This window comes from Aquarana catesbeiana, linkage group LG02, assembly GCF_042186555.1.
Source record: "Aquarana catesbeiana isolate 2022-GZ linkage group LG02, ASM4218655v1, whole genome shotgun sequence".
In the NCBI taxonomy this organism is placed as follows: Eukaryota; Metazoa; Chordata; class Amphibia; order Anura; family Ranidae; genus Aquarana; species Aquarana catesbeiana.
Window position 1 is genome coordinate 378,460,086 of NC_133325.1, and position 131,038 is coordinate 378,591,123.

The 131,038-nt window shown below is 43.0% G+C and overlaps 1 protein-coding gene across 1 annotated transcript; it reads left to right on the forward strand.

Annotated features, from left to right (window-relative positions):
- Window positions 1-19,868: 19,868 nt before the first annotated feature.
- Window positions 19,869-117,837, forward strand: TLCD3A (TLC domain containing 3A). The gene is made up of 5 exons (XM_073615130.1): window positions 19,869-20,100; window positions 71,410-71,493; window positions 89,209-89,425; window positions 100,978-101,073; window positions 115,764-117,837. The coding sequence occupies exons 1-5, from the start codon at window positions 19,979-19,981 to the stop codon at window positions 116,031-116,033; spliced, it is 789 nt and encodes a 262-aa protein (XP_073471231.1). The 5' UTR covers window positions 19,869-19,978; the 3' UTR covers window positions 116,034-117,837.
- Window positions 117,838-131,038: the final 13,201 nt, after the last annotated feature.

Below are 131,038 nucleotides of genomic sequence, written 5' to 3' on the forward strand. Positions count from 1 at the left end.
TCCGGGCCAGCAACTTGATATCGGATGTGAGCAGTGAGATGGGTCTGTAAGATCCTGGGGAATTCACATCTTTACCCGGTTTTAATATAACAATAATGATTGCCTCATTCATTGAGCTTGGCAATGAACCCTCCTTAAATGCCTCATTGTATACCTTCAGCAGTGTGGGGAGCATGGAGTCTGCATAGCGTTTGTATATCTCTGCAGGGAGGCCATCTATACCTGGTGCTTTATTGTTTTTAGTTTGAGATAGGGCAATATCCAGTTCTTCTGCAGTCAAAGGGGCATTGAGCATGACCCTATCCTCTAGTGAGAGACTGGGGAGTTCACAGCTATCTAAGAAGTGTGTTATTGCACTATCAGTGGGCGTAACTTTAGACGTATATAGATCAGCATAGAAATCACCAAAGACCTTCAGAATATCAGGAGTAGAGCATTTCAGAGCACCCTGTGCGTCACATATGGCGGAGATGAGAGAGGTCGACTGTTGAGACCGCGCCAGTACTGCAAGCATATGACCAGTCGTCTCCCCCTCCTCAAAATGTGACTGTTGGAGAAAAAAACGTTTGTTCTCCGCCAGCTGCAACGCCAGTTGTCCAGACATTGTCTGTGCACTCAACCATGCTCTCTTATTGTCTCCTGTGGGATTGTTAATATAATCGTTTTCAGTCTCGGTGACTCTATTTCTTATCAATAGTTCCCAAGCCTTGGTGTCAGTTTTAATCTGTGATATTGTTTTGATAAGTTGTCCTCTCAAAAAGGCTTTCGCTGTATCCCGAACCAGCCCCAGCCCAGCCGTGCCAATGTTGTCTCTCAGAAACAATGTAAGTGCTCTGGCTATAGGATCCGGCTCGGCAAACAACGAGAGCCAAAAGGGATTAAGTTTCCACATTGGCCGTTTGTACCTACTTGGTAATGAAATGGTTACACAAAGTGCCGAGTGATCAGATATGTGCCTGTCTGCATAGTCAGATTCCACTATTAAATGTAGCATCTTGTCATTCCCAAGGCCCAAATCTATTCTGGATAATCTGTCATGTGAAGCTGAGTGGCAGGAGTATTTTTTATCATTTGGGTGTTTGGATCTCCAGACATCTATCAGCCCTGTTTCTTCAAGTAATCTGGCGAAGGGGGTACTACTTTTCATCTGAGATGTGCCAGCAGTAGGTACAGGAAATTTATCTTTGAGAGGATTTAAGAGATTATTGTAGTCCCCCATTGCCAGTAAGGGTACTTCTGGGTATTGGGCCATAAAACCTGTTAGGTGTCGGATAACCTCTGAGTTATACGGTGGGGGTATATAGATACTGAAAAGAATACATTTGAGGCCTGTAATTGAGCATAAAAGAAAGACATATCTGCCAGCCGGGTCAATGCGTTTTCTAATGCAGTTGAACTGAATATCTTTTCTGAACAGTATACTTGCTCCCCTTGAGTAAGTGGAGTGGGTTGCATGAAACTGGTTAGTATACAGTCGTGGACAGAGGCTTGGAGGAGGGTCTGCAGAGAAATGGGTCTCCTGCAGGCAGACTACCCCCGCATTCAGCGACTTGAGATGTCTAAGGACCGCCCCCCCTTTTAACTGGATTTCCCAGTCCTCTGACATTCCAAGTCACAATGGACAATTTAGTCATCCCCATTTTGTTTCAGGATCATTGACCAGGCCGGCATAATTCTCAACAAGACTCCCGGGTTATACCGTGACATGTTATCTGGAAGGGGGGATAGGCCCCTTTTCTCCAAATTATGCTTGTTTTCTCCTTTCAGAGAACATGTAGGCATTTGTAGACATGAAATCATGTTGCAAGGCAGGGAGAAATACATTATTAGGTTAGTACATAGGTACAGAAGACAGTAAATCATTGGGTTAATGCATGTTACTCTGCATGGCAAGAATCTAAAGGTCAACAGTTTACACAGCCACTTGGCTGCAGCGTTAACTTTTCCCACACAACAGGTGTGGGGGGGGGTAAAAGCCTTGAAAACTCCTAGACAACCAGTAGGTTAGTTTCCATAGGGGTTTCACAGCTACGGTAGGCATGTATTGCTTCATTATTTGCAGGCAAAAATGCGGACAGAAAAGGGAGCAAAAGGATAAAAAATAGAAGAAAAAAAAAAAAAAAAGGGGGAAAAGAAAATCCTGTGGGGAGGAGGGTGATACAAACAGTTCTCCTCGGCCGCCTGAACATCGGATGTGAGAGTAAAAACTGTCCTCCATAGACAACAATTATTTTGAATCTTAAGGCCTCTTCATGGCCCAGGGATTTATCCCAACAAAAATAGACCTGGTCTTGCCAGGTCATTGCATATCCAGGACTTATCTCTTAAGCAGGGACATCTCTTTGTGGTCTGGCAGCTTTAAGGGCCCTATCCTCACGATCTAGCCATTGGGCCGCCATGTCCGGGCGTTCAAAGAAGCGGGTTTCTCCGAGTGCGACTACCCTAAGGCGGGCAGGATATAGCATCGCATATGGCAAGTTAAGGTCCCTTAATCTTCGTTTGACATCCATAAACTTTGCTCGCTGCTTCTGGAGTTCAGCTGAAAAGTCCGGAAACAGGGAGATTTTGGAGTTTTCAATGGATAACTTACTGCCCATGGTTCTGGCTTTAGCAAGAATGACATCTCTGTCCTTGTAGTTTAAAAGCTTAAACAGAAAAGCACGCGGGTGATTGCCAGGGGGTAGTGGGCGAGATGGCACTCTATGCGCTCTCTCCACCGCAAATAGCGGAGAGAATGCTTCTTTACCAAATGTAGTGAGGAGCCATTGTTCGATGAAAGCGACAGGGTCTTTACCCTCTATCCTTTCTGGGAATCCTAAGGCGCGGACATTGTTGCGGCGCATGCGATTTTCCAAATCATCTAAACGCGCAGCATGCTGATCAGCAAGATGGCAGTTATACTTTAAATCTCTCTGCATGGGTACTAAGTCATCTTCAATAACACTGACCCTACTCTCCACTGCAGCTGTGCGCTCTCTCAGCTTTTGCATGTCCTGTCTCACATAGGATATTTCAGCTTTAACACCCTTCACTTCATCAGTCAGGGTTGAGATAGATCTGTTGCATATAGTCACTGCGGAGAGGATATCTCTGAGAGTGGGTTCAGGGCCATCCAGGGGGATACTTGGTGTCTGAGTGCCTTGATAGGGATGTGATACTGTACTCACTGTGGCCCAGTCAGATGGGGATCCAGCGCCATCCTCCAGTGGCATAGTATTATCCATCTCCAGCTGGTTTGCTTCTTCCTCACTGAGGTCAGATGTGGGTGATGGTATTTCTTTTGATGATTTATTACCAAACAGGAGTTTCTGGGCTGCTTCCTTATATTTTTCCTTTTGAGATCGCTGTGGCAGAGCGCCATCTTGGGCCTGTGCTGCGGGCAGGCCGCCACCATTCTTGTCCCGTTTTGGCATGTTTTTCTGCTGCTGATCGGTCGGGTGGTTGGGTCTGCTGTGGCCCGGATAGCGTGCGGTTCCGATCGGAGGTGTCAGCGGGTTGGATGAGTGATCTGGAGGATGATTACCAGGATTTTCGGCGGAGCTGAGGAGAAGTGTGTCCTGCTACATGCGCTGCCTGGCCACGCCCCCAGCAAAGTGTAATTTCTTCAATGTTGTCACATGAAAAGATAGAATAAAATATTTACAAAAATGAGGGGGGTGCACTCACTTTTGTGAGATACTGTACCTGTCTGTGGTGATAGTGTGTATACAGACATTTATTTCGATTCATAATTGTCAGTGCTGATATTGTGAAAGGTTGTTAGTCCCAAAGCTATCTGGTGGCAGTTTCGGGTGTAAAAAGGTTAATTGCTTTGTTAACTACACCCAGTGACAATCGCTCTCAGTCTGTTGGCACTTAGGTGCTGCAAGCCAGGGGCGTGCGGTGAGGCCAGTGGCTGGTGAGGCACTGGCTAGTATCAGAGCCAGATACACAGGTTACATATGCCGTGAATGTTAGAGCGAGAACAATAATTCTAGCACTAGACCTCCTCTGTAACTCTAAAACATGTAACCTGTAAAAAAAAAAAAAATGTAAAGCAACGCCTATGGAGATTTTTAAGTACTGAAGTTTGGCGCCATTCCACAAGTGTGCACAATTTTAAAGCATGACATGTTAGGTATCTATTTACTCGCGGTATAACATCTTTCACATAAAAAAAAAAAAAAAAATCGGGCTAACTTTAGTGTTTTTTTATTCATGAAACAGATTTTCTTTGCCGAAAAAAAAAGCATTTGAAAAATTGCTGCGTAAATACCATGCAACATAAAAAGTTGCAATGACCACCATTTTATTCCCTAGGGTGTCTGCTAAAACAATATTATATATATAGTGTTTGGGGGTTCTGAGTAATTTTCCAGTACAAAAATGATGATTTTTACATGTAGGAGAGAAGTGTCAGAATTGATCTGGGTGGCAAGGGGTTCATTACCATAAGTAAAGGAGTATACAAATAATTATTATATATTGTTTTTAAGGTAATTTACTATATTTTCAAAAACTGTACTCAAGCAGGTGGCTTAATGGACAAATTACTGAAGTTTGAAGTTATAACTTCCAACCAGTAATTTCACAGTAAATAGATAAATAATAAATGATCTTATAATATATAGCCTAAAAATATATGTGCAGCAGAATCTATAACCTCTTCCAGTCTACTGAGAACCTTTGAGGCCACAGACCACTGACATCCTTCAATATGTAGTGGGTTGTGAGGCATAGTGGGTGCAATGGTGGTAAAAGTCATTGGGCGCCAGACACTTCTTGGATGCAAAAAAGGGTTTTATTTCTTTTAACAGTCTTTATATTTGGGGCCAGGACACCCTTAAGTAGTTACAATTTCAATAGGCAGAATCCGAGACTTTAATAGGACGACAGCCATACAGGGTAAGGCCCCAGCAAGGTGCCACTTCTGCACGTGCAGGTTTGCTGTCCCCTATGGCTACAGTACTTAACAGTTCCTAATTCAAAGGTAACAGTTCTCTCAGCTTTACTACAACTTCTACTTGTAGTTCTTCAGCCCCTTGAGCTCCTGGTCTCTCACTGGACCCTCTGATTCACCAACTCTGAATCCCGTGAGCTCATAAAGGCTTTTGCGGTAGTATCTCCCTCAATCGTCACCCACGCTTCCCTGCTGGGTCCCTAGCTTGGCACTTCGGATACCTTCAAGCTTCACCCCTGCTGACCGGCTCGGTCCCTAGCTTGGCACACAAGGCTGCTCCGCACTGTGGTTCCTGGTAAAGGTGGTTGGTCCCTTAGTGGCGACAGCTTCCCTTCTACCTCCGACCACGTCAGGTTCTCTGGCCGGCAGAACAGTCACTTTTGGTTGGACTGCAAGCCGCAGTCCCAACTCTGTGCTGCCCTCTTACTTCTGGCTAGGCCCTTACACAGCCTGGCAGCCAGATGCCCCCGGGATAGGCCCAATCTCTGGCCTAGCAGCCTGGGGCAGATGACACAGGTCCACTTAGGAGGCAGTCCGGGTGGCACAGAACACCGATCACCTGACCTCTCCCAGCAGGCCAAGGGATTCAAGAAAACCCCTGCCCATTGGCTGAGATACCCCATATACCCATAACCTGACCTTGGGCTGCCCTCCTCATATCTAGTACCACCAAGTTTCCGGCCACCTAGTGGTAGAAGAGAAAAAGTGCAATAAGGCCAAACTTAGGGAGAAATCAATAGATCTCTATCAATCGACCAAGATGACTACTCTTGGCAAGTAAATTTGTGAGGAGCTCCCTGACGTAACGCCAGGGTGCTACATATGATTTAGCTTGTACCTTTTCAGCAGCAGCAGATTCTCATTCTCCCTCTTAACTGTGTGAGAAAAACATGGGATTGTGGGTAAATCTTATACCCATAAACACATGTTTTTTCCTTGTAGTTAAGAGGGCTGGGCTGGAAGGGAGCATGTGTCTTTTAGACACATGCCCCCTTATATGACACTGCAGTGAGAGGACAGCCTCCACTGCAGCATTTTTATTGGACAGATGGGGCTAATGGTACTTTACCATTGGTCCAAGACTCCAAGTTGTCCATTGAGCTCAGTGCCTCTGACAAAAAGTGAGGAGAGGCACTGTGAGCTCAACCTCTCAGTCTGCCGCAAACAGAGTGTGCCAGCTTGTATTTAAACTGGCTGCTCTGTATTTAGCTTCTGACAGGCTGCACAGGGAGGACCAAGGGTCATAGGAGCCCATACCCACCCCCCAAATTTGGTGTCTCTGTGACCCCAGGTCACAGAGCTACGCCCCTCAAAGTCGATTTTTTTTTTTTATGTTCGTGGCAGTTGAGGCTCTGCCTCACCTACCTCCCTTGACTGCATGTCCCTGCTACAAGCTTGAAAACCTTTGTGCAGGGTGACGTTGAGAGTGTCATTGTTGTGCATCAATGACAGCGCAGTGGGAGGTTGACCAGTCAGTTGTCACAGGTTTGTGGAAAGGGCAGTGGTCTGACACCACGTTTGTCACACACCACGTTTGTCACACTGTCCTCTTAAAAAGAAATGATCATTTGTCTTCCTAGAATAGATGCATGTTTTCATATTAGTGCACTTGCGACAGACAATTGAGTACTGTCCATGATACTTTTTTTATTTGCTCTAACATACAATTTTTCAGGACAATCTTTTGGGGTGTGTCACCTTCATCAATGTCCAAGCAGTACTAATACACAAGGTTTTAGCAGAATCTTGAAGTAAGACAATCTCTGAATATTAAAAAAAAAAAAACACAAAAAACCACACACAAATGTATACAGTATTGGTGATTAAACTAGGATAGTTAGTGGGATAAGAGAAAACTATAGACTGGGGTGGGGTAATAACAGTCAGAGGGGGTCGTATAACTGTTGGATAATGAGTAATAAAACCCATATCCAAATTTAGGCCCTAATGTCAAATAGAGTTAGCATTCTTAGTTCAAATGTTTTCCTGGTTTTGAAATGCCCTTTAAGAATTTAAACAGACCACACTATAGAAGACCTCACTATAGAAGACCTCAAGGTCTTAGGGGCTTTCACACATGCGGAAGGTTTGTTTCATCAGTTCAGTCACTGAAGTCATCCGTTTATCGTCTGTTACATCAGTTTTTTTAATTCCTCCATCTAGAGTCCTTAACCACTTGAGTCCCGCAGCCATTCTTTTATGCAAAAACTGACCATTTGTCAGTTTACATATGTTTTTTTCATCCAATCTGTTTTTTTAAACGGAATTAAAATAGGGCTTTGATCTGTTCCAAAAAACAGATGTAAACAGATGTAAATGAATGACATCCATTTACATCCATTTTTCCATTGAGATGCACCGATGTCTGTTTTTCATCCGTCAACGGATGGATGAAAAAAGGACAAACGGTCCGCATTTGTAAACGAAGCCTTAGTTTTTAAAGGGGATTTCAAAACAACTCAGGAAAGGAAAACTTTTGAACATAGGCCCTTTTCGCACCAGTGAACCGATTGGGTCCGTCTGTCAGTTTTTCAGGCGGACCTGATCGTACCACCCATTGTTCTCTATGGAGCGGCGGATGTCAGCGGACTTCAATAAGTATAATATTGCATACAGTACAGCATACATTGCAGAAACGACGATGTACACTACAATATGTGATAGTAAAAACTTACTTTTTAAGTTCTCTAAGGAGTGATGGCAATAGATTGCGAAAGACATGACTTGCTTCCTGCAATGTGTTGAAAAGAATGGTGGTTGGTTCACTTCCTGTTAAGATTCTACCCAGAATTCCCTGCTTGCTGACAACTTCCTTAATTACACATACAATAAAACAATAAACAGAACTGCAGCAATACCAAAAAGGAACGCTAGATGGAGCCTGCACCCCACATATGATTGTCTTAAGTAAATTACACATTTTGCACGTAAATTTAACAAAACAGGTACAAATAACCAGTATAAAACATCAGCAAGACATCTGGTGGACAGAACACTCCCCGCCTGACATCAAGTGATGTCACTTACAGAGTCCTCCGTAGAAAGAAACAGAATAAGTTCGGTCACTGGTCTCAAGAATACTTTAGCCTCATTCTGTTGAAAGATCTTGACCTCGACCTTATGGACATGATTATCCTTGCTTGGCAGTACTTTGGTGATCAAACCTAAAGGCCACATATACCTTAGTGTCTGGCAATCTTTCATGAGCACAACATCACCAGGTTTAAGATTAGGCTTTTCAGTGTGCCACTTTCTCCTTACTTGTAAAGTAGATATATATTGTTCCTTCCTGTCAGATAAGGGTACTCACCGAGGCCGAGATGCTGAGAGCGGTAACCTCTTGCGACTAAGCGCACTCCACTCCTGGAGATGGTACAGGGGGTGAAGGGCACAAAGAGGCACGAGTCACCAGCATGCTGGGCAGGTCTTGCGTGAAGGTCACCGGCAGGGAGAGAGCTGTGCAGGACTGGAAGATGCTGAAGCTCAGGAAGGAGGATGAACAGCTGATCCAACAACAGGCCGGGGGTCAAACACCGTTGACTAGTAAGAGTCTCTAGATAGGCAAAAACAGTCTAGTGCAAGAACTGTTAGCAGGTCTGTCAGCAGGCTGATGACTAGTACTGAAGACTGATAGCAAAAGTCCGTAGGCAGGCCGAGGGTCAAACACAGGTGACTGGAAGAAAACTCTGTGAGCAAGCCAGGGGTCGAGCACTGAAGACAATAGCAAAGTCCAGGAGCAGGCTGAGGGTCAATCACTGGAGACAGGAAGCAATATCTGTAGAGAGGCCGAGGGTCAAACACAGTCAGCAAGTGGAGAAGTCCGGGAGGCAAGCCGAGGGTCAGATGCAGGTAGAGATCAGAGCAGGTCAAGGTCAATCCGGGTCACAACAGGTAATCAAGAATCAGGATACAAAGCAGGAAACACACGGGGAGCTGAAAGACAAACCAGCAATCTGGTCATGGCACAGAGTGGCTTTTATAGGCCAGTGGGAGGCTCATGTTGTGCTCGCTATTGCGTACGCGCGTTCAGCGTTACGCTGAATCGCGCACTAGCCGTTTCGCTGAATTGCACACAAACATTAGCTGTTTAGTCGAATTGCGCACGCACATTAGCCGTTTCGCTGTATTGTGCCCAGAGATGCGCCGGAGTGCCGCTCTACCGCGCATGTGTGAAGGAAGGCAGCGATATTGGAGAGACTGGTACTTGCCTCTTTCCTGACACTTCCACTGGTTCCAGAAGGTTTTGGCAAGGGTTTGTACTTGTCTCTATTGACTTTTGTAAAGATCCTTCTCACAAAACTCTCCAGCTGGAGCACCGGCAAAACTAGTCTTTTGCGTGAGTAACATGGCAGGTGTGAGGACCACTGGATCTTCAGAGTCACTTGAAATGGATGTCAAAGGTCTTGCATTAATGATAGCTGTAACCTCTGCCATAAATGTCAGTAAACATTTTTGAGTAAGCCTTGTAGTTCCTACTTGTAGGAAGATAGAGTCAAGAATTCTGCGGGCTATGCCTATCATCCTCTCCCAAACACCTCCCATGTGAGAAGAGTGAGGTGGGTTGAAGATCCACGTGCAGTCTTGTTCACTCAAGTATCTTTCTACTCTGAGAAGGTCCAAGTTAGATTGAATTTGAAGTTCCTTTAGTGCTCCTACAATGTTAGACCCTCTGTCAGAGCGAATGAGTTTCACTGGGCCTCTGATTGCAATGAGTTCCGCTATCTCTGTAGCTAATACTGTAGCACAAAGTTCCAGCCTGGGTATGGTGTGTTCAGGAAGTGGTGCAAGTTTTGCTTCCCCATTACAAACCCTATGTGGCATTGTCCTTTAGTGTCTATGGTTTTCAGGTAAGCTACAGCAGCAATCGCTTTAACAGAAGCGTCCAAAAACACACAAAGTCTTTGCATCTGAACATCAGCAGATGACAGAGGAGTATATGGTTGTGGAATTTTAAGGTTGGATAGAGCTGTTAGTGAGTCTTTCCACTCTAGCCATAGGTTCTTCTTGTCGGTGGGGAGAGGGTGGTCCCAATCTAGCGACTCACAGGTTAAGTCTCTCAATGGCGCTTTACCCTGGATGGTGACAGGTGCCAGGAGCCTAAGGGATCATACAGGCTGTTTATGGTAGACAGGACACCTCTATGGGTAAAAGGTTTTTCTTCTGTGTTTACTTGGAAAGTAAATGTGTCAGATCTTAAGTCCCAAAGCAAACCAAGACTACGTTGCATGGGAAGTGCATCTGTGCCTAGGTCTAAGTAGTCCTTTAACTCGTTAGAACGATCTAAGGAAAGGCTTCTAAAACCGCTCTAATGTTGGAAGCAATCTTGTGGAGTCTTAAGTTGGAACAAGCAAGCATTGCCTGAGTTCTTTTGAGGAGACTGATTGCGGCTTCATTTGTGGGTAGTGATTTCAAGCAATCGTCTACATAGAAATCCTTGTCCACAAACTGTCTGACATCTGACCCATACTCTAACTCCCCCACTCCAGCAGAGTGTCTGAGGCCATATATAGCAACTGCAGGGGAAGGACTGTTGCCAAATATGTGTACCCTCATGCGGTATTCTGTGATGTCTCCAGAGGGGTTGTTGTCCCTGAACCAGAGAAACCTCAGAAAGTTTCCGTGTTCTTCTTTAACAAGAAAGCAATAGAACATTTGTTGTATGTCTGCCATGAATGCGACTGAATCTTTGCGAAAGCGAAGAAGTACTCCTAATAGTCTGTTGTTCAGGTCAGGGCCAGAGAGAAGGACATCGTTTAGAGAGACACCCTCATGCTTGAATCGAACACCACTCTAATCTGCCCTGGCTTCTTAGGGTGATAGACCCCAAATATGGGTAAGTACCAGCATTCCTCTGAGTCTTTGAGGTTTGGGGCTATCTCAGCATGACCATTCTGGAATATTTTCTCCATGAAGGAAAAGAAATGTTCTTTCATCCCTGGTTTCCTTTGAAGATTGTGTCTTAGGGAAGTAAGACGTTTATATGCTAGTTCTCTGTTGTTAGGCAAACGTTGTCTTTGTGGTCTAAAGGGAAGAGGTGCAACCCAGCTATTAGTCCGTCTTTCTTCATACTCCTTTCCATAACTTCTAAGAAGAGCCTATCCTCAATGGACATTGCTACCTGGTTGTCTTCCTTTGTTCTCCTGAACACTGTGCTTCCTATGTCGCTTTGGTCGTTGTCATAGGTATTGCTGTCACAGAGGGGACTTAGGAAGGGAAGAGGTACAGGGTTGTTGTGTGGTAGCTCCTTTATGAGGATGTGATTTTGACATGGTTGGAAAAGAGAAGGACGACCATTCTCAATGGTACTAGTGAGCAGGTTATTAACAGATGCCAGTTTGTGTGTACCTCCCAGGCAAACATCACCTATAATGACCAACCCGAGATCCAGTTTTTGAGCATATGGGGCATTTTTAGGACCGTTGATCAGTTTTCTTACTTTGTGGACTTGCAAGATATCCCTTCCTAGGAGTAAGATTATCTGAGCCTGATCATCTAGTTCTGGTATCAGATGTGCTATGTGATTCAAGTGAGTCTGGTGAGCTGCTGCGTCTGGTGTGGGAATCTCTGATCTGTTGTCTGGCATCTGGTTGCACTCTATTATGGTCGGTAAGGGTAGGCATGTCTTACCATCCATAGATTCAGTTTGTAGGCCCTCAGCTCTTCTCCCCGCCATTTTCACTGTACCTGCACAAGTCCTAAGGGAGTAAGGACTGCTGGGGCCTTTAAGGTTTAGAATGTCAAAAAACATAGATCTAGCTAGTGACTTGTTACTCATTAAAGGATGATGTAGAGCTTGACTGCTTTGTCCCTGCGTCCTTTTGGGTAAACTCTCACAAGACAGATTTTAGAGCAGGATCTGCCACCTATACTTCCTTTGCAGACTTCAGTGCACTGTGAAGTGATTGCTATGGCATCTGTACTAGAGTCTTTGGGCTCCCTGCCTTGCTCCTTGTCCCTATGAACAGGTGGAAAATTTCTTGGAGTAGGCCTTGGGTGTAGAGCTGTGTTGTGCTTTGTGCTGTCACATTCTGTACATTTGACACTGACCTTACAGTCCTTGGCGAAATGTGTGGACGAAGAGCAGCACTTGTAACACATGTTGTTCTCTTTGAGGAAAGCTTTGCGATCCTGGATGGTCTTTGTCCTGAAGGCTCTGCATTTCTGAAGAGGATGTGGCATCTTATGTAGAGGGCAGAACTTAGTAGGGTTGCTGTCTTGATCCTCTGGCTAAGACTCTGCAAATCTGTGGGAAGAAATGTTAGTTTTGTGCACTGCTACTGGAGCTCTGAGTTGTTTAGGGCCAGAAGAAGTGCTAAAAGACACAGGAAAAATGAAGCTGGGGTCATCTTTCATTCCTGCTTGTCTGTCTACAAAGTCCACAAATTCACTAAAGGGTGGAAAAGGCACACTGTGTTTTCGTTTGTAGTTACAGCCATGAGTAATCCATCTTTCGTGTAACTCATAAGGAAGTTTTTGTGCTATGGAGTTAATACCTCTAACAGAGTCAAGATAAGAAAGGCCAAGTAAGTCTCCTTCTGCTTAAGCAACTTGTAACTCCATACACAGGTCACTGAATTCTCTGAGTCTTAGGTAACCTCTGCTAGGTATTTTTGGGAAGTCTTCTATCCTTTTAAACAGTGTACTCTCTATAGCCTCTGGTGAGTCATAACATCTATCTAGTCTGTTCCAGATGTTTGCAAGGCCTATTTTAGGATGGTTTATATTAATGTCTCTGATCCTTTTGGCATGTTCAGCAGAATCATTGCCAAGCCACTTTACGAGGAACTCTATCTGTTCCCTGCAGGATAGATCTAGACCTTGAATGACACTCCGGAAAGCGGATCGCCACGCCCTGTAGTGTTGAGGGCAATCACTAAATTTGACAAGTCCTTGGGTAACTAACTCTCTTTTGGCCAGGAACTTGGCAAAGTCTACAGTAGCCTGACTGGCATAGGGGTAGGCTGCTGGTGTATTGTGGTGCCGTGTAAAGGCAAACCTGGTAAAAGTCTCTTGTTTAGGAGCGCTGGGTTCGAACTTACATAAGGTTGGCAGTTCGTACCGGCCCGTTGCATACACCTTTGGAGTGAAGACTGGTGTTTGATGCTTGTATGAAGGCTGGGTACCTTGTGGAGTTGGTTTGGTTGGAACTGGGAAGTATGGAACTCTGTCAGATTTTTCTTGCTTGTAGCACTGGGGTCCCAGGTCGTCTTGTTGCTGCTTTATTTGATGTGACTCACTGACGTCATATTTAAATTTCTTGTTGTGGGATGCTGCTTGGGTTCCAGTGCTGGTAGACATAATCTGACGTGCGTTGCAAAGAATCTTGTTGGTCCTCCTCGAGACCCAGTATGCTGCTGCCTACTCTTGGCTCATCGTAGACAGCGGCTTCTAAAGCTTCTGCTCCTGCAGTGGTGGCAGCAGAGTCTCTTTCTACTGCCAGCTTCTAAGATAGCTTGCTGCAATTTCAGTGATGCTTTCTGCTGGGCTAGCTCTTCTTCCAGGCGTATTCTTTCCATCTCTCTCTCTCTTGCTCCAAGCGTACTCTTTCCTTCTCTCTCTCTTGCTCCCGTCTCACCTTTTCTGCATCAAGGCGGGCCTTTTCTTTTTTCATCTGCAACTCTTGGTCAGCAAATGCGGCCCTGGCTTTTGCTGCTTCGGCTTTTGAACGGGCGATAGCTGCTGCATTTGCGACAGATGACTTAGATGAGCTTGCTCGTGAACGTGTTTTGCAGGAAGATGTCCCACTGTGAGACATGGCTGCGGGGAAGAAGCTGTCTTGCTGTATAGAGACCGTTCTAGTGTCGATGCTGCTTGACAGAGCGCGTCTCTGTGTAGCGTGGCTGCTCGCTTCGCCTGCCGCAGGCCTGTATCTTTAAGGCTTCTGACTGTATGGATACTGCGTAGCCCCAGGCTGTACAGACTTCCGAAGTCGGCTTATCTTCCCTTCAGAGGTCAGCTTAAAAATTTTTTATCACATTTTGTATACGGTTATCATACTGGTGATGCTGGCTGCTGATTTACACTTTTAAGAGAAAACATTTTTTAGTAGCGCAACAATACTTTTCTCTCTTTCTTAAAAATTTTACTGTTCTGTCTCAAGGAGCAGATAGCTAAACCTTCTTATCCCAATAACTGTAGATACCATATTTCTTTGATCTCAGTTTTATTAGAAGAAGCCAGGTGAAACTACAAACAACAGAAATAGACTTCAATGAGTATAATATTGCATACAATACAGCATACATTGCAGAAAAAACAATGTACAATACAAGATGTGATAGTAAAAACTTACTTTTTAAGTTCTCTAAGGAGTGATGGCAATAGATTGCGAAAGACATGATTTGCTTCCTGAAATGTGTTGAAAAGAATGGTGGCTGGTTCACTTCCTGTTAAGATTTTACCCAGAATTCCCTGCTTGCTGACAACTTCCTTAATTACACATACAATAAAATAAACAGAACTGCAGCAATACCAAAAAGGAATGCTAGATGGAGCTTGCACACCACATATGATTGTCTTAAGTAAATTACACATTTTGCATGTAAATTTACAACACAGGTACAAATAACCGGTATAAAACATCAGCAAGACATCTGGTGGACAGAACACCCTGTACTCTATATTATACACCCCTGACCCCTACTCTCTGCATTATACACCCCTGAACTATATATAGTACACACTCCTGACCTCTACTCTCTGCATATATATTACACCCTCTTGACCCCTGTACTCTGCACATTACACCCTCCAGACCCCTGTACTCTGCACATTACACCCGCCTGACCCCTGTACTCTGTATCTTACACACTCCTGACCCCTGTACTCCGTAGGGATGAGCTTGATGTTTGGCCCTGTGTAGTGTTGGTGTGGACGGAAAGATACTGTAGCTTTAGATTAAGCAGGCAGATTATTCAGTTAGTGGCAGTGTATTTGAATATATAATATATATATATATATACAGTACATACATATATATATATACATACATATATACACACACACATACACACTCTGCATCCAGTGTAGCCTAAATCTACAGTGCATACCGTGGTGTACTATTTCTAATACACTTCTACTACTACGTTTCTGGTGATGTACACAGTACACAATACAGTGCAGCTGTAGTACAGCTGCTACTATTTTCTGGTGGTGTACACAGTACACAATACAGTGCAGCCGTAGTACAGTTGCTACTACTTTTCTTGTGGTGTACACAGTACACAATACAGTGCAGTGGCTACTACACTTCTGGTGGTGTACACAGTACAATACAGTGTAGTGTGGTGTTGCAAAACAAAAAATACATCATGTCCGGAAGGCCACCAATGAGAGGCAGACGCTCACAGGCCACTAAAAGAGGACAAGCAGCCTCTGTGTCTACAGTCAACAGTGCTGGTCCTGGACATGGTGCATCCTCTGCAGGTGGCCGTGGGGCATGCTTGTCCTTTTTTCTGCTGCTGGCCGTGTTATTGAGCCAGAAAATTCAGAAGAGTTGGCGAAGTAGATAACAAAGCTGTCCTCATCCTCCTCATCCTCTGTCACCCAGGCTCAGAGTAGTTTGCGTTCCAATGTAGCTGCCAAAGCGGCCTATTCCACCAGCTCCTTGTCCACCGTCACTCCTTCCGTAGCCCCATCATGCATGAAGGAGTCCCCCGAACTATCCGACCCCAGTGTTGGGTACATGCTGCTGGAAGATGCACAGCGATTTGAAGGCTCCGATGTTGGTTCTCAGGTTGAGGTAGGGAGTAACGCGAGCCTAGAGAGAGGGGGTGCCACAGAAGGACAAGAAACTGGTAGTCGTGTTGCCCTAGCTGCAGCATACTGCCAAGTTTGCTCCAGTGAAAAGGCAGGAGGGGATGATGAGGTCACTGACTCTACTTGGGTGCCTGATAGAAAAGAGGAGGAGGAGGTGGCGGCACAACTCCAACAAGGCAGGATGTCCTCTAGGGGGCAGCTTAAAGGCAGCCACCCTACTGCAGCACACCGCAGAGCTCTGCAGGTGCAGGGCGCTGCAGACTCCCTGCTGATTTTGAAAAGCTCTTTGGTGTGGGCCTTTTTTGAGACGTGTGCAGCAGATAGCACCGTTGCTGTTTGCAACCTATGTCTAAACCAGGTCATGCATTGCCAGAACAGCAGCCGCTTGGGCACCACATGCTTGACCAGACATATGATGACCTCCCATGCAGTCCGTTGGCAACAGCACTTGAAAGACCATATAGAGAAAGGGATTGCTGCTCCAAAAAGCTCCAGACCTCTTAGGAAACACCCACCCTATGATGAGTTCGCAGGTGCTGGCTCTGCACAAACTTGGAAGAAGAGAAGAAATCTTGGATGGCCGCACACCGCTAAAGGCATCTTTATTGTTGCAATAAAATCCAATACAGTAACCTCATATACAAAAGGGACAATGACAAGCAGTTAACGCATTTCACACCAGACCATGGTGCTTAAATCATAGCTAAATGAAGAAGATCTGGTTGTGTGTATATATAGGAAATAGAAAAAGACAATTAACCAATCAAAAATTGGGATGGTCTTTAGAAGGAAACAAACTCCTCCCACACAATCAGATTTTGGGAATACCAATATAGAAAACACCTGAAGGGGAAGAACAGAAAGCACACCAAAGTTTAAACCTAATAAGCCTATCAAAAAAGCACTTGAAAGACCTACATCAAAGAAAGAGGCGGACTTCTCCTTGCTCCTCATCTGGGATCTCCAACCCCACTATACCTCCAGTCCTCTCAAAAACCTGCACTGAGAGGAATGAAGGTATAGCAATAGGTGTCCCAAGTACTTGCAGCCAATCTGCTATCAGTACACCACCATCTGATTTTAGCATGCAAATTTCCCTACCCCAGTTGCTAAACCGTAAAAAGAAATTTGGTCCCAGCCATCCACATGCTCAGCATCTGAATCACTCCTGACCCCTGTACATTATACCCTCCTGACCCCTGTACTTTGTTTATTATACACTCCTCCTGACCCCTGTACTCTATATATTACACACTCCTGCCCCCTGCACTCTGTATATTACACACTCCCTGACCCCTGTAGTCTGTACATTACACACTCCTAACCCCTGTATATTACACACTCCTGACCCCTGCACTCTGTATATTACACACTCCTGACGCAGGGGCGGATCCAGGGGGGGCAACAGGGCAATTGCCCCCCCCCCCCCCCGAGAAAATATTACAGACTCGGAGGCCGAGTGCGCTGGGTAACCAGAGCCGTGGTTGGGACAACTCGCAACCATTCCAAGCATGAATTACTGCTTAGAAACCTCGGGACTGCACTCTCCGCCCCTTGTACCTCCCCCAGCAGTTTTTCAGCCTCTCTCCTGCAGGCTGCTGCTTGAGTATGCGGGATGGGGATGTCCCCCCCCCCCCGAGATCACGCTCCTCTAGAAGTGGGAGGTGTGAGCAGCTGAGCAGAGGGAGCCGAGTGTATGTTCCTGGAGGTGAGCTCTGCTAGGAGTACATTGTGGATTAGTTTACAGTCACCTCTATGCTGAGTCTGCTGAGTTACTGCAGCCTAGCATAGAGGTGTTGTTAGCTGACAAATGGGATTACATCTTATTTTCATGTGACACAGTGAGAAATTGAACTCGTTAAAGCATTATGACTGCCCCTGATGTGTGCCCTCCTGATCCCCACCCCCAGTGGATGCCCTCCTGATCCCCCCCAGTGGATGCCCTCCAGATCCCCTCCTGTGTATGCCCTCCAGATCCCCCCCCGTGTATGCCCTCCAGATCCCACCTCCCCGTGTATGCCCTCCAGATCCCCCCCCGTGTATGCCCTCCAGATCCCACCTCCCCGTGTATGCCCTCCAGATCCCACCTCCCCGTGTATGCCCTCCAGATCCCCCCCCCCCATTTATGCCCTCCTGACCACCCTAGTGTATGCCCTGGGCGTGTGCCGTTCCGGCCCCCCCACCCCGGTGACACATAGTCCTTTGGTCTACTGATCCCTGTACACTGTCCTACATTCTAATGACCTCTGTACACTGCTCTTCATCCTACTGACCCCTGTACATTGCACTGTTGCCCCCTGTTTTCCACCCCATTTACCCCTTATCCTCTGTTCTTTCAACTACTGTCCTCTGCCCTACTGTTCCCTTACACTGCCCTACATCCTACTGACCTCTGTATTATACATTAAATTTATTTCCGTAAGCAACACCTTATTTTCTGGCAGTGCCCCTCCCGAGACTAGACTCTGGATCCGTCCCTGTCCTGAACCCTGTAGTCTGTACATTACACACTCCTGACCCCTGCAGTCTGCATATTACACACTCCTGACCCCTACTTTCTGCATTATACACTCCTGACCCTTGTACTCTCTGTATTACATACTTCTGACACCTGATCTCTGTGCTTTATACACTCTTGTCCCCTTGAGCATTACACATTTCTGACCCCTGTGCACTATGCACTTATATTAAGCCTTTCCTGCTGTTTGTGCACTTTTGTCTCATCAGCAATCTGCCACGGCATACAACTTATATATTTTCTCTGGGTCCCATATCCCCCACCCAGGAAACAACATCGATGGCTCTGAATGGCATCACAATGTGTGTCAATGTATGTAACATGAATTGCCCCTTATGTATGCCCTCCTGATCCCCCCCAGTGGATGCCCTCCTGATCTCCCCCCCGTGTATGCCCTCCTGATCCCCCCCTCCCCGTGTATGCCCTCCAGATTCCCCCTGTGAATGCCCTCCAGATCCCCCCTCCCCCGTGTTTGCCCTCCTGATCCCCCCAATGTATGCCCTGGGTGTGTGCCGTTCTGACCCCCCCCCCCCCCCCGGTGACACATAGTCCTTTGGTCTACTGATCCCTGTACACTGTCGTACATTCTAATGACCTCTGTACACTGCTCTTCATCCTACTGACCCCTGTAAATTGCCCTGTTGTCCCCCGTTTTCCACCCTATTTACCCCTTATCCTCTGTTCTTTCAACTCCTGTCCTCTGCCCTATTGTTCCCTTACACTGCCCTACATCCTACTGACCTCTGTATTATACATTAAATTTATTTCCGTAACCAACACCTTATTTTCTGGCAGTGCCCCTCCCGAGACTAGACTCTGGATCCGCCCCTGTCCTGACCCCTGTAGTCTGTACATTACACACTCCTGACCCCTGTAGTCTGTACATTACTCACTCTTGACCCCTGTAGTCTGTACATTACACACTCCTGACCCCTGTAGTCTGCATATTACACACTACTGACCCCTACTTTCTGCATTATACACTCCTGACCCTTGTACTCTCTGTATTACATACTTCTGACACCTGATCTCTGTGCTTTATACACTCTTGCCCCCTTGGGCATTACACATTTCTGACCCCTGTGCACTATGCACTTATATTAAGCCTTTCCTGCTGTTTGTGCACTTTTGTCTCATCAGCAATCTGCCATGGCATACAGCCTATATATTTTCTCTGGGTCCCATATCACCCACTCAAGAAACAACATCGATGGCTCTGAATGGCATCACAATGTGTGTCAATGTATGTAACGTGAATTGCAGTAACCTGCGCATACCATACCTATAGATTGCCAATGCTGATGACTATTTGACATGACTTTATTTTTTAGCAATGACAGCTAAAAATGTCACCTGACTGATAACAAAATGGAAATCACATGCCCAAGGTACCCTTCTGGCTTTAGATGGGTGTGAAAATCCATATAATGCTCTGGCACATACACTGTGTGCTGTGACCTTGAATAGAGCAGACGTGACTTGTACTGAGCCCACAATACGTGTACATGACCATCAGCGGCTGAGATCACCATTCTATAGCCGCACTCAGCTCTCCCACGGCACCATACCGCGGAGCAGCGCTCAGGCATCCAGTAGGCGTGGTCAGACGAGTGAGCCGAGATTGACAGGCGGTAGGCGTGGTCGTGTCATTTGTGCGGCGGTGGTGGGCCGGATTAGAGGGCCGCTGACGTCAGGTTGGGCGGGCTGCGGTGTTGGCAGGCGGCTCCCGGACTTGGGCACCAGTCGTGGTATTAGCAGGCACGATGTGGCATGTACTGGCTGCCGGATGTCTCTTCTTCCCGGGACTCTACCTACTGTGTAGTCGCTGTGCCCGCCTGGCCCTGCCTGCCTGGTCGGAGGCGGACTGCTCACTCATCAGCGCCAGGTAAGAGATTGCTCCGAACATCTGTCTCCTCCTCCCTGACAACATCTGGAGCTTGGACTGTACACACCCCAGGGGGACAGGGATGGAGGGCCCGGCACCCCATCACACTCTTATCATATACACAACTTGTCTACTGAGTTATAGACACGGCACCTATCATCCAGGATCTGATACATCCTCCTCCTACCATCTACCCCTAATATCTCCTGTATGTATAGAGAACACTATATACTACTAGGATCTGATACATCCTCCTCCTACCATCTACCCCTAATATCTCCTGTATGTATAGAGAACACTATATACTACTAGGATCTGATACATCCTCCTCCTACCATCTACCCCTAATATCTCCTGTATGTATAGAGAACATTCTATACTACTAGGATCTGATACATCCTCCTTCTACCATCTACCCCTAATATCTCCTGTATGTATAGAGAACATTCTATACTACTAGGATCTGATACATCCTCCTCCTACCATCTACCCCTAATATCTCCTGTATGTATAGAGAACATTCTATACTACTAGGATCCGATACATCCTCCTCCTACTATCTACCCCTAATATCTCCTGTATGTATAGAGAACATTCTGTACTACTAGGATCCGATACATCCTCCTCCTACCATCTACCCCTAATATCTCCTGTATGTATAGAGAACATTCTATACTACTAAGATCCGATACATCCTCCTCCTACCATCTACCCCTAATATCTCCTGTATGTATAGAGAACACTATATACTACTAGGATGTGATACATCCTCCTACCATCTACCCCTAATATTTCCTGTATGTATAGAGAACACTATATACTACTAGGATCCGATACATCCTCCTCCTACTATCTACCCCTAATATCTCCTGTATGTATAGAGAACATTCTGTACTACTAGGATCCGATACATCCTCTTCCTACCATCTACCCCTAATATCTCCTGTATGTATAGAGAACATTCTATACTACTAAGATCCGATACATCCTCCTCCTACCATCTACCCCTAATATCTCCTGTATGTATAGAGAACACTATATACTACTAGGATCTGATACATCCTCCTACCATCTACCCCTAATATTTCCTGTATGTATAGAGAACACTATATACTACTAGGATCCGATACATCCTCCTCCTACCATCTACCCCTAATATCTCCTGTATGTATAGAGAACACTATATACTACTAGGATCTGATACATCCTCCTCCTACCATCTACCCCTAATATCTCCTGTATGTATAGAGAACATTCTATACTACTGGGATCTGATACATCCTCCTCCTACCATCTACCCCTAATATCTCCTGTATGTATAGAGAACACTATATACTACTAGGATCTGATACATCCTCCTCCTACCATCTACCCCTAATATCTCCTGTATGTATAGAGAACACTATATACTACTAGGATCTGATACATCCTCCTACCATCTACCCCTAATATTTCCTGTATGTATAGAGAACACTATATACTACTAGGATCCGATACATCCTCCTCCTACCATCTACCCCTAATATCTCCTGTATGTATAGAGAACATTCTATACTACTAGGATCTGATACATCCTCCTCCTACCATCTACCCCTAATATCTCCTGTATGTATAGAGAACATTCTATACTACTAGGATCCGATACATCCTCCTCCTACCATCTACCCCTAATATCTCCTGTATGTATAGAGAACATTCTGTACTACTAGGATCCGATACATCCTCCTCCTACCATCTACCCCTAATATCTCCTGTATGTATAGAGAACATTCTATACTACTAGGATCCGATACATCCTCCTCCTACCATCTACCCCTAATATCTCCTGTATGTATAGAGAACACTATATACTACTAGGATCCGATACATCCTCCTCCTACCATCTACCCCTAATATCTCCTGTATGTATAGAGAACACTATATACTACTAGGATCTGATACATCCTCCTCCTACCATCTACCCCTAATATCTCCTGTATGTATAGAGAACATTCTATACTACTGGGATCTGATACATCCTCCTCCTACCATCTACCCCTAATATCTCCTGTATGTATAGAGAACACTATATACTACTAGGATCTGATACATCCTCCTCCTACCATCTACCCCTAATATCTCCTGTATGTATAGAGAACATTCTATACTACTGGGATCTGATACATCCTCCTCCTACCATCTACCCCTAATATCTCCTGTATGTATAGAGAACACTATATACTACTAGGATCTGATACATCCTCCTCCTACCATCTACCCCTAATATCTCCTGTATGTATAGAGAACACTATATACTACTAGGATCTGATACATCCTCCTACCGTCTACCCCTAATATTTCCTGTATGTATAGAGAACACTATATACTACTAGGATCCGATACATCCTCCTCCTACCATCTACCCCTAATATCTCCTGTATGTATAGAGAACATTCTATACTACTAGGATCTGATACATCCTCCTCCTACCATCTACCCCTAATATCTCCTGTATGTATAGAGAACACTATATACTACTAGGATCTGATACATCCTCCTCCTACCATCTACCCCTAATATCTCTTGTATGTATAGAGAACATTCTATACTACTAGGATCTGATACATCCTCCTCCTACCATCTACCTAGGGCTGCAACTAACGATTATTTTCATAATCGATTAGTTGGCCGATTATTGTTTCGATTAATCGATTAATCGGTTAATAACCTTAAAATAAAGTGTGGTGTATAATTTAGTTAATATGTAAAGTTTAAAAAAGGCAATTTATTCCTAAATATCTTTTATATGCAGGGGTAAATATAAATAACCAACTATATGGTTAGGGAGTAAAATCTTTAATCCTCTCTAACAGACAGAAGAGATATACTCTATATACTATTAGAGGTTGAATCTGGTAAATATCATCAGACTCAGATAAATTTTTTTTATTTAAAGAAAAAAAAAAGTTCTAGACTGTTTTGCAGATTTTCAAACAGAACTGGAATATTACATGCTTTTCTGCAGCTTCTCCATTGAAGTATATTGAACCAAAAAAGCACCGTTTTGCATTGAAAAAGGTCCTCGACCCTTTCCAAATACACAGAAGCTGAAAAAGCATAGATGTGAATGTTAAATGAACTGTAGTGCATTTCCGCAAAAAACACCAAAAAACACATAGGTGGGAACCAGGCCTAAAACATTTAGTAACATAATGGAGTTAAAAAAAAAAAAAAATAGCCCTTAGTTTTTTTTACTTTGCAACAGTGAAAGTAATATTTACAGTAGAGATTATTTGCTCTTTTTGTACTATATAGGGCTAATTTTAGCTTTTTTAACCCCATTATGTTACTAGCCGATTAATCGATTACTATTTTCATAATCGATTAATTTCATAATCGATTAGTTGTCGATTAATCGATTAGTTGTTTCGGCCCTACATCTACCCCTAATATCTCCTGTATGTATAGAGAACACTATATACTACTAGGATCTGATACATCCTCCTCCTACCATCTACCCCTAATATCTCCTGTATGTATAGAGAACATTCTATACTACTAGGATCTGATACATCCTCCTCCTACCATCTACCCCTAATATCTCCTGTATGTATAGAGAACATTCTATACTACTGGGATCTGATACATCCTCCTCCTACCATCTACCCCTAATATCTCCTGTATGTATAGAGAACACTATATACTACTAGGATCTGATACATCCTCCTCCTACCATCTACCCCTAATATCTCCTGTATGTATAGAGAACACTATATACTACTAGGATCTGATACATCCTCCTACCATCTACCCCTAATATTTCCTGTATGTATAGAGAACACTATATACTACTAGGATCCGATACATCCTCCTCCTACCATCTACCCCTAATATCTCCTGTATGTATAGAGAACACTATATACTACTAGGATCTGATACATCCTCCTCCTACCATCTACCCCTAATATCTCCTGTATGTATAGAGAACATTCTATACTACTAGGATCTGATACATCCTCCTCCTACCATCTACCCCTAATATCTCCTGTATGTATAGAGAACACTATATACTACTAGGATCTGATACATCCTCCTCCTACCATCTACCCCTAATATCTCCTGTATGTATAGAGAACATTCTATACTACTGGGATCTGATACATCCTCCTCCTACCATCTACCCCTAATATCTCCTGTATGTATAGAGAACACTATATACTACTAGGATCTGATACATCCTCCTCCTACCATCTACCCCTAATATCTCCTGTATGTATAGAGAACACTATATACTACTAGGATCTGATACATCCTCCTACCATCTACCCCTAATATTTCCTGTATGTATAGAGAACACTATATACTACTAGGATCCGATACATCCTCCTCCTACCATCTACCCCTAATATCTCCTGTATGTATAGAGAACACTATATACTACTAGGATCTGATACATCCTCCTCCTACCATCTACCCCTAATATCTCCTGTATGTATAGAGAACATTCTATACTACTAGGATCCGATACATCCTCCTCCTACCATCTACCCCTAATATCTCCTGTATGTATAGAGAACATTCTATACTACTAGGACCTGATACATCCTCCTATCATCTACCCCATAATATCTCCTGTATATAAAAGATAGAAGACACTGGGTACTATTGGGGATTTGATACATCACCTTCCCATTATCTACTTATAGGAGGTACAGGCTAAGAAGGAAGCTCTATCACATGCATACAATATTATGCAGGAGATGTAAGGGGTACATGATAGGAAGGTGTTCTGTGACATCCAGGCAATGTATAATTCCCTCTATACACACGCTTATGGAGTTCTATCAGATTAAGGTAATTAAGTGCCCACTCTACACATACAGCACTACCAGTATCTGATACACTTAGGCTCAATTCACACAGGGGCAACACGACTTCAACGCGACTTTGCAACGCGACTTCAACCCGACTTCAACACGACTTGTGGATCCGACTTTCAATGAACGGGGATCCGACTTGGATCCCCGCCACTGTGTTTGGTATGAATCTTTAGGGGGAACTCCGCGCCAAATTTTAAATAAAAATCCGACATGGGTTCCCCCCAGGGGCATACCAGGCCCTTGGGTCCGGTATGGATCTTGAGGGGAACCCCCCTACGCCGAAAGGACGGCGTGGGGGGTCCCCCCAATCCATACCAGACCCTTATCCGAGCACGCAGCCCGGCCGGACAGGAATGGGGGTGGGGACGAGCGAGCGCCCCCCCCCTCCTGAACCGTACCAGGCCGCATGCCCTCAACATGGGGGGGTTGGTGCCTTGGGGGAGGGGGGCGCGCTGCGGCCCCCCCACCCCAAAGCACCTTGTCCCCATGTTGATGAGGACAAGGGCCTCTTCCCGACAACCCTGGCCGTTGGTTGTCGGGGTCTGCGGGCGGGGGGCTTATCGGAATTTGGGAGCCCCCTTTAATAAGGGGGCCCCCAGATCCCGGCCCCCCACCCTATGTGAATGAGTATGGGGTACATGGTACCCCTACCCATTCACCTAGGGGAAAAAAGCGTCAATAAAACAAACAGTACACAGGTTTTTTAAAATAATTTATTAGGCAGCTCCGGGATCTTCTTCCGACTTCGGGGGTCCTCTTCCGACTTCGGGGGTCTCTCCGCCGTCTCCTCCCGGTGTCCGCATCTTCTGCCGGCTCCTCCGCTATCTTCTGCAGCTCAATTGCTAGCCGTGGTCCGGACTTCTGCCTTCTTCTTTTCTTCCAGAGATGTTGACACGACGCTCTCTCCAGCTGGAATGGTCTCTGAACGCTTCGCAACGGACTTATATAGGGGGTGACCCCGCCCCCTTATGAGGTCACTGTCCCAGGGCATGCTGGGGCTGTGCCGTCATAAGGGGGCGTGGTCATCACCCGGTGACCACGCCTCCTAAAACGTCACAGACCCAGCATGCCCAGGGACTGTTATGGCATAAGGGGACGGGGTCACCGCCTATATAAGTCCCTTGCAGAGCGCACAGAAACCATTCTGGCTGGGGAGAGCGTCGTGTCAACATCTCTGGAAGAGAAGAGGGAAGAAGATGATCCAGAGGTCCGGACCACCGCTGGCAAAAGAGCGCCAGAAGATAGCGGTGGAGCCGGCAGAAGATGCGGACACCGGGAGAAGACGCCGGAGAGACCCCCGGAGTCGGAAGAAGATCCCGGAGCTGCCTAATAAATTATTTTAAATACCTGTGTACTGTGTTTTTTATTGACGCTTTTTTCCCTAGGTGAATGGGTAGGGGTACCATGTACCCCATACCTATTCACATAGGGTGGGGGGCCGGGATCTGGGGGCCTCCTTATTAAAGGGGGCTCCCAGATTCCGATAAGCCCCCCGCCCGCAGACCCCGACAACCAACGGCCAGGGTTGTCGGGAAGAGGCCCTTGTCCTCATCAACATGGGGACAAGGTGCTTTGGGGTGGGGGGGGCCGCAGCGCGCCCCCCTCCCCCAAGGCACCAAACCCCCCATGTTGAGGGCATGCGGCCGGGTACGGTTCAGGAGGGGGGGGGGCGCTCGCTCGTCCCCACCCCCATTCCTGTCCGGCCGGGCTGCGTGCTCGGATAAGGGTCTGGTATGGATTGGGGGGGACCCCCCACGCCGTTTTTTCGGCGTAGGGGGTTCTCCTCAAGGTCCATACCAGACCCAAGGGCCTGGTATGCCCCTGGAGGGGGAACCCATGCCGGATTTTTATTTAAAATTTGGCGCGGAGTTCCCCTCAAGATCATTTGAGCACAAGTCGCATGCCGAAGTCGGATCATGCGAGACGGCGATCCGACTTCAATGATAGTCAATAGGCTGAAGTCGGATCAAAGTCAGATCAAAGTAGTACAGGGAGTACGCTCTGAAGTCGGAGCGACTTCAGTAGTGTCTATTAAGACGCTAGCGTTAACTCCCATTGAAACTATTTCTGGAGCGACTTGGGGCGACTTGAGGACGTACAAGTCGGATCCCAAGTCGCCCCAGTGTGAACCGAGCCTAAGAGAACCTTCCTATTCTCTACCCCTAAGGCCCCTTTCACAGTGGGGCGGTTTGCAGGCGTTATTGCGCTAAAAATAGCGCCTGCAAACTGACCTAAAACTGCCGCTGCTGTTTCTCCAGTGTGAAAGCCCGAGGGCTTTCACACTGAAGCAGTGCGCTGGCAGGAGAGAAAAAAAACTCCTGCAAACAGCATCTTTGGAGTGGTGAAGGAGCGGTGTATACACCGCTCCTGCCCATTGAAATCAATGGGGCAGCGCTGTAGCGGCGCTATGCGAGCGGTTTTAACCCTTTTTCGGCCGCCAGCGGGGGTTAAAACTGCACCGCTAGTGGCCGAATGCCGCCTCTAAAACGACGGTAAAGCGGCGCCGTTTTACCGCCGACGCCCCCATCGCCCTAGTGTGAAAGGGGCCTCTTAGAGATTGTGTGTGTGTGTGTGTTTATTAAATGATAAATACGAAACAAAAGTTCACTCAGGAATCCCACGCAGGGGTTTAAATGTCATTCAGACACAATTGAAAATACAAGCCCACCTGGCTACTCTTCAACAGCACTGCTGCTACAGGTACTGGTCCCTCAAACCACCAGCTCTTCCAGCAATCAAACAACAATAAACTTCTGCTCTACCAAGTCTTACTGTGTCTATAGACTGACCAGTCCTTGGTCTTGTAGTAAGCGTCCTTACAAACGCAAACCATTTATATCCAACATCAGGGATGAGCAGCCATGCTCCTAGATGTCTCCTCACATGTAAACACACTCTCTCTCTCTCCGAGAGCTAGGACCAGCTGCCTTAATCAAGACCTAAAAAGAAAACCTTACACTTCGGTCCACAGACTTGGAAGTCTGTCCCACCCGGATCTCTATAAAACCAGCCCCGGAATAGACTTTACCAATACAGGGTAAAGTCCAGTCCATCCTTTTTTACCCTGAAGTCTTTACTGGAATTATCTTACATTGCCAATCAAAGAATCCGTGGAGGAACATATATCCCCATCATTCACTTTTCCTGTAAATTTTAACTTGTTTTACAGGCACCCCACTACTATATATATATATATATATATATATATATATATATATATATATATATATATATATATATATATAGTGGGGACGGAAAGTATTCAGACCCCCTTAAATTTTTCGCTCTTTGTTAAATTGCAGCCATTTGCTAAAATCATTTAAGTTCATTTTTTTTTCCTCATTAATGTACACACAGCACCCCATATTGACAGAAAAACACAGAATTCTTGACATTTTTGCAGATTTATTAAAAAAGAAAAACTGAAATATCACATGGTCCTAAGTATTCAGACCCTTTGCTCAGTATTTAGTAGAAGCACCCTTTTGTTCTAATACAGCCATGAGTCTTTTTGGGAAAGATGCAACAAGTTTTTCACACCTGGATTTGGGGATCCTCTGCCATTCCTCCTTGCAGATCCTCTCCAGTTCTGTCAGGTTGGATGGTAAACGTTGGTGGACAGCCATTTTTAGGTCTCTCCAGAGATGCTCAATTGGGTTAAAGTCAGGGCTCTGGCTGGGCCATTCAAGAACAGTCACAGAGTTGTTGTGAAGCCACTCCTTCGTTATTTTAGCTGTGTGCTTAGTGTCATTATCTTGTTGGAAGGTAAACCTTCGGCCCAGTCTGAGGTCCTGAGTAGGGATGAGCTCCGGCGTGTTCGCATGGCGCACGTGCCGAGCCCGCCAGGAAGTCGGCACGGGGCAGCGCTAATCACAAGCAGTGAGACATTTCCCGATGTGCGGCTGCAGAGATCGGGAAATGTCTCACTGCTTGTGATTAGCGCTGCGCCGTGCCGACTTCCTGGCGGGCTCGGCACGTGCGCCATGCGAACACGCCGGAGCTCATCCCTAGTCCTGAGCACTCTGGAGAAGGTTTTTGTCCAGGATATCCCTGTACTTGGCCGCATTCATCTTTCCCTCGATTGCAACCAGTCGTCCTGTCCCTGCAGCTGAAAAACACCCCCACAGCATGATGCTGCCACCACCATGCTTCACTGTTGGGACTGTATTGGACAGGTGATGAGCAGTGCTTGGTTTTCTCCACGCATACCGCTTAGAATTAAGGCTAAAAAGTTCTATCTTGGTCTCATCAGACCAGAGAATCTTATTTCTCACCATCTTGGAGTCCTTCAGGTGTTTTTTAGCAAACTCCATGCGGGCTTTCATGTGTCTTGCACTGAGGAGTGGCTTCCGTCGGGCCACTCTGCCATAAAGCCCCGACTGGTGGAGGGCTGCAGTGATGGTTGACTTTCTACAACTTTCTCCCATCTCCCGACTGCATCTCTGGAGCTCAGCCACAGTGATCTTTGGACTCTTCTTTACCTCTCTCACCAAGGCTCTTCTCCCCCGACAGCTCAGTTTGGCCGGACGGCCAGCTCTAGGAAGGGTTCTGGACATCCCAAACATCTTCCATTTAAGGATTATGGAGGCCACTGTGCTCTTAGGTACCTTAAGTGCAGCAGAATTTTTTTTTTGTAACCTTGGCCAGATCTGTGCCTTGCCACAATTCTGTCTCTGAGCTCTTCAGGCAGTTCCTTTGACCTCATGATTCTCATTTGCTCTGACATGCACTGTGAGCTGTAAGGTCTTATATAGACAGGTGTGTGGCTTTCCTAATCAAGTCCAATCAGTATAATCAAACACAGCTGGACTCAAACGAAGGTGTAGAACCATCTCAAGGATGACCAGAAGAAATGGACAGCACCTGAGTTAAATATATGAGTGTCACAGCAAAGGGTCTGAATACTTAGGACCATGTGATATTTCAGTTTTTCTTTTTTAACCCTTTCATGACTAAGCCTATTTTTGAAATTTGGTGTTTACAAGTTAAAATCCGTATTTTTTGCTAGAAAATTACTTAGAGTTCCCAAACATTATATATATTTTTTTAGCAGAGAATCTAGAGAATAAAATGGCGATTGTTGCAATATTTTTTATCACACGGTATTTGTGCAGCGGTGTTTTAAACGCAAATTTTTGGAAAAGGGACACTTTCATGAATTTTAAAAAATCCAAACAGTAAAGTACCCCAATTTTTTTGTATAATGTGAAAGATGATGTTACGCCGTATAAATAGATACCAAACATGTCACCCTTTATAATTGCACGCACTCGTGGAATGGCGACAAACTACAGTACCTATGAATTTCCATAGGCGACGCTTTAAAATTTTTTTACGTTTACCAGGTTTGAGTTACAGAGGAGGTCTAGGGCTAGCATTATTGCTCTCGCTCTGACGATCGCGGCGATACCTCACATGTGTGGTTTGAACACCGTTTACATATGCGGGCGCGACTTCCGTATGCGTTTTCTTCGCTGCGCGAGCTCGCGGGGACAGGGGCACTTTAAAAACATTATTTTTTTTTTTTTTAATTTATTTTATTTATTTTTTTACTTTATAAATTGTGTTTTAAAAAAAAATTTTTTTTTTTTACTTTTATTGCTGTCACAAGGAATGTAAACATCCCTTGTGACAGTAATAGGTGGTGACAGGTACTCTTTATGGAGGGATCGGGGGTCTAAAAGACCCCCGATCCCTCCTCTGCACTGCAAAGTATTCAGATCGCCGAAAACGGCGATTCTGAATACTATGTACTTTGTTAAATTCAGCGCCATTGGCAGCCGAGTAAACGGGAAGTGACGTCATGACGTCGCTTCCGCGTTTACAACAAGAAGGCTGGAACGAAGCCACTCACAGCTTCGTTCCAGCCCGCCCCCAGCCGCCGAAGGTACCCGATTGGACACTGGGCCTCCCGATCGCACGGGAGGCCCGGTAACAGCGGCGGGAGGGGGGGGATTTCCCCTCCCGCTCCTCCGGTATAACAACCGAGCGGCTTTTAGCCGCATCGGTTGTTATACACGGGTAGCCGATCGCCCCCTGTAAACAACGGTACCGGGATGATGCCTGCAGCTGCGGGCATCATCCCGGTATAACCCCGGAAAGCCGAGTATGCAGATCTGCGTACGTTCGGCGGGAAGGGGTTAATAAATCTGCAAAAATGTCAACAATTCTGTGTTTTTCTGTCAATGTGGGGTGCTGTGTGTACATTAATGAGGAAAACGTTTGTCCACTTACAAAGAAATGATCAGTCTATAATTTTAATAGTATGTTTATTTTAACAGTGAGAGAGAATAACAACAAAAAAATCCAGAAAAACACATTTCAAAAAAGTTACACATTGATTTGCATTTTAATGAGTGAAATAAGTATTTGACCCCTTCGTAAAACATGACTTAGTACTTGGTGGGAAAATCCTTGTTGGCAATCACAGAGGTCAGACGTTTCTTGTAGTTGGCCACTGGGTTTGCATACATCTCAGGAGGGATTTTGTCCCACTTCTCCTTGCAGATCCTCTCCAAGTCATTAAGGTTTTGAGGCTGACTTTTGGTAACTCGAACCTTCAGCTCCCTCCACATATTTTCTATGAGATTAAGGTCTGGGGACTGGCTAGGCCACTCCAGGACCTTAATGTGCTTCTGCATGAGCCACTCCTTTGTTGCCTTGGCTTTGTGTTTTGGGACATTGTCATGCTGGAATACCCATCCAGGACCCATTTTCAATACCGGGGCTGAGGGAAGGAGGTTCTCACCCAAGATTTGACGGCATATGTTGGCCCCGTCCATCGTCAGTTTGATACGGTGAAGTTGTCCTGTCCCCTTTCACCAGAAAACCACCCCCAAAGCATAATGTTTCCACCTCCACGTTTGACAGTGGAGATGGTGTTCTTGGGGTCATAGGCAGCTGTCCTCCTCCAAACATGGCAAGTTGAGTTGATGCCAAAGAGCTCGATTTTGGTCTCATCTGACCACAACACTTTTACCCAGTTCTCCTCTAAATCATTCAGATGTTCATTAGCAAACTTCAGACGGCCTGTACATGTGCTTTCTTGAGCAGGGGGACCTTACGGGTGCTGCAGGATTTCAGTCCCAGCTGCCTTGAGATCATTGACAAGATTCTACCGTGTAGTTCTGGGCTGACTCCTCACCATTCATATGATCATTAAAACTCCATGAGGTGAGACCTTGCATGGAGCCCCAGACTGAGGGAGATTGACAGTTATTTTGTGTTTCTTTCATTTGCGAATAATTGCACCAACTGTTGTCACCCTCTCACCAAGCTGCTTGGTGATAGTTTTGTAGCCCATTCCAGCCTTGTGTAGGTTAACGATCTTGTCCCTGACATCCTTGGACAGTTCTTTGGTCTTGGCCATTGTGGAGAGATTGGAATCCGATTGATTGATTGACTGCTTCTATGGACAGGTGTCTTTTATACAGGTAACAAGCTGAGATTTGGAGCACTCCCTTTTGGAGAGTGCTCCTAATCTCAGCTTGTTACCTGTATAGAAGATACCTGGGAGCCAGAAATCTTGCTGGTTGATAGGGGATCAAATGCTTATTTCACTCATTAAAATGAATATCAATTTATAACTTTTTTGAAATGCATTTTTCTGGATTTTTTTGTTGTTATTCTGTCTCTCCCCGTTAAAATAAACCTACCATTAAAATTATAGACTGATCATTTCTTTATCAGTGGGCAAATGTACAAAATCAGCAAGGGATCAAATACTTTTTTTGCCTCACTGTATATATATCCTGCATCTGATACACTAATATAACTTCATAATATTTCCTGTATAAGTACAGAAGAATAGAAGAACTTTTATCTGATACACTTCAGGGTCTATTTATAAAAAAAAAATTACTGGACGACTTTCACAAGCATTCAACCAGCTGCCATGAGTTGTGACCATATTTAGCTTAAAGTGGAACTTTATGTACAAAACAAAAATGGGCAAACAGGCAGGATGTTTATTGCAGAAGATACCCACCTGCCTGTCCATCCATGCACGCACAGTCCACTGTAGAAATTTGGCAATGCCAAAGCTGACTGCAGTCCTGCGTATGCGCAGGAATGATGTTGTATCAGCCGGCCAGTAAATGTGGATCCCCGGTCCACTCGATTCCCAGAAGCCGGCCACTAGAAGATGTCAGCGGCTGGGGGGGAGCTCCAAGACGCTACCATCGCTGGAGCCAAGGTGAGTATAGTTCAGCTTTAATACATCACTTTCCCATTATCATCAGCTCCATCTACTGGTCATATTGCAGGTGGTACTCACATGGTGGGCTCTGTGTTGGTGCCGATGCAGGGTGCGGCCATCTCTCGGATCTCCCCGTCATCCTCCGCCCTGCCCGGTAAATACAGTCGCTTCTCCTCTTGGCCAATTGGGTCTTAGGATCCGCTTCCTGATTGACTGGGAGGAGAAGCAGGAAGACACTAGTGATTATTAATTCTCTGCACCCCAAGCCCACCCTTTTTTTAAGCCAATTCGAGCCTCTGGCTCTAATCACGTGCTTCTAAATAAAAAAGAAGAAAAAACCCCATTGAAATCAATGAGTCCGGTGGGGGGCGGGCCTAATGGAAAGGCCACCACTGCTAAAAGCTCTCTCTGTATCTAATATAGCAGCCTTAAAGTGGTTGTAAAGGTAAAAGTTTTTTTTTTACCTTATTGCATTCTCTGCATTAAGGTAAAAAAAACCTAACTTTTAAAAGTAGCTCCCCCTGCCCCTCCAAATACTCAAATACTCACCCTATATCTAGCACTGTGTATGTCTGCAGAAGCTCTTCTCCCCTCTCCCTGCTCTCATAGGCTTGGCTGAGAGAAGCAGGAGTTATTGTACACTACTGCTGTCAGTCAAAACCTGTGAGCAGAGAGTGGGGTCGGGCTGTGTGTCTGAATAGATGCAAACAGCGTGGTGGGGGGCCGGGGAGCTAGGAGCAGTTGCAGGAGACCCCAGAAGAGGAGGATCAGGTCTGCTCAGTGCAAAATTATTGCACAGAGCAGTTTACTATGACATGTTTGTTATTTTAATTAAAAAAAAAAAAAAACCTTTAGACCTCATGCCCATGGTCGTTTTTACAGCCGCATTTAGGAGCATTTTTTACAGCTTAAAAACGCCTCTCCATGTTATTCAATGGCCTCATACCCACACAGACATTTTTGAGCTGTAAGTGGCATAGGCGTTTTTAAGCTCCAAAAAAAACCCCAGGACCAGCGCATTCTGAGGCTCCAGCGCTAGAGCTGTAAAAAGCTGCCAGATGTCGGTAAAAGCTGTTAAACGCAGCTTACTGCTGTATACAGAGCGTTAAGCCTCGTCAGACGTTTCTCTGCCTCTATTCAAAATCAATGGTTCCCTATGGGAGCTTATTGATTTGAATAGAAGTTGCACCAGAAGTCGGATCATGATGACTTGTATGCGAAGGATCTTGAAGGGAAACCCCTGCCCATTCACCTAAAACAAAGTGTCAAAAATAAACACTGTACACAGTATTTTAAAGTATTTTATTAAGGAAGCTCTGGCGTCTCTTCCTATTTCTTCTTCTCTCCTCGGCTCTTCTCTCTCTTCTGGCAACGTCTTCTCCCTTTGCGGTTCTCCTCCTCTCTGCGCTGTCTTCTCTCTCCGCTGTCTTCTTGGTCTGTTGCCGGGTCTTCTCCTCTGTCTTCTTGCTCTTTTGCCGGGTCTTCTCCTCTGTCTTCTTGCTCTTTTGCCGGGTCTTCTCCGCTGTCTTCTACCTCAGTTCTTCTTATGATGTTGACTCAACGCGATCTCCCGGTGTAATGCTGGGTCTGCCGTGTGCAATGACTTATATTGGCATGGGGCAGGGCCACACACTGACGTCATCCAGAGGCCCCACCCCTTGTGACGTCATCGCCAATGCATGATTGGGACGATGACGTCACAAGGGGTGGGGCCTCTGGATGACATCAGCGTGTTGCCCGCCCCATGCTAATATAAGTCATTGCACACGGCGGACCCAGCATTACACTGGGAGATCGCGTTGAGTCAACTTCGGAAGAAGAACGGAGGGAGAAGACAGTGGAGAAGACCCGGCAAAAAGACAACGGAGAAGACCCAAGAAAATAGCGAGAAGACAGCAGAGAGAGGGGAAGAACCGGAGAGGGAGAAGGACCAGCAGAGGGAGAAAACGTTCGCCAGAAGAGGGAGAAGAACCGAGGAGGGAAGAAGATATAGGAAGAGGCGCGGGAGCTGCCTTAATAAAATACTTTAAAAACCTGTGTACTGTGTTTATTTTTGACACTTTTTGCTTTAGGTGAATGAGTAGGGGTACAATGTACCCCTACTCATTCACAAAGGGTGGGGGGCCGGGATCTGGGGGCCCCCTTGTTAAAAGTGGCATTCCAGATTCCGATAAGCCCCCCCACAGACCCCGAGAACCAACGGCCAGGGTTGTCGGGAAGAGGCCCTTGTCCTCATCAACATGTGGACAAGGTGCTTTGGGGTGGGGGGCGCAGGGACCCCCCTGCCTCAAAGCACCCACCCCCCTATGTTGAGGGCATGTTGGCTAGTATGGTACAGGAGGGGGGCGCTCGCTCGTCCCCCCCCCTTTTTCCTGACCTGTCGGGCTGTGTGCTCGAATAAGAGTCTGGTATGGATTTTGGGGGGGGACCCCATGCCAAATTTTTTTCATTTTGGTGGGGGTTCCCCTTCAAGATCCTCCACACACAAGTCGCTCTGCAAGTCGGATCATCATGATCCGACTTCTGGTGTGACGTCTATTCAAGTCAATGGACTCCCATAGGTAGCCACTGATTTTGAATAGAGGCAGAGAAACGCGACTGAAAGCTAGCGCGGCTGAACTCGCAAGGACGCCAATGCAAAACGCTGATGAAATCGTGTTTTTAATGCTGCTTTTTTTCCTGGCGTCGGTACTAGCTTTACAGCTCGTTTTTTTATAACGCCCGTGGGCATAATGTCCCATACACACGATCAGATTTTCCAAAACAAATGTTGGATGGGAGCTTGTTGACGGAAAGTCCGACCGTGTGTATGCTCCATCGAACATTTGTTGGCGGACAAATGTTGGCTAGCAGATTCTCAAATTTTCCGCCAACAAATTTTGTTGTCGGAATTTCCGATCGTTTGTACACAAGTCAGTCGCACAAAAGTCCACTCATGCTCAGAATCAATGCTCACCAAACACAACATTAGCAGAAGGAGCCCAAAGGGTGGCGCATGACTATTGAACTTCTTTTTTATCGGCACGCCGTACGTCTTGTACGTCACTACATTCGTAATTGTTGGCCAACATTTGTGTGACCGTGTGTATGCAAGACAAGTTTGAGCCAACAACCTTCGAACTAAAATCCGTGGTTTTGTTGTCGGAAAGTCTGATCGTGTGTAGAGGGCATAAGACTTATTATCATTTTAAAGTGATTGTAAAGGTTCTTTTTTTTTTTTTTTCTAAATAACAAACATGTCATACTTAACTGCTCTGTGCAAGGGTTTTGCACAGAGTGGCCTCAATCCTCCTTTTCTGGGGTCCCCCGGCGGCGTTCCTGGCTCCTCCTCTTTGGCGAGTGCCCCCACAGAGAGCCACTTTCCAAGGGGGCACTCATGCGGGCGTGCTCCTGAGTACCGCTGCTGTGTCCATTGACATAGACAGAAGGACTCGGCTCCGCCCCTCCGCTCCTGTGTCACTGGATTTGATTGACAGCAGTGGGAGGCAATGGCTTAAAGCAGAGTTCCACCCACTTTTGAGAGGTGGTCTTAAATGAAAGACCACCTCTCCACCCCTCGTTTTTGGCTAGTTCAAAAAAATGTTCTTTCTTCTAACTTACCATTTTATGAAATACAGCCTGTACTTCCGATCTATCCGGTCTGCGGCACAGGACGTCATATCCGCTGCTTCGGCGAGCCCCCCCCCCCCATGATGTCTTCTGGGACCTGACCCAGAAGACAGCTAGCCATTCACAAAGCGCCGCTCGACTCTTGCATGCGCAGTAGGAAGCGGGCAGTGAAGCTGCAATGCTCCACTGCCGCTTTCCCTTAATTAGAATCGGGCGCCTGCACCCGATCCGATGGACGGATCAGCCTCGGGGGGCCGACATCGCAAGCTCCCTGGATAGGTAAGCGTCCTTATTAAAAGTCAGCAGCTACAGTGTTTGTTGCTGCTGAATTTTAAAAAAATAAAATTTGCAGGTGGAACACCGCTTTAATGCATAGAATGTATTAAGGTGAAAAACCCTGAGACTTTACAATTCCTTTAAGATCAGATGCCTGCACCAGGAGGTACTTGGCAAACACTAGCATTCATAAAGACACACATATATATATATATATATATATATATATATATATATATATATATATATATATATATGGAAATACTGTCACCTGATTTCTTTTTAAGGGAAACCTTTTGTATGAGAAATATAGAAGCAGCCATTGTTGAAAATTTGTGTTGCTTGGCTGATTACTGACCTGGAATTCTAATCAGCGTGTTTGTTTCATATCAGTGACCTCTCAGGAACACAAAGTGACTATGAGCTCTCTACAACCAGCCCATGGATCTCTCTCAGCACAGATTTCCTTTAAAGTTGAGGTTGCAAGCAAGAAGAGCAAAGTGTCCATTAGTGGTCTGCATGCTGCATTTTGAAGAATGGGTATGCATTTCTCTGTGGTCACAGGAGTCAGTTTGATCGTGTTTATAGAGCCCAACAAATGTTATTCTCATTTCATTATATTGTAGATCTGGAAATCTTGTAATCTCCATAACATGTCAGGTATCCCCCACCCACATATGTCTCTGGTAGACACGTCCAGATTGCTGTGTTCTGGAGAGACCACACAGAGCTCCTTCACAGTTATGTCAATCTTGTACTCAAACATTGTTCCTTTGTGCTTACTAGTTTGTAAACATAGCGAGAGATGTTTAGAAATGCTCACTTTGGAAATGTTCCCATGCTACTGCTACTTCTCTCCTCTGGACTGTCAGTGGGATCAAAGACATTTTGATGTCCCAATGTAACAATATTGAATGTAACTATATCGGGAGTCATTTTTCAATGTAACGATATCAGGATTCATTTTTCAATTTAACAATATCAGGAGTCATTTTTCAATGTAACAATATTGGGAGTCATTTTTCAATGTGACAATATAGGGAGTCATTTTTCAATGTAACAATATCAGGAGTCACTTTTCAATGTAACAATATTGGGAGTCATTTTTTAATGTGACGATATGGGGAGTCATTTTTCAATGTAACGATATCGGGAGTCATTTTTCAATGTAACTATATTGGGAGTCATTTTTCAATGTAACAATATCAGGAGTCATTTTTCAATGTAACAATATGGGGAGTCATTTTTCAATGTAACATTATTGGGAGTCATTTTTCAATGTAACAATATCGGGAGTCATTTTTCAATGTAACAATATCGGGAGTCATTTTTCAATGTAACAATATTGGGAGTCATTTTTTAATGTGACGATATGGGGAGTCATTTTTCAATGTAACATTATTAGGAGGCAGTTTTCAATGTAACAATATCAGGAGTCATTTTTCAATGTAACAATATCGGGAGTCATTTTTCAATGTAACGATATCGGGAGTCATTTTTCAATGTAACAATATTGGGAGTCATTTTTTAATGTGACGGTATGGGGAGTCATTTTTCAATGTAACAATATGGGGAGTCATTTTTCAATGTGACAATATGGGGAGTCATTTTTCAATGTAACAATATCAGGAGTCACTTTTCAATGTAACAATATTGGGAGTCATTTTTTAATGTGACGATATGGGGAGTCATTTTTCAATGTGACAATATGGGGAGCCATTTTTCAATGTGACAATATCGGGAGTTATTTTTCAATGTAACAATATGGGTAGTTATTTTTCAATGTAACAATATCGGGAGTCATTTTTCAATGTAACTATATCGGGAGTCATTTTTCAATGTAACAATATCAGGAGTAATTTTTCAATGTAACAATATGGGGAGTCATTTTTCAATGTAACATTATTGGGAGGCAGTTTTCAATGTAACAATATTGGGAGTCATTTTTCAATGTAACAATATCGGGAGTCATTTTTCAATGTAATGATATCGGGAGTCATTTTTCAATGTAACAATATTGGGAGTCATTTTTCAATGTAACGATATCGGGAGTCATTTTTCAATGTAACAATATTGGGAGTCATTTTTTAATGTGACGATATGGGGAGTCATTTTTCAATGTAACAATATCAGGAGTCACTTTTCAATGTAACAATATTGGGAGTCATTTTTTAATGTGACAATATGGGGAGTCATTTTTTAATGTGACAATATTGGGAGTTATTTTTCAATGTAACAATATGGGTAGTTATTTTTCAATGTAACGATATCGGGAGTCATTTTTCAATGTAACTATATTGGGAGTCATTTTTCAATGTAATGATATCAGGAGTCATTTTTCAATGTAACAATATCGGGAGTCATTTTTCAATGTAACAATATCGGGAGTCATTTTTCAATGTAACAATATCGGGAGTCATTTTTCAATGTAACAATATCGGGAGTCATTTTTTAATGTAATGATATCGGGAGTCATTTTTCAATATAACAATATTGGGAGTCATTTTTCAATGTAACGATATCGGGAGTCATTTTTCAATGTAACAATATTGGGAGTCATTTTTTAATGTGACGATATCGGGAGTCATTTTTCAATGTAACAATATTGGGAGTAATTTGTTTGGATAAACACCTTCATCAGAAATCATTTTACCTTGCTGAGAACTATGATTTATTATGTAGACTTTAATGTTCAGTTATAACCACAAGCTTATCATTTTGTGATGTCAATGCTCTGAAGACACACTATGTTACAGCTAGGTAGCAAATACTTTCATTGAACAGACTGGGACAGTTGCCTTCAGGATATCAGATATGGATACTTACATCAAGTTAAGCTGGACCAATATTAGTATGGAAAAAAGGTACTTTTTGGAGTCCTAATTTACAACCCATTCACACGCGTGCGACTTGTCATGTGACTTTGGACATCAAAGTCGCATGACAAGTTGTACCCCATGTTTTTCATTGATAACCATTCATATATGTGCGACTTAAAGTTGCAGCGACTTCAAAGTAGTTCATGCACTACTTTGGTCTGATTTCCATGCAACTTGAGGGCCTAAAGCTACACATTACAGTACACATTATACAATTTCTGTTTGTTTAATTTCCTTTAGATTTAACTTCAGATATGTTGCGCAAAGGCCTGCCTGATTGCATACAATTTGAAAGTGTTTAGGTTTGACCTCATCTTACATGGTTTTGGTAAATCTAAATGTAAGTTGTACAAGAAAATGATATAAAAATTGTATAGTGTGTAGCCAACATTAGACTTCAATGTTAATCCTCAAAAGTTGCATGAAAGTTGTACCTGACTGTTTTACATGCAACAGTGGGTCCAACTTTGCAGAAGGACAGGTCACATCCAAGTTGTACCCATCCAAAGTTGTGTCAAAGTTACATTAAAGTTGCAATTACAAATGTGAATGGAGCCTTAAGTTTTGGATAAACTGTAAGAACTTAGGGTTTAGTAACAGGAATATGAGGTCCATAATGATCAGTACTAAAATAATTATTATGATACATATACTGTACATACAGGTGTTCTATAAGACCCCTTTCACACTGGGTCCGCCCATGCGTTAGTGCTCATTTTAGCAGCACTTTAGCGCTATTCAAGTGGCGCTTTCCGCCGCTAGCGGGGAGCTTTTAATCCCCGCTAGCGGCCGGAGAAGGGGTTTACAATGCCAATCTTGCGGCGCTTCCGAAGCGCTTTTCACATGCTTCGAAAGTGCTGCCTATTCATTGCAATGGGCAGGGCGTTTTGGGAGTGGTGTATACACTGCTCCCACACCGCCCCAAAGATGCTGCTTGCAGGACTTTTTCTAATAAGCGCACCGCTCCAGTGTGAAAGCACTTGGGCTTTCACATTCGGGCGCCATGGGACCCAGTTTTCAGGCGCTTTACAGGTGCTATTTCTAGCGCTAAAACGCCTCAAAACGAAGCTGCCTCAGTGTGAAAGGGGTCTAAAAGTGGAGAAATGGAAGTGGTACTTTTGCATGAAGCAACCGATCAGATTCAAATTGTAATTTTGCTGATGCAGTCTTAAGAAAAGATAGATTCTAGGTGTTTTTTTATTGGCACCTCCTTTGTTATGTTTAAATGCATGCATTGATATGACAATATGGGGTTGTTATATTGTAGACACTATAGATTATGTTTTAAATTGTAGAGACTACCGGTAAAGTTGGTTTCTTGGCACCCCTGGGGCAGAGAGGGCACACAGTAACAAGCAATTATGATATTTCAGATACAGTATCTCACAAAAGTGAGTACACCCCTCACATTTTTTTTTGTAAATATTTTATTGTATCTTTTCATGTGACAACACTGAAGAAATGACACTTTGCTACAATGTAAAGTAGTGAGTGTACAGCTTGTATAACAGTGTAAATTTGCTGTCCCCTCAAAATAACTCAACACACAGCCATTAATATCTAAACCGCTGGTAACAAAAGTGAGTACACCCCTAAGTGAAAATGTCCAAATTGGGTCCAAAGTGTCAATATTTTGTGTGGCCACCATTATTTTCCAGCACTGCCTTAACCCTCTTGGACATAGAGTTCACCAGAGCTTCACAGGTTGCCACTGGAGGCCTCTTCCACTCCTCCGTGATGACTTGGAGCTGGTGGATGTTAGGGACCTTGTGCTCCTCCACCTTCTGTTTAAGGATGTCCCACAGATGCTCAATAGGGTTTAGGTCCGGAGCCATGCTTGGCCAGTCCATCACCTTTACCCTCAGCTTCTTTAGCAAGGCAGTGGTCATCTTGTAGGTGTGTTTGTGGTCGTTATCATGTTGGAATACTGCCCTGTGGCCCAGTCTCCAAAGGGAGGGGGATCATGCTCTGCTTCAGTATGTCACAGTACATGTTAGCATTCATGGTTCCCTCAATGAACTGTAGCTTCCCATTGCCGGCAGCACTCATGCAGCCCCAGACCATGACACTCCCACCACCATGCTTGACTGTAGGCAAGACACACTTTTCTTTGTACTCCTTACCCTGTTGACACCATCTGAACCAAATAAGTTTATTTTGGTCTCATCAGACCACTGGACATGGTTCCAGTAATCCATGTCCTTAGTCTGCTTGTCTTCAGCAAACAGTTTTCAGGCTTTCTTGTGCATCATCTTTAGAAGAGGTTTCCTTCTGGGGTGACAGCCAAACAGACCATTTTGATGCAGTATGATCTGAGCACTGACAGGCTGACCCCCCACCCCTTCAACTTCTGCAGCAACGCTGGCAGCACTCATACATCAATTTCCCAAAGACAACCTCTGGATATAACGCTGAGCATGTGCACTCAACTTCTTTGTTTGACCATGGCGAGGCCTGTTCTGAGTGGAACCTGTCCTGTTAAACCGCTGTATGGTCTTGACCACCGTGCTGCAGCTCAGTTTCAGGGTCTTGGCAATCTTCTTATAGCCTAGGCCATCTTTATGTAGAGCAACAATTGTTTTTTTCAGATCCTCAGAGAGTTATTTGCCATGAGGTGCCGTTTTGAACTTCCAGTGACCAGTATAAGAGAGTGAGAGCGATAACACCAAATTTAACACAACTGCTCTCCATTCACACCTGAGACTTTATAACACTAATGAGTCACATGACATTGGAGAGGGAAAATGGCTAAGTGGGCCCAATTTGGACATTTTCACTTAGGGGTGTACTCACTTTTGTTGCCAGCGGTTTAGACATTAATGGCTGTGTGTTGAGTTACTTTGAGGGGACATCAAATTTACACTGTTATACAAGCTGTACACTCACTACTTTACATTGTAGGAAAGTGTCATTTCTTCAGTGTTGTCACATGAAAAGATATAATAAAATGTTTACAAAAATGTGAGGGGTGTACTCACTTTTGTGAGATACTGTATATACCATACACATCCCTTATCATGTATATTTTAATCTCTATGTCTGGTAACAGGAATGTAGGAACATATTGTGATCTGCTCTTCCCAGTTGAGGTGTGAAATATATTATCTTTCTTGCTTTGGCCTGAAGTTCTGTGACATATCTTGGAGTGGCATGTCAGGCAGGCTATTAATTACAGGAAAAGTTCCAAAATACTCTGTTCACCAGGCAATTTGAGTGTAAAGGATATCAGCTCTCTCAATGCACATCCTTTAGTTGTCATTGTGCAAAAAAAATCCTTCATTGTAGCTTACTTGAAGATCTCAGTCTTTTCCACCCATCCTACCTTCTATTTAGATCCCTGGTGCCCAACCTGTGGCCTTTGGTATATGATGTGTGGCCCTTGGACCTCAGCAAGCACAGTAGGCTGGAACATTGATTAGGGTTAATAGCATTAATCTCTACCAGCCCCATGTAACATGTTCCATTGTCTTCTCCAGCATATCCCCAAAAATGTAGCATGTCCACACTCTCTGACCCTCATTTCTTTATTTTTAGGTCTGCAGTCTCTGTCAGTCCTCTCAAGCATTACGTATATTGAACAATTTGTGCAGCCCTTTGGTGATGTAGGGGGCCACATTTGAGGTGCCCCTTCAGCTTATAAGTTGACAACCACTGATTCTGTTTGTGCTGCTAGAGAAGTTGCTGACGGATACCACTAGAAGGATCTCTTGAGACAAGATGGAATGCATTTTCAGGCAGATAAAAAGTCCCTCTCCCATCTCACAAAAACTTTTTCTAGCAGTGTTTGTTGTTGTTCCTCGGTATCTGCAGGATGTACAGTATAGACCACTGCTGGGATGCTGCAGGCCGGAGGGGGGGGGAGGCTGCAGCCTGCTGTAGATTTACAAATATACATTCGTAGGAACATTTGTACACATATTCTTATCAGTACATTCAGTGACATGGCGAATGTCAATTGAACATACATATCATTTCTTATGCTTTTAACATTTGATTTTGGAATAATTATAATTTCCAGAATGAAAAACCTCATATATACACTGCTGGAAATTCATTGTTGGAGAAAATTTTTCCATCCTGCTCCTTCCATTTTTCTCATCACTGCACCTGAAAACCAACTTCAGTTTGACCTCTCTAGCAACTAGAAGTTCGAACAATGTTGCTGAAACAAACGTTTTCAATTGAAATTCTTCTAATGTATGGCCAGCTTAATGCTCGGTTCAAACCTATGCAGTTTGCTTCTGATCGTTTCTGCAGTTCTTTTTGCTGAGCGCTTTGTGTTTTTGCACATGCGATTTTTCTTATTCTTTTTTTTTTTTGTTGGGCAGATTAAAAACTGCAAAATGCAAAATCTCGACAAAACTACGTGCTTTTCTGCAGCTTCTACACTGAAGTCCATTGAATGAAGAAAACAAAAAAAGCACCGTTTTGCCTTTAAAAAAAATCCCTGACCCTTTCCAAATGAATGTGTCCCATAGGAAACCATGTTAAATGGACTGTAGTGCGTTTCTGTAAAAAGCATAAAAAAAAAAACGCATAGGCGTGAATTGAGCCCAAGGGTCAGAGTCCCAGTTAGTTCTCTGTGTGGCCTTCAGGGATATGAACAGCTAACAGATCTGCACTAAAAGTGCATTTACCATTTAAAGTGAAATCCCAGCCATCATTTACTCTCTGGGTAGAGAGTGAAAGGGTTAACACCTTTGTCAGGCTTGTACTGCTGTCTATATTCCTGCTGGGGAATAAGGATGAGCTCAGGCATGTTCGCACACCCCACGTGCTCAGCCCGCTAGGAAGTCGGCACGGCGCCACGCTAATCACGGGCAGTGAGACATTTTCCCAATGTGCGGCTGCAGAGATCAGGAAATGTCTCACTGCCTGTGATTAGCGCAGCGCAGTGCCGACTTCCTGGCGGGCTCTGCACGTGGGGTGTGCGAACACGCCAGAGCTCATCCTTACTGGGGAGAAATCAAATTGTTCCCTTGCAAGCCAAGAAGTGAGGGGGATATCTCTTTACTAAGAACACAGGCAGACACTTTTTTTTTTACTAGAGTGAGGAAGGCTTAACATGGTTCTAAAATCCAGGCAAATGTTACCTTATTGCATTCTCTGCATTAAGGTAAAAAAACACCCCACTAACTATTCCCCCTACCCCAAACTCTTACTTAAGTTGTCTATGGATCCTGCATTGTGTCTGGCTGCAGCTCTTCTCTCTCCTCTTCCTGGTCTCACAGGCTACACTGAGAACAGCGGGAGCCTTTGGAACGGGTAAAAACGCGCATGCAGAAACGCATCTGGAGTGCGTGTTTGTGGTGTGAACCAGCCCTTCAAAGGCATTCTACTGCTTCTTAAAAGGTTAGTAGATATTCTCCCACTGGAATCTGGGTATCCCCTGTCACATGAGCAGAGCCAAGACACTGAAGAAGTGGTCTTTTGATAAAGGGACGCAGATAGAGACTTCAGCAGAAACCTTGGTTTAGCACTAGTCAAGTGACAACTCTCTTGGGAGAACCAGGATTTTGTTTTATTTATTATTATTTATTTCAGGTACTTATATAGCGCCGTCAATTTACGCAGCGCTTTACATATACATTGTACATTCACATCGGTCCCTACCCTCAAGGAGCTTAGGCCCCTAACAAATTCATACATACTAGGGGCAATTTAGACAGGATCCGATTAACTTACCAGCATGTCTTTAGATTGTGGGAGGAAACCGGAGTACCCGGAGGAAACCCACGCAGGCATATTTTAAAAGATTCTGCTGCTTTAATAAATATGCCAACACAAGAGGCACCTGAAAAGAACATAAATACTTAACTCCTTCACCAAGCTTCTCTGATGACAAAAAGTCTCCCCCCAAAGTATTTGCAGAAGCTGACACTTTAGGAAGTGTCGATCTTTTGCTTTTCCTGAAGTGCTCAGTGGCAGGAAGGAACCACTGAGCACTGTGGGGAACACACAAGATTGACACTCCTAGAAGTGATGGCTTTACTTACCTTTTAGGTAGGTAACTCTTATGTTGCCATTTTTATTTAAAGTGGAACTAAATGTAAAAAAAAAACAAAAACAAAAAAACAGAAATGCTTTTTATTAAAGAAGAGACAAGCTTCTCTACTGCAGTAAAGTACACTTACCTGCCTATTTGCAATCCTCTACAGAATGTACACCAAACTGTGCATGCACAGCTCAGTTCACATTCTGGAACACTGCCATTGTTCCAGGATGACTCCACTCCTGCACATGCGTAGGAATGACATCATGGTCCAATCTAAATGGCCAAAGACTGGCACCCAGAGAAACCTGGGGATGACAATGCTACAAAGGGACCTTGCATCAGTTTGAACTACACACACTACAGTGCCTTGAAAAAGTATTCACACCCCTTGAAATTGTCCACATTTTGTCATGTTGCAACCAAGAACGTAATTGTATTATATCGGTATTTTATGTGATAGACCAACACAAAGTGGCACATAATTGTGAAGTGGAAGGAAAATGATAAATGGTTTTCAACATTTTTCACAAATTTCTGAAAAGTGTGGCGTGCATTTGTATTCAGCCCCTTTTACTCTGATACCCCTAAGACCCCTTTCACACTGAGGCATTTTTGGGCTAAAAATAGCGCCTGTAAAGCACCTGAAAAATGGCTCCCCTGCCGTCTCAGTGTGAAGGCCTGGGTGCTTTCACACTGGAGCGGTGCGCTGGCAGGACGTTAAAAAAATCCCTGCAAGCAGCATCTTTGGAGCGGTGAAGGAGCGGTGTATACACCACTCCTGCCCATTGAAATGAATGGGCAGCGCCGCTGTAGCGGCGCTTCGCGGATCATTTTAACCCTTTTTGGCCCACTAGCGAGGGTTAAAAGCGCCCCGCTAGTGGCCGAAAACCTCTGCAAAATCTACAGTAAAGCGCCGCTAAAAATAGCGGCGCTTTACTGCCGACGCCCCAGTGTAAAAGCAGCCTAATTAAAATCTAATGGAACCGATTGCCTTCAGAAGTCACCTAATTAGTAAATAGAGTCCACCTGTGTGCAATTTAATCTCAGTATAAATGCAGCTGTTCTGTGAAGCCCTCAAAGGTTTGTTAGAGAACCTTAGTGTTCAAACATCATTATGAAGGCCAAGGAACACACCAGACAGGGGATAAAATTGTGGAGAAGTTTAAAGCAGGGTTAGGTTATAAAAAAAATATCCCAAGCTTTGAACATCTCACGGAGCACTGTTCTGTCCATTATCCGAAAATGGAAAGAGTATGGCACAACTGCAAACCTACCAAGACATTTTCTTGTTAAAAAAAAAAATAAACCTACCAAGACATGACCATCAAACCTAAACTAACTGGCCGGGCATTAATCAGAGAAGCAGCCAAGAGGCCCATGGTAACTCTGGAGGAGTTACAGAGATCCACAGCTCAGGTGGGAGAATCTGTCCACAGGACAACTATTAGTTGTGCACTCCACAAATCTGGCCTTTATGGAAGAGTGGCAAGAAGAAAGTCATTGTTGAAAGAAAGCCAGAATGGGCTAAAATTTCACTCTCTAGATGTGCAAAGCTGGTAGAGACATCACCAAAAAAGACTTGCAGCTGTAATTGCAACGAAAGGTGATTCTTGTTATACTCACTGTGGAACCTAAGGGGTTAATCCTCTGCATTGTGTTAAAAGGTGGTTTGATCCTGTCTTCTCTGTGCCTCCCCTTCTTCCACAGTCCTCAATCCATCTCCTGATAGAACAGAGCCTTGGGGGCACTCTGCACATGCTCAGTTTGGTGTGTATAGCTAGAGAGTTTTCTTTTTTCTTGGGAGGGTGCATGTGATAAGCACAGGACCAATCAGCACCAATCAGCATTGTCCAGACAGAGGGTCGAGGGTCCTGCAGCCTCATGGGACAGTCAGAGTAAAATGAAAACTCCTCCTACAAGCTTTACCCAGACACTGATAAATGTCAAAAGACTGCTCTAACTGCTGATGAAAAAAGGTATTTAGCAGTTTATATTTAGTAAACTATTTGCATTTCCATGTACTGTGGGAGACCAGATATAGTGAATGCAGGTTCTGGGTTTAGTAACACTTTAAGCAACAGAGTATCTTTAATACAATAATGGGTATGCTTTACACATTGATAAACATTTAAATATACCAAGCTGACTGAATGGCATAGAACTGGAATTTGAATATAGTTACATAGTAGGTGAGGTTGCAAAAGACACAAATCCATCAAGTCCAACCTATGTGTGTGATTATATGTCAGTATTACATTGTATATCCCTGTATGTTGTGGTTGTTCAGGTGCTTATCTAAAAGTTTTTTAAACTATTGATGCCTCCTGCTAAAAACCACCACCTGTGGAAGTGAATTCCACATCCTTGCCGCTCTTACAGTAAAGAACCCTCTGCAGTTTAAGGTTAAACCTCTTTTCTTCTAATGTTAATGAGTGGCCACGTGTCTAATTAAACTCCCTTCCGCAAAAAAGTTTTATCCCTATTGTGGGGTCAACAGTATGGTATTTGTAAATTGAAATAAAATCCCCTCTCAAGCGTCTCTTCTCCAGAGAGAATAAGTTCAGTGCTTGCAACCTTTCTTCATAACTAATATTCTTCAGAACCTTTATTAGGTTTGTTGCCCTTCTTTGTACTCGCTCCATTTCCAGTACATCCTTCCTGAGGACTGGTGCCCAAAACTGGATAGCATACTCCAGGTGAGGCCAGACCAGAGTCTTGTAGAGCGGGAGAATTATTGTTTTATCTCTGGAGTTAATCCCATTTTTAATGCATGCCAATATTCTGTTTGCTTTGCTTGCAGCAGCTTGGCATTGCATGCCATTGCTGAGCCTATCATCTACTAGGACCACCAGGTCCTTTTCCATCCTAGATTCCCCCAGAGGTTCTCCCCCAGTATATAGATTGCATTCATATTTTTGCCACCCAAATGCATTATTTTACATTTTTCTACATTAAACCTTATATGCCATGTAGTTGCCCACCCCATTAATTTGTTCAGATCTTCTTGCAAGGTTTCTACATTCTGCGGAGAAGTTATTGCTCTGCTTAGCTTAGTAATGTCTGCAAATACAGAGATTGAACTGTTTACCCCATCCTCCAGGTCGTTTATGAACAAATTAAATAGGATTGGTCACAGCACAGAACCCTGGGGAACCCCACTACCCACCCCTGACCATTCTGAGTATTCCCCATTTATCAACACCCTCTGAACTCGCCCTTGTAGCTATATATAGGTCATGTCTAAGCTTATATACAGAAGGAGCATCACAGATGAACAAGTTATAGGGTAGGTCCACATTATAAAAAGAACAGCTGAACAGCTACCAAGAGATCAAATAGAAAATTATGACCTGTGGGCATAGAACACTGTCAGTTCTCACCAAACTTTTCCCACTGCTGAGTGATAAGTAATGGCTGCAATGCCCATACAGGCACCCTATTACATGCGTTTTGGGGAATTTCCTGTGTTGCTCCCTTTCTAGCAACATGATACTCAAATCAAATCACAACTTACTGATGTCTCTCCTTCTAACAACCCTGTGGCTAGCCTCTTAAACTTGACATGGCTATCATGGAAATCACTACAGATCCTTCAACTAGGCGCTGTTCACACTTGTGCGACTCCAAAGTCATGCGATTTTGAGTACGACTTTCATGCAACTTTTACACTCTCTGGCACTCAAGTAGCAAGGAAGTTGCATCAAAGTACTGCAGAAACCTTTTCAAAGTTGCTATGACTTCAAGTCACATAGATTTAAATGAGTACCCTTGAAATCAATGGGCTGAGACTTTTCATGCGACATTATTTGTCCAAAGTCGCATGAAAAGTCATTCAAGTGTGAAGGGAGCCTTAAATGCTGCCAGAAAGTGTATCCCCAGCACTTGAAAACAAATGAGACCACCAGCATTAAGCCAATGGTTTGCCAGTGGTGATTGATATATAGACTATGGAGAACCTTACCTCCTCTGCCATCATAAATAAGCTGGAAGAACACATGGCCAGATGGTTCTATTGGGAAAAATTCTGATACTCCACTGAATATCTGCAATTCTTACAAGAAAGTTTTTGTCTCAGAGGCTTGCATTGACCTCTTCCTCTGGTCCCTTGACAGCAAACCCCCACTCCTTTTTTTTTCCTTTACCTTTTCCCCATCCTGTTCCTTCCCTCTTCCATAACCTGTTTCCGCTTCTCTTGACTCTTCGTCAACACTTGCTAGTACCTCATCCAAATGTCCCCTAGTTAACTGTTTGGTTATCAAGCAGACCCTCAATCTCCCCTTTTTTTGCTCTTAGAGTTTCCCCTGCCCCATATAAATAGAAACATTGGTTTCCCACCAAGCTCTTTATAAGGATATAATAATGATGTGGAGCCCTAGGGGTGGTAGTGGTCTTATTATTATTATTATTAATATTTATTCTAAATGATGTAACATGTATGGTGTCTTCACTTGAAATCTTTTCATATATTTGTATATCAGTGTATGTAAGCAAAGTTATCTATATGGGTTCTGGCTGTTTAAGGTAATTTTATTATCTGTACGTTTTGGAGGAACCCTTAAAATGGTTGTAAACACACTTTTTGGACTTTTACCTATAGGTAAGCCTAGAATAAGGCTTACCTATAGGTAGTGGAAATATCTCTTAAACGTGCACCGTTTAGGAGGTATTTCACTTGTAGTCCACCGGAAATTCCAGCGGCGCATGCGTGGGGAAGAAATGAAACTAAGTGCCATTTCTTCCCTAGCATATGCCGTTAGTCGTGGCTCCCGTGTGCATGCGCAGGAGTGACGTCACACGGCTCCGGCGAATCACAGAAGGAAGAGGGCCAGAGGATGGACACTGCCCACACAGGGGACATTGCTGGATTCTTTTGCAGGTAAGAGGCACATAATGGGCTAGTATGCAATGCATACTAGCCCATTATGCTTTTCATGTGCAGGCTGCAGCAGCGAGAAAAAGAGGAAGTAAAACCCATCAGGGTTTACTTCATCTTTAAATAAGGGATTCAAAAAGGAGAACAGCTGCAAATCTGATCAGAGACATGCACCTACATTCTGGATACAGTGAATTTCAAAGACAGAGACTTATAATTAACAGCATATATTAGGACTGAGATTTAGGGCAGATGTCATTATAGCAGAGACTCAGCAGATTAAAAGGAAAGTCATGCAGATAATAGGCACATCATGCACAGGCTTGAAAAAATCACTTTGTAAATGGATAGAAAACTGGCTAAAAGACCGAATTCAGAGAGTAGTGGTTAATGATTCATACTCTGAATGGTCTAGAGTTGTTAGAGGTGTACCCCAAGGTTCAGTGTTGGGAACCTTACTTTTTTTATAAAAGTACCATTTTATTTCTGTCTTTGCAGATGACACCAAGCTATGCAGTGGAATAACGTCCTTACAGGATGTCTCCAGCTTACAAGCCAACCTCAATGCACTGTTTAATTGAGCAACTAGGTGCAAAAATAAGGTTTAATGTTGATAAATGTAAAGTTATTCACTTGGGGGCTAAGAATATGCATGCATCATACATATTAGGGGGAGTACAACTGGGGGAATCCATAGTGCAGAAGGATCTGGGGGTTTTGGTAGGTCATAAGCTTAATAATAGCATGCAATGCCAAGCTGGGGTTTCAAAAGTGATCAAAGTCCTTTCTTGTATTAAAAGAGGCATGGACTGCAGAGAGAGGGATATAGTTTTGCCCCTGTACAAATCATTAGTAATACCACATATGGAATATGCAGTTTATTTTTGGGGACCAGTTCACAACAAAAAGGATATCAGAGAACTGGAGGAAGTGCAGAGAAGGGCAACCAAACTGATAAGAGGCATGGAGGAGTTCAGCTATGAGGAAAGATTAGCTGAACTGAGTTTATGATCAACATGTATAAATACATAAGTGGTTCATATACATAGTGAACTTGGTGTAGAGTTATTCACTATATGTGAATACAGTGAATAACTCTACACCAAGTTCACTCTATGTTCAATGTGATTCAAAGGAGAAAGTGCGATCTACTCCCTACCTAACAACAAATCCCCAGGTCCTGATGGACTACCCGGGAAATGGTACAAGACACACGTGACCTTACTGGTTCCCAGGCTCACTCAACTCTTTGTGGAGTGCCTGGAAACCGAAGGGTTGCCAGACAGCATGTATCAGGCACACATTGTATTGCTACCCAAACCGGGTAAGGACCCACTCTGCTGTTCATCCTACAGGTCCATTTCCTTACTGAATTATGACCTTAAGATACTTACTAAGATGCTCGCCAATAGGATCATGCAGGTACTACCGTGCCTTGTCAACATAGACCAGACCGGTTTTATGCCTGGCAAGTCTATAAATCTTAGACGAGTCTTTACCCATCTCCAGCTCCCGGTCGAGGAGAATGCCTCTTGGGTCTTGGTAGCCCTCGACATAGAGAAGGCATTTGACACAGTCAGATGGTCATATATGATGCAGGTTCTCGAGGGTCTCGGCTTTGGCCCAACCTTCCGAAAATGAATCGGCCTACTCTACAAATCCCCCACGGCTTATATTAAACTGAATGGTAAACTTTTGCCCTCCTTCCCAATTAGAAGGGGGACAAGGCAGTGGTGCCCTCTCTCCCCTGAACTGTTTACCCTGGTGATGGAGCCTCTGGCGGAGGCCCTGCGGAAGTCAGAGGAGGTGTCTGGGATCCGGGTCGGTTTACAACCACTTTAAGATAAAAAACCTTCTGTGTGCAGCAGCCCCCTCAGCCCTCCTAATACTTACCTGAGGTCCCTCTAGATCCAGTGATGTTGCAGGATTGTCTCGGCTGCCCGGGACTCCCCTCCTCATTGGCTGAGACAGCAGCACGGCACCATTGGCTCCCGCTGTTGTCAATCAAAGTCATCCAATGGGTAAACAAAGGGGACAGGGGCAGGCCATGGCTCCATGTCTGAATGGACACAGGGAGCTGTGACTCAGCTCAGGTGCAACCATAGCAAGCTGCTTGCTGTGGGGGCACTCAACAGGAAGGAGGGGCCAGGAGCACAGGAGAGGGACCCCAAGAAGAGGAGGATCTGGGCTGCTCTGTGCAAATCCACTGCACAGAGGAGGTAAGTATGACATGTTTGTTATTTTTAACTAAAAAAAAATTTGACTTTACAATCACTTTAAAACGAGGTGCAGCGGAGTGCATTACATTGAACAAACATCTTTAAAGTGTGACTTTAAGAAATGTTATTGGACTTACACATTGCATCACTGGTGGAGTGAATTGCCCTTTATTTTGGACTATTTGAGTGACACTTGATTTGTGTGGAAAATTCACATATTATTAAAGGGTATACTGTATGTTATCGTCTTGGCGCTGCCTCATTTCATTATACTTTGGTATCAGATGTGATTGGTTGTAATACTTGTGATTAGTCGTTTGCCCTGGTCCTGGCTTTTTGGGGAAAACCTTCCAGAGTTCAGAGAAAGCAAAACATCTATGAATATATACCGTACATTGACAAAGACGAGATAGATGCTATGGAAAATACTCGGTAAAAAAGTAAAGAAAGTGATACACTGAAAAGTTTGGTGCGAAAACAAACAAACCCGCAGATACAGAGAAAGAAATAGCTTTGTTGTGTTGCCTTCTATTGTCCATGATAATTGTACTTCCTTTCCCACAGTTGATGGCCCTGAGGGCAGGAAAAAGTAGAGGAAAAGGATGGTTATTTTAACGTGTCTTTGAAATCACTCTGAGACCTGTCACCTCCTACACTACTTGAAGAATTTGGTTTCTTATTATTAAAACTTACTAGGTGGTTTATTGACACTACGTGCGCACCTACAGTGTAAAGTCAAGAAACCTTTAAACCTTTTTTTTTTTTTGCTATGGCTAACATTATTTTGGGTGTCAGGGAGAGCTCAAGCAGAGATGAAATTTGCCTAAAGTGGTGGGGAGCGCAACAAAGGTTTATATTATGAATATAAGTGGGTTTTGGGGTGGGCTTTCAAGTGATAGTATCATATTGCCCCGAATGAAGCAGGCTTTGTTACAGATCGGCTCAAAGGGTATAATGAATAACCCAACAACAATCCACTCAGTTCTCAGCTTGGTGTAGGCTCCAGCCTCTAGTGAGAGGGATAAAGAAGGTATCGGAAAGAAAATATCTGGGTTAATCATAACAGCTAACAATAATTCTCTTTGCTTTAATTCATTTTATTGAATTGTACATCGGACAAAAGAGAAAGGGTAAACAAAATACAATACAACATAGTGGTCCACTACAGTTATATTCAGCAAACAACGAATTATAAGATACATATATATTTCTGGTTGTACTACGCTTCGAAGAGGAAAAATTGTGTGGTACATTTAAAGAATATTTATCAGGCACACTCATGATCTCTCTTCCGCGGCCAGAGGGGCTTTGTTTTGGATACCTTTTTCCCTTGCAATATATCCCCCATACATTTTAAGTACAAGCCTGACTAGACATACAAATCTTGTAGCTCTTAGAAATTGTGTACCACCAATGAAAAGAGTGGGAATATAAATGAAAATAAGGAATAATTAAAATAAAATAAAATACAATAAACATACCAGTCAGAATGATGATGATTAGAACTAAGACATTGTGAGACATTTTGTATCAGAATAAGCATTCTATACTCTCCTTATACTTGTTCAGTAATAGTTGAGGACCATAACTAGAAGGTCATCTATATGGATTTAAAGGCTTAGCCTTTCGAGTACTATTTGAGCCAGGGTGCCCACAAATTTGAGACTACTTCATAATTCCCGGTAGAAAAAAGGACCTCATACACGCCGTGAGTTTAAACACTTTGTATTACTTCTGCTATCCCAGGAGCTTTTGGTTCTTCCCAGTGCCGTAGTATAGTTAGGCGTGCTGGCAGTAGTACATGAGAAATTAGAGTTCTGTGGGATATGGGAATAGATCCTAATTCTAAGGATAGAATCGCCATTCCCGGAGATAAGTCCAGGTTCAGAACTGTGATTTTGATTATAATGTTTGCTACTTGGGTCTAAAAAAAGGGTAATCTTGGACACGACCACAAGATATGAATTAGATTACCTGGCGACCCGCAGCTCCTCCAACACTCTGGGGAGGCGGTTGGATGAAACTTAGATAACAATAATTCTCTTTTAAAGGGTCAGTCTATCAAACTTTTAATTTCAGGTAGGAGTTAAGTCAAAATATGAAAATTACATATATATACTTCAAGATTCAATTCTCAGTTGTTTATTCCTGTTCCTTCAAAATTATGTGCACAGTTAGGGTCAGGTCACACTAGGACGACTTGGGATCCGACTTGTAAGCCCTCAAGTCGCCCCAAGTCGCCCTAAGAAGAGATTTGCATTACAGTGAATGAGAGCATCTTAATGTACACTACTGAAGTCGCTCCGACTTCAGAAAAGGTTCCTGTACTACTTCGATCCGACTTCTAGGCGACCTGTACTCCTAGAAATCAATGGAAGTCACCTCCAAGTCGGATCTCTATCTATAGTAAAGCGACTTCACAGGAAGTAGTGACAAAAAAGTCACCACTACACATGCTTCCCCCTCCCTCCCTCCCTCCCTCCTGAGCTCTGATTGGCCACAGGCAAATTCTGGGGGCGACTTGAAGTCGTGTTATAAGTCGCTCAAAGTCGCATTGAAGTCGCGTTGCAAAGTTGCGTCGAAGTCGTGTTGCTCCTGTGTGAATCGAGGCTTAGTCCCCAAAAACATCTGAGAATCATTCATTTCCCTCTGCATTCATTCCCTTTATGCCCGTGTCTACAATTCATTGTGCTCTCTAAGGCCTCATGCACATTGGGCTTAAAAGAAATGCAGCTTTTACAGGCGTTTGCCATTTTTTTTTTCAGCCTGTAAAAGCACCTCTATATTAGCCTATGCATCCATGCACACATACAGTAGGCATTTACAGGTGTATTAGAAGAGGAGCTATAACAGGCTGAAAAAATATCAAAAGCACATTCAGGAGAAGAGCTGAAGAGTTACAAAAAAAAGCTCAACGTGCCTAAATGCTAGAGGTGTTTAGGCATATTTGAGCGTTATTGCATTCCAATGGCCAGAATGAATTAATATTCTGGCCAGTGAAATTCTATAACATTCAAATGTTTGACGTGCCTAAATGCATGTGCAATGTGCTGCTTTAGTTGTGTTTTTTAGCTAGCTTTTGTGATGCCAGGAGTTCTGGCATTCAGAGGAAAAACTAAACTTGCTGTGTGCTGAAGACTTAGGCTCCGTTCACATCTAGGCATCCCGGATCATGTGCAGAATTGCAAGAATTCTGCCCGCGATCTCCAATTGCCGCAAATTGCAGGACTCCCTTGCGATCCCTGTCACTTCCAATGGCTACCCGAACACAGCGTGATTTTGCTGTGATTGTCGCCTGATGAATCATGGTAAAATCGCGCATACAGAATCGTGGTATGCCTGTCGCCCAAAAGAAGTTACGGAACTTCTTTTGGGCGACAGGCGTACCGCGAATCTGTTTGTGCGATTTTACTGCGATTCGAAGGGCGATAATCGTGGCAAAATCACGCCGTGAACAGGGTGCCAATTGGAAGTGACAGGGTTCGCAAGGGCATCCCACGATTTGGCCCGCGATCTGGGACGTCTAGATGTGAACGGAGCCTTAATCTCTCCCTTTGTAGCTATCTATTCAGATCGACTGGAGAGTAGAGAGCATCTTCCACCCTGTTGGACACTGGATGGTGTAGACTTTTGTTGTGATGTCCAGTTGCTTGATTACTATTCCAGAAGCAGGTCTAATAGAATGCCACTTGGGACTTTAACGCAGTTTGAAATATACCACACATTTATTAATGTGGAAAAGAAATATGCTTTATTGTACAAACAATTCTAAAATCATCATGTGAATGTTAAAAACCTATATAATAGCTCTGACTAAGCCAAAAACATGATCCCTCATATAATAATACATCCATATAATGGATGCAATATCAATCATAAAAAATACGTAGGACGAGCAATTGATACTCTAATGCCGCGTACACACGGTCGGACTTTTCATCTACAAAAGTCCAACGGACGCCGACGGACTAAAGCTGGCTGGTAATCCGATCGTGTGTGGGCTTCTCCGGACTTTCAGCAGACTTTTTCAGCCTCAAATCCGACGGACTTTAGATTTGAAACATGCTTCAAATCTTTAGGTCGTAACTACGACGGACCCCGAAATCCGCTCGTCTGTGTGCTAGTCCGACGGACAAAAACCCATGCTAGGGCAGCTATTGGCTACTGGCTATGAACTTCCTTATTTTAGTCCGGTGTACGTCATCACGTACGAATCCGTCGGACTTTTGTGTGGTCGTGTGTAGGCAAGTCCGTTCGTTAGAAAGTCTGCTGCAAGTCCGCCGAAAGTCCGCCGGAAGTCCGCCGGAAGTCTGTCGGACAGGCTGTCGGACTTTTGTAGACGAAAAGTCCGACCGTGTGTACGCGGCATTATTGCCTTTATCTTGTGGTCTGATGGAATGTAACCAAGCAACTGATGAACAGACTGCAAAGTAAAAATCTACACCAGGCATAAGCAATTAGCGGACCTCCAGCTGTTGCAAAACTACAAGTCCCATCATGCCTCTGCCTCTGGGTGTCATGCTTGTGGCTGTCAGTCTTGCTATGCCTCATGCGACTTGTAGTTTTTCAAAAGCTGGAGGTACGCTAATTGCATATCCCTGGTCTACACTATCCAGTGGCTAGCCCTATCTCTTGTTAAATATGTTTATTGAGTTTTTCATAAATAGCAGAGTAAATAAATAAATAAATAAAAAAGTAGTACATAAAATAAATAAAGAGATGAAGTAAACATAGAAATTAGAAGCATGAGCACTTAATATACAATCAGTATAAGATAAATAGTATCATAATGAAAATATAAACTTATCTTAATACTATAAGAATGATACAATTTATAGGAATACATCAATGTGATCATGACTTAGGAATTTAATAAATAAATAAACAAATAGTCGATGTGACTTTTTCTGTTCATGAATATATGTCTTATAAGGAATAAAATTAAAAAAGAAAAATAATATAGAAAACAAAAAGAAAAGAAAGGGGAGTATAGGTGGTGGTGGTCTGGCTCCTGAATTACACAATTTATTATTATATTATATATTCTATATTCAGTCTAATGAGGTAATAACAAAGATTGGTCAAAGTCATTAGGGTAATAGTGTTTAACCCATGGTTGCCATATCTTACGAAATTTATTGATCTTATTGTCAGCTATAGCTGTCATTTTATCAAAAACAAGTGCTCTATTGATTCTATGTTTGGTTTAAGCCAGGATTAGAGATTTAGACTTCCAAGCTTTGGCAATTGTTTGTTTGGCTGAGGTAGTAATTTGAATGAGTAATTGGAATTAAGTATGAGAAAGTGTATTGGGCTTGAGGTTTAAAAGTGCTATAGCAGGATCTGGAAGAATAGAGATTTCAAGAGCTTTAGAAGCCATAGAAAATATGTTTTTCCAGAATTCCTGGACTATCGGGCATTGCCACCAGATGTGAAAGTGAGTTCCAAGCGAATCGCAAGGCTAGCCCTATCTCTGGAACATGCATTTTTAAAGGGTGCCTGGGGATGTGTTTTTTCACTTTTGCAATCAGCAGGAAGATGGTGTATAACTTCCCCTAAAAAAAAAACAGTTGCAGCTATAAGAATGGACTGAGGATATGTACACAGTTTCAAAATAAGAAAGAAAATATTTCAACATTATTATTACTACAGCATTTGAGTCAGTGATTAATGTTTTTCTTATAATTAATGTAATGAATGTGACTTTAGTATTAATTTAAAATTGGTCACCAGCTTGGTACTTCTGCCAGTGTTCTGTTATTCCCAGCTCTGTGCACCTTCCATAATCATTGCCACATTTGAAGTGTTGTATCCTTTACTTATGTTACATTTTATATATTTCCATAAGTCTGAGAATAGAGTAAGGCCTCTTTCACACGGGGATCCGTATGTCCGTTTTTCATCCTTCCGTTTTCGGATGAAAAACGGACATACATTCATCCCTATGGAGCGTCGGATGTCAGCGGTGACATGTCCGCTGACATCCGACCCCGCTCCGATCCGTAAAGTGCAACGGAGGAAAAACCTACTTTTCCCTTTGTTTTCGGATCGGATCGGATGACGACGGACACTACGGACCGTCATCATCCGATCCCCCCATAGGGGAGAGCGGCGCTCTGACAGGTCCGTCGCTGCACACTGTGCAGCGATGCACCTGTCATCTTCCTGCTCAGCGGGGATCGGCGGAGCTATCCCCGCTGAGCAAGCGGATATTCACGGGGCGGATCATCACTGATCCGCCCCGTGTGAAAGAGGCCTAAGTGAATATTAGGAAGGGCAGAACTAGACACCCCAGCTTGCTGATTCCTCCATTATTTTCTCCTGGATATATAATTTTTTTCTTTCTTTTAACCTCTGGCGTTCACAAACATGCCAGTCATCTTGTAGATTTAAATTGAGTACAAAAAGATTTTTATTTGAATAAAAAAATTAATAAAAAATCCAAATAAGTTAGTATGTGAACTGCAGGATTAGAAGTCTCTTTCTTGCTGTAGAATTGCGGCTGCTATAAAGTTGCACCCGTGATCCTGAGCGATGTCTGCATTCCCCTCTAATACACTGTATACATGAGAACAATGACTTTATCTTGGGCTTTTAGTAGTGTAGTCTGTGCAGGACAGACATTATTAACCTTTTTAATGTTAAAAGCACTGAAGTGTCAATAAAGAGGAAATAAGGATTGTACAGGCTGATTACAAAGGCTGGTGTAAATGGAGCGTGCAGAAAAAGTCTGTGTGCAGCATTTTTGTTTCACGGACAATGTTGACACATGCAGGTAGAAGGAGTTCACATCTTAGACAAATTAACTTTTTTGTTCGTTTCATTTTTTATGTAGTATTGTGTAACTGAAATGTTAGTATCAGGCATAACACAATCTGAAACCCTTTTACCAGGCTATGACGTGAAGGCCTTGAGAGGTATTACTAGGCCTATATTTGAACTGTACTAAATGCTGTTGGGTATATGAACCAGGGTCATTTATTTATTTCAGGTACTTACATAGTGCCGTCAATATGGAATGCATTTAAAGTAAAGATGTCTGTGTTCAGGGGGTTTCTCTTCACTTCCTGTCTCAGTGACCAGAGCGAGAGAATGAATAGTTGCAAAATGATTTGACTGAAATTTGAATTGCATGTTGATGAACAAGGGAAAGGAAATTACAATTAAGCATTAAGCTCTTTTATGCTCACCTAACTCTGCCATTTGATTCCCTTGCTGACAAAGCATTTAGGAGGGACGACTGGTGGTACAGCACTGCACCCTATGCCTATGTTGACTAGTGACCTCTTTATGACTTCATCATGCTTTCCAGTTATCTGTGGCCTAATAGGACTCCGCCACTGGACAACCAGTAAGAAGTGTCTGTCAGAGGACACTGTAATTGGTTAGAAGAGAGGTGAGGGGCAAAGGGTGGGGGACTTCAGCTTTAAAGCGTTTGTAAACCCTTGCATATACCCAGGGAAGTGACTAGTATTAGGTGATACATACCTGAAACAAATCCTCCTACATAAGTTATACCTGATAATCTGCAGTCTTCTCTTCTCTACAGCTGTTCAAAGTCCACAATTTTTTAAAAGCTTGTCTGAGAGTCTAGAAAAAAGGGGGTGGAGAGCTGAAATTACATTCTGCAGAGCTCAGTGATGAAAGCTCTGAGAGCTGATTGGAGGGAAAGGACACCCCCCATTCACACAGCACAACAGGAACAGAGCTGAGGCTGTCAATCAGCTGGAGATCCCTCCTATCACCTGTATTCTCTTGGTGTCAGGAAAACTTGTCAGAAGTGATTCATGCTGATAGCAAAGGAATGAAGCAGCAGACAGACATGGCATTTAGTGCTTTTAATTGAGACAAGTACACACTATAGAGGGATATGCTTTTTTCATATTTCATGTTTGAGGTTTACAACCACTTTTTTAAACCTGCAAGTTAAAGTTATAATGTGCTAGTATGCATGTGTGAAACTTACCTTAAAGTGTTAGTAAACCCACAACAGTAAAATCTGTATATGCAGAATAACATGCATGTTATACCCACTATGGAACTTGAGGGGTTAGTCATTTGCATTGTGTAAAAATATTCTTTGATCCTGTATGGACAGATCCTCCCCCTCCTGCAGGGTCTCTCATGGCAAGGCCAGATAATGCACAGGCAGAGTGGTAAGGCTGCACATGCTCAGTTTAGTCTCTATTGCTGGAGAGAATATTTCCTTGTTGAGCTGAGCTTTTCAGGTCACATGATATTGACATCACACATTTGGGCGTGTATACAGATCCTGAACTATTTTAATATTACTGGGTTTAGTAACACTTTAAAACGAAGCCTTCCAGCAGTGCATTGTCACCACTGATTGGGCTTCACAGCACAGGGCTCTGAAAGAACGGCACCATAAGCTGTTCCTTCACAGAGCATGCGCCGTTGATGTCACCGGCGGATTCACAAGTAAGTATTTTCGAAACGGTGTACGTTTAGGAGATATTTATTGTACCTAAAAGTAAGCCTTACTATAGGCTTACCTAAAGGTAAAAAAATGTCGATGGGAGTTTACTCCCACTTTAAGGCTGGTCTGGCATACCCATTTGGCAACAGAGTATTTCACAGATTTGGCCCTGAGTAGGGTTGCCACCTCATCCCTTTAAACCCGAACACATAAATTACACAGGTTCTGAGGCTAAATTAATGCAGATAAGGCACCAAGTGAGTTTAATTACCACCTTAATCAGCCACAGAACCTGTGTAATTAATATGTGTTTGGTTTTAAAGGGATGAGGTGGCAACCCTAGCCCTGAGTAAATTTAAATCTGGCTAATTAGCACTCAAACCGAGCTTTATGCCCCATACACACGATCAGAAATTCTGCCAGCAAAAGTCGGATGTGAGCTTTTGGTCAGAAATTCCGACTGTGTGTATGCTCCATCGGACTTTTGCTGGCAGAATTCCAGCCAGCAAAAGATTGAGAGCATGTTCTCTATTTTTGGGTCGAAAAAAGTTCCGATCAGAAATTCCGATCGTCTGTACAAATTCCGACACGCAAAATTCCTACGCATGCTCGGAAACAATTCGATGCATGCTCGGAAGCATTGAACTTCATTTTCTCAGCTCGTTGTAGCGTTGTACGTCACCGCGTTCTTGATGGTCGAAAGTTCAGAGAACTTTTGTGTGACTGTGTGTATGCAAGGCAAGCTTTAGCAGAATTCCGTCGGAAAAACCATCCAAGTTTTTTCTGACAGAAATTCCGCTCGTGTGTATGGGGTATTAGACTTGTGCTGGAGACTACAAAAATAATTGTATATTGAGTATAGATATACCAGTGTTAATTTCATCGACTAAAACATTTTAGTTGACTAAATGAATACTATTTTAGTCGACTAAAATACGACTAAAACAACTGAGACGTCTAAAATACGACTAAAACTAAAATGCCATTTTAGTCAAAAGACTAAAATGGGACTAAAACTAAAATGCCATTTTAGTCAGAAAAAACTAAATTGAAATTTGACTTCAAAATTAACACTGGTCTGTAGTGCATGTTCATACCTCAATAACATAAATAATAGCATATTAAATTTTTCACTCCAGCAGTATATGAGTTTGGAAATTGTAGAGAAATGTTTAAGGCATTACAATTTAATCACACCCTTTAGATTTTAGTCGACTAAAACATAGGACATTTTAGTCGACTAAAACATAGGACATTTTAGTTGACTAAAATGTACTGGAGATTTAGTCGACTAAATACAACTAAAACTAAAACAATTGCAGAAGACTAAAATGGGACTAAAACTAAAATGCCATTTTAGTCCTAAGACTAAGACTAAAACTAAATCGAAATTTGCTGCCAAAATTAACACTGGTATATACACTGGCAGATATGGTCATTTATACACAATAGAGGTACCCTTTCTTTAGGGCGTAGGTCACTTCTATACTCTCTCTATGGAAAGTAAGGCTTCATGCACACGAGACGCCGATGCAAACTCTGCTGAACACATGTTTTTAAAAGCTGAAACCGGCGTTTAGAAACGCCCGTTTTGCCGCATTTGCATGCTGCGTTTAGCTGCGTTTTACTGCATTTGCATCTAGAAGTGTCTGCAGAGCAGAGAATGACATTTTGCGACCCAACTTTGGGGCCCCTATCTCAGGGCCACTTAGTGCTAACACAGTGGAACCAACACTACAACATATCCAAATTTGGGGCTCCTAGCACCAAGTGGGCCCGAGATATGGGGCCCTAAAGTCAGGTCGCAAAATGTCATTCTCTGCTGCAGTTTACCATCATATGTCTGTGTTTTCTGGTCCAAAAAATAGGGTTCCTTTATAAACGCAAACGCAGCTAAACGTGGTACCGGCGTTTAGATGCGTTTAGCCACGTTTAGATGCGTTTGGCGTCTGAAACGTGGAAAACTTTTGCGGCCAAAACCATTTTTTTGCTTCTGGAAAAACGAGGTTAAACGCAACTACCTAAAAACGCCAAAAAACGAGACCGTGTACATGGACACACAGGATAACATTGAATAAGTTCAGGGGAAGTTGAAAAAAGTGTCCAACTGCCTCTGAACGCGAGTTTAACAGCGTCTCGTGTGTATGAGGCCTAATGTTACTGGAAAGCAACCTTACCTTTTCCTTTTTATATCATAAAATGCTTTCAGGAGCATATACCAGTCTGCAATTGACAGATTTATCATTATGAGGACTGATTGGTGCTACTTCAAGCAGGACTTGCTTGATCATGGATCGGTTTAAAGAATCAGAATAATTATTACTTTCAGCTTAGGTATTGAGGTTAATTTGTAGCCCAGATAACTGTTTCATTTACTGCATTACTTTGTGTTTCTTCAAAAGTTCCTTGCTTAAGCACATTTTACATTTTTAATTAAAGAAAAAGGTGTAAAGATTGCTGGGAAAAAATGTCATTTTATGATATAGGTATTTCATTAGTGCAGACACCTAGATCAAACCGTACCTAGAGACAAATCCTCAGTTACATGAAGTATGCAAATCACTCCTTATTATCATTACTAGGTTTTGTTCTGCTTTATCCTTTTATAAAAAGAATACCAGACTTTATTTTATAAGTGTTGTAAAGAGAGTACTTACAGAACTCCCTGGCCTGTGAAAACCCTAGGTGGAATACTGTTGGGATTCTTCTGTTTGAAATGTAATTACATGTATTTCTAAGAACACAATGGATTCAGAGCGCCTGAATTTTATCTCTTTTTTCACGTGATAGATTACTGTTATGCTTTGATAACAAATACAAATAGGGTCAGTCATTGTAAGGTCAATTTCTACCTATACAAACATCACTGGAACACTTTGTTGTAGCAAAATGACTTTCTGAATGACTGCTTTGGGTGCAGACCATCTCACATTACTCATTTATATTCATTGTGGTGTTAACATTTATCAGTAAGCTGACAAGTTAGATACACTGTATATACTCAAGCTGTGCTATAGCTAAGGTCATAAGCGTTAAGGGGTCCATAGTCCTTAGTAGTGGCCAGCTCTGAGCCTCATTCAGGAATGACTAAGGCCGGCCATACACGGTTCGAATGGCAGCCAGTTCAGCAGGAACCAGCTGAAATTAGAACCGTTAATGGGCAGGCAGAATGTACCTAGTTGATTGATCTATCAGCTTGGGTACAAACAGCCTGCTGGATTCTCTTGCGATTATTGCAATCGGCTATTATAGCAACTAGCAATAATCACTGTATTCTCAAGGCAGAAACAGCCCCCCCGCCAGGAGAAGACAATGGCGCGGCAGGAGGGATTCCCGCATTAACAGTGTCGGTGTCGATGGGAGAATCAAGCAAATTTGCTCCATGCTTAAAGCCTGGTTCACACTGGTGTGGTGCTTGAACCACAAGAGATTTGGACAGGAATCACCCCGCATTCCTGTTCAAATCACATGCAATTCTGCAGCAGTGTGATTTGAGCCATTCATTTTGTACCAGAATTGGATCGCATGGGTGTGAACACCCATGCAATCTAATTCTGCAAACTGCTCTGCATTTTGCAAACTGATTTTTGATTGTCGTTAACTTAACATACACATCCGCAGTGGTTCGCATGAACAGGGTACAATTTTGATGCGGTACGGAAAACGCACAAAAGTGTTCCTCTGCTATCTGCATTAATCATTTCTGACAGGCTGTGCTGCCTCTAATAGATTGAGGGGGACAGGGAGGGGAGCTCCAGCACACAGCCAGCCTGTGCAAGCTTTCCTATGAAATTGTGTATGGGGGTGTGTGTTCCTTCCTGCCACTCAGGTCTCAGAATACACTCTCCTCTCTGAGCTGTGCATTGTGTGACAACAGATCCCCTGCCCCTGCCTCTAGAAGCTCAGAAAAGCTGTGTAAATTCTGCACTTTAATTGGATTCAGAGGAGAGGGGGCTGCAGATAAACTGGTACAGCCTATGTAGGAAGATTTATTTAATCTCTGTGTATCACTTCAGGCCAGTTACTTCTGTGGGTACATGTAAGGGTTTACAACCACTTTAAAGTATATTGCCACTTTTGCAGCCAAACTGGGTTTCTATTTCATAGCATAAAAAAATGCTAGTTACCTTTTTAAAGTGATCCTAAAGGTACAGTGTTTTTTACCTCAATGCATGCTATGCATTAAGGTAAAAAACCTTCTGCAAGCAGCTATCCCCCCCCTTATAATTATCTGAGCCCAATGTCGATCCAGCGATGTGCACGAGAGCAGCAGCTCTCCCAACTCTCTCTCTCCTCACTAGACAGAGAGGCAGCAGCAGGAGCCATTGGTTTCCTTTGCTGTCAGTCACAGCCAGTGAGGAGGGAGTTGGAGGCAGGGACGAGCCATGCTCTGTGAATCAATACAATTAATAAACCATAATATACATCATTTGCATGAATGACTCTATAGATAAAGTGCTACGTGCTCAAAAAGTGCATAAGTGCTCCAATATTGTTGCTGGTGCTCCACAATTAGAACGGTGCCGTGTGCCACACTCCCCTGTTGTGACCCCACTCACCAATGGCAAGGACCCACAGCTTTGCAATCTGGGGTCAGAAAAGCTTGGATCCAATAGGATCAGTCGGAAGACAAAACGTTTTCTCTAAATGGTAGAACATAATAAAAAAATATGTTTAGGCATGTTGTGTGAATGGAAACACATAAAAATATAGTGGGGTTTTCTCATATTTGACTGCAAAAGTGGAAATACAGTACGCTTTAAGGAAGTTGTAGTCACACTGTTGCTGGAAAATCTTTAAACTAGGGTCTTCAAGATATAAACTCACTGGTTCCTTTCCAAAGCTGAAATGTTCTTTAGGGTAATCGGCATTTAATACTAAGGAAATGTGTCAAGTGTCTGGGCTATCACTGGGACCTAGAGAACTTTACCTACACCATGGTAAACATGTTCTAGGTCAGCCTTTCTCAAACTTTTCAACCACAGTGGAACCCTTGAAATAACTTTCTGGTCTCAGGCAGTCGCGGCCTGTCCATAGGGGGCGCATGGGTGCCGCCTCCCCACGCTAAAAAAAAAGGCCCTTTAAGAGTGTCTAGGTGCCGGACACACGGCAGTCTATAGGAAGCTTCCCAGCTTGCAATCAGTTGATTGCAAGCTGGGAAGCTGATTTGCACATGAGGTTTCGGGGTGCAAGTGGTGCGCCCGCAAACACCCCCAATCCTCACTGATTCATATGTGGCCTCCTTTCCGATTTTTAATTGGTGGGGACGGAGAAAGACTGGGCAGTGCTTTTTGCGCCCACTGCCACATCACTTCCGGTTTCCCGGCTCACTGCTGTGTGGAGAGCAGTGGCGTCACTCGTTATGGTGGTACGGAGCAGCTCTTCCTCCTCCTAGCCTACCCCCTCCCTGTCCTCCAGCACCGACACATAGGCGTGCTCCAGGTGGATGTCTTTTGCGCTGTGATTGCCCCCAGGTAAGCATCAAACCTCTCTCTGGGAAGCCTGCAATTGGCACATAGTACTCTGGCTTCAGTGACTTGTTATGGGACTTTTCTCAGCTCTGCCGTTCTTCCTGTGTCAGATTAGGGATCTCAAGAATGTGAGGAGAGAGAACGCGAGTCAGTGCGACAGCATCAGCTTTAACCCCTGCCAGGCTGAGCAGTAATTACTGCAACATCTCAGTCATATTTTTGGAGACAGTGGACAAGTGCAAGAAGGCAATGTGTAGGGGGATGGAGGATGCAGTGCATGGGGGGATGTGTAAAAGGAAGGGGGGTAAATGTGGGCAAGAGTGGGGGTAATATGTACAAGAGGGGGGTGTAATATGTACAGGGAGGGGGTAATATGTACAGGGATGGAGTTTAATATGTACAGGGAGGGGGTGTAATATGTACAGGGGGGTAAAATGTACAGGAGGGGGTAATATGTACAGGGAGGGGGGGTGATATGCACAGGAGGGGTAATATGTACAGGGGGTAATATGTACAGAGGGGGTAACATGTACAGGAGGGTGTAATATGTACAGGGAGGGGGTAATATGTACAGGGAAGGGGTATTATGTACAAGGAGGGGGGTGATATGTACAGGAGGGGTAATATTTACAGGAGGGGGTAACATGTACAGAGGGGGTAAAATGTACAGGGGGTTAATATGTACAGGAGAGGGTAATATGTACAGGAGGGGGTAATATGTATAGGGAGGGGAAGTAATATGTACGGGGGGGTAATATGTACAGGAGGGTTAATATGTACAGAGGGGGGGTAATATGTACAGGGGGGCAATATGTACAGGTAGGTGTAATATGTACAGGGAGGGGGGTAATATGTACAGGAGGGGGTAATATGTACAGGGGGGGTAATATGTACAGGAGGGGGGTTAATATGTATAGGTGGGTGTAATATGTACAGGGGGGGGTAATATGTAGAGGAGGGGTTAATCTGTACAGGGAGGGGGATATATATACAGGAGGGGGTAATATGTACAGAAGGAGATAATATGTACAGGAGGGGCTAATATGTACAGAGGGGGTAATATGTACAGGAGGGTGTAATATATCTGTAACTGAGGCTGCACTATAAACCCTGATCTGTGACTGAGGCTGCACTACAGTGGGGATGGAAAATATTCAGACCCCCTTAAATTTTCCACTCTTTGTTATATTGCAGCCATTTGCTAAAATCATTTAAGTTCATTCTTTTCCTCATTAATGTACACACAGCACCCCATATTGACAGAAGAACACAGAATTGTTGACATTTTTGCAGATTTATTATACAAGAAAAACTGAAATATCACATGGTCCTAAGTATTCAGACCCTTTGCTGTGACACTCATATATTTAACTCAGGTGCTGTCCATTTCTTCTGATCATCCTTGAGATGGTTCTACACCTTCATTTGAGTCCAGTTGTGTTTGATTATACTGATTGGACTTGATTAGGAAAGCCACACACCTGTCTATATAAGACCTTACAGCTCACAGTGCATGTCAGAGCAAATGAGAATCATGAGGTTAAAGGAACTGCCTTTGCCTCACTTCCCTAACCCCAACTAGACTGTACCACCTTTTATCTGGGCTACCCCGACTGACTTTACTCTGGAACTACTATCTGACTCGACGTTAGCTAGTTACCGGGAGAGGGCAGGGATGGACCCAAGGGGATTATAAAGGGAACGGATAGAGTGGGATCGGGAATTACTTTATCGGGTGACCAAAGGGAAGGGGTCTCATCCAGTGCCCAAGCGACAGCTGGTCGTGCTGCAGAAATATCGGTGTGACCTGCTTAGCATGGGAATTGATATTCCCCTAGCTGGTCACTTTAGAGTGACCAAAACTGTTCATTGTTTGACTCAGCTATACTTCTGGCCAGGGATAATTGGGGATATTAGACAGTATTGCCATACCTGTGACACTTGTCAGCGTGTGGGAAAGAAGGGCGACTGATCTAAAGCTCCTTTGTACCCTTTACCGATCATAGCTGAGCCCTTTAGCCGGATAGTCATAGACCTGGTAGGACCATTACCCCGACCCAGTCCCTCTGGGAAGAGATATACCTTGACAGTGGTGGATTATGCTACTCATTACCCGGAGGCAGTTCCTCTGACAAACATCCATGCAGAGACAGAATTGGAGGCCCTGCTCCGAATCTTTGCCAGGGTGGGTTTCCCTCAGGAGATTATCTCAGACCAAGTGACTCAGTTTACTACGGACCTAACCCAGCAGTTGTGGAAGCTCTGTGGAATTAAGCCTATATACAGCTCTCCCTACCACCCACAGACTAATGGACTATGTGAGTGGTTCAATGAAACGCTAAAGCAATTGCTGCGGACATTCGCAACTTCTCACCCGATTGGGAGGAATTTCTGCCACACGTCCTGTTCGCTTACAGGGAAGTGCCGCAGGAATCTACGGGGTTTGCCCCATTTGAGTTATTGTATGGGAGACAGGTGAGCCACTACATCTACTTAGAGCCTATTGGGAAGGAGGTGTAGGGGCTGAAGAGACCTCTGTGGTAGGGTATGTACTAGCGCTCAGGGACCGGCTGAAGGAACTCACGGACACCGTATGGGAGAACTTTCAGAGCGCACAGGGGCGGCAGAAGCGGTGGTATGATTGTACCGCCCAGAATTGCACCTTGGCTGTAGGGCAGAAAGTTCTTGCCCTCAAGCCTACCAAGTCGGACAAATTACAGGCCTCTTGGCAGGAACCCTAAAAGGTAGTGCAGCAAATATGTGACACTACCTACCTGGTAGCTAAGTGCTCAGATGAAAGAGTCCGGCGGAATTTCCATGTGAACAAACTCAAAGCGTACCAAGAGAGGCCTGAGGAGATAGCTGCCATATGTGCTTCAGCTGGGGAAGATTCCAAGAACCTTCCCCTGCCAGAGCTACCAGTGAGAGATGGGGACAGAGCATGTGTAGAGACAGTGAGGTTAGACGGGCAGCTAGGACTGGAGCAGCAGGACCAGGCCAGGCTGGTCCTTAAGCAGTATCAGGAAATGTTTTCCACCAAGCCTGGATACACTATTATTGTGTATATACGATAGTGCACCGAGTGGAAACCCCGGGTACCTGAGTCAGTGAGAGAGTGTATGAGGCAGGAGATAAAGGACATGCTCGATTTAGGAGTCATCGAGCCCTCCAACAACCCCTGGGCATCCCCAGTAGTGTTAGTGCCAAAGCGGGATGGTACTACCCGCTTCTGCGTAGATTACCGCCGACTAAACAACTGCACACCGACTGACGCCTACCCCATGCCCGGGTCGGTGAACTGTTAGACCGCATCGCCCGAGGTAATTTCCTAACTACCCTTGACCTATGCAAAGGGTACTGGCAGATTCCTCTGGACCCGGAATCTGTTTCGAAGTCAGACCCCACAATAGGGATAAAACTTTTTTGCGGAAGGGAGTTTAAGAAGACACGTGGCCGCTCATTAAAATTAGAAGAAAAGAGGAGGTTTAACCTTAAACTACATAGTGTTTAAGGTTAAACACTACTTTACTGTAAGAGCGACACGGATGTGGAATTCCCTTCCACAGGTGGTGGTCTCAGCGGGGAGCATCGATAGTTTCAAAATACTATTAGATAAGCACCTGAACGACCACAACATACAGGGATTTACAATGTAATACTGACCTATAATCACACACATAGGTTGGACTTGTGTCTTTTTTCAACCTCACCTACTATGTAACCAGGTAACTATGTCATACAAGAGCTTTCCTTCAGTTAATTTAGGAAGGCTAAGCGGTCAGGGAAGACTATTTTCCCCATAAATAATTTGACATATGTCATGGGGTCAGAGCAGTTCCCATTAAGTTTTACACTGACATGGTGGAAAGTTAATGCAGTGTTCAGTATAGATTTTTATGAAGTGCTTATCTTAACTGCACACAACTGATTCAGGGTTGTGAGCCATCATCAGTGCAGTGCATAGAAAACAATGGCTTCTATGGAGTAGGGCAGGGGTGATTATTGGTTAGTAAATATCTTGCGTAGTATTGCTATGTAGGAAACAAACAAAAATACATTTCTACTACTTAGCTACTTGAAATCAAGGAATTGTATTGCTTGACTTACCATGCAAAATGTAAAAATTACATGTATGGGTTTCCTCAAGGTCCAGTTTCCTACAACAGTCTAAAAAAAATGTAGTTTAGATGGCTTCCATCATAGATATGGTCATAGATATGAAAAGGCCAACTAATGTCTATGGAACCATTTGCCACAAGAACACTTGTTTAAATCAGTCCAGCATGCATGGTTACAATATGTACTATGTAGGTACTCCTGACACCATTGCCTTATGGGAGTGGTCAGCCAAGAGACAGCTATCTAGGTTTTTCTATTCAGCTGGAATCGACTGAATAGTTCAATGAGACTATCATGTGTTGGGTACCTTAACTGAATGAAAGTGAAAATGTACTCCTTTATTTCACTAACTTTTGTCCTTTCTTTACTTTTCAGAATAGTTTCCTCGGTCCAAGGGGTTCTTGCTGCTGTCTCTGGCATCATTGTTATTACATCCTGCAAAGATGTGAAATTTGGCAGGTAATTGAGTAAACTATAGTAATATTAATTGATACTTAATTTAATTAAATTATTCTTTAGGAATAACACAAATACAGGTCCATTTAAATAAATAGAGTATCAAAAAGTGAAACTCATGTATTATATAGATTCATTACACACAGAGTGATATATTTCAAGCATTTATTTCTTTTCATTTTGATGATTATAGCTTACAGCTAGTGAAAACCCAAAATTCAGTATCTCAGAAAATTAGAATATTGTGCAAAAGTTCAATATTGTAGACTTATGGTGTCACACTCAAATCAGTTAATTGACTTAAAATACCTGTAAAGGTTTCCTGAGCCTTTAAATGGTCTCTCAGTCTGGTTCAGTAGGTTACACAATCATGGGTAAGACAGTTTGACAGTTGTCCAGAAGACAGTCATTGACACCCTCCATGAGGAGGGTAAGTCACAAAAGGTTATTGCTAAGGAAGCTGGCTGTTCACAGAGTGCTGTATCCAATCATATTAATGGAAAGATGAGTGGAAGGAAAAAGTGTGGTAGAAAAAGGTGCACAAGCAACAGGGATAACCGCAGCCTTGAGAAGATTGTGAAGCAAAAGCCATTCAAGAATTTGGGGGAGATTCACAAGGAGTGGACTACAGGTGGTGTCAGTGCTTCAAGAGCCACAACGCACAGATGTATCCAGGACATGGGCTACAACTGCCACATTCCTTGTGTAATGCCATTCCTGAACCAGAGACGTCAAAAGCTACTTACCGGCCCACGGGATATTTACGCCCCGTGAAGAGGTGCCAATTGGCCCGCAGGACTGGTCCACCAGGATACTGATACATTTCCTGGCAAGCCGTGCAGGTATAACTTATATAACGGCCGCCGTGGGTTCCAACTGTTTTGTCGTTTCCTGAAAGAGGTCCCTATATAAACTGGAAACCGGTTTAGATAAATAGTCACTGCAAGTCAGCAGTTCTAAGTCGCTGGGCTCAAGGTCAAGAGGTTCTCCGCCAAACTGGGATTGAAAGGCATGCCTTAGTTGAATGTATCGAAAAAAATGCATGTTAGGAAGATCATAATGTAATTTCAAAGCATCAAATGACATTAGGGTGCCATTCACTACAATGTTGTTTAAAGTCTTAATTCCGAATTTAGTCCACACTATTGGGTCTGGGTAGTTAAAATGTGGTAAATTGGGATTCCTCCACGAGGGGAGATTTGGGGAAAATTTGCCATGACTAGAAGGCTGGAGCCCCTGAGTCGTGGACCATGCCCTGATCACAGAGCGCATGGAGGGCATCAAAGGGTAAGGGGCCCGTAGACCCCTATAAACCAAGTGAGATATTGCTTCATACGAACCCACGCATGCCGCCTCCAACAACGCCGCATCCTCTGAAGTGGTAGTCAACCAACGGTGTGCCACCGTTAATTGGCCAGCTAAAAAATATTTATGGAAATTTGGTACTGCTAGGCCTCCCTCCCCCCATGGCTGCTGTAAGATGGTCAATTTAATGCGGTGGATTCTTCCCTGCCACAGAAATGAGGAGATTATACTGTCTATTGACTTAAAAATTGCTTTTGGTATCCACACCTAGGAATTTCTAAGGTTATAAATTAGTAAGGGTAGAATTTTCATTTTGATTAGATTTATAGATTTATCTTCCCAATGAGAGACAATGGGAGATTTTTCCAGGAATGTAGTTTTTATGTAGTTTTTTTAGAGATAATGCCCAGTAATGGGGACACTTTAAGACTGATGAATTCCGTCACCAAATTCGTAATTTGAAGACCCAGGTATTGATTTTGCGCTACCCATTGCAAGGGATTACTAGGTTCCGCCTGTCTAGGCGCCGTGTGGGAACGCAGCAAAAGTATTTTGGATTTATTCCAGTTGACCTTGAAACCAGAGACCCCAGTAAATCACTTCAGTAGCGCCAGTGCAGCGTGTAAGGAAGGTCCGGTGTGTCTAATGAATAATACGAGGTCGTCTGCGTAAAGGGCTGTAATTTCGGTAAGGGTGCCCACTCCGATACCCTGGATTTGAGAGGAGGAGTGCAGTGCAATCGCCAAGGGTTCCATGACCAGCGCAAATAAGCCCGGTGAAAAGGTGAAAACAGAATTTAAAAAATAAGGAAAAAAAAAACGTCACAGAAAATAACATACTAAAGACCCAATGCCCTGTTTGCTCCAGGCGAACTGAACCAAAAAAAAAAGAAAAAACCTGCCGGGGAAACTTTAATCCCATCAACATAGTGAACAAGAAGTGGAACATTCCGAGAGATTATCCACTCAAAAAAGGGGGTTCAGGAAGACGTGTAGGTAGTGCAAAACATTCAGAACAGTACCTGAAGCTCCTGCAGTGAACGGATGGCAAGTCTCAAAGACTGTCAAATATTGCAGACAACCAAGGAAACAAGAAACTTGGGACAGGCTTCCAATAGGGGGTTGCAACAGCAGGAACCACTACTCCCAGTATCAATACCTCATGGAGGTAAGCATCTTCCAGACTTAGTCCATATGCTCCTATGATACAGAAACCACCATCAGATCCTAGGATTAGGCAATTGAATCCAACCACTCAACAGCTTCTGCCTCGAGTGCCGCCATCAAGAAGTCTGTCTGTACCGCTACAGAGGCCGGTGAGGATGGCCAGATAGGCAAGATGGCCGCCGCGCATGTGTTCGGTGGCGGGATCCGGGAGATGGAAGTAGCTGCTTTCTTTGCTGATTTATGCTTCCCGGTCATCGGAAAGGAACCGGGGGAGCCCCCCAGACAGGAGGAAGGTATTTGCTGAGCAGGATGGCTTAAAATGAACCAGGATGGAGGCGGACAGTAATCACGGATGGCAGGAGCTCAGGCTGAACACGTCTGTCTCTTCTCACATCCTGGCCAGGTGCCCCACAGGCATTTTTTTTAAAGGAAATTAGCAAAGCCATTTTTTCCTGTCTTGAAATATTTTCTTTATTAACCAGTTCCCGACCGGCTCCTGTACTTTTACGTCGGCAGAATGGCATGGCTGCGCAAAGTAACGTACCCGTACATTACTTTGAATTTGCCGCCGTGTGCGCGCGTGCCGCCGGTGGTGCGCGCGCGCCTGTCGCGATCTCCGTGAGTCAGGTCGTGGGTCCCGCGGACTCGATCGCCGCGGGCATACCGCGATCGCCTCACGGACAGGACGAACGGGAACATCTCCCCGTTCTGCCTAGTGACAAGTGTCACTCGATCTCTGCTCCCTGTCATCGGAGCAGAGATCAGTGACGTCACACACCAGCCTATCCCCATGACAGTTAGAAATCACTCCCCTAGGACACACTTAACCCCTCCCCGTCCCCTAGTGGTTAACCCCTTCACTGCCAGTGTCATTTATACAGGAATCAATGCATTTTTATAGCACTGATTGCTGTATAAATGACAATGGTCCCAAAAATGTGTAAAAAATGTCCGACATGTCCGCCATAACGTCGCAGTCACAATAAAAATCGCTGATCGCCGCCATTACTAGTATAAAAAAATATTAATAAAAATGCCATAAATCTATCCCCTATTTTGTAAACGCTATAACTTTTGCGCAAACAAATCAATAAACGCTTATTGCAATTTTTTTTTTACCAAAAATATGTAGAAGAATATGTATTGGTCTAAACTGAGGAAAAAAAAATGTTTTTTTATATATTTTTGGGGGATAATTATTATAGCAAAATGTAAAAAATAATGCGTTTTTTTCAAAATTGTCGCTCTTATTTTGTTTATGGCGCAAAAAATAAAAATCACAGAGATGATCAAATACCACCAAAAGAAAGCTCTATCTGTGGGAAAAAAAGGACGTCAATTTTGTTTCGGAGCCACGTCGCACGACCACACAATTGTCAATTAAAGCGACGCAGTGCCGAATCGCAAAAAACGCTCTGGTCAGGAAGGGGTAAATCCTTCCGGGGCTTAAGTGGTTAATATGGTTTTCTTAGCTTGGTTAAACAAGCCAGTAATGTGCACTTTACACATCTGCTGAACTGTAAGACAGAGTAATTGCTGTTCAGAAATGGAAATGGGTACACTGTAGTCATAGAGATGGACATGGTCAGCAACAATACTCAGGTTGGTCGTGGCCTTTAAACGATGCTCAATTGATACTAAGGGGCCCGAAGTGTGCCAAGAGAAATCCCCCACACCAATACACCACCACCAGCCTGAACTGTTGATACAAGGCAGGATGGATCTATGCTTTCATGTTGTTTATGCCAAATTCTGACCCTACCATCTGAATGCCACAGCTGAAATCGAGACTCATCAGACCGGGCAACGTTTTTCCAATCTTCTATTGTCCAATTTTGGTGAACCTGTGTGCATTGTTTCCTCAGTTTCCTGCTCTTAGCTGACAGGAGTGGCACCTGGTGTGGTCTTCTGCTGCCGTAGCCCATCTGCTTCAAGGTTCGAGAGATGTGCGTTCAGAGATGGTATTCTGCATACCTTGTTGTAACGAGTGATTATTTGAGTTACTGTTCCCTTTCTATCATCTCAAACCAGTCTACCCATTCTCCTCTGACCTCTGGCATCAACAAGGCATTTTTGTCCACACAACTTCCGATCACTGGATTTTTTCTCTTTTTCGTACCTTTCCTTGTAAACCCTAGAGATGATTGTGTGTGAAAATCCCTGTAGATTGGCAGTTTTTGAAATACTCAGACCAGCCCATCTGGCACCATCAACCATGCCCCATTCAAAGTCACTTAATTTCCCCTTTCTTCCCCGTTCTGATGCTCGGTTTGAACTTCAGCAAGTCGTCTTCACCACGTCTAGATGCCTAAATGCATTGAGTTGCTGCCATGTGATTGACTAATTAGTAATTTGTGTTAACAAGTAATTGAAGAGGTGTACCTAATAAAGTTGCCAGTGAGTGTATATACAGTTGTGCTCATAAGTTTACATACCCTGGCAGAATTTATGATTTCTTGGACATTTTTCAGAGAATATGAATGATAACACATAAATGTTTCTCTCACTCATGATTAGTTTTATTTATTATGAATCAACTGTGTGTACTCTTTTTAAATCTTAATGAAAACAGAAACTTTCCAAATGAGCCTGATCAAAAGTTTCCATACCTTGGTGATTTTGGCCTGATAATATGCACACAAGTTGACACAAAGGGGTTTGAATGGCTATTAAAGGTAACCACCCTCTCCTGTGATCTGTTTGCTTGTAATTAGTGTGTGTGTAAACGGTCAATGAGTTTCTGGACTCCTGACAGACCCTTGCATCTTCCATCCAGTGCCGCACTGACGTTTCTGGATTCTGAGTCATGGGGAAAGCAAAAAAATTGTCAAAAGATCTGTGGGAAAAGGTAATTGAACTGTATAAAACAGGAAGGGGATATAAAAAGATATCCAAGGAATTGAGAATGCCAATCTGCAGTGTTCAAACCAAGAAGTGGAAAATGAGGGGTTCTGTTGAAACCAAACCACGTTCAGGTAGACCAACTAACATTTCAGCCACAACTGCCAGGAAAATTGTCCGGGATGCAAGGAAAAAAACCACAAATAACTTCTGGTGAAATACAAGACTCATGTTGTGTGGCTGTTTCAAGATGCACAATAAGGAGGCACTTGAAGAAAGATGGGCTGCATGGTCGACTTGCCAGAAGAAAGCCATTACTAAGCAAATCCCACAAAGTATCCCGCTTATAATACACCAAACAGCGCAGAGACAAGCCTCAAACCTTCTGACACAGTTATTTGGAGTGATTTGAGCTTTTTGGCCACAACTATAAACGCTTAATTTGGAGAGGAGTCAGCAAGGCCTATGATGAAAGGTACACCATTCCTACTGTGAAACACGGAGGTGGAGCGCTGATGTTTTGGGGATGTGTGAGCTACAAAGGCACAGGAAATTTGGTCAAACTTGATGGCAAGATGAATGCAGTATGTTTTAAAAAATACTGGAGGAACATTTGCATTCATCAGCCAGGAAGCTGCACATGGGACGTACTTAGACATTCCAACATGACAATGATCCAAAACACAAGGCCAAGTCGACCTGTCATTGGCTACAGCAGAATAAAGTGAAAGTTCTGGAGTGGCCATCTCAGTCTCCTGACCTCAATATCATTGAGCCACTCTGGGGAGATCTCAAACTGCAGTTCATGCAAAACAGCCCAAGAATTTACAGGAGCTGGAGGCTTTTTGCCAAGTGGAATGGGCAGCTTCACCATCCAAGAAGATAATGAGCCTCATCCACAAATACCACAAAAGACTTCAAGCTGTCATTGATGTTAATGGGGTCAATACACGGTATTAAGAACTGGAGTATGTAAACATTTGATTAGGGTCATTTGGGTAGTTTCTGTTTCCGTCGTTCATTGTTAACATGCTGCATTGTAACAAAATGAATACAATAGCAAATGCGAATATTCACATAAGGTGAGGCAACATCATGCATTCTTGTGTTGCATGTTGTTGTTTTGTTAATCCCACTTAAATTTTAATGGGGGTATTCATTCTGGAAATCAGATCAGCATAAAAAGATATGCATTTCAAGATTACATTCCATTGAAATGATTCTTAAGGTATTGCCAAAGTTTTCATCACCTTGATCTTGCTTATGAATCATGTCAACAAGTATGTAATTACTGACATGTATGTTATGTCAAGCATCAGCATGGTGATTCTAAAATACATTTTCAGGTGTTATTTGCACGTTAATTATACTTTCAGTATACACTAGAGTAAATGACAGCAAAGTAGTGACATCACAAGGGATTTCTGTATATATAAAGAGGCTGATAAGGGTGGAGACCATAATGTCCCTGGTGCCAGTATTTAGGGCACAGTCATGTATTTGTTTATTACTGGTTTATATAGCGCTGACAATTTATACAGAGACATATATACAGTGGGGGAAATTATTATTTGATCCCCTGCAGATTTTGTAAATTTGCCCACTTACAAAGAAATGAAGGGTCTATAATTGTTATCATAGGTGTTGCATTGAGTTGCAGTTCAGTGAGTAAAATAAGTATTTGATCCCCAAGCAAAACATGACGTAGTACTAGATGGAGAAACCCTTGTTGGCAAGCACAAAGGTAAGACATTTCTTGTAGTTGGTGACCAGGTTTTTACACATCTCAGGAAGGATTTTGATCCACTCTTCTTTAGAGATCTTCTCTAAATCCTTAAGGTTTCTTGGCTGTCTCTTGAAAACTCAAAGTTTCAGCTCCATCCATACATTTTCTATAGGATTAAGGTCTGGCGACTGGATAGGCCACTCCATGACCTTAATGTGCTTCTTCTTGAGCCACTCATTTGTTGCGTTGGTGGCATGTTTTGGGTCATTGTCATGCACCCATCCATGACCCATCTTCAGCGTTCTGGCTGAGGGAAGAAGGTTCTCATCCAAGATTTTACAATACATGTCCCCGTCCATTGGCCCCTTAATGCGGCAAAGTCAGCGTGTACCTTTAGCAGAGAAACAGCCCCAAAGCATATTGTTTCCACCTCTGTGCTTGACCATAGGGATGGTGTTCTTAGGGTCATGGTCAGCATTTTCCTTCTTGTAAACATGACAATTCCCCCCTCCTCAAGAAGGCACATGTACAGTCATGCCAATAAACATCTAAAAGATTCAGAGAAGGATTGGGAGAAAGTGTTGTGGTCAGATGAGACCAAAATTGAGCTCTTTGGCATTAACTCGACTCGCCGTGCTTGGAGGAAGGAAAATGCCGACTATGACCCCAAGAACACCATCCCTACAGTCAAGCACGGAGGTGGAAACATGATGCTTTGGGGCTGTTTCCCTGCTAAAGGTACAGGCTGACTTTGGCGCATTGAGGGACCAATGGACGGGCCTTGTATTGTAAAATCTTGGATGAGAACCTTCGTTCCTCAGCCATAACACTGAAGATGGGTCATGGATGGGTCTTCAAGCATGAAAATGACCCAAACATACCACCAAGGCAACAAAGGAGTGGCTCATGAAGCACATTAAGGTCATGGAGTGACCTAGCCAGTCTCCAGACCTTAATCCTATAGAAAATGTATGGAGGGAGCTGAAACTTCGGAGTTGCCAAACAACAGCCAAGAAACATTAAGGATTTAGAGAAGATCTCTAAAGAAGAGTGGATCAAAATCCTTCCTGAGATGTGTAAAAACCTGGTCACCAACTACAAGAAATGTCTTACCTTTGTGCTTGCCAGATCTGTAAAGAAGAGTGGACCAAAATTCTTCCGGAGATGTGTGCAAACCTGGTAACCAACTACAATAAATGTCTTACCTCTGTGCTTGCCATCAAGGGTTTCTCCACCAAGTACTAAGTCATGTTTTGCTTGGGGATCAAATACTTTTATTCACTGAACTGAAACTTAATTTTTAGCATTTGTTTTAAGTGTTTTTTTTTCAGGATATTTGGTTGATATTCTGTCTCTATTAAATAAAATATAAATATAATAATATAAAATGCACCTTTGATAAAAATTATAGACCCTTAATTTCTTTGTAAGTGGGAAAACTCACCCAATCTGCAGGGGATCAAATAATTTTTTCCCCCACTGTATATTGTACATCAGATCAGTGCCTGCCTTTAAGCAGCTTGCAATCTAAGGTCTCTGATTCACAAGCATACATACACATACCAGGGCCAATTTAGACAAGAACTAATTACTATTTACGAATTACTATACTAATGTTACAGATGCCTTGCTGTTATGCCTAAGTAGGGTTGTGAGTAAGAAGGCAAAGGCAGATACTTTTGATGTCAGCCTAATACCAGGGCAAACAATAGGCAAAATACAACAGGACACTTTTCATTTTACTAAGCCTGCATTCACACCTGAGCATTTTCAGCTCGTAAAACACTCATAAAACGCCCGAAAAACGCCCAACAAGCAAATCCCATTCATTTAAATGGCCCCTGTTTACATCTGAGCATTTTGTAGCCTGAAGCAAAATGCCTAAAGCACAAAAAAGTACCTGAGCTTCTTTTTGGGCAGATTACAGGCGTTTTTCTGCTTTTTACATTGGCGACCTTTTAACCTGTGCAAATCGCGGTAAAAATTGCAACAATATCATGGTAAAAACGTGTGACTTTCTACTTGAAACCGAAACGCTCAGGTGTGAATGCAGCCTTAAGGTACCACCAGCAGGCTAACTGGAAAGCAGTCAGATAGGTGGTGGTGGGGAAGGGGGTCATTGCTCTATATAGCGGAATCAGCAGCTCCTTTTCCCTACTGATGATCCCTTTAGAATTCTATTTGCTTTCCCTCTTGTCCATAGTGTTAGCTCATTTTGCAGTCATCTTATATGAGCACCCCCTGATCTTTTTTGCCAGCTTCCTTAGCTAAATAGGAGGATTTAGTTCCATTTTAAGCTGGCAATAGATGGATTGAAATATGAACAGTTCAGCAGCAACCAGCCAAATTTCGATCCATGTGCTGGCATCCCCGTTCAATATGAGTCGATTGTTAGATTGACCTCTGTCGCATGGAAACGGATAACATTTGTCGATCAGCGGCTGCAGCCACGTTGTATTCAGGTTCAAGAATTTAGTCAAACGTTGAGTATGGCCTCACATATCATTCAATTAAATACGATAAAGGAGAACCATCATCCAGATTAACATATATATAATTGGGGAGGGTGGGGATGTGAGGGTAGTTGCCAAGGCTGACCCATACACATAGACACCCAAAGAAATTGAATGGACTTTCTCGGTACTGATATAACAACAAAATTAATTTGATAAAATACAAATTTTATTCTGTAACAAAGTACAAGCAGTATATTAAAAGAAGGGGAATGTATACAAAACAGAATATAAAATATAGTATACACCCCACAAAACTAACTAATAGTAGGTTTCCCCGGTACAGTTTCTGTTAAGGTGGGGTATAGGTATTCCTCTACCGGTTTTGCAGTATAACCACTTCTTCAGGAGGATAGGAGGTCTATGGGAGAACAATATATTAAACGATGAACAATGCAAGGGGAAACAATAATTGCAAGGCATAACAATAGGTATAAGTGCAAAAGGATCTACTCACCCAGATGGACCAGGAAGCGGCTAACGACAGAATCCCAAGAATTCCCCCCACGGCGGACAAGGGGGAGTGCAAAGGACCATCTCTAATTAGAATGATGGATAATCAACTTTAATATACAAGGTATAAGTTATAAATAATAATAAACATGAAGGTACTAATCAGTGATGAGGTGTGGTAATAAGGAAACCAATAAAGTGTGTATGTGTGATCAAAGAAAAAGAAAACACAAGGAAGGGAGAGGGGAACGGGGGAGAGGGAAAGGGGTGACAGAGGGGACGGGGGTAGGAGGGGGGGAAGGGAAGGGGGAAGGGGAAAAAGGAGAAGGGCAGGAAAAGGGGAGGGGGGGGGGCACAGGGAAAGGGAAGCTAGGGGTAATTCTTGGGATTCTGTCGCTAGCCACGTCCTGGTCCATCTGGGTGAGCAGATCCTCTTGCACTTATAGCTATTGTTATGCCTTGCAATTATTTATTCTCCTTACATTGTTCTTCGTTTAATATATTATTCTCCCATAGACCTCCTATCCTCCTGAAGAAGCGGTTATACCACGAAACCGGTAGAGGAATACCTATACCCCACCTTAACAGAAACTGTACCGGGGAAACCTGCTATTAGTTTTGTGTGGTCTATACTATATTTTATATTCTATTTTGTATACATTCCCCTTCTTTTAATATACTGCTTGTACTTTGTTACAGAATAAAATTTGTATTTTATCAAATTAATTTTGTTGTTATTTCAGTACCAAGAAAGTCCATTCAATTTCTTCGGGTGTCTATGTGTAATGGGTCAGCCTTGGCAACTACCCTCACATCCCCACCCTCCCCAATTATACAGGTTCAAGAATTGTATTGGTTTTTCTTAACATAGTGTAATAAATACATTGTTACATCAAATAAAGAATGCTATATATAAATACAATAGACATATAAAGGTATCCCTAATAAAAAGAAAGTAGGGATATATCAGACAAATAAGATACAAATAATTAAATAAGATATTTAGCAAAATTAATATTTAATAATTCATTCTTATGTTAACAAAAAGTAAATGAAAAGTGTTCTTAAAGATGTTCAAGTCAAAAGAAATAAATAAAATAAATAAATAAATAAATACAGAAGAAGAATGTGGGTAAGATAAGGACATTTAAAGGTTATATTTCATGAATCGCTAGCACACTGTCATGGTTATGCAATAGAGTTTTCTCTGTCAGCTTACCTGCCTTCATGTGTTCATCTCTAAAGACCAGCTGCCTCTCACCTGACTGGTTTTATAACCTCTCCTCTAAGCATGGCCCCACCCTAGGCCCTATCAGGGAACCCTATATTAACCTGTGCACTGCAAGCCAGCAGTGCTGATCAACCATTGTGTGTTAGCCTCTGTGTGTACTTGCTGTGTTTCCAACTTCTGATTCCTGTTACCGACTTTGGCCTGTTCTCGACTCTCCCTGTCTGCTTGTTCCCCTGACCTTTGGCGTGTTATGTTTATCCTTGTCTGCTAGTCGCCCTGACCTTTGGCTTACCCCTTACTTCCCTGTCGTTCCAGCCTGCTGCCTCCTTCCTCTTCTCCTGTAGTCTACGGTGAGCGTAAGCTGTGAGACCCTGGGGGCTGTGACCTGGAGCCAGACTGCAGCGCAGTCCATCCTCACCACTAGAGGCTCTGGTGAACACTCGTTGGCTCTTAGACTCCGCGCCCTGGGTAATCTATGCTCTAGCTCCCACTGGGATCCATGTTAGTTATCCTGTAGACCTGCTTCCTGAACCTTCCAGGGTTCAATCCGCAGCAGTCAGTCCTAGGGCCCACTACGTTAGTGGTGCACTCCTGATCCCAACGGTGTGCATCTGTCACTTAGCCGCAAGGTGACCTGACAGTTTGATCAGCCATGAACCCGGCTGATGTGCCGCTACCCGCAGATGATCCGTTGCAGGGCTTAGTTCACAGACTTGAGACCCAGGAATCGCATCAGACCCAAGTGATGCAATTCCTACAGGATTTGGCATCCCGTTTTGAAAAGGTTCAGGCCTCATTAGGACCCCCAGTTCAACAACCTCAACCGCTATCTGCTGCTGCACCTATCGCACCAGTTGCAGCCACTCATTCATTACAACTGCCAGCTCCGGCCCGTTTCTCTGGGGACTCCAAGGCTTGCAGGGGGTTCCTTAGCCAGTGCACAATTCATTTTGAACTTCAGCCCCAAAACTTCCTGTCCGATCGGGCGAAAGTAGCCTATATTATATCCCTCCTGTCCAGCGAAGCACTAGCTTGGGCTGCCCCTCTGTGGGAACTGAATGATCCAGTGGTTTCTAGCCTGTCTGATTTCTTGAAACTTTTTCGGAATATCTTTGAGGAACCGGGTCGTGTCTCCTCAGTGGCTAGTGCTCTTTTACGTCTCCGTTAAGAGTCCGCTTCTGTGGGACAGTATGCTCTTCAGTTCCGTATCCTCACAGCTGAATTGAGCTGGAATAATGAGGCCCTAATTACAACCTTTTTACATGGCCTCTCTGATAGAATGAAGGATGAATTAGCAGGAAGATCCCTTCCTGCTGATCTGGACGGTGTCATCACCTTGTGTAACCAGATCGATATTCGCTTTCAGGAGAGGGCCCTGGAAAAAAGACACCAGCACTCCCCGTTCCTTAGGCAGCTTGAGCTCACAGTCCCTTCTCTTTGATCCAAGGAGCACCCCCTGCCCGCTGAGGAACCTATGCAGCTAGGCTGGACCAAGTTGTCTCCTGAAGAACGCGCCAGGCGCAGAAGTCTGGGCCTGTGCCTCTATATGTTATGGTACCAGTTCCACTGGGTTTACACACCAAATTTGGGGTTCCTAGCACCATGTGGCCCTGAGATACGGGGCCTCAAAGTCGGTTCGGAAAATGAAATTTTTTGCTGCAGAAAAGTGCTTGACTCGAGTATAAGTCGAGGGGGCACTTTCAGCACAAAAAAAAGTGCTGAAAAACTCGACTTATACTCGAGTATATACGGTAGGTGTTTATTCAAAATGCAAGTCAATTTATCGTTGTTCAATTTTTGTATAACATATTCAAATGTTATGCCAGGTTGATTCCAACAACGTGCAATGGTCATTCTAGCAGCTAAGATTTATAAGAAGTTAAGCATTTGGTGTGTTTAGGTAAACTCTTATCTAATTTTTGAAAAATAGCAATGTCAGGGGATTTAATAGTATTTATTTTGGTAACTTCATGTATAAAGTCAAATATTTTTATCCAAAATTTACGTATTTTAGGACATCGTCACCAGATGTGTACCATAGAACCTTCTTGACCACAATTTCTAAAACATTTAGAAGAGACTTTGTCGATTTATTTTAACTATTCTTAAAGGAACTATGTACAATCTTAATGGAGTTTTGTAATTAGATTCCACTATAGACGTATTTATACGTTTTATACCATTGTTTTATACCATTCTGAGATTTCCCAAGAAAAATTAAGATCCTTTAATCATTGTGTCATATATGGGAGCTTATGTGTCATCTCAATTAAAATATTATATATGATGGATATACGACCTGTTGTGGGATTTCTAGTTTACACAAGATTGTTCAAATAAGGATAACGTGGATGGGCGACTAAATCCATTGTTTATTTTCTAAGAATAAATGAATCAATTTTTATCGAGATAGATCTGAGGATGGTACTTGTAATATGGATTGATAATAGTTTAATGAGTATAATTTATTTCCAGATAAAAAAATCATAATACGTGATAAACCTTTATTTTCCCACCACTGAAAAAAGATCAGAGGACAACCCAGGTATAAATTCTGAATTATTAAATAAAGGAGATAAAGGTGTATGAGGTGAACAAAGATTTTTCCTTAATCGACATCTATCCCAAATTGATAAAGAGAATGAAAGATTAGGACATAAAATAGGGGGTCTCAATTTGCTAGGAATCCACATTAAAGCTGCAATCGAACCTTTAGAGCATGCAATGGCCTCCATATCAACTCAGTGTGGAGTTGGACCAGGAATTGTAGTGACTGCTAGCTGGGCTATTTGAGCTGCTTGATAGTAAGCTATTAAATTTGGGACCGCTAGACCACCACATTTTTTTTGAAGTGTAAATTGTTAGTTTATTAATTCTAGGGTGTTTTTGTCCCCAAATAAAATGTAAGATTTTTTCTTTGAAATAAAAGGTTTAGGAGTTATGATAGGGAGATTTCGAAAAAGATTTTTGGTAAGATATTCATTTTGACTGATGAAATTCTTCCAAACCAAGAAAGATTTGACCTTGACCATTTATTCATATCTTCTGAAAGCCATCTAAACATAGGAGGATAATTAGTAGAATAGAAAGTATGTATGGAAGAGGTTAAGTGAATTCCTAAATAAGAAAGAGTATGAGTGGCCCATTTGAATTCAAAATTATGTTTAAGTGACTTAACTGTAGATTCGGAGAGATTGAGGTTTAAGACAATTGATTTGTTTTTATTTACCATCAGTCCCGATATTCTCGAAAATGAGGTTAGAAGTTTTATTAGGTTAGGTATTGTTGTATGAGGGGAAGTAATATACATCAAAACATCATCTGCATATAATGCGCATTTATCTTCATAATGTCCACAATGAATGCCTTTAATACTTGGAAGATCACGTATAGCTATAGCAAGTGGTTCTATTGCAATCGCAAATAGAAGGGGCGAAAGAGGTCAACCTTGTCTTGTGCCACATTGTATATTTATGGGGTCAGATTTATAACCCTTAAGAAGAATGTATGCAGTGGGAGTGTGGTATAGAACACGTAGAATGCATAAGAAAGAAGGGCCAAACTGCATAGTTTTTAATACTGAGAACAAATCAAAGGCCTTGTGAAGGTCCAATGATAATGACATAGCTTGGTGAATTAATGGGGAGTCTCAATGTGAATGGACAGCAGTAATGAGGTTTAAGGATCGATGGCTTTGATCTGAGGTTTGTCGATGTTTGATAAAACCCCATTGATCCTTATGAATATAATGTTCTAAGAAAGAATTAAGTCGTAATGCTAAGGCTTTCGTAAGAATTTTAAGGTCGCAGTTAATTAGGGATAAAGGTCTACGCTAATAAATGCTATGTTTTCATCATTGAGAATATTATCTCCTTCTCTTAGATGGTTGAAATACAAGACCAAGTGAGGTATTAATAGATCAGTATTTTTTTTATAATAACCGTTAGACAAACCATCAGGTCCAGGGGATTTATTCAATTTTAATGTCTTAAAAACTTGAGAAATTTCCTCATGTGTAAAATGTTTATCCATAATTTCAACATGTTGTGTAGTAAGTTTAGGAAGATGTGTTTGTTCTAGAACTTTATGGATAGATCTTTCAAAATCAATTGGAATCTTTTGGTAAAGTTTGTTATAATATGAATGAAATTCTTTAACGGGGTTGTAAAGGTATTTTTTTTTTTTTTTTTTAAATAACAAACATGTTATACTTACCTTCACTGTGCAGCTCGTTCTGCACAGAGTGGCCCCGAACCTGGTCTTCTGGGGTCCCTCGGCGGCTGTTTCAGCTCCTCCCCGCAAGCATTTACCACCTTAATGCGAGCTCCCTCGCATGGTGGTGAGTGCTTGCGGGCGCGCTCCCGTGATACAGCCGGCGGCTATAGCCGCTCGCTGTATCACTCGGCCCCGCCCCCCGGCGCGCCGCGTCATCGGATGTGATTGACAGCAGCGCGAGCCAATGGCTGCGCTGCTTTCAATCCATCCACTGCAGCCAATCAGCGACCAGGCTGAGCTGCAATGAAGATGACGAGGACGAGCAGCGAAGATTCGAGGCGTCAGGTAAGTAAAACGGGGGAGCTGGGGGCGGCGGTACTGTCAAAAGTTTTTTCACCTTAATGCATAGAATGCATTAAGGTGAAAAAATTTTTACCTTTACAACCCCTTTAAGAATGCGGTTAGGATTTTGAAAAAGTGTTCCGTCACCAAGTTTAATCTTGGGTAAAGCGGAAATATGAGATCTAGGATGACATTTATTTGCCAAGAGAGAACCTGGTTTATCTCTCTAAGTAAAACATTTTTCAAGTTGTCGTTGTAATAGAGAAATCTGAGAGGAATTTTGGTTAACTTTGCTTGACGTGCCATTCATTTTAACTTCAATGGTATCTAATCGTTGTCCTAATACATTAAAATCCTATTTCAATTCATTTGTTAATTTTGAGGCCATTTTGTTTAGTTCATGTTGTAATAGACAAGTGAATCCTTTAAAAAGAGACTCACCTGAATAGAGTACAGGATCCGATTATAGGAGCTGAGGAAATTATATTATTAGTAGTTAATGGTTGGTCATATATTTTGACAAAAGAGGCATCATCAGACATTTCCATAGGCATATAGGGAGATAAAATCTCGTGTTTTTCATGTAGCTTGAAAGCTTGTGGAGAAAAAGGAGTAACAGAGCTGCATAAAATAAGATTGCCTGTCTTTTTAAGTTCAGGAGCTGGTATCTTGTGGGAGGAGATCGAGGGTGGAGACAGGAGGAGAGTGTTTTTCTTTTGCTTTTTGATGTAAAGCCTGCTGCGTAAGGCGAGGAGAGCCAGGAGAGCTAGAAGCCGACGCTATTTTATGTCCACTGCCGCGGGTATAATATGAAGAGGTCAGGCGGCCGCTCTGGGATTTATTACCGGACTTTGAGGTAGGGCTCAGGAAAAAATCGATTTGAATCTTGAATCGAGTTGAGAGGTCAAATCGATTCAAAATTTCAGCAAATTGATTTTTCTAGATTTTTTTTTTTTTCACCAGGACCGGCACTGACACTGCGCCGGTCCTGAGGAGCTGCAGGCAGGAGTTTTTAGGCGAGGCCGCGGCTTCGGCCTAGTCCGCGGTGTCCGGCCTTGCTGACTAGGCCAAAGCCACGGCCTCACCTAAAAACTCCTGCCCGCAGCTCCTCAGGCCAGCACAGTGTCCATCAAAAAAGAAAAACTCGATTCGAATAGTGAATCGAGTTTTTTTAAACAAAATCGCAGTTTTTTTTTTTTTTTTTTTTTTAGAAAATCGCCCAGCTCTACTTTGAGGACTTAAAGCAATTTCCAGTACCTCTGGTAATATAGTGTGTGGGCGGCAGTTCGATTAGCGCTGTCAGAAGCAAGAAAGTGCCCGAGGGGTGCAGAGTGGGTTAAAGATCCGTCCACATCCCGCACCTGCGCCACTCCGATTGTTGTATTCTGACAGCAGAGAGTCCTGCTGTCAGAATACAATGGCGTTGATTTACTAAAGGCAAATAGAATGTGCACTTTGAAAGTACAGTTGCACTCCCTTTCCCCATTGCTTACTAAATGTGGTGAAGCTTCACTTTGTAAAGAATTCCCAATCAGGAAAAAAAATTAGCATATTTGCTTGCACATGATTGGATGATGGAAATCAGGAGAGCGTCACCACATACGCTAAGCTCTGGGGAAAATGAGTGCAACTGCCCTTGCTTAGTGGGCAGTCTATTTGTCTTTAATAAGTCAACCCGATGTCTCAGCAGGGTAGATTCCTTCATCCACCTTGTTTGTGTGGATGGAGAAATCTGTTCATCTTTTTTTTTTCATTCAGCTCGCTGGCTGAATGAAAAAGAAAACAACCCATCTATGTCCAGCTTTAGAGTGCACAGAGAATTCCCTAAATGCCTGCCTTCTATACTAAAGCATTTTGTGTAAACATTTCTTTTATTGTGACTGTTGATAAAATATGGATATACTAATATTATACATTTCTCATTAGGCATTGGCTGGCTACATCTTATTTATGGTTCATGATCCCTTACATGGTATATGATACCTACACAATGTATCTTCGTCACTGGTACAAATGTCAAGACAAAAGCACATCAAATGGGAAAGATCACTTTTCTGCTGCAATAAACAGCTTACTACGGAAAGATTTCCTCATGCTGGTTCATCACACAGCAATCTTGACCATCCTCATTCCTATAGGACTGGTAAAATATTTTCTTATTCATATATTGCGTTATACTATACTTATACTTCTGGCCATACAAAGACAGATGTTGGTTAGATACACTTAAAGCTGAAGTTTAGGTATTGTAATTTTCAAATAGTTACATTGGCCCAGCTTGGACCACTGTAACTATATACAGTATATGCCATAACTGTGGGTTCCCTGTGGAAGTTGGAAATCACTGTAGTAGGCACTACTGCAACAGTGATTGCCACTTGGGGTCCGGTGCCGAGCAGCTGCCCTGCTGCACAGTGAACACAGGAGGTTTCTTGTTCCGCATTGGTGCCATTCAGAGAACATTTCTCAATGCAGAAGTGGCGGTGGAGGTGGGGAGCTGTTCTGATTGGACGAGTCGGAAAGGCGGGGCGGTTACATCATGATCTCCACTTTATCCAATTACGGAACACTTTGCATTCATTGAGAAAATGCAAGGTGTTCTATGAATGGTGCCACTGCTGAGTGGGGGAACACCTATGTTCAATAAGCAGCTGGATAACCGATCATTATGGAACCTGGAACCTTATGGCAATCACTGTAGTAGTAGTAGTGCCTACTACAATGTTTTCCAGCTTCCACCGGAAGCTCACATGTATGGCACATACTGTACATACTTCATTTGGTCCAAATTAGACCAAAAAAATAGCCATTCCTAAACTTCAGTTTTAAATAAATTATGTAGGTAAGATCAGAGAACTGCTTATATATTCATAAATTTAGTTAATCTGATTGATCAATTTGTGTGTGGTCATCTTAAAGGATAAGTTCACCTTTACAAAAAAAATAATAAATGCACATTTTTTGCAGGTAACAAAATGTGCATTTAATATTTTTTTGTTTAGGAGCCTGTAAAACATTGCACCCATGATCAGCAGATCACGGGTGTAATGCAAGGCTCCTGCAGTCTGTGTAGCTGTCTGCCCATACCTCTGATGCAGTTACTGAATGACAAGAAACTTAATGAACTATCTAGAGCACTTATCAGCACCCTGGTAGTTCATTGGTGGCTGATGGTAGTTGTAGTTCATTGATTCACGGGGATCTGTGAATCAATGACACAGCTGTGTGTGCGGAGCTTTTTTTGAATAGTGACAATGGGTGCGGAGAAACGATCCCTGGCCTGCTGTCACAAGGAGCAGGGGGATCTGGGGGAGAGGGGGCAGATGCTGAACATGTTATACCCTAAATATGGGTGTAACATGTTCAGAAAGGGGAACTTATCCTTTAAGGCTTTTACTTTTTCTGACAAGTTACTGAGGTTATATTGTCATCACATGATCTTACAATTTAGCTTCATGTTTCAAATCAGTGACTTGTTAAAGTAAATAAATTGCCATAGCAGCCAGTTTGCTAACGAAAACTCACTTTTTTTCACAGTGTTTAATGGGTTGGCCTAAGTAACTCTGGGGATTATTTACTAAAGGCAAATCCACTTTGCACTGCAAGTGCACTTGGAAGTGCAGTCGCTGTAGATCCGAGGGGGTCGTGCAAGGAAAAGAAAAAAACAGCATTTTAGCTTGTATATGATTGGATGATAAAATCAGCAGAGCTTCTCATCATTTCAGATCTACCCCTCAGATTTACAGCCACTGCACTTCCAAATTCACTTTCAGTGCACTTTCAAGTGCACAGTGCAAAGTAGATTTGCCTTTCGTAAATAACCCCCTCTGTCTTTCTTGTATGCCACGTAGCTGCAAACCAAATCCCATCCTACAGATCATTAACACATGTCCTGCCCTAGGATGAAAATACTCACTTGTCCTTCTGAATCAGGACAAAAATATATTTATATATTTATATATAGGACTTGGGACCCCCCCTCCCCTCTCCTATTGTCTAAACAGTGGTAATCAACTTTAAAATTATAGAGAGCCTCAAGTGTGGCTCCTGACACTTCCAAAGGGCCGCACGATAGCAAAGCACTTTCGAGCTTCGACACGCACAATCTCAGTGCTACATTTTTTTGCAATAATATCCTCAGGCATTGCTGTCAGTGAGTGCAATAATAACCCACAGCATTGATGTCAGCGAGTGCAATGATAACCCACAGCATTGGTTTCAGTTGACACAATAATAACGTACTATTAACCCACAGCCTGCATGTTGGGCACCGGGGGTCTATAACAGAGTTGTTTGGCTCTGTAGTCCTCAGAGAAAAATGTAATTGACAATTGTCAACACAGACAGAGGGGACAGGAAGATATTAGCTCATACATTTTTCGGCAAGCTCAAGCTAGCCCAACAAACTATTTCCATTACTAAACAATGCAGCCGGTGTGTACGCTGTAATATACTGTAGTAGTATTAGTTCCATACAATAAGTGGTTCTGTGTTCTGGCAGCAGTACGAGTGACTTTCTATCTGCTACTGGAATTAAAGTCGGTGTCACGATCTGGAGTCAGGCTCTAAGGCCAGTAGCTTTAGCAGTGGAGCAGCACCCACTGACAAGCGGGACAGGTATACAGGAAAGTCACCATGGCAGATGACACGGGTTTACCTACGATGCAGAGCCTAAGTACTAACCAGTGTTCACCAGAGCTCCTGATGGTGGAAATGGGTTTTGCTGCGTGTTAGTACCAGCTCGCGGGCCTCAGGATCACCTCACCATGAGGCGAGCAAGCCAGGGACCAGTAGCAGATAAACAGGTAGGGATGAAGCAGAAGCATAGTCAGTAAATAAAACAAAGGTCAGTAACGAATGGTTGCAGGAAGGGATTGAGCAGAAGTGTTGTCAAGGAGCAAGCCAAAGGTCGGTAATGAATGGCAGTGAAGATACAGATGGCAGCAGTAGAGAAAAGCGAGATATTGGCTAGAGAGAGAGCACAATAATCTGACAAACAGGAAGTGCAGAGACATGGCTTAAATCAGGAGGTTCATGGGAGGAGCAAAGATTTCAAGGTTCAAGACAAACAAGATTCAAGGCAGGATCATTCAAGGAATTGTCCAGGGAACTGTGCAGCATTCCAGTTAGCCCAGCAAGCTGAGTCATTGCCACGCCCTGACAGTCAGGTTGAGTGCTTCTCCACCATTCAGGAGAAGCCTTGTATTTTAATCATTAAATACAAGACTTCTTTTGATTGGCGGAGGTGGAAATCATGACGTCAGCCACTTGCCTCTCTTCCTCAGCCAACTAGAGGAAGCCTTGTATTCATTAATAAAAAATAAAAGGCTTCTCTTGATTGGCAGAGAAGCACTCAGCCCAACTCTTTTATTCCAGCATCCGACTGGAAGTCACCCATACTGCTACCAGAACTTAGCACCACTTACTGTATGGAACTAATACTACTACAGTATATTATAGCGCTCATAGCAGCCGCATTGTTTAGTAATGGATATACAGTGGGGACAGAAAGTATTCAGACCCCCTTAAATTTTTCACTCTTTGTTATATTGCAGCCATTTGCTAAAATCAGTTAATTTTTTTTCCTCATTAATGTACACACAGCACCCCATATTAACAGAAAAACACAGAATTGTTGACATTTTTGCCGATTTATTAAAAAAGAAAAACTGAAATATCACATGGTCCTAAGTATTCAGACCCTTTGCTCAGTATTTAGTAGAAGCACCCTTCTAATCTAATACAGCCATGAGTCTTTTTAGGAAAGATGCAACAAGTTTTTCACACCTGGATTTGGGGATCCTCTGCCATTCCTCCTTACAGATCCTCTCCAGTTCTGTCAGGTTGGATGGTAAACGTTGGTGGACAGCCATTTTTAGGTCTCTCCAGAGATGCTCAATTGGGTTTAAGTCAGGGCTCTGGCTGGGCCATTCAAGAACAGTCACGGAGTTGTGAAGCCACTCCTTCGTTATTTTAGCTGTGTGCTTAGGGTCATTGTCTTGTTGGAAGGTAAACCTTCGGCCAATCTGAGCACTCTGGAGAAAGTTTTTGTCTGGGATATCCCTGTACTTGGCCGTATTCATCTTTCCCTCGATTGCAACCAGTTGTCCTGTCCCTGCAGCTGAAAAACTCCCCCACAGCATGATGCTGCCACCACCATGCTTCACTGTTGGGACTGTATTGGACAGGTGATGAGCAGTGCCTGGTTTTCTCCACACATACCTCTTAGAATTAAGGCCAAAAAATTCTATCTTGGTCTCATCAGACCAAAGAATCTTATTTCTCACGATATTGGAGTCCTTCAGGTGTTTTTTAGCAAACTCTATGCGGGCTTTCATGTGTCTTTCACTGAGAAGAGGCTTCCGTCGGGCCACTCTTCCATAAAGCCCCGACTGGTGGAGGGCTGCAGTAACTTTCTACAACTTTCTCCCGACTGCACCTCTGGAGCTCAGCCACAGTGATCTTTGGGTTCTTCTTTACCTCTCTCACCAAGGCTCTGTTTGGCCGGACGGCCAGCTCTAGGAAGGGTTCCATTTAAGGATTGTGGAGGCCATTGTGCTCTTAGGAACCTTAAGTGCAGCAGAAATTTTTTTGTAACCTTTGCCAGATGTGTGCCTTGCCACAATTCTGTCTCTGAGCTCTTCAGGCAGTTCCTTTGACCTCATGATTCTTATTTGCTCTGACATCCACTGTGAGCTGTAAGGTCTTATATAGACAGGTGTGTGGCTTTCCTAATCAAGTGCAATCAGTATAATCAAACACAGCTGGACTCAAACGAAGGTGTAGAACCATCTCAAGGATGATCAGAAGAAATGGACAGCACCTGAGTTAAATATATGAGTGTCACAGCAAAGGGTCTGAATACTTAGGTCCATGTGATATTTCAGTTTTTCTTTTTTAACCCTTTCATGACTAAGCCTATTTTTGAAATTTGGTGTTTACAAGTTAAAATCCATATTTTTTGCTAGAAAATTACTTAGAACCCCCAAACATTTTATATATATTTTTTTAGCAGAGAATCTAGAGAATAAAATGGCGATTGTTGCAATATTTTATATCACACAGTATTTGTGCAGCAGTGTTTTAAACGCAAATTTTTGGGAAAAGGGACACTTTCATGAATTTTAAAAAATCCAAACAGTAAAGTTACCCCAATTTTTTTGTATAATGTGAAAGATGATGTTACGCCGAGTAAATAGATACCAAACATGTCACGCTTTATAATTGCACGCACTCGTAGAATGGCGGTGGGAGGGGGCGGGAGGGGGAGGACGTCCCCTCCCGCTGCTCCGGTATAACAGCCGAGCAGCTTTTAGCCGCATCGATCGGTTGTTATATCTGGATAGCCGATCGCCGGCTCTAAACAACGGTACTGGGATGATGCCTGCAGCTGCGGGCATCATCCCGGTATAGCCCTGGAAAGCCGAGTATGCACATCTGCGTACGCTCGGCGGGAAGGGGTTAATAAATCTGCAAAAATGTCAACAAGTCTGTGTTTTTCTGTCAATATGGGGTGCTGTGTGTACATTAATGAGGAAAAAAATGAACTTAAATGATTTTAGCAAATGGCTGCAATATAACAAAGAGTGAAAAATTTAAAGGGGTCTGAATACTTTCCGTCCCCACTGTAGTTGGTTTAGACTAGCATGGCCCAAACTATTTAAAGTTCATTGAAACCAGGAATTCTGCTTTAAAGCTGAACACCAGGCAAACAGCTAAATACACCGTTGAAATACATACAGTATATGGCAGTGGTTTTGAGCCTGCTTGGTCTGTACTATTATGGCTTTGGACTGGGAAAGTAGAAGGGGATTTCTGAGCAGAGAATTGTCTGTTGGGTTCTAAGAGATATATAAAAGCAAACCTTAAAGCCGGACTGTGGGCAAAAGCTGGGTACCAATGCCAAACGTCCAATAATGTGTGTCCCACTCACAGCTGCTGTTTCATTCCTGAAAACAGTTTCCATCTGGTTCTTGTACCATGTGACAGTGATGAGGGCAATGAACTTCTGCCACTGAAACTGGACAGTGGGGCTGGAGCACAGCGATCACAGAGAGTTTTTTTTTCACAATGCTTTCTTTCTTTGGGGGGGGGGGGGGGTTTAAATTAATTATTTTATACAATTTTACTTTTAAATATTTATTTATTACATTTAATTTTTTTTTAAATCAACCCCGTTTGGGGGGGGGGGGGATTGGTGAGTTGTCAAGGGTCTAAACAGACCCCTGACATCTCCCATTCTGAGACAGGGAAAGGGACTGAGGATAGTTTCCCCAGTCCCTTTCTGCAGCCAGTGATCACTGACCATTCAGAGAGAGATGGTAAATTACATATACTCACAGAGGGGGACAGGAGGAGCACAGAGAGGAGCACACGGAGGGGGACTGGATGAGGACACAGGAGTACACAGAGGGGTACACAGGGGACAGTCAGGAACGATCGGTGTGGCGGTGGGGGGAGTTACAATCACAGATCTCCCTGCGTGGCTTTCAATAAAGCAGCTGAAAGCTGCAGGAGGAAGAGGAGGAGAAGCAGCTGTCAGATGCTTTATTGAAAACCACACAGGGAGATCAGTGATTGTAACTCCCCCCACCGCCGCAACGATCGTCCCTGACTGTACAATTATCAGGTCAAGCATCAGAGCAAGTACTCGTGCAAATGCTCGGTATCAGCACCTATACGAGTATCAGTATTGGTGCAACCCTACTTTGAATGGATTTGCTACAGAGTGAGTGATACGCTGTGATTGCTGTGCTTGCTGTGCTCCAGCCCCGGCTGTCAATTTCAGCAACGGAAGTTTAGCACTTACATCAGTGTCAGGAGGTGCAGGAACTTTTTAGGAATAAAACAGCAGCCACAAAAGGGACAGACATCATTAGAGGTGCGTTATTGATATTTATGTAATGCCCAATACTGTTTTTGCCCAGAGTTCAACTTTAAGTGGAATTCAGCCTATAAAAGCATACAGGGAAAGAGATCACTGAGAGTTGTATGCATATACCTTCCTTTGCTTTCATGAGCTCATTGGAAACCTTGAGTTTGCCATTGTCGGCCTCCAGCACCAAGCTGAGATTTTTGCCATACCTGCCCCTTCCCAAATCCCTCATTGATGTGTCCTAAACATCACAGTGGCTCAGGTTGCTGGAGGTAAAGCTGATTGTACAACTTCCTGTCTGTCTGGATACAAATTGGTAGGATAGTTTAGGTACAGTGCCTTTCAAAAGTATTCACCCCCTTGACTTTTTACCTATTATGTTACATTACAGCCTTTAGTTTTTTAATCTGAATTATATGTGATGGATCAGAACACAGTAGGCTAAGCTGGTGAAGTAAAATTAGAAAAATATATACAGTGGGGCAAAAAAGTATTTAGTCAGCCACCAATTGTGCAAGTTCTCCCACTTAAAAAGATGAGAGAGGCCTGTAATTGTCATCATAGGTATACCTCAACTATGAGAGACAAAATGTGGAAACAAATCCAGACAATCATATTGTCTGATTTTTGAAAGAATGTATTTGCAAATTATGGTGGAAAATAAGTATTTGGTCAGCTACAAACAAGCAAGATTTCTGGCTCTCACAGACCTGTATCTTCTTCTTTAAGAGGCTCCTCTGTCCTCCACTTATTACCTGTGTTAATTGCACCTGTTTGAACTTGTTATCAGTATAAAAGACACCTGTCCACAACCTCAAACAGTCACACTCCAAACTCCACTATGGTGAAGACCAAAGAGCTGTTGAAGGACACCAGAAACAAAATTGTAGACCTGCACCAGGCTAGGAAGACTGAATCTGCAATAGGCAAGCAGCTTGGTGTGAAGAAATCAACTGTGGGAGCAATAATTAGAAAATGGAAGACATACAAGACCACTGATAATCTTCCTCGATCTGGGGCTCCACGCAAGATCTCACCCCATGGGGTCAAAATGATCACAAGAACGGTGAGCAAAATTCCCAGAACCACACGGGGGGACCTAGTGAATGACCTGCAGAGAGCTGGGACCAACGTAACAAAGTCTACCATCAGTAACACACTACGCCGCCAGATCCTGCAGTGCCAGACGTGTCCCCCTACTTAAGCCAGTACATGTCCGGGCCCATCTGAGGTTTGCTAGAGAGCATTTGGATAATCCAGAAGAGGATTGGGAGAATGTCATATGGTCAGATGAAACCAAAGTAGAACTGTTTGTTAGAAACAGAACTCGTCATGTTTGGAGGAGAGAGAATGCCGAGTTGCAACCAAAGAACACCATACCTACTGTGAAGCATGGGGGTGGCAACATCATGCTTTGGGGCTGTTTCTCTGCAAAGGGAACAGGACGACTGATCCGTGTACATGAAAGAATGAATGGGGCCATGTATCGGGAGATTTTGAGTGCAAACCTCCTCCCATCAGCAAGGGCATTGAAGATGAAACGTGGCTGGGTCTTTCAGCATGACAATGATCCCAAACACACCACCCGGGCAACGAAGGAGTGGCCTCGTAAGAAACATTTTAAGGTCCTGGAGTGGCCTAGCCAGTCTCCAGATCTCAACCCCATAGAAAACCTTTGGAGGGAGTTGAAAGTCTGTGTTGCCCAGCGACAGCCCCAAAACATCACTGCTCTAGAGGAGATCTGCATGGAGGAATTGGCCAACATACCAGCAACAGTGTGTAACAACCTTGTGAAGACTTACAGAAAACTTTGACCTCTGTCATTGCCAACAAAGGATATATAACAAAGTATTGAGATGAACTTTTGAAATTGACAAAATACTTATTTTCCACCATAATTTGCAAATAAATTCTTTCCAAATCAGACAATGTGTTTGTCTGGATTTGTTTCCACATTTTGTCTCTCATAGTTGAGGTATACCTATGATGATAATTACAGGCCTCTCTCATCTTTTTAAGTGGGAGAACTTGCACAATTGGTGGCTGATTAAATACTTTTTTATATTTCTCGTGGCTAGCTTCTGCGCATGCGCAATCAAGGGCCGTGAAATTGCGCATGCGCGGTAAAGCCCCGCCGTCAGCTGTTTGAGTGACAGAGCCGCACAGGAAGTGACGCGCTCGAGATTCTGCATGGGTCGCAGAAATTTTTACAACAGGCCAGCTCGGGCCACCAAGCAATTGCTTGTTTTGCCTGTCCTGTCGCGACGGGCCTGGCCCCAGAGGCTACACCTAAGCAAGAGGCACCACTAACCAAACACTGCCATGGAGACCATGGAACTCTCCAAACGAGTAAGGGACAATGTTGAGAAGTACAAGTCAGGGTTAGGTTATAAAAAAATATCCAAATCTTTGATGATCCCTAGGAGCACCATCAAATCTATCATGACCAAATGGAAAGAACATGGCACAGCAGCAAACCTGCCAAGAGACGGCCGCACGCCAAAACTCACGGACCGGGCAAGGAGGGCATTAATCAGAGAGGCAGCACAGAGACCTAAGGTAACCCTGGAGGAGCTGCAGAGTTCCACAGCAGAGACTGGAGTATCTGTACATAGGACAACAATAAGCCATATGCTCCATAGAGTTGGGCTTTATGGCAGAGTGGCCAGAAGAAAGCCATTACTTTAAGCAAAAGACAAAATGGCACATTTTGAGTTTGCGAAAAGGCATGTGGGAGACTCCCAAAATGTATGGAGGAAGGTGCTCTAGTCTGATGAGACTAAAATTGAACTTTTTGGCCATCAAAGAAAATGCTATGTCTGGCCCAAACCCAACACATCACATCACCCAAAGAACATCATCCCCACAGTGAAACATGGTGGTGGCAGCATCATGCTGTGGGGATGTTTTTCAGCAGTCGGGACTGGGAAACTGGTCTGAGTTGAGGGAAAGCTGGATGGTGATAAATACAGGGATATTCTTGAGCAAAACCTGTACCACTCTGTGTGTGATTTAAGGCTAGGACGGAGGTTCACCTTCCAGCAGGACAATGGCCCCAAACACACTGCTAAAGCAACACTTGAGTGGTTTAAGGGGAAACATGTAAATGTGTTGGAATGGCCTAGTCAAAGCCCAGACCTCAATCCAATAGAAAATCTGTGGTCAGACTTCAAGTTGGATGGTTTCCGCTTGTGAACAACAATCTTTAAGGAGCTGGAGAAGTTTTGCAAGAAGGAATGGGCAAAAATCCCAGTGGTAAGATGTGGCAAGCTCATAGAGACTTATCCAAAGCGACTTCAAGCTGTGATAGCTGCAAAAGGTGGCTCTACAAAGTATTGACTTTAGGGGGTGAATAGTTATGCACATTCCTTCTTCTATTTTTGTGTCCTATTTGTTTGGTTCACAATAAAAAAAAAAAAATCTTCAAAGTTGTGGGCATGTTCTGTAAATTAAATGATGCAAATCCTCAAACAATCCATGTTAATTCCAGGTTGTGAGGCAACAAAACGCGAAAACTGCTAAGGGGGGTGAATACTTTTGCAAGGCACTGTAGGTCCTTCTATTACAGATCTTTGGTAGATCTAAAATTGAGCATGCAGAGATTGTACAGTCAGGTTGCAATTCTATCAGTAATGCCGCATACACTCGACCGGACTTTTCGGCATCAGAGGTCCAACGGATTTGTTACAATCATGTGTGGGCTTCATCGGACCTTTTCTGTCGAAAAATCTGACGGACCTTAGAAATAGAACATGTTTTAAATCTTTCCGATGGACTCGATCCCTATTTAAAAAAAACGTTCATCTGTATGCTAGTCCAACGGACCGAAAACAACGCAAGGGTAGCTATTGGCTACTGGCTATTGAACTTCCTTTTCTAGTCCGGTCGTACGTCATCACGTTCGAAACGAACGGACTTTGGTGGGATCATGTGTAGGCAAGTCCGTTTCATCGGAACTCCATCGAAAAAAGTCCTTCGGGGTTCAGTCCGACGAGAAGTCCGCTCATGTGTACGCAGCATTACCCTTGGAGCACACCAGGTTTTCGATTTCTTAACAGGCATTCTAGATTAGCATATTGAGTGTTTCAGGTTTGAGAACTTAGAGTGGAGTTCCACCCAAAAATTGAACTTCCACTTTTTGGATTCCTCCCCCCCTCTGGTGTCACATTTGGCACCTTTCAGGGGGGAGGAGGGAGCAGATACCTGTCTAATACAGGTATTTGCTCCCACTTCCTGGCATAGATCACCGCGGCGCTTGTGTTGACCTACGCCACTTCCGGTGCCTACACTGTCCTCCCCCTCTGTGTTCTGGGAGACACGTAACACAGCAGGGACCGGTGAGGATGCGCAGCGCGACTCGCGTATGTGCAGTAGGGAACCAGGAAGTGAAGCCGCACGGCTTCACTTCCTTACTCCCTTACAGAGGATAGCGGCGGTAGCAGCCGAGAGCCGACGGACGGATCGGCTTCGGCTGCCGACATCGCGGGCTCCCTCGACAGGTAAGTGTCCATATATTAAAAGTCAGCAGCTGCAGTATTTGTAGCTGCTGGCTTTTAATATTTTTATTTTTTCGGCGGACCTCCACTTTAGAGCACACATAAAGATAAAAGAAGGTATGTGAAGAAGACATTCATTCTTGCTTTTTACTGGTCAGGTTAGCTTTTATCATTGCAATCTGTGGCAGGCACTATTTTAAGTTGATTCAGTCTCCTGACCACACATAATAGCTAAAATGTTGGAGTTGTGTGTGATTATCAGTCAATAATCTTTAACAGTCAACCTAACTCATTATAAGTCTAATTACATATTATATTTTACAGTTTTTAAGGAGAGACATTGGAGATTTCTTTGTAGGCTGCCTCTTTGTGGTAGAAATGAGTACTCCATTTGTATCACTTGGAAAAGTTTTAATACAGGTATGATTCTTCTTTTTTGTTACATAATTATAGTTATTATCATTTTTAAAATGTGCAGAGTTTAGCTGATGTAAACATTTTACATTTTTTTTTTAGCACCGTATGTAAATGCAGAATGGAATTTTCAGGTTATTGTTGGCATTCTCGGATCCTTATGATACTTTATTTGAAAACATAGCAATTCCAAGTCAATAATTGTTACTGGTAACAAAACACTAGTCCCTTATTTAACCACTTCAGTACAGGGCACTTATAACACCCTTCCTGCCCAGACCAATTTTCAGCTTTCAGCGCTCTCACGCTTTGAATGCCAATTACTCAGTAATGCAACACTGTACCCAAACAAAATTTTTATCATTTTTTTCATACAAATAGAGCTTTCTTTTGGTGGTATTTAATCACCACTGGGTTTTTTTTTTTTTGCGACATAATAACAAGTTATTTCTATGCATACTTCTAATTAAACCCCAAAATACATTCTGCTGCTCCTCCCAAGTATGGCGATACCACATGTGTGTGACTTATACATAGCCTGGCCACTCAGAGAGGTCCAACATGCAGGGATTACCATCAGGGGTTCTAGGAGAATGAATTACACCTCTGATTTCCTAACGACCTATTACATTGACATTACATTGTCAATTTATAAGATATTTCTAACACATAGCATGTATATAGCCAAAAATACACCCCAAAATATATTCTGCTACTCGACCTGAGTATGGCGATAGCACATGTGTGAGACTTACTTTTTATCTCATTTCATTCCTTCCTATCACACTTTTGAAGGTCCTGGAGCACCAGGACAGTGGAATTACTCACAAAATGACCCAATTTTGGAAAGCAAACACCCCAACGTATATTCTATGAGGCATGGGCTGCAGATAGGTGCTCTGGTACTCTTATGGGCTGGTGACAGGTACTTGGGTACGCTGATGGACTGCAGATAGGTACTCTGGTACACTGATGGACTGCAGATAGGTACTTGGGTACTCTGATGGTCTGGAGACTGGTACTCAGGTACTCGGATGGGCTGTGACATGTACTCAGGTACTTAGATGAACTCTGACAGGTACTCGGGTACTCAGATGGGCTGTGACAGGTACTCAGATGGATTGTGACAGGTACTCGGGTACTCAGATGTACTGTGACAGGTACTCAGATGGACTGTGACAGGTACTCGGGTATTCAGATGAACTGTAACAGGTACTTGGGTACTCAGATGGACTGTGACAGGTACTCTGGTACTCAGATGGACTGTGACAGGTACTCGGGTACTCAGATGGACTGTGGCAGGTACTCAGATGAACTGTGGCAGGTACTTAGGTACTCGGGTATTCAGATGAACTGTAACAGATACTCGGTACTCAGATGGACTGTGACAGGTACTCTGGTACTCAGATGGACTTTGACAGGTACTCGGGTACTCAGATGGACTGTGGCAGGTACTCAGATGAACTGTGGCAGATACTTAGGTACTTGGGTATTCAGATGGACTGTGACAGGTACTCAAGTGATCAGCTGTTTGCCAATGACAGCTGATCACGTGATGTAAACAGAAGATCGGTAATCAGGTTTTTTTTCCCCTCATGCTGTCAGCTGTCAGACATCAGTACCTCACACAGAGAGCCGCAGCTGCCTCATCTGTGCCCACTAGTGCCACCTATCAGTACCTATCAGTGCCACCTAACAGTGCCCACAGTGCCACCTACCTTTACCCACCAGTGCCACCTATCAATGCCCACCAGTACTGCCAATCAATGCCCATTAGTGCCTCATCATCAGTGCTGTCTACCAGTGCCCATCAGTGCCACCCATCAGTGATCATCAGTGCCACCTATCAGTGCCCTTCAGTGCCACCCATTAGTGCCAACCATCAGTGCTCATCAGTGTCCCCTTATCAGTGCCCATCAGCGCAGCCTCATCAGCGCACATCAATGAAGGAGAAAAATTACATGTTTTCAAAATTTTATAACTAACTATGAAACTGTTTTGTTTTTTTTCTCAAAATTTTCGGTCTTTTTTTGTTTTGTTTTTTACCAAAAAATTTTAAAAAACAGCAGAGATTAAATACCACCAAAATAAAGCTCTATTTGTGTGAAAAAAGTAATAAAAATTTCATTTGGATACAGCGTTGCATGACCGCGCAGCTGTCATTCAAAGTGTGAGAGCTCTGAAAGCTGAAAATTGGTCTGGGCAGGAAGGGGGTTTAAGCGCCCAGTAAGCAAGTGGTTAAAGAATATGTAAACCCTCATTTGTAAAACAACCTATTAAGTTTAACCACTTGCCGACCACCAGCAGTACAATTACTGGTGTGCGGCTCCCCCAGGCACCGCACTGTACCCCTGGGGCATGCAGCGGCACGCTCTGCAACTGCTGTGTCCATTGATGTTTGGTATATGAGCAGCCCAGATACCACATGATCATTATGCAATCACATCTCAGGTAGTAAGCAAGAGTCATGAATGGAATCCATTCATGACATCATTGTTTACTACTGTGTGTGATCTGTGAATGGTCACCAGTGATCACATGGTACCTGGTCCAATCACAGCACCCTGTACCATGTGATAGCTGTGGACCAAACAGCATCACAATAGTAAACAATGAATCATGAATGAAAGCCTCTCATGACAGTTCAAACGATTGCTGTTACAGTGATCATCATGTGTAAAAAAAAAAAAAAAAAATCCCTGATCATCCCCCCTAGAGTAGTGCAATGCCAATATGATGACACTGAACTACTCTGATGAGAGTATGTAAAAAAAGAAGTAAAAAGGAAATGAAAAATTAAATAAAAATTGATTTAATTTTTTTTTTTACATACTGTCTTCAGTGTCCCTGATCACCGTCACACCAGTTATATGATGATGATGTACCGCACTGGTGACAGTATGTAAAAAAAAACCTAATTGTAAAAAAAATATTTAATATATTAATTTTCCACAAAATTGTGCCAAAAAAATACAACTTCAAAAAACTTGCTATGCCTCTTACTAAATATCTTGGACTGTCTACTTTCCAAAGAGGGGTAATTTGGGGGATATTTGTACTGTCCTGACATTTTAGGCCTCAAGAAATGAGATCAGGTTGTCAGTACATCAGGATTGAACAATTTTCAAATATGTATACCATAGTTATTCTGGAGGTCAAGTGGTTAAAATAGAATTTAAAGGCAAATTTATGTATGTTTAGTAAAAATGCAAAGACAGGTACTAGTTTATCAATATACATAGGTACCAATATACTGTTAGGCAATATGCATAATTTTACTAAAAAAAAAAAATTTCTTTAAAGATTTGTCAATACTTTAAAGTCCATAACATATAGTGTGACGAAAACAGTCCCAAGTCACCGTGCTCTTGTGAAAACCTTTTCTTCCATGCATAAATACGTGCTATTTCCATGTGCCCAGGTGACGTGTGCACTCACCAGATTTATTTGGCTGACAAAGCAGCCTGCACGCCTTATGGGGTTTTCCCTGTGGCCATTTTTTTCCTCTCATTTCTTCTCCATTACAATATCTCCCAATATAAACTCTCATTCACTCAAAGAGCAAATAAGAGACCCAGAGGTAGATCATAGTGTAATATGTTTATTATAAAAATAGTGCAGACAAAGTTTAAAAATGCTACTCACATTCTGTGGGTACCTGAATGGTACTAACACATCCAGCTCAACTGTTATGGTATTACATGTCCCTGGAGCCAGTGTGAGTTCCAAAGTCCTGATGTGATGCGATAAGGAAACTGGATATGGCTTGGCGGCTCAGCCTCTATGCATTTCGCACGTCTTCATCTTCTCATTACTTATTTTTGTTTTTTGCCTGTCCTCTTTTCCTTTCACTTCTTTCCGCATTTTTTTTAACCTTAATGGTACAATTGTTCTAGAAAGTAATGCCGACAAATACTCCATCCACTGATGTTAGATTTAATCTTCAAGCCTTGTTCTATCTTCTTTTTTTTATTATCAAAATTTTATTGAGATTTAACATAACATAACAAGTCAATTAAAAAAACATAGCAGAACAGTGTATAACTCGGCCTATACTACACCACTCAGCGCCACAGATCCTCTAACAACACTCATCTAGAACCTTCAGTAGACAAAATGACATTCATAAAATATCTACCAGACCCTTTGAAATATAAAATATAAAAACCAAGGGTATGGAGAATAAAAGCAGCTGTTTAAAAAAACAATGTAAATGTAATAGATAGTATATAGGACATAAATATGATAATAAAAATAGTCATATACTAAAACAGCGCTATGTTGAGCAAAAGACGCAAAGTGTTGCCAACTACACACAGATACAGTCCATTAGATTAGTGCAATATCAGTAGTCATTCAGAGGGTGTTCAAGTAGATCATAAAGCATGTCACAGCGTGCACCTTCCACCGATCACTCCAACTCCACCATATGTGAACACACTCCCCTCAGGGGTTCAAACTCACCAGAGCTTTAAAAGATCAAAGCATCCAATTTAGGGATATTCTGGACCACTTTAATAAGCACTTCTCTAGGTAATAGGGAGATGAAGGGGCTCCAAAGCATTTAAAAACGAGAAAAAAGCGCAAATAGCGTAATTCCGTTTTATTCATAAAAAGCACCCATTACATTAAAACTCCCCCATTACTAGCAACGTACCAGATTAAACAGAAAACATAGCAGATCAAATTAATATCACCGTGCACTGCACCGTGGCCGTCTGGAACCAGTCTCCGCAGTCAGATAACGGTAATGACTTCCTCGTTCCGGGTCCGACCTCGATGGAGCGCAAGCGTCACTTCCTGCGTCGTGTAAGCCACGTGCTGACGCGTTTCGTCATATCCTGACTTCAACAGAGGGCGTGGCTACACGACTAATACACCGGGCTTAAATTCTCCCACCTCTCACCTCTGCAGCCAATCACAGCCTCAGTAGGTTGACAGGTGCACGTCAACCTAACCAAGGAAGCAGCGACGGCTTTCAACAGGAGGGGGAGAGGGACAAAAAGCCCCACATTGCACTTAATACCATACGGTTACCATAACAATAGACATGAATAATACAGGGGATTACAGCAGCTACGGACCGGCATTCAAACCGCCCTATCTTTAACATTCTTACATCTACAGGTTTTATCACAGTCCATTACAGGTGATAACATGCAAGAGTGATCATAATAATATAATACAATAAGACATATAGTGTACTGTAATTATCATATACCGATCACCAATCTAATGGGATCAAACCCCTCATATTATACAGCCGTGTACATTTGACATTCATTAAGAACCTCTCAAATAATAATGTACATGCAATGGATGGACTATACATTATAGCGGACATAGATACAGCCTATTAAAGATTAAAAATATATAAAAAATCCTTTTGATAAATCAAATAGGATTAACTCACTAAGAGAAGCTTTTACTCAAAAAAAATTAAAATTTACACACATAAAATCTGTATATATGTATATAAAATTGTATATATAAAAAATACACATAAAAAATATATCCAAAAAAATATATATACAAAAACAAGACAGCCCGAATATCAGACCCAATCCTAATCAATAGTCACTTATAAAGCAATTGATGTCTAAATCGACATTTAACCCCTTTGGAGCTAAAGTGTCTGTTAGAAATATCCATTGGGTCTCTCTCTTAGACAGATCTCTAACCAGATTGGAACCCCTCTATCTGGGCTTAAGGTGGTCTATGCCCCAAAATTTTAGACCTGAGGGGTCCCGATTATGCATCAATTTAAAATGGAGCGAAACATTATGGTCTTCTAATTTTTAGCAATCTCTTTGTTCGTCCTATGTACATAAGACCACATGGACATTGCAGAGCATAGACTACATGGGAGGTGTTACATGAAATAAATTCATTGATGGCAAATTCTCTATTATTAGAGGTCGATGTAAACCTATCTAGGGCCCTTAATGGCCTATTCACTTCTTTACAGGCTCTACATTTCCTACAACAGAAGAAACCATCTCTCTCCCAGAACGTGGGGGGCCTCGCAGGGGGATCCAGCACCTTTTTTACTATTTTATCAGAAAAGCTTAATGCTTTTCTGTAAATAAAACCTGGTTTAGAAGGCAACACTGAATGTAATGTTTTGTCCATAAGCAGGACATGTCAATGGGTGGCAAAAATATTCTCTACCTCTCTGTATTGAGAGTGGAAGCCTGAAATAAAGCTCCACTCTTGGGCATCACTGTTTCGAGAGGAACGGGCTTCCTCCAAAAAAGACTCTCTCGGTACCAGAGCCACCTCTTGAATCGTAGCATCCAAAGTCTCTTCAAAATAACCTTTTTCAATAAATCTCTTCTTGATGATTTGAGCTTGTAACAGGAAGTCAGTTTCGTTTGAGCAATTCCTTTTTACTCTAGCAATCTGGCCCTTGGGAATGTTTTTGAGCCACATAGGATGATGTCCACTATTGATGGGCAGGTAACTATTGGAGTCGGTGGGCTTGAAGTATACCTTGGTCCCCAGACTATTTCCCTGTCTAAAAATAGTGATATCCAAAAAATGAATATCGCTTTGGCTATATTCACTCGTCAGTTTAATATTTTTCGTATTTAAATTAAGTTCACTGAGAAATTCCTGTAGAGAGTCCATAGACCCCTCCCAGATAAAAAATAGATCATCTATATACCTTTTATAGACTAGGAGCTGGGGACGAGTGACTGAAAAAATAGTTTTGTCCTCCCACTCTCCCATAAACAGATTTGCTATACTGGGGGCAAATTTTGCCCCCATAGCAACGCCCCTACATTGAGAATAAAACTGGCTATTATACCAAAAGAAATTATGGCTCAAACAAAAATCCAGGGCATTTCGTATAAACACTTTCTGATTGTGTGGGAGATCATCCCTCTGGCATATTGCCCAATTCAGGGCCAGGAGGGCATCATCATGTTGGATAATTGAATACAGAGATGCCACATCCGCCGTTACCAGATAGAGTTCCTGCCTGTCTGTTAGATCAATCTGCTGCAGAATCTGTAACAGGAGTGGCGATAGTGGCCGGTGTATTAGTCATGTAGCCACGCCCTCTGTTAAAGTCAGGATATGACGAAACACGTCAGCACGTGGCTTACACGACGCAGGAAGTGACGCTTGCGCTCCATCGAGGTCGGACCCGGAACGAGGAAGTCATTACCGTTATCTGACTGCGGAGACTGGTTCCAGACGGCCACGGTGCAGTGCACGGTGATATTAATTTGATCTGCTATGTTTTCTGTTTAATCTGGTACGTTGCTAGTAATGGGGGAGTTTTAATGTAATGGGTGCTTTTTATGAATAAAATGGAATTACGCTATTTGCGCTTTTTTCTCGTTTTTAAATGCTTTGGAGCCCCTTCATCTCCCTATTACCTAGAGAAGTGCTTATTAAAGTGGTCCAGAATATCCCTAAATTGGATGCTTTGATCTTTTAAAGCTCTGGTGAGTTTGACCGCCTGAGGGGAGTGTGTTCACATATAGTGGAGTTGGAGTGATCGGTGGAAGGTGCGCGCTGTGACATGCTTTATGATCTACTTGAACACCCTCTGAATCACTACTGATATTGCACTAATCTAATGGACTGTATCTGTGTGTAGTTGGCCACACTTTTCGTCTTATGCTCAACATAGTGCTGTTTTAGTATATGACTATTTTTATTATCATATTTATTTCCTATATACTATCTATGTCAATTAAAAAAACATAACTCATATCCATTATTAGCATACAGATTATATCCTGTTTATAAGCCTATAGGTTATTTTCCCCTAAACCCCAAAACATCTACAAAAAAAAAAAAAAATGACAGAACATAAAAAAAGGGGGGGGGGGAGGCCTCACCCTAAGGGGGCCGTCCAATATTCTATTTTTCCTATTACAGTTACCTCATGAAACCATATTCCTTCTTTTATATTATACAAGGATTAGACTAACTCCAAATAAACACCAACATCTCACTAACCAGTCTCTTTATCTCAGCTTTATATTCTCCCATAATATCTCTAAATATGATATGGCTTGTCATAAAACCATAAAAAATATAAATAAAAAAGGGGGAACCCCCCCACCTGCACATTTTTTCCCCTTTCTTCTTTAAACAAACTCCAAAGTGGTCTTTACACTAGTGCCTAAATCTCTAAACTATAAGTGAATTCTTCTCACAGCCCCATAATCGCAAACATTTTAAACATGCTCCACAAATCTTGTAAGTGAATTAACAATATTCCTCAATACCCTTTGTATTATTTACTCTTCTCAACTCTCAAAAAAAATACATTATCCCCTAGCGTTTAAAGTGAAGTTGATATATATGACAAGAAAAAAAGGGACCCAAGCACCCCCCCATCCTAAAAATTAAAATCTAAATAATACTTTCCCCTAAATTATGAACCATATCAATCAATTAATATCGGAGTCATCCATCCTAAATACTATTATATTCCATCAAAGAAATATAAAGAATGAGGGTACCATAGCTCTCTTTTCCCCTTTTCTTTTCTCCTTCCTTCCCCCTAAAAAAAAAACCCCATCTCACCCAGCATATATTACAAAATCATTTACCAGATACCAGGTACACTTGTAAAGACGATACAAAACATAAAAAATGAGAACACGCGGCAGTATCTACAAATTGTTCATAAGAATTTAATCCATATCTATCTCTGAAGAATAATACATCCATCCTGCCCATATATTGTTATACCTATCTTATTGGTCTCTAACTGGATACACCCACCGTTCAGCTTCCATTATTAAGTTAACTTCTCTTTTTCCAGTCTAACAACGTAGGACATGTAGCCTTTTTCCAAAACCTAGGTATTAACAGTTTGGCTGCATTCAACAAGTGTGGAGTGATGCTTTTTTATAGAACTTAACAGAGGAGGGCGTCCCATGAAACAGGAAGTGCAAAAGGGAGAATTCTATGGGTCTCAAAGTGATCCTTTTAATCCACGGCGCCAACAGTGATCATTTACTGTTGAATACATCTGTGCTAACCGGACTGGTGTTTGATACCCACTAACCAAGAATTTTTAAGACATTTCTTGAATATAAGAACTTATTGAGGTGGAGTGAGTCGATTTGATCATTTTTTTATTTGTAGGGAAGTAAACATATGGTTTAACTCTCTCTCACACTCTCTAATAAAATAAGGAACTGAGGTATGTTGGACACTAAGAACTGGTCTATACATCTGAGATAACAAATGTCTAGGCTCTGAGATATGAGTACACAAAGATTTAAATGTAGTGACCGTACTCAAGGGTCTCACTCTAAGCTTCAATTTATTAAAACTCTGCCATTTGGTGATGTCTCCACTTGGCCATAGGTATATTCCCCAATGATCACATCAATTCCAAAAAAGGAGATATAATTCCCCGTGGGGCATGCTTAGCACATATAGTGTTCCCATCCAGCCCCCATAAACCCCAAAATCCAGTTTCCTCCCCTGGGGAGGTACCAAGGGTATCCCCCCAGAGGAGCCAAAGGATGTTGGGGGGGCATATTTGCCCGACTTGTTCATTATATCCCATACCGCTAATGAATTCTGGGTTAATGCAGATGTCCAATCTGAGAGGCCCCTAGAAATGGCTGATATCCATTGGGCACTCGCCAAGTTTCTACCCCCCAATGTTTTCTCCAAGGGAACCCACATTTTACTTGAGGAGTCATGACACCAATTTAAGATGCGTACCAAAGACATAGCATTGTAATACAATGCCACATCTGGAAGCCCAACTCCCCCTTCCCATTTGCTTCTACATAAAATATCATAGGCTACTCTAGGACGTTTATCATTCCATACAAAAGCCAAAAAGGCTTTCTGTATACATTTAAAAAAAGTCTGTGGAAGTGTAATAGGTACAGTGTGTAAGATATAAATTATTCTAGGTAATATATTCATTTTATGGGTGTTCACGCTTCCAAACCATGTCAAAAAATGGCCTTTCCATCTCTACAAGTCTCTTATTATCCCTGTTTGCAAGGAACTATAATTAAGTTCATATAAAAGCTTTGGATCCGAGATAATATGTACTCCCAGATAACTTATGGAGTCCATACTCCATATAAAAAGGAAGGGATGTTGCAAAGCTGTTACCATAGCTGGGTAGGGTACATGACTAGGTAAAAGTACAGACTTCTCAAAATGTATTTTGAAATTAGATAGAATACTATATCTATGGACCTCAGCCATCAAAGCTGGTAGAGATACCTGGGGTATGGAAAGATAGAATAACAAGTCATCAGCATATGCTGAAACTTTATGCTCTACAGATCCAATACAAACCCCAGCTATCTCCATATTCCCCCTCACTTTACAAAGAAAAGGTTCCAAAATCATAGCAAACAATAATGGGGATAAAGGACACCCCTGCCTAGTGCCATTTCGTATGTCCAAATAATCTGAAAGCATACCATTGACCTTAACTCTGGCTCTTGGACACGTATATAAAGCTAATACCCAGCCCATCATACGATCACCCAGTCCCACCCCCCTCAGTACTTCAGTCATAAAGACCCAGTTCACTCTATCAAATGCTTTTTCGGCGTCCATTGATAAAACCATTCTTGGAATTATATCATGTCCATTTTGCGCCCAATGAAGGATATGCAGGGCTCTAATGGTGTTATCTCTAGCTTCACGGCCCTTCATAAATCCCATCTGGTCTGGGTGGATTAACTTCACTACATGATCTTGTAGTCGAAGGGATAAGATCTTGGCTAGGAGTTTGGTGTCAGAGTTAAGGAGGGATATGGGTCTGTAATTAGCACAGTATTGCGGGTCTTTCCCTGATTTCAGAAGAACTGGATTAGTAATTAGGCAGTAATTGTATTAAAGTATCTACAAAGAGGGAATGCTAGTGTAGAAATACATTTTTTATAATATGCATTCGTTAGGCCATCTGGTCCCGGGCTTTTTCCCATTGGCAGGGCCGCTACTACTTTACCCAACTCCTTTGTAGTAATTGGGCGTTCTATTTGTTCAATAACTGTGGGGGGCAGTACGGGCATTGCAGAGTCTTTAAAATACTCTCGGATCTCCTCGACCCGTCGTCTATCCCTAGTGCTCGAAGAAGATGACTGGATATTATATAAGGCCTTATAAAATCGATGGAATTCTGTGGCTATAGACTGGGTATTTGCTATCTGTTTGTTATGCACCAATAAATTATGAACATGACAGAGGTCTTCTTTTTTAGTTGTCTAGCCAGCAAACGGCCACATTTATTCCCCTGTTCATAAAAACGGTGTGCAGAATATCTATGCTTGTCTTTTGACCCTGCGATCCAAACACAAAGAGAGACTAGACCGAAGTGTCTCCAGTTGCTTTGCATTGTCCAGATCGAATAAAGCTTATGTTTAATCTCCAGGTCATGATTTTTTTCCAATAAATCCACAATTTCTTTTTGTTTTTTTGTTTTTTATTTTAAATGGGGAACCATGTGCTATCTATTCCCCTCTAATAAACGCTTTGTGAGCCTCCCAAACTGATTGATCAGATACCTCACCAGGAGTATTCATTTCAAAATACATTGCCATTTTATGAAGTAAAGCATCAGCTATCTGTCATCCAGTAAGGATTCATTCAACCGCCGTATGCGTTCCCTATGACCGGCAGAAACCGGAGAGAAAGTTAAAGTAATAGGGGAGTAGTCTGAGATCGTTATGGATTCAGTAGTAGCAGAACATACAGTATCTCACAAAAGTGAGTATACCCCTCACATTTTTGTAAATATTTTATTCTATCTTTTCATGTGACAACACTGAAGAAATGACACTTTACTACAATGTAAAGTAGTGAGTGTACAGCTTGTATAACAGTGTAAATTTGCTGTCCCCTTCAAAATAACTCAACACACAGCCGTTAATGTCTAAACCGCTGGCAACAAAAGTGAGTACACCCCTAAGTGAAAATGTCCAAAATGTGCCCAATTAGCCATTCTCCGTCCTCGGGGTCATGTGACTCGTTAGTGTTACAAGGTCTTAGGTGTGAATGTGGAGCAGGTTTGTTAAATTTAGTGTTATCGCTCTCACGCTCTAAAACTGGCACCTCATAGCAAAGATGGCCTAGGCTATAAGAAGATTGCCAAGACCCTGAAAGAGCTGCAGCATAGTTGCCAAGACCATACAGTGGTTTAACAGGACAGGTTCCACTCAGAACAGGCCTCGCCATGGTCGACCAAAGAAGTTGAGTGCACATGCTCAGCATCATATCCAGAGGTTGTCTTTGGGAAATATAGGTATGAGTGCTGCCAGTATTGCTGCAGAGGTTGACAGGGTGGGGGGTCAGCCTGCCAGTGCTCAGACCATATGCCACACACTGCATCAAATTGGTCTGCATGGCTGTCGTCCCAGAAGGAAGCCTCTTCTAAAGATGATGCACAAGAAAGCCTGCAAACAGTTTGCTGAAGACAAGCAGACTAAGGACATGGATTACTGGAACCATGTCCTGTGGTCTGATGAGACCAAGATAAATGTATTTGGTTCAGATGGTGTCACGCGTATGTGGTGATAACCAGGTGAGGAGTACAAAGACAAGTGTTTCTTACCTACAGTCAAGCATGGTGGTGGGAGTGTCATGGTCTGGGGCTACATGAGTGCTGTTGGCACTGGGGAGCTACAGTTCATTGAGGGAATCATGAATGCCAACATGTACTGTGACATACTGAAGCATAGTATGATCCCCTCCCTTCGGAGGCTGGGCCGCAGGGCAGTATTCCAACATGATAAAGAGCCCAGACACACCTGTAAGAAGACCACTGCCTTGTTAAAGAAGCTGAGGGTAAAGGTGATGGACTGGCCAAGCATGTCTCCAGACCTAAACCCTATTGAGCATCTGTGGGGCATCCTCAAACAGTAGGTGGAGGAGCCCAAGGTCTCTAACATCCACCAGCTCCGTGATGTCGTCATGGAGGAGTGGAAAAGGACTCCAGTGACAACCTGTGAAGCTCTGGTGAACTCAATGCCCAAGAGGGTTAAATCAGTGCTGGAAAATAATGGTGGCCACACACAATATTGATACTTTGGGCCCAATTTGGGCATTTCACTAAGGGGTGTACTCACTTTTGTTGCCATGTAAAATCCAGCAAACTGGTTGTACCCAAGTTGACTAATCGATCAACTTGGGTACATTCAGCCTACCCATACATAGTTCGAATCTCAGCCAGTTCCTGCTGAGCCAGCCGAGATTCGAACCATCTATGGCCAGCTTTATATTAATACCAAACAGGTTATCCCAGCCATTCTCAACCAGGGATCTTCAAGAGACTGCTTGCTGACCGACCTTCAATCTGATGGTACCCACATAGTTCCAGGGCTAATACCACTTAGCCCTGCCAGCTGCTTGACACCATTGATCTTGTTTGCTGTCTGTGGCATTCTGACCACCACTGTAACGGAGGGGCATTCTTTGAACTGCCCCCAATGTAAGGGGGCATTTTTCCCAGTGAGCATTAATGAATCGGTTTTAGCAGGGGTTCCCCTAAGTGATTAAAATTATTATAAGTATTCCTCTGAAGTAAAAAAAGTTGAAGAAAGCTGGGTTATCCTGATGAAGTAGGACATACCTTTCAAACCCATCAGCCAGCAGGGACCCTGGTGGGGTCCTCCTTGAGCTAGAGGCTTTGGCAAAGCTGAGAGAATGTAGCCACTTGCAGTGGCTCGATGAGTGCTTGTACTACCTATGTTTTTATCTCCAATAAATTTGTTGGATAATGCACCAGTGCGCTCTCTGTTTTTATCTTATCCTGATGATTCTCAGGTTTTGTTACAGGATATAAATCCCAAAATCTGCCATTTTTACTTCATACACAGGTTATAGCTATGTTACAGTATTTCATGATTTATTTTAAGGGACTCTCTCACTAGATTTAACATGAAAAAAACACTCCTTGTATAGGAAAAATGAATAACTGTCTTGCTGATGGCAACCTCAGTGTTAGCTATCTTGAAGAACTTAGCTTGCTGAAGAATCTTTTGTATCCATCACACTTTCGGGTGGCTAGTCCCCTCGATGCGCATTGTTATTACCAACTGGATTCTACATCACTACAGAACACAGCTTCTTAAAATGTTACTAAACTCAGGACCCTGCATTCATTATATCTGGTCTCCCACAGTACACAGAATATGGAACTACAATCATTTTAGTAAATATAAACTGATAAATACCTTTTCTCATCAGCAGTATATAACAGTCGTGTGACTTCTATCAGTGCCCGTCCAAGCACTGGTTAAAGCTTGTAGGAGTTTTCATTCTTCTCTGACTGTCCTATGAGGCTGCATGACCCCTGACTTTCTTTCAAGACAGTGCTGATTGGCCTTGTGTTGATCACATGCACAAGGGGAGGATCAGAGAAGACAGGATTAAACAGCCTTATTACACAATGCAGGGGATTAACCCCTTAGGTTCCACAGAGTATAACAAACATGCTTTTATATATATACAGACTGTTTTTTCTGTTCTGAGTATAGTAACACTTTAAGACAGCTGTAGCTATTCAATAAAGCTAAGATCGGCGTTGCGCGCAGGGGGTAACCCTTTTTCTTTACAGGGAGTGCTTTTTTATTTTTAATCTATTGACATATTCACTTTGTTATGTGGTTTCTTTTTGGCTTTTGAACTGGTACATAATGTAATGTATTGAAAGACACTAATTTATTTTCCTTTTTTTTTAACAGTTGAATTTGCAGAACTCCTTCCTGCATAAAGTAAATGGCGCATTTGTGCTCGTAACGTTTTTCATCTGCCGCATCCTGCTCTTTCCTTTTATGTACAATGCCTACGGAAAGCAGTATGGGATTCCACTGTATAAAGTACCTTTCAACATTCCCCTGCACTGCAACATTATAAATGCCTCCATTATGGCTCCACAGATATACTGGTTTGGGCTCATTTGCAGAAAAGCCTTAAGACTTTATAACAGCTCTAGCTCCAGCAAAGACAGATAACAGTCACCTGTATGACCAAGTCATGCCACATAGCAATCTTTTTATTTGGCAAGTACGGTCCCTGGTAAGGGAGAGGGACTGACGGTACTGCAACTAACTGTGTCATACTAGCCCTGTGAGGCCTCGCAGAATACTTGATATGTGTAGAAACAATCATGGAAATGTGTTACAAACTTATAAGCTAATGCAAACACTGATTTGTCAGATCTAAAAAAAAGGAAGTTTTGTAAGTCACAATGGGAATTTCTACATCAGTATTGCACTATATTTTTTATAGCTAATTTGTCAAGTGTTTGAGGTCTAGCTTTCGTTATTACAATTGCATAGAGTAACCGATTAATATGTAAATTAAAGATGTATTTTATTAGAAGATTGCATTATTTGAACCAATATTAACAAGTAAGTTATGTTCAATTAACATAACATTTCATACTTAGTATATACTGTATAACTCCTGATATCCTGAAAGTAATAAGGCTGGAAGACCATTAAAAGAGAAGTATTGGCTTGTAAAAAAAAAAAGTTATATTCACCTAAATGAATGCAGCATTAATCCATCAAGGCTCTAAGACTGAGAACCGAGCAAACACCCTTGATCGCTCGGCTTTCAGCCTTCAGTGAGCAGAGAGCCTGTGACTGTCAGTCACTGGCTCTCTGTTCTACCTCTCCATCGCTCACTGGAGCACTGGGCTGTGGAGGGAGTGGGAGGCTCAATCTCCCAGCGGCTCGGTGAGAGGCTTAGCCAGCTGCCAGTCCAGGCATTTGGGCGGATGCCAGATGTAAAGCACTTTTTTGCTGAGTGGCCTCAGCCAACAGTGGGCTAAAAAGGCAGAAAGCGGGTCACAGGAGTGCAGAATGAAAAATAGCTTTGGCTATACTTCTCCTTTAACAATTTTTTCATTGCAGCAAGAAGATTGTGATACAGAAGAATGTATTTGTGTATACCTCTAATACTCTATTTTTACAGTGGACAGTATATAGGCAGATCCTACCTTATCCTCTGTCACTCAGTATTCTCTTTTTTCTGAATAGTTAAAGTGGTTGAAAAGTCATAGCCCTCAATAGCTGCCATCCCCTCTCTTTTAACAAGATACATAGTACTGTGTGTCCGTTTTTCTAAAATTCAAACCCTAAGTACCTTTTCTCACAGCACCTCTGCGCAGTCAAGCATCATCCTCTGCTTTCCTTCCCCGATCTAAGGAATGCAGAGGGAGGGGCTGAGATACACCTCTGACATCAGACGTTCAGCAGAGGGGAGGTCATGTGACTGCACACATCAGTGCTGTGCAAGAAGGTATTTAGGATTCACATTTAAAAAAAGTACACACTGTACTTTGTATATTGATAAAACAGAGGGGATGCAAGTTATTTTAAGAATGTTACTTTCAAGCCACAGGCAATAGCAGCAGGACGGAAGGGACGGGGAGAATATCAGCTCTCACGCAGGCTTTGGAACTGACAGGCAGGGAGGGAGGGGAGAGGGGGAGACTCAGAGCAGAGAGCATGATGACGGAGGCAGGTAAACTGACCATGGTATCATGGATCAGCAGCCATGATTGCCGTGGTCAGCACAGAGGGGAACACAGGAATAGGCAGGATCAACCAGGTATTTTAGATCAAAGAAAGGGACAAATTACACTGCAGAAGCACAATGATATAGATTATGCCTTAAAGGAACAGAAGCTTTTTTTTTTTCCTTTTTAGGGTTACAGCCGCTTTAAATGCTAAACTAACTGTGATTTTACATGTAGTTATTGCACTGTTAGCTGTCAAGAAGAATAAGTATGGGACAGGAAAAAAGAAAGATACTTTACAGAACATAAGAGAAAAAAAAAAAAAAATATATATATATAAATATATATATATATAATATATATATATATATATATATATATATATACACATATATATATATATATATATATATATCAGTTGCTTGCAACACAAAGGACCTACAGTCAACTGAAAAACTCCATGACATTTTTTTAATCCTTCAACATATGTGAACAGGCAAACATTAAGGAGGCGTGGTTTCGGCATGAGGCAGTGAGGATGTGCTTCTCTCGAGCTCCAGGGCCGACACTGATTTTAGCGCATCTAACCACTCATTCTCACCGGCCATTACCCTGCAAAATATGCGGAAGAGGACTGGCAAATCCCTACCTAAGAAAGGACCCTCCACGGGATCCATAAAGAGATTCCTTGCGGAACCGGAGGACAGCCTGAACATGGATGGATTCGGCCACGCTCCACGAGGCTCAGGCTCCGCCCCTCGCTCTCAGCCTGATCCCAGATGCCACCCTTCAGCTTCATCAGCCGGCTCGGAGGGTGAAGACAGCGCATCCAGACACTCTGGAGTGGCGTCGCGGGTCAGCGATCTGCCCACTAAATCTGAGCTGACCGCCTTGTTCTTGGGACTGGAGCGCTCCATTAAGGAGATCTCAGCGGTCCGCACGGATTTGGCGCAAGTATTTTAGCGGGTGGAGGAATCGGAACAGAGGCTTGAGCGACACGCGGACGCCATAAGAAGCCTCCAAACCGCTACGCGCAACCTCGCAATCTCCCACAAAATGGCCCTCTATAAGATTGAGGACCAAGAAAACCGCAATAGGTGAAACAATATTAGGGTACGAGGACTTCTGGAAGCTACCGGTGATGACGACCTCCTCCCGTCCCTTCGCGGTATTTTTAATGGTCTCTTAGGCCGTGCGGCAGACAGCCCCTTGAAGATTGACAGAGCACATAGAGCTTTGCGCCCTCGCAACTTGTCCTCTGAGATTCCACGGGACATTATTTGCAGGATCCACTATTATAACGAAAAGGAGCTCATAATGCGGAAAGCCCGCAAAAAGGCCCCGCTGGACTTTGACGGAGCCACCTTGCAATTTTTCCCGGACCTAGCAAGGGAGACGCTGGAACGTCGCAGAGCTCTGCGACCCCTGACTGAGTTACTCCGAACATCATCCATTAATTACCATTGGGGTTTCCCTGCATCCCTCATTGCCCACAAAGATGGCAAGACGGTGATTCTTCGTTTTCCAAAAGATCTTAAAAGGTTTTGCTTGGATATCAATGTCACCCCAACGGAATTACCTGGATGGCAGGATGCTATTCCACCGCTACCAATCATTCGGAACTGAGGTGGCAGAAAGTGGACCGCAAACATTGGTCCAATACTCCAGGCTCTTCCCCCCAGCTCAGTTGAACTAATGAACTGAGATCCAGCAGATGCTGATTTGAGATGCGACAGTTCCCATAAGTTTGCAAGTATTTAGGTGTCTTTTAAATAACACAACTGCCTTTTTTGTTATAGTTATACTTCCTTGTTGGTTAATCCTCTACAGTTCGGTTGTTTGGGTTCTCTGATAACTAAGGGGATAAAGGGATATTGACCCTGATAATTGCCAGAGGGTAATGACTTTATATTTATAGAGTGATTTATATAGATACTGGTTTTGCTGTACTCTGAATACTGTAGTGTTGGCCCCGGGACATCGAGACAGTGCCCACACCAATTTTGGGTACTTGCTGTCCGCTGGTTCAGGCTGTGCGCCCCCCCCCCTTTGGGGCGTCTCGGATCCCCGTGCTCTGATGTGTCTGCCCTCAAGGGGGCGGGACGTGCAGGAGTGTTGGGGTCCCGGCCTACCCCAAATATGCACAGCAGCTTTATGCGTGCATATAAATGCCTCCTCTCATGGCGGTATCTTGTTTTGTGGTTATACAATGTTAATGGTCTCTCTCTTCTTGCTTGTCCTTCCTCCTCCTTGTCCTTCCCTATTCTTTCCCTTTCTACCTTACTTTCTTGCCCCTCTGGTGTTCCGTCTTGGACTGGCTCATTTTGGAGAACATTGAGGGCGGATCTCCTTTGTCGAATCCAATGGCCATGACGAAGCTAGTATCCATTAATGTACTTGGTCTCTATGCTCCAGGTAAGAGACATGATTTATACAGAGAACTGGGTCGCCTGAGGGGAGACATTGTCTTCCTGCAGGAGACCCACCTCACACACACTACCTCTTTAAAGCTCTTCTCCCATCAATTCCCCACATGGTATTATAGCCTGTCTGATGTTCATAAAGCGAAAGGGGTGGCCATTGGGTTCCGCAGGGGTACTCTGTTCACTCTGGACTCTATGGTAATTGACCCTTTGGTTCGATGCCTGTTTCTGAAGGGCAGTTTGGGCGGTTTGCCATGTACCTTAGCTATATACGCTCCCAACCGTGACCAAGTGAGCTTTATAACCACTACTTTTCAAAAACTTAGTGAGTTTGCTCATGGATGTGTGCTCCTTGCTGGAGATTTTAATTCTCCAATGGACCCTCTTATGGACACATCGCTTAGCAGATCTTGTATTTCACGTGGACGTTTGGCGTTCTTACGTAAACGTCTACATGAGGTCCAATCGATGGACGTATGGAGGATAATGCACCCTAGAGAGAAGGATTTCACACACTACTCCCACATGCATCACTCTTACGTATCGATTATTTTTTTATGGATCATCACCATCTTGCCCTTCTCATAGACACTACCATTGAAACATCTACCTTATCGGACCATGCCCCAATAACGCTTAAATTAAAAATCCCATCTATACCCCATAAAACTACTAATTGGAAGCTTAATGACCTTCTCATTTCAGAAGAAATAGACAAAAAAATGATTAATGACGAACTGCAACACTATTTTCGTGACAACTCTCATCCAGAGATTTCACCAGGTACACTCTGGGAGGCCCATAAGGCCTTTATTCGAGGGAAATTTATAGAACTAGGGTCTAGAAAAAAAAGGGAACGTTTACACCAGCAATCAGAACTTATACATGAGATAGCCGATCTTGAGCGCCAACACAAGTCCGGATTGTCACTTGCAGTGTTTAACACTCTGTCCAAGAAAGGAGAGGAATTGAAGACCCTCCTTCACTTGGATCGAAAGAGACAGTTCCGCATTGTTGCTCAATGCTTACACGAATAGGGTAATAAGCCCGGTAGGGTTTTGGCCCGCTCCCTACAGCAGAAAAAAGCCGCAAATTTTATTGCCAGAATTAAGTCTCCGACCGATGTTTTAGTCCATGAAACCTCTGCCATAGCAGAAGAATTCAGATCATTCTACCAACACTTATATCATGTCCACCAGCATACCCCAGATCACGAATCTAGAACAAAACTTATTCAGGAATACCTGTCACAAGCTAATCTTCCAAAACTTCCAAATGATGCCTTAACTGCTTTGGAGGGAGAATTTACAACTGCTGAATTATGTGTGGCTTTAAAATCTATGGCCAATGGTAAGGCTCCGGGTCCCGATGGCCTTACAGTAGCATACAACCGCTCCTTTACAGAAACTTTAATTCCCAGACTAACTCGATATGCTAACACAATCTCAGCAGGTGGCAATTTTCGTTCAAAGACTCTCCATGCTCATATCACGATTATACCGAAACCTGGTAAAGACCCTAGTATATGTGGAAGTTATCGTCCCATCTCCCTTTTAAACCTCGATGCTAAATTATATGCCAAGGCTATAGCAAACAGGCTCCTCCCCTTGCTCCCAAAATGGGTTTCTACCGATCAGACGGGTTTCATCCCCGGTAGAGAAGCAAGGGACAATTCTCTCCGTACCCTTTCTTTGATTGCTCATGTTAAGGGCTCTTCCCAGCCCACCCTGTTATTATCAACCGATGCTGAAAAAGTGTTTGACAGGGTGGACTGGGAATATTTATTTACTTTATCCCACTTAGGCCTCGGCCCCATGTTATTAAAACAAATATCGGCCCTTTATAATTTCCCGACAGCACAATTAAGAATAAATGGTACGTTAAGCAATTCATTCACCTTACATAACGGCACTCGTCATGGTTGCCCTCTCTCACCATTCTTATTCGCTTGCTAGACTAGCTAGAAGCTGGCTTACTAGAACCAAAAGGGAGGGAGGCCTGGCTCTACCGGACATCAGACGATACTTCCGGGCGGCTATACTGAACTGGGTGTCTGACTGGAAGTATCATAAAAACTCCAAGCTTTGGGTATCCTTAGAAATAGATCTCTGTGGCTCAGATCTTTATACATTATTATGGATACCAAAGAAATATAGATCTCTGGCCGCAAGCACGTCACCGCTTACACGATCCACCCTAATGGCATGGGACTTTCTGTGTACAACACATAATTGGTCCTATAATTCTCCTCTGATGCCTCTTACGGGACATAACTTCTTTCCACCAGGCAATATGGATCCCAAAAACCATTCCTGGAATCTCAGACATACAGTTCTACTCCACCAAGTAACAACTACCTCTGGAATGGTGCCACTCTCATCACTAGAGTCTACACCGACGGTGTCTTTAATGACTCAATGGAGATACCACCAATTGTTGACCTTCGTTAAGTCTCTCCCAAAACCTATACGAGACATAAATAATCTAACACCAATAGAGACAGCTTTTATGGATGAACAACCTGTGGAGAAACCCCTCTCATACTTCTACCATGTTTTACAGTCATTAGCTTCTTTTGGTTATCCTAGTTACATCAGCAATTGGGAGAAGGACCTTCATAAAGATCTTACAGAAACCCAGAAATCCACAATCCTCATTCTTTCTGATACCTCATCAATATCCTCCAAACTGATAGAAGTGAACTATAAACTCTTGACACGGTGGCATTACACTCCAGAGGTTCTACACAGAACATTCCTGGAAACATCTCCATTTTGTTGGCGTTGTTGTGGGGAACGTGCCTCACATGCTCATGTTTGGTGGTATTGCCCGATTATAAGACCATATTGGTTGACCATTCTTTATTGGATCAAGGAGATTCAGGGTTCAGAGGTTTCAAATGACCCTTGGATGGTACTATTGCATTGTACAGACAAGCCAATAGGATCATATAAGAGATCAATTACCCCACACTTATTAAACGCTGCTAAGGCTCTTATACCCAGGTATTGGAAAAAACCCATGGCACCTACACTGTGCCAATGGTTAATGGCGGTAGACCAAATATACTATATGGAAGATTTAACCTACTCTCTTAGAAACAAAACCGAATTAATAAAAAAATATATGGTCCTGTTGGGTTGCCTTTAAATACATGTCCGCATATGCGGAACTCATGGCTTCAAATGTATAAAATATTACTGTCAGAATCTTTTTGATTTAAGAGGCATATCTGAGACGGACACCCCTCTCCCCCTCACCCCATCTCTTCCTCCTCTTCCATCTGTCGTTTTCCTATCTCTTCTTATTTCTGTTATTTCTACATAATATATGCTCATACAAATGACAAGACTCTGAATAGATGTGATATTAGGTCATTTTGATAATGCGTGCCTAATCCCTATTGCGTTACATTTTAATTAATACAAAAAGACGCACATGATCTGGTATAGGGTAATGTTGACAGGCGTCTTAAACACTGTATGTAAACATACCTGTATTGTTTCTCTTGTCTTTAATAAAAACTTATTAAAAAAAAACAGGCAAACATTAGATCTTAAATCAAATAGTGCCTACAGATAAAGATGATATACATCAATAAGAACAAAAGAGAAGGTCGCATTTTTGGTCATTTCTTCGATCAAAATATGTAATGGTGTACTGCAGAAAAGAAAGTACAAAATTGGTATTGTCTCCTTTGACAGAAATTCTTGCAGGCATCTTGCATAACTACCTACCAGTCTTTGGCATTGATCCAGTCAAATTTTTGATCACTTCTTAATGCAGAATTTCTTCAGTTGCAAGATGTTTGCGGGTTTCCTTGCACGAGCTGCCTATTTAAACTTCCCCTATACAATTTAAATGGGAATCAAATCAGGGCTTTGACTAGGCAGTCCATAATCTTCTATTTCTTCATTTTGAGCCATTCCTTGGTGGATTTGCTTGTGTGATTTGGATGATTGTCATGTTGATTTTGGTTCAGCTTTAACCTTTTTACAGATACAGGGGGTCCCCGACTTACGAACATCCGAGTTGCGAACAACCCCTACTTACGAACGGGGCCCGAATGACGTCACTGCTGGCCGAATCTTCCTCTCCTGAGCCTTTCCTCCGTTCCTGGCTTGGCTGCGGGTCCCCTTCGTCCTCCTGCCTGCCCATCCACAGGCCTGGTATGGTCCGGTGGCCTGCCAGGCTGCTAAAACTGCCCGTTGTGGCCGAGGCCTTGTGCGGCCTACGAAGCCTCCACAATCCCCGGTCTTTCCTACGCCGCTGCCCCGCGACGGTGCACCGCGGCCGGCCTCCAGGCCGGCCGGCCTACCTGGCCTCTGATGGCTGCTTTCACCATCCATCTCCCTGCTGTGCCATACAGTCTACCTCTCTCTGCTGTCTCCTGTCGCTTCCGTCATGAAAATAGTGAGAGGGGAGCGCTGTGCTCAGCTGCCCTCCTGGACTCCTGTTTTGGAGGTGACAGGGTCAATAAAGAGAACCTGTCACCTCCAATTGCTATCACACAGGGAATTGTTTCCTCCTGTGTGATAGCAATAAAGTTAAGTGAAAAAAAAATTGATAAAAAAAATAAAAATAAGAAATACAGTAATAATTAAATTAATAAAATAAAAAAAAAAATTAAAAAAAGTAAAGAATAAGAAAAATAATATTAAAAATAAGAAAATTATACAAAAATAAAAAAAAAGTAAACGACAAGCTACAAATAAATACAAATAAAAAAAGTGATTAAAAAGTAAAAAAATAAAAGAAACAAAACATATTTGAACTAACCATGTCGCCCCTGCCATCCGGTTGCCTTTCTCTGTTGATTTGGGTTTACATCCTGTCTCTGAGACTAGATTTGCACTTAAAATAGGTACTGTTCCGACTTACAAACAAATTCGACTTAAGAACAAACCTACAGTCCCTATCCTGTTCGTAACCCGGGGACCCCCTGTAGATTCAGATTTTCATCAGGCCACTTTAATATGATGCAGAATACAGAGATCGTGGGGCCTCCATGAATCCGACTTGTTTTTTCAGCTTATCCCACAGATGCCCGATTGGATTGAGATCTGGAGAATTTGGAGGCAACACCTCAAACTCCTTGTTGCGCTCCTCAAGCTTTTCTTGGATTTATGCCTGATAAAGGAGCACGCATGCTCTAAACATGTGCACGTCATAGCTTCCTCCCCCAGAGACCAGGGACCTTCTCTATGATGGCTTCCTCCTGCGCCCTTCTCGTCTAGTCTGGGACACCGGAAACCACTGGCGCCGCCGAGCACGATGACACTGCGCTCCATGGAAACCACTCTGGATCCCTGAAACCCATCTGCTGCCTCAAAGATGTGCCTACTTTAATCTACCTTCTAGTGAGTGCATTACTGCTCAATTAAATGTGTTACTAATATTGCTACACTTGGACTGGCACTGCTTGTCTGTTTCTTGTGTTTATCCCAGAGTCTCTTCTGCTCTTCAGCGTGCTGCCTCTCCTGTGTCAGCCTTTATCTCCTGTGGTTACCACCCAGGTTTTGGACCTCCTTGGACTATTTTCTCCCCACCATGAGATATATATATATATATATATATATATATATATATATATACAGTGGATATAAGAAGTCTACACACCCCTGATAAAATGTCAGGTTTCTGTGATGTAAAAAAATGAAACAAAGATAATTTCAGAACTTTTTCCACCTTTAATGTGACCTTTAAACTGTGCAACTTAATTGAACAACAAACTGAAATCTTTTGGGTGGAGGGAAGTAAAAATAAATAAAAAAATAATATGGTTGCATGAGTGTGCACACCCTTAAACTAATACCTTCTTGAAGCACCTTTTGATTTTATTACAGGACACATCTTGACTTGGCAATATTTGCCCACATTCTTTGCAAAAACACTCCAAATCTGTCAGATTGCGAGGGCATCTCCAGTGCACAGCCCTCTTCAGATCACCCCACAGATTTTCAATCGGATTCAGGTCGGGGCTCTGGCTGGGCCATTCCAAAACTTTAATCTTTTTCTGGTAAAGCCATTCCTTTGTTGATTTGGGTGTATACTGTAGGTCGTTGTCATGCTGAAAGATGAAGTTCCTCCCTAGCTGAAGCCTGCAGGTTTTGTGCCAATATTGACTGGTATTTGGAACTGTTCATAATTCCCGCTCCCTTGACTAAGGCCTCTGTTCAAGCTGAAGAAAAACAGCCTCAAAAGATGATGCTGCCACCACCATGCTTCACTGTGTGTATGGTGTTCTTTTGGTGATGTGCAGTGTGGTTTTTGCGCCAAACATATCTTATGGAATTATGGCCAAAAAGTTCAACCTTGTTTTCATCAGACCATAACATATTTTCTCACATGCTTTTGGGAGACTTCAGATGTGTTTTTGCAAAACTTAGCCTGGCTTGGATGTTTTTCTTCGTAAGAAAAGGCTTCCATCTTGCCACTCTACCCCATAGGCCCAGACATATGAAGAATACAGGAGATTGTTGTCACATATACCACACAGCCAGTAATTGCCAGATATTCCTGCAGCTCCTTAATGTTGCTGTAGTCCTCTTGGCAGCCTCCCTGACCAGTTTTCTTCTCGTTTTTTCATAAATTTTGGAGGGACGTCAAGTTCATGGTAATGTCTCTGTTGTGCCATATATTCTCCACTTGATGATGACTGTCTTCACTGTGTTCCATGGTATATCTAATGCCTTGGAAATTCTTTTGTACTCTTCTCCTGACTGATACCTTTTAGCAATGATATCCCTCTGCTGCTTTGGAAGCTCTCTGCGGACCATGGCTTTTGCTGTAGGATGTGACTAAGAAAATGTCAGTAAAAAACCTATTAGAACAGTTAAACTTTATTTGGGGTTAATTAGCGGAACTTTTAATGATGGCATGTGTGTACCTATTTAACATGAGTTTGAATGTGATTGCTTAATTCTGAACACAGCTACATCCCCAGTTATGAGAGGATGTGCACACTTATGCAACCACATGGTTTTATGTGGTATTTACCAAGCGTTTTTGCTTTTTGAGGTAAATAAGGCATAAAAGGATAGTGAATTGACATTTTCAGCATCGCATGTGGTATTTGGGAAAAATGTGTCAGATCACCTTAATACCGCATGCGATCTGCTTAATGAATGGAGCCCAGTATGCTGAAAAAAATTAACAATTGCCATGAGGTGTACTTACTTTTTCACTAGATGGTATATTGTATATAAGTCTATACCTTCCCTTTCTAAGGTTAAATCGTGGCCAAAAAGTAATAGAGCCGTGTTTACAAATGTTAATGATAGTATGATGCATGCGTATTTTCTTGGAAAGCTTTTATATCTGCAAGTTCTATAGAAGTTATTTTCCCCTCATTTTACAAGCTACACTTGCTGGAGTTTTTGTTCATGCTACAGTTTTTATGATGCTTGTGACTAACGATAAGATTGTCAGTGGTAGTTGCTCTCCGGTCAACAACGATCTGCAAAAAAGTTGTTAGATGTAGTCACGTTATGATGATATTTATGTCATCGTCATCTCATCACATTCATAATCTGAAAGGAAATATTAAAATCTTTCTTTCTAGACCACCAAAACTCACAACAGCTCTAGATTTTTCCTTTTTTACAGTAGTCGCTTTTTCTTTCTAGTCCCACAGCTCTGGTTATCGAGGAGATTTTGGAATTCATGTTAAAGCTCTAGGAAAGGAAGAAGTTCAAATTTTCACAAAAAAACAAACAAAAAACATTTACTGTGATAGGTGATCAGACCCCAGACTGGCTTTGCCCTCTGATGCCCACAGAAGCACCCATATGCTATTAGTCTTAGTGAGAAAACATACAAGGACACTTTATATACATTTTTATACACAGTGACATATACGTATGAATATCACTATACAAAATAATTATAAATACATATATATACACCCAAAGCAATATCATTGTTTAGAAATTAAAGTGGTTCTAAAGGCAGAAAGTTTTTTACCTTAATGCATTCTCTGCAATAAGGTAAAAAACCTTATGCATGCAGCCCCCCCCCCCCCCCCCATTACTTTCCTAAACCTTGTCTTGATTCAAGGTTGTGCATGAGAGCAGAGGCCCCCTCCTCATTGACTCAGACACAGCAGTGGGAGCCATTGGCCCCTGCTGCTGTGAATCAAAGCCAGTGAGGAGGGAGCAGGGCCGAGCCATGCTCTTTGTGTCAATGGACACACAGTGAGGGGCTCTGGAACAAGAATGCACAAGTGCCTCCATAACAAGCAACTGGCTATGGGGGCACTCAGCGGGGGGGGAGAGGCCAGGAGTACTGGTGGGGGACCCGAGAAGAGGCTCAGGGATGCTCGGTGATCTGGGGCTGCTCTGTGCAAAACTATTGCACAAGGCAGGTAAGTTGTTTTAAGAAAAAAAATTACAAACACTTTAACATGGCTATTGGCAACAATATTGGAGATAGCCCTTTAACAACACTAATTTATTTTCTTGTCAATTGGAAATGACAAAACGAAAATGTTGTCATTTTATTTTTTGGAGGGAAATTTAAAATGTTTGACCAGGTTTTCTCGATTGGGGTTCCACTGCTGGAGGTGGCAGAGTGGGTCAGGGAGGAGCTGTAATGTGCTTGGGAGGAAAGTAGTAGCAGGACTGGTGTAGACAAAGTTCTGAGCACATTCATTCTAATGCCTGAAAATATGTCCACAGGGCTGACTGTTCTTGGAAACCGGAACAGGGACTTCTCCAGAAGGTAGATCTGCCAGAGCACACGAGCTTAGCAGTTTATACATGCACTGTGTTTGCCTTGTTCCCCAGAGGACATGTTTATTTTCCATTCATGACATGGTCTTCAGAGTTAATATAACTGGAGACACGTTCCTGGTATTGGATATCAGCATTTACATCACTGGTGTGCTTGACCCGAAAGTGTGAAGCAGGGGGCGTCTAGGTGTGAAGCAGGTCATTGCTCTGTGAGCTGCATTATACACTATATTGTCAAAAGTATTGAGACGCTTGCCTTTACACGCACATGAACTTTAATGGCATCTCAGTCTTGGTCCGTAATCCCCCCTCCACCAAATAATTGGGCGGATTATGGTGTGGTTTGTTTTTCAGGGGTTGAGCTTGGCCCCTTAGTTCCAGTGAAAGGAACTCTTAAAGGGGTTGTAAAGGTAAAATTTTTTTTTAAAAAAAATAACAAACATGTTATACTTACCTTCACTGTGCAGCTCGTTCTGCACAGAGTGGCCCCGAACCTGGTCTTCTGGGGTCCCTCGGCGGCTGTTTCAGCTCCTCCCCGCAAGCATTAACCACCTTAATGCGAGCTCCCTCGCATGGTGGTTAGTGCTTGCGGGCGTGCTCCCGTGCTATAGCCGCTCACTGTATCACTCGGCCCCGCCCCCCAGCGCGCCGCGTCATTGGATGTGATTGACAGCAGCGCGAGCCAATGGCTGCGCTGCTTCCAATCCATCCACTGTAGCCAATCAGCGGCCAGGGTGAGCGGAGGAATAGATGTCGGGAACGAGAAGCTGACTTTCGAGGCGTCAGGTAGTAAGTAAAACGGGGGGGCTGGGGGCGGCGGTATTGTCAGAAGTTTTTTCACCTTAATGCATAGAATGCATTAAGGTGAAAAAAATTTTACCTTTACAACCCCTTTAAGATGTTATTATACCAAGACATTTTGGACAATTTCATGCTCCCAACTTTGTGAGAACAGTTTGGGGGTGGCCCCTTCCTGTTCCAACATGGCTGGGCACCAGTGCACAAAGCAAGGTCCATAAAGAGTCCTGACCTTAACCTGATAGAACACCTTTGGGATGAATTAGAGCGGAGACTGGAAGTCTGGCCTTCTCGTCCAACGTCAGTGCCTGACCTCACAAATGCACTTCTGGAAGAATAGTCAAACATTCCCATAGACACACTCCTAAACCATGTGGACAGCCTGCCCAGAAGAGATGAAGCTGTTAAAGCTGCAAAGGGTGGGCCAACTCAATATTGAACCCTACGGACTAAGGCTCCATTCACACTAGCGCGTTTTTTGATGCATTTTGCAGAAATGCACGGGAATTTTTTAACATGGGTTCCTATGGAACATGTTCACATCAATGCTTTTTTGTTTCTCTGCATTTTTGGAAAGGGTCGGGGACTTTTTTTCATGCAAAAAGCAGCGTTTTGCATGTAATGGATTTCAATGGACAAGCATCAAAAACGCAAGTGCACCGTTTTTGCAGCGTTTTTGAAGCGTTTTTGATGCGTTTTTGCCGTTTTTTTTAATTTTTTTTTAGACTGTAAAAAAAAACTGTAAAAAAAAAAACGCAAAACGCAAATCGCAGCAAAAACGCTACAAAAACGCTGCTCAAAAACGTGGCAAGGATGAAAAAAAAACCTCCAAAAACGCTCAAAAGCAACATGCATAGGTGTGAATCGAGCCTAAGACTGGGTTGCCATTAAAGTTCATGTGTGTGTATAGGCAGGCGTCCCAATACTTTTGGAAATATAGTATTGGGATGCCTACCTGTACCTTCCAAACAAAATGTTAATTTCTCGAAAGGAGATTACTGTACAGCAAGGGACCAGTATTATTCCCATTATTGTTTTTGTTTTAACTGTGATAACTGTCATGATCATTGTCATCACAATAGGAAGAATAAGCAGTGTCTGAAATATTATTTAACGCCCATATTCCTATAGTGCTGGTATAATTAGCAGTGCAAGACGGAGTGCAGTGCACACCAATGCAGTTGTATATTTTGCCACTAAACACAAATGCAACCTGTTTTTCACACTGAAACAAAGATTTTTGCAGCAAAACAACAAACAAACCCAACACTCTCATTAAAAATTTACATTTTATTATTTATTGTTTTATCTATTATATTCACATCTTGATTGGGTTAACATACTATGACCTGAAAATTTTAAATTATTTCAGGTATTCCCAGAGACCTGAAACTTTTTTTTAAGGGTTTCTCCATGGTTAAAAAAAAAAAAAAAAAAGTTGATAAGACCGTTAGACAATATAATTTTTATGTAATCAGAGAACTATAACACATGAGTGTGTAAAGAGTCCTCCTGTGCCATTGTACTCTTTGATGAAG

Bases quoted from the DNA above. Each gene is read 5' to 3' on its own strand.
- TLCD3A (XM_073615130.1), top strand. From the start codon at position 19,979: ATGTGGCATGTACTGGCTGCCGGATGTCTCTTCTTCCCGGGACTCTAC. The intron at 20,101-71,409 runs GTAAGAGATTGC...TTTACTTTTCAG, and splicing joins TGCTCACTCATCAGCGCCAG to AATAGTTTCCTCGGTCCAAG. The intron at 89,426-100,977 runs GTAAAATATTTT...TATATTTTACAG, and splicing joins TCCTCATTCCTATAGGACTG to TTTTTAAGGAGAGACATTGG.